Consider the following 144,179-nt stretch of genomic DNA (forward strand, 5'->3'; position numbering starts at 1 on the left):
TAACTCGTCAGGGAGCTCCGCGCAGCAGGTTAAAATTGTCATCTCTTTGCTGCGTGGCGATCCCCAGGATTGGGCGTTTTCTTTGAAACCAGATGATCCTATTCTGACTAATGTGAACGCATTTTTTCAAGCCTTGGGGTTGTTGTATGATGAACCTAATGCTATTGATCAGGCTGAAAAGACCCTGTTGGCATTGAACCAGGGTCGAGATTCTGCAGAGTTGTACTGTCAAAAGTTCCGAAAGTGGGCGGTCCTTACTACCTGGAATGATAATGCCTTGGCTGCTCTCTTTCGGAAGGGTTTGTCAGAAGCCGTAAAAGATACTATGGTGGGATTTCCTGTTCCCTCTGGTCTGGACGATTCTATGTCATTAGCCATTCAGGTTGATCGGCGTTTACGTGAACTCAGGATTGCACGAGAGGTGTTGCCACCGGTAGAACAGACGTCTGAACCTATGCAATGTGATAGAGTTTTGTCTAAGGCGCAACGTCAGGAGTTCAGAAGGCGTAATAAGCTGTGTTTTTTCTGTGGAGATGCCTCGCATATTATTTCTGTTTGTCCTAAACGAGAGAAACGCTTTGCACACACGTTTTCTGTTGGTGGTGTTCAACCTAAGTTTCTTCTGGCTATTACTCTGATCTGCTCCCTGTCCACATTTTCCGCCAAGGCTTTTGTGGATTCGGGAGCAGCCCTAAACCTAATGGACTTGGATTTTGCTAAACGTTGTGGATTTCCAATGACACCTCTGCAGACGCCTATCCCTTTGAGGGGGATTGATGCTACTCCTTTGGCGAAAAATAAACCTCAGTTTTGGATCCAGGTGGTCATGCGGGTCGCCCCAGACCTTCAAGAAGATTGCAGATTTTTGGTGTTGCATGGTCTGCATGATGCTGTTGTTCTGGGGTTTCCCTGGTTGCAAATCCATAATCCAGTTTTGGATTGGAAATCTGTGTCTGTGGTGAGTTGGGGTTGTCGGTGTGCCTTTAGTGAGACTCCGGTGTTTTCCACCTCTCCTCAGTCGCATGATGTTCCTGATTATTTGGCGGACTTTTATGATGTATTTAGTGAGAATGAGTCTGTGTCTCTGCCTCCTCATAGGAGTTAAGACTGTGCAATTGAACTGAGTCCGGGGTGTAAATTTCCCAAGGGTCGGCTCTTCAATTTATCTGTACCCGAGCACGAGGCTATGCGGTCCTATATTAAGGAGGCGTTGGAGAAGGGTCATATTAGACCATCCTCTTCACCCTTAGGTGCCGTTTTTTTTTTTGTGGCTAAAAAGGATGGATCATTAAGGCCTTGTATTGACTATCGTGCCCTCAACGAAATTACTATTAAATATCAGTATCCGTTACCCCTGATTTCTGATCTATTCTCTAGAGTTAGAGGTGCTTGCTGGTTTACCAAGCTTGACCTCAGGGGGGCGTATAATCTTATCCGCATTAAGCATGGGGATGAATGGAAGACGGCGTTTAATACTCCGGAGGGACATTTTGAGTACCTGGTGATGCCTTTTGGGCTCACTAATGCCCCTTCTGTCTTCCAGTGCTTCATGAACGATATTTTCCGAGACTTTGTCGATAAATTTTTGATTATCTATCTGGATGATATTTTGATCTTCTCCAAGGATTGGGATTCTCATGTGGAACATATTCGGACTGTGTTCCAGATCTTGAGGGAGAATTCCCTGTATGTCAAAGGATCGAAATGCCTTTTTGGAGTACAGAGGATTTCATTTTTGGGATTTATTTTATCTCCATTAACTATTGAAATGGACCCGGCCAAGGTACAGGCCATTTATGATTGGGTTCAGCCCACTTCTTTGAAGGCCCTCCAGAAGTTTTTGGGTTTTGCTAATTTTTATCGGAAATTTATAGCAAAATTTTCTAGTATTGCCAAGCCATTGACTGATTTGACTAAGAAGGGTGCTGATGTGTTGAATTGGTCTCCGGAGGCTGTTTCTTCCTTTCAGGAGCTGAAGCGAAGATTCACCTCTTCCCCGGTTTTGCGGCAACCTGATGTCTCACTCCCGTTCCAGGTAGAGGTGGATGCTTCTGAGATTGGTGCAGGAGCTGTTTTGTCCCAAAAGGATCCTGCAACATCTAAAATGAATCCCTGTGCTTTCTTTTCCCGAAAGTTCTCTCCATCTGAACGTAACTATGATGTGGGGAATCGGGAACTGTTGGCCATGAAATGGGCATTTGAGGAGTGGAGACATTGGTTGGAGGGAGCTAAGCATCAAGTCGTGGTCCTCACTGACCACAATAATTTGATTTACCTAGAGTCGGCTAAACGCTTGAACCCTAGACAGGCTAGGTGGGCCTTGTTTTTTTACACGTTTTGATTTTGTGGTCTCTTTTCTTCCTGGAACTAAGAATGTCAAGGCAGACGCCCTCTCTAGGAGTTTCTTTGCTGATTCTCCTGTGGAGACCAAGCCTGCTACCATCTTAGGCGAAGGGGTAGTTCTTTCTGCCATCTCGCCCGATTTGAGACTTGCTCTGCAAGAGTTCCAGGAGGACAACTGTTATTCACTGTCCTATTAAGGGAATAGAAGAATCCAGGATATCTATAAACAGAAAGATAGTGAGGAAACACTTAGCTAGCCTAAATGAATTCAAGTCTCCAGGTCCAGATGAATTACACCCCAGAGTACTGAAGGAGTTAGCAGAAGAAATTTTTGAACCCCTCTCTATAATCTTTGAAAATTCTTGGAGAACAGGAGAAGTGCCAGAAGACTGGAGAAGAGCAAATGTTGTTCCTATCTTCAAAAAGGGGAAGAAGGTGGACCCAGGTAACTATAGACCGGTGAGTCTGACTTCTATACCAGGAAAGATCTTTGAACAAATTATTAAACAACATGTATGTCAATACCTGGATAAGAATGAAGTGATTAAACAGAGTCAGCATGGGTTTGTAACTAATAAGTCATGTCAGACTAACTTAATTTCCTTCTATGACGGTATCACTGATTGGGTGGATCAAGGAAATGCTGTAGATATAGTATATCTTGACTTCAGCAAAGCATTTGACAAAGTCTCTCATACAATCCTTATTGAAAAAATGATTAAGTATGGAATGGACAAGGCAACTGTTAGGTGGATTCATAACTGGCTTAGTGATCGGACCCAAAGAGTGGTCGTAAATGGCTGCACATCCAGTTGGAAGAATGTCTCAAGTGGGGTACCACAGGGCTCTGTCCTGGGCCCTGTATTGTTCAACATCTTTATCAACGATTTAGATGAAGGAATTGAGGGTAAACTGATTAAATTTGCTGATGACACAAAGCTAGGAGGGATAGCTAATACTAGAGAAGAGAGAGAGAGGATTCAAAAAGATATAAATAAACTGGAGAAGTGGGCAGCAACTAACAGAATGGTTTTTAACAGGGAGAAATGCAAAGTACTACATCTGGGCAATAAAAATGGAAAAAGCATATACAGAATGGGAGGAATAGGGCTAAGTGACAGCACATGTGAAAAAGACTTGGGTATACTAATAGATCACAGACTGAATATGAGTCAACAGTGTGATGCAGCAGCAAAAAAGGCAAATGCAATTCTAGGATGTATTAACAGAAGCATACAGTCTAGATCACGTGAAGTCATTATTTCCCTCTACTCCTCTTTGGTCAGACCTCATCTGGAATATTGTGTCCAGTTTTGGGCACCACATTTTAAAAAAGACATCAACAAACTGGAGCAAGTTCAGAAAAGAGCGACCAGAATGGTGACCGGTCTGCAAACCCTGTCTTATGAGGAAAGGTTGCAGGATTTGGGAATGTTTAGTTTGCAAAAGAGAAGACTGAGAGGAGACTTAATAGCTGTCTACAAATATCTAAAGGGCTGTCACATTGTAGAAGGATCAACTTTATTCTCATTTGCACAAGGAAAGACTAGAAGCAATGGGATGAAACTGAATGGGAGGAGACACAGATTAGATATTAAAAACTTTTTGACAGTTAGAGTGATCAATGAGTGGAACAGGCTGCCACGAGAAGTGGTGAGTTCTCCTTCAATGGAAGTCTTCAAACAGAGGCTGGACAGACATCTGACTGGGATGATTTAGCGAATCCTGCTTTGAGCAGGGGGTTGGACCAGATGGCCCAGGAGGTCCCTTCCAACTCTACGATTCTATGATTCTATGACAAACCTGAGCGTTGTCCCAGTGGAAAGTTGTATGTTCCTGACCAGTGGAAGAAGAGTGATGTCTGAAGTTCATTGCTCTGCATTGGCTGGTCATCCAGGTATTTTTGGTACTAGAGATCTGGTGAGTCGGTCATTTTGGTGGCCCGTCTTGTCTCATGATGTCAGGAATTTTGTGCAGTCCTGTGGGACTTGCTCCCGGTCTAAATCTTGTTCTCGCTCTAGTGGGTTGTTGATGCCTTTGCCGGTCCCCAGGAGGCCATGGACCCATATTTCAATGGATTTCATCTCTGATATGCCTGTCTCTCAAAGAATGACTGTTATTTGGGTGATTTGTGATAGATTCTCTAAGATGGTCCATCTTGTACCACTCCCTAAGTTGCCATCTTCCTCTGAGTTGGTGCCCCTGTTTTTGCAACAGGTGGTTCGCTTACACGGGATTCCTGAGAACATTGTATCTGACAGAGGAGTTCAGTTTGTGTCTAGATTTTGGAGGACTTTCTGTTCCAAGCTGGGAATTCAGTTGTCCTTCTCCTCTGATTTTCACCCTCAGACCAATGGGCAGACAGAGAGAACAAACCAGACCTTGGAGTCGTATTTGAGATGTTTTATTTCCGCTGATCAGGATGATTGGGTTTCATTTTTGCCCTTGGCCGAATTTGCTTTAAATAATAGAGCCAGTTCTGCCACTTTGATGTCACCTTTTTTTTTATAACTTTGGGTTTCATCCTCGATTTTCTTCAGGACAGGTGGAGCCTTCTGCCTGCCCAGGGGTTGACACTGTGGTGGAGAGAATGCACCAGATCTGGGACCAAGTGGTGGATAAGTTATCTCTCTCCCAGGAAAAGGCCCAGCGGTTTTCCAATCGACATAAGACCATTGGTCCCCAGTTTAAGATTGGTGATATGGTGTGGTTATCATCAAAAAATATTGCTATGAAGGTGGCCTCTCCTAAGTTTAAGCCTAGATTTATTGGACCTTACAAGATTTTGGAGATTATTAATCCGGTCTCTTTTCGGTTGGCTCTTCCTGTCACATTTAAAATCCATAATGTGTTCCATAAGTCCTTGTTGAAGAGGTTTGTTGAACCAGTTGTTCCTGGGGTGGCATCTCCAGACCCTGTATTGGTTGAAGGTAACATGGAATATGAGGTAGAGAAAGTGCTGGATTTCTGTCTGGCTAGACGGAGACTCCAGTATTTGGTTAACTGGAAGGGTTATGGTCAGGAGGATAATTCCTGGGTCTCTGCCTCTGATATTCATGCCAAAAGATTGGTGCGTGCCTTTCATCGGGCTCACCCTGATCGCCCTGGTGGCGTGGTTGAGGGTTCGGTGACCCCTCCTCAAGGGGGAGGTACTGTTGTGAGTTCATTTTCCCCTTCGTCACTGAGGTCTGGTGAACTCCCTATTCTGGTAAAGGAAGGTAATGAGCCTGATTATCAGGCACCTGAGACTAATGATGGTGACTGGCTGAGTGGAGTCACGGACTGGATATAAGGCTGCCGACGCCCTTTTGCCCTGCGGGTGATTTCTCTGTGGACTTCTAGGAAACCAGTCTGATTCCTGCTCCTCTAAAGCTAAGTTTTCTGCTTTGCCTTTTAGCATTTGTGTTTTGTTTTTGTTTGCCTTGCTTTTCTGGATTCTGCCATTCCCTGCTGGGGTGAACTGATTCTCCTTTTGCCGGTTGCTCTATCTTCAGAATATTCCTGAGTACTGACATAGTCTTTTTGAAGCCTAGCGTCTTCAGGGCCTTTTTCACTGTCAGTCTGTTGGCTCTTATTTTCACAGGGTTTTTCACGGATTGCAGACAGCAGCCTTCCTGTCCTTTCCTATCTAGTTAGCTTGGGCCCCGTCTTTGCTCAGTCTATCTTTCTGTCTGTGTTGTGTTCTTTCTTCTTGCTTCACCGTCATTATATGTGGGGGGCTGCCTTTTGCTTTGGGGTCTGCTCTGGGGCAGTTTAGATTTCCCTTTCTGTCTTTAGGCTATTTAATTCTCCGGCTGTGATCGAGGGGTCTAGGGCATCGTAGGAACCCCCCACGGCTACTGCTAGTTGTGTTGATAGGTTCAGGGGTCTGCAATCCGATAGCTGCCAACCTCTCTGGTTTTCTGGACTTAGCTAGCATTTCTGTTTTTGCCTCCAACGGTGACTCAATCATAACATGCATGCATACGTTAGCGCACGAGGCGCAGTGCTAAAAACCGCTAGTGTGAAATCCAGCCTTACAATATACAATTTTATTTATGTAAAAAGAATTTTTTGTGAGTTAAATACACAGAAAATGATTTCAATATTTTGGTATATAGGGGTACGCAAGGCTTCTGATCCAAAAAGGTGCAAGGAAAGCTACGGCCAGGGTCATACAGCAAGTAGAAAAAATACCAGGATACACACAGGGGCAGAATTGTTGGCACCCCTCCTGTGATGACAGAAAACCCCACAATGGTGTCAGAAATAACGTGAATCTGACAAAAGAAAGAAGAAATAAAAAATCCATGAAAATGAACAGATGAAGGTCAGACATTGCTATCCAGCCATATAAAGAATAACACTCATGAAATCGGCCTGGACAGAAATGGTGGCCCCCCTGACAATAATGTGACAATGGGACATGTTAGATGGCGGGGTGTCCACTAATCATCATCACAGGGGTCTACAGTCCTGGAGTCAGTGAGCGGCCGGTATAGAGGGGGCTACAGATACTCACTGTGCTGTGTATCACACTCAGCATGGACCAGAGGGAGCGAAGGAAAGAGTTGTCTCAGGAGATTAGAAAGAAGATTATAGACAAACATGTTACAGGTGAAAGTTATAAGACCATCTCCAAGCAGCTCGATGTTCCTGTGACAACAGCTGCACATATTACTCAGAAATGTAAGCTCCATGGGACTGTAGCCGACCTCCCTGGACGTGGCCGCAGGAGGGAAACTGATGACAAATCAAAGAGACGGATCATACGAATGGTAACAAAAGAACCCAGAAAGACTTCTAAACAGATTAAAAGTGAACTTCAAGCTCAAGGAACATCAGTGTCAGATAATAATAATAATCTTTATTTTTATATAGCGCTAACATATTCCGCAGCGCTTTACAGTTTTGCACACATTTTCATCACTGTCCCCGATGGGGCTCACAATCTAAATTCCCTATCAGTATGTCTTTGGAGTGTGGGAGGAAACCGGAGTGCCCGGAGGAAACCCACGCAAACACGGGGAGAACATACAAACTCCTTGCAGATGTTGTCCTAGGTGGGATTCGAACCCAGGACTCCAGCGCTGCAAGGCTGCAGCGCTAACCACTGAGCCACCGTGCTGCCAATAAGATCGCACCATCCGTCGTTGTATGAGCCAAAGTGGACTTCATGGGAGACGACCAAGGAGGACAACATTGCTGAAAAAAAAATCATAAAAAAGCCAGACTGGAATTTGCCAGACTACATGTTGACAAGCCACAAAGCTTCTGGGAGAATGTCCTATGGACAGATGAGACAAAAATGGAACTTTTTGGCAAGGCACATCAGCTCTATGTTCACAGATGGAAAAGTGAAGCATATCAAGAAAAGAACACTGTCCCTACTGTGAAACATGGAGGAGGCTCTGTTATGTTCTGGGGCTGCTTTGCTACATCTGGCACAGGGTGTCTAGACTCTGTGCAGGGTAGAATGAACTCTCAAGACTATCAAGGAATTCTAGAGAGAAATGTGCTGCCCAGTGTCAGAAAGCTTGGTCTCAGTCGCAGGTCATGGGTCTTGCAACAGGATAATGACCCAAACCACACAGCTAAAAACACCCAAGAATGGCTAAGAGGAAAACATTGGACTGTTCTGAAGTGGCCTTCTATGAGGCCTGACCTAAATCCTATTCAGCATCTTTGGAAAGAGCTGAAACATGCCATCTGGAAAAGGCGACCCTCACACATGAGACAACTGGAGCATTTTCCTCTTGAGAAGTGGCCAAAATACCTGTCGAGAGGAGCAGAAGTCTCACTGACAGGTACAGGAATCGTCTGATTGCAGTGATTGCCTCAAAAGGTTGTGCAACAAAATATTAAGTCACGGGAACCATCATTTCTGTCCAGGCCGATCTCATGAGTGTTATTCTTTATATGGCTGGATAGCAATGTCCGACTTTCATCCGTTCATTTTCATGGATTTTTGATATATTATTACTTTTGTCAGATTCACGTTATTTCTGACACCACTGTGGATTTTTCTATCATTAAACGAGGGGCGCCAACAATTTTGACCACGTGTGTATTCCAGTATCAACATGATTTACACAATAGCCACATGACAGAGTAGTGATTCCAGTTAAACAATCTATGATCCTTATTTCACACAATACTCAATGAATTATCTAAGTCAATCGTGCTGCTATAAGGCCTGAGCTGTCCGGTCATAATATCATTCTGGCATTATGTTTTCTGTCTGCAGTGACAATATTGCTAAAAAATTTAAAGGTTAATTACCCGTTTTGTAGTGATCCCTGCCAAGACTGTGGCCACGTACCCCGACGCGCGTTTCGCATTGATCTTACTTCTTCACAGGGCGTGGCCTCAGTGTGTTAGTTGTCCGGTATAAATAGAAAGCCATATCGGTCACATGACTGGACTACGGCCGATAGAATGTTTTGTTCCAGTGCATGCGCGCTGTGTATCCCCGGTCCTGAAATCTCCCAGTCCTCCCTTCTGCATCCGCCATAGTCATGCGAGGCGGTTGGCGCCTGACTGCACATCACATGACCAAGGCAGAGTACTGGGAAGAATGCAAGAGGACCTGAGATATAACAAAAGCGCATGTGGGATCAAGGTTACCAGTATGGCAACCGTTACCAATCAACAGCGACTAACTCACGAGTGATAAAGTGCGACCAGTGCATTGTTATCCGACATTTACACTCATGATGGTCAATGCTGCAAACAAATGAATGCAGAAGTAATACACTAACATGATGATGACATTGTGATAAAAGATACATAAAGATGCATCATCTGAGGTCACAAAATACAACAATACCCAAGGTGAGCACATACCGGATGTGTAATGTCAGGATGCTGTGAGGCACAGTCCGAGGGTGAGGGTGAAGTGGAGAATATTCATTTGTGAGTGATCCAGTAAGGGAAGTCGAGCCGATTCCTCGGTAGGGAAGCCCTCGCTGCTCCAGATATACGGCGACCGCCTATAGCCAAGAAGACAACTAGAATGAACAAAGCAATATGTAAAAAAGGGACAAACATGTAGAGAGTAAGAACACAAGGCCTGAGACAGGAGACGGTTCATGTCCCCTCCCGACGCCGCGCTCCACGTGTTACCCGACAGGCATTTATGGAAGGTTCTGAGATGACGGGTCATGCTGTGAGCTGTGTGATGTCTGTCTCTGCCGCCATGATGTCGCGCACATGTTCGCGTGGACGGGTGCCCAACGTCTTGATGTTAAGTCAATATACACTTTAGGGCAAGTGCATGTGGCGCAGTAAATAACCTGCGCCGTGTGACATGGAATATATTGCCGGATGGAGAACGGTTGAGCTACGACAGATGTTCCTGCACGCAGTACAGTTTCCGCATGAAAAGCACCCGGACAGGTCCCCTAGATCCAAAAAAGTGGCGACTCATTAGGATATCCCCCAGGGTCCTGCTGCGTCTTGAAGTCATCAGTTGATAATCAGAGAGATTCTTCTTGTATAGATACAATTGTATTTTGTAATAGCATTCCCTATATACACCCATCATAAATCGAAAATAAAAAATATATATGGACGGGGCGACATACAGCAAAGTGACCAATAGATGGCACCGCAGCACAGCCGGGACAAAGCAGCACAGGTACAATGTATCAGAAAAACTACAATACTCCACAAACTTAATATTCCAACGTGTAGAATACAAAGTCATTTTATTAATCAAAAAAGCGGAACAGAATATGGATAGGAAAAGGCAAAATACAGAAAAAAAGTCTCAGGAGTGAAGGACGTATATACATCCCAGCTGTGTACAGAGTTTGGGTGATGCCAGACCCAGGACGGTCTTATACACAGTGGGCCCCAAATGCTCACATATTGCACCATCACACAGAGACATTTCTGTTGTATTTCACCCCCTTTTTCCCATTCTTTTCCCCTATTTTCTTTTTATGCTCCTTTTTTCCTTTCTTACCTTGCTTTGTGACCCGGGACCCCGAGTAGATTACTCCACTCCTGTATTCTATGACTCTTGGCGTAACCCTATCGTCTCCTCTTTTCCTGGTTCTTGCTCCTCTTGGACACACTCTTGTGGTTCTCCACATGCTGGTTCTTGCTCCTCTTGGACACACTCTTGTGTTTCCCCACATGCTGGTTCTTGCTCCTCATGGACACTCTCTTGTGGTTCCCCACATGCTGGTTCTCGCTCCTCATGGACACACTTGTGGTTCCCCCCTTGTGGGTTCTTGCTCCTCTTGGACACACTCCTGTGGTTCCCCACATGCTGGTTCTCGCTCCTCTTGGACACACTCCTGTGGTTCCCCACATGTTGGAGCTTGCTCCTCTTGGACACTCTTGTGGTTCCCCACATGCTGGTTCTCGCTCCTTTTGGACACACTCCTGTGGTTCCCCACATGTTGGAGCTTGCTCCTCTTGGACACTCTTGTGGTTCCCCACATGCTGGTTCTCGCTCCTCATGGACACACTCTTGTGGTTCTCCCCCTTGCGGGTTCTTGCTCCTCTTGGACACACTCTTGTGGTTCCCCACATGCTGGTTCTTGCTCCTCTTGGACACACTCTTGTGGTTCCCCACATGCTGGTTCTTGCTCCTCTTGGACACACTCTTGTGGTTTCCCACATGCTGGTTCTTGGTCCTCTTGGACACGCTCTTGTGGTTTCCCATATGCCGATTCTTGCTCCTCTTGGACACACTCTTGTGGTTCCCCCTTGTGGGTTCTTGCTCCTCTTGGACACATTCTTGTGGTTCCCCCCTTGTGGGTTCTTGCTCCTCTTGGACACTTGTGGTTCCCCACATGCTGGCTCTTGCTCCTCTTGGACACTCTCTTGTGGTTCCCCACATGCTGGTTCTTGCTCTTCTTGGACACACTTGTGGTTCCCCCTTGCGGGTTCTTGCTCCTCTTGGACACACTCTTGTGGTTCCCCCCTTGTGGGTTCTTGCTCCTCTTGGACACGCTCTTGTGGTTCCCCCTTGTGGGTTCTTGCTTCTCTTGGACACGCTCTTGTGGTTCCTCCCTTGCGGGTTCTTGCTCCTCTTGGACACTTGTGGTTCCCCACATGCTGGTTCTTGCTCCTCTTGGACACACTTGTGGTTCCCCCCTTGTGGGTTCTTGCTCCTCTTGGACACTTGTGGTTCCCCACATGCTGGTTCTTGCTCCTCTTGGACACACTCTTGTGGTTCCCCACATGCTGGTTCTTGCTCCTCTTGGACACACTCTTGTGGTTCCCCACATGCTGGTTCTTGCTCCTCTTGGACACTCTTGTGGTTCCCCACATGCTGGTTCTCGCTCCTCATGGACACACTTGTGGTTCCCCCCCTTGTGGGTTCTTGCTCCTCTTGGACACACTCCTGTGGTTCCCCACATGCTGGTTCTTGCTCCTCTTGGACACACTCCTGTGGTTTCCCACATGCTGGTTCTTGGTCCTCTTGGACACGCTCTTGTGGTTTCCCACATGCCGATTCTTGCTCCTCTTGGACACACTCTTGTGGTTCCCCCTTGGGGGTTCTTGCTCCTCTTGGATACATTCTTGTGGTTCCCCCCTTGTGGGTTCTTGCTCCTCTTGGACACTTGTGGTTCCCCACATGCTGGTTCTTGCTCCTCTTGGACACTTGTGGTTCCCCACATGCTGGCTCTTGCTCCTCTTGGACACACTCTTGTGGTTCCTCACATGCTGGGTCTTGCTCCTCTTGGACACTCTCTTGTGGTTCCCCACATGCTGGGTCTTGCTCTTCTTGGACACACTTGTGGTTCCCCCTTGCGGGTTCTTGCTCCTCTCAGACACACTCTTGTGGTTCCCCCCTTGTGGGTTCTTGCTCCTCTTGGACATGCTCTTGTGGTTCCCCCCTTGTGGGTTCTTGCTTCTCTTGAACACGCTCTTGTGGTTCCTCCCTTGCGGGTTCTTGCTCCTCTTGGACACTTGTGGTTCCCCACATGCTGGTTCTTGCTCCTCTTGGACACACTTGTGGTTCCCCCCCTTGTGGGTTCTTGCTCCTCTTGGACACTTGTGGTTCCCCACATGCTGGTTCTTGCTCTTCTTGGACACACTCTTGTGGTTCCACACATGCTGGTTCTTGCTCCTCTTGGACACACTCTTGTGGTTCTCCCCCTTGTGGGTTCTTGCTCCTCTTGGACACTTGTGGTTCCCCACATGTTGGTTCTTGCTCCTCTTGGACACACTCTTGTGGTTCCCCACATGCTGGTTCTTGCTCCTCTTGGACACTTGTGGTTCCCCACATGCTGGTTCTTGCTCCTCTTGGACACTTGTGGTTCCCCACATGCTGGTTCTTGCTCCTCTTGGACACACTCTTGTGGTTCCCCACATGCTGGTTCTTGTTCCTCTTGGGCACACTCTTGTGGTTCCCCACATGCTGGTTCTTGCTACTCTTGGACACACTTGTGGCTCGCCCCTTGCGGGTTCTTGTTCCTCTTGGACACACTTGTGGTTCCCCACATGCTGGTTCTTGCTCCTCTTGGACACACTCTTGTGGTTCCCCACATGCTGGTTCTTGCTCCTCTTGGACACACTCTTGTGATTCCTCACATACTGGGTCTTGCTCCTCTTGGACACACTCTTGTGGTTGCCCCCTTGTGGGTTCTTGCTCCTCTTGGACACACTCTTGTGGTTCCTCCCTTGCGGGTTCTTGCTCCTCTTGGACACACTCTTGTGGTTCCTCCCTTGCGGGTTCTTGCTCCTCTTGGACACACTCTTGTGGTTCCTCCCTTGCGGGTTCTTGCTCCTCTTGGACACTTGTGGTTCCCCACATGCTGGTTCTTGCTCCTCTTGGACACACTTGTGGTTCCCCCCTTGTGGGTTTTTGCTCCTCTTGGACACGCTCTTGTGGTTCCTCCCTTGTGGGTTCTTGCTCCTCTTGGACACTTGTGGTTCCCCACATGCTGGTTCTTGCTCCTCTTGGACACACTTGTTGTCCCCCCTTGCGGGTTCTTGCTCCTCTTGGACACACTCTTGTGGTTCCCCACATGCTGGTTCTTGCTCCTCTTGGACACACTTGTGGTTCCCCCTTGCGGGTTCTTGCTCCTCTTGGACACTCTTGTGGTTCCTCACATGCTGGGTCTTGCTCCTCTTGGATACACTCTTGTGGTTCCCCCCCTCGTGGGTTCTTGCTCCTCTTGGACACTCTTGTGGTTCCCCACATGCTGGTTCTTGCTCCTCTTGGACACTTGTGGTTCCCCACATGCTGGTTCTTGCTCCTCTTGGACACACTCTTGTGGTTCCTCACATGCTGGTTCTTGCTCCTCTTGGACACACTCTTGTGGTTCCTCACATGCTGGTTCTTGCTCCTCTTGGACACACTCTTGTGGTTCCCCACATGCTGGTTCTTGCTCCTCTTGGACACACTCTTGTGGTTACTCACATGCTGGTTCTTGCTCCTCTTGGACACACTTGTGGTTCCCCACATGTTGGTTCTTGCTCCTCTTGGACACTCTTGTGATTCCTCACATGCTGGGTCTTGCTCCTCTTGGACACACTCTTGTGGTTCCCCACATGCTGGTTCTTGCTCCTCTTGGATACACTTGTGGTTCCCCCTTGCGGGTTCTTGCTCCTCTTGGACACACTCTTGTGGTTCCCCACATGCTGGTTCTTGCTCCTCTTGGACACACTCTTGTGGTTCCTCCCTTGCGGGTTCTTGCTCCTCTTGGACACACTCTTGTGGTTCCTCCCTTGCGGGTTCTTGCTCCTCTTGGACACACTCTTGTGGTTCCTCCCTTGCGGGTTCTTGCTCCTCTTGGACACTTGTGGTTCCCCACATGCTGGTTCTTGCTCCTCTTGGACACACTTGTGGTTCCCCCCTTGTGGGTTTTTGCTCCTCTTGGACACGCTCTTGTGGTTCCTCCCTTGTGGGTTCTTGCTCCTCTTGGACACTTGTGGTTCCCCACATGCTGGTTCTTGCTCCTCTTGGACACACTTGTTGTCCCCCCTTGCGGGTTCTTGCTCCTCTTGGACACACTCTTGTGGTTCCCCACATGCTGGTTCTTGCTCCTCTTGGACACACTTGTGGTTCCCCCTTGCGGGTTCTTGCTCCTCTTGGACACTCTTGTGGTTCCTCACATGCTGGGTCTTGCTCCTCTTGGATACACTCTTGTGGTTCCCCCCCTCGTGGGTTCTTGCTCCTCTTGGACACTCTTGTGGTTCCCCACATGCTGGTTCTTGCTCCTCTTGGACACTTGTGGTTCCCCACATGCTGGTTCTTGCTCCTCTTGGACACACTCTTGTGGTTCCTCACATGCTGGTTCTTGCTCCTCTTGGACACACTCTTGTGGTTCCTCACATGCTGGTTCTTGCTCCTCTTGGACACACTCTTGTGGTTCCTCACATGCTGGTTCTTGCTCCTCTTGGACACACTCTTGTGGTTCCCCACATGCTGGTTCTTGCTCCTCTTGGACACACTCTTGTGGTTACTCACATGCTGGTTCTTGCTCCTCTTGGACACACTTGTGGTTCCCCACATGCTGGTTCTTGCTCCTCTTGGACACACTTGTGGTTCCCCCTTGCGGGTTCTTGCTCCTCTTGGACACTCTTGTGGTTCCTCACATGCTGGGTCTTGCTCCTCTTGGATACACTCTTGTGGTTCCCCCCCTCGTGGGTTCTTGCTCCTCTTGGACACTCTTGTGGTTCCCCACATGCTGGTTCTTGCTCCTCTTGGACACTTGTGGTTCCCCACATGCTGGTTCTTGCTCCTCTTGGACACACTCTTGTGGTTCCTCACATGCTGGTTCTTGCTCCTCTTGGACACACTCTTGTGGTTCCTCACATGCTGGTTCTTGCTCCTCTTGGACACACTCTTGTGGTTCCTCACATGCTGGTTCTTGCTCCTCTTGGACACACTCTTGTGGTTCCCCACATGCTGGTTCTTGCTCCTCTTGGACACACTCTTGTGGTTACTCACATGCTGGTTCTTGCTCCTCTTGGACACACTTGTGGTTCCCCACATGTTGGTTCTTGCTCCTCTTGGACACTCTTGTGATTCCTCACATGCTGGGTCTTGCTCCTCTTGGACACACTCTTGTGGTTCCCCACATGCTGGTTCTTGCTCCTCTTGGATACACTTGTGGTTCCCCCTTGCGGGTTCTTGCTCCTCTTGGACACACTCTTGTGGTTCCTCCCTTGTGGGTTCTTGCTCCTCTTGGACACACTTGTGGTTCCCCCTTGCAGGTTCTTGCTCCTCTTGGACACTCTCGTGGTTCCCCACATGCTGGTTCTTGCTCCTCTTGGACACTTGTGGTTCCCCCACATGCTGGTTCTTGCTCCTCTTGGACACTTGTGGTTCCCCCACATGCTGGTTCTTGCTCCTCATGGACACTTGTGGTTCCCCCACATGCTGGTTCTTGCTCCTCTTGGACACTCTCTTGTGGTTCCCCACATGCTGGTTCTTGCTCCTCTTGGACACTTGAGGTTCCCCCACATGCTGGTTCTTGCTCCTCTTGGACACTTGTGGTTCCCCCACATGCTGGTTCTTGCTCCTCTTGGACACACTCTTGTGGTTCCTCACATGCTGGGTCTTGCTTCACTTGGACACACTCTTGTGGTTCCCCACATGCTGGTTCTTGCTCCTCTTGGACACACTCTTGTGGTTCCCCCTTTGCGGGTTCTCGCTCCTCTTGGACACACTCTTGTGGTTCCGCACATGCTGGTCCTTGCTTTTCTTAGACACACTTGTGGTTCCCCACATGCTGGTTCTTGCTCCTCTTGGACACACGGGTGTGATCTGCAGGTGGATTCGACGGGTGTGATCTGCAGGTGGAGTTCTATTGCTCTCTGCTATCAGGCCTCACTCATTTTTTAATATCACAGTTTGATACTTGATCACTTCATGATTGATCCGTTGCACGTGTGATTGCTGCAGCATCAATGTAGGGGGCATCTGACAAGGATCGGTCATTTCCTGTCAGTTATGAGGGTCTGGTTCTCCCACTGGGTTGGTGAATGGTGAATAATCCAATCCCTCAGATGAATTTGCCGCAGGAGAAGACTTATGTGCAGCAGATGATTACAACATAAGGGAAATGAGCTGCGGCTGCAACATGGAGGCGTCTTATTGATGGCAGAGCCAGGAATATATCATCTCCACCCTGTGCCTCCTGGAATAAGTGACAGATCCGCACCCCCATGTGCAGCAGGATGAGATCAGACGATACTGACCGTCTAACATGTATGGGGCCCTGCAAGTAGACAACTATCCGACATGTCTGACTAGATACCAGCTGCCACCACAGATGCCTAGCAGAGACGACTGTACCATCGCTCGGTGGACTGCCATCCGCAGTGTATAGGGAGCTTCACCATTGCTCGGTGGACCGCCATCCTCCGTGTATAGGGGGCTTCACAGTCGCTTGGTGGACCGCCACCCGCAGTATATTGGGGCTTCACTTTGCTCTCTCCTTGAGGATGACTCGTCTCTCGGCTTCTCCGCGACTTTCCAGAAACAGCAGATGGCGGATGGGAATTTGGCAGAGTAATCACTACAGTGACATGAAGCTCCGCTATTAGTTGGGCTGCCATAAATCTCAACTCCCGGGACCAGCCTGCCACCAGGAACTGTCCACCAGGAGTCATTACTAATGCTGATAATTATGTAACCAGACAGAAGATAGAAGACAGTGGCACATCTGGAAGAAGCAGAAGATAAAGGCAACTTCTCCAGCAGCCGCACCACCAACCGCTCCAGCAGCTGCTCCAGCAACCACTCCAGCAGCCGCTCCAGCATCCCCTTCAGCAGCAACTACAGTAGTCACTCCAGAAACCACTCCAGCAGCAGATCCAACAGCCGTTGAAGTAACTGCTCCAGCAAACCTCTCCAGCAACTGCTCTAGTAACCTCTCTAGCAAATGCTCCAACAACCACTCCAGCAACTCCTCAGGCAACCGCTCCAGCAACCACTTCAGCAACCACTTCAGCAGCCCCTCCCAGCAGCCACTCCAACAGCCTCTCTAGCAGCTGCTCCAGCAAATGCTCCAGCAAATTTTCTAGCAACTGCTTTAGCAAACTCTTCAACAGCCACTCCAGGAGCCCCTCCAGCACCCACTCCAGAAACCGGTTCAGTAGTCACTCCAGAAACCACTCCAGCAGCGGCTCAAGCAACCTTTCCACCAGCCGATCCAGCAACTGATACAGCAGCAACACAAAGCGCTCCAGCAGCCGCACCAACAGCCGCTCCAGCAACCACTCCAGCAGCTGCTCCAGGATCCCCTCCAGCAGCCTCACCAGTAGCTACTCCAGAAATTGTTTGAGTAGTCACTCCAGAACCACTCCAGCAGCAGCTCCCGCGACCTTTCCAGCAACTGATCCACCAGCCAAACCAGCAGCTGCTCCAGTAACTGCTCCATCAGCAGCTCCAGCAACCAACCCAGCAGTCGTTCCAGCAACCACTCTACCAACCTCTCCAGCAGCGAGTCCTGAAGTTGGTCCAGCAACTGATCAAGTAGCCGCTCCAGTAACAGCTCCATCAGTCGCTACAGCAGCCGCTCCAGTAACTGCTCCAGCAACTGCTCCATCAGCCACTACAGCAACTGTTCCAGTTACTGCTGCAACCGATCCATCAGCCACTCCAAACTCTCCAGCAACTGCTCCATCAGCCATTTCAGCAACAGCTCCAGCAGCAGCTCCAACAGCCTCTCAAGCAACTGCTCCAGAAACCACTCCAGCAGCCAATCCAGCAGCCTCTCCAGTAACAGCTATAGAAACCATTCCATCAGCATCTCAAGCAATTGCTCCAGCAACCACTCCAGCAGGTGATCCAGCAACCAATCCAGCAGCCGCTCCATTAACTGCTCCATCAGCCGCTCCAGCAACCAATCCAGAAGCTGTTCCAGTAACTGCTTTAACAACAGCTCCAGCAGGCACTCTACCAACCTCTCCAGCAACTGTTCCAGTATCCATTCCAGCAACCGCTCCATCAGCCATTCTGGTAACTGCTCCAGCAGCCACTCCAACAAGTCCTCCAGCAGCCCCTCCAGCAACCACTCTAGCAGTCTCTCAAGCAACTGCTCCAGCAACCTCTCCATCAACGGCTCCAGCAGCTGCTCCAGCAACCTCTTGCAGACTTTTCTAGCAACCGCTCCAGCAGCCACTCCAGTAAGCCCTCCAAAAATCGCTTCAACAACCTCTCCAGCATCCGCTCCATCACCTGCTCCACCATTCTCTCCAGCAACCTTTCCAGCAACCACTCTAGCAATCGCTCCAGCAGCTACTCCAGCATCCATTCCAGGGGCCGCTCCAGCAGCCACTCCAGTAGGTACTCCAGAAACCACTCCAGCAGTGGCTCCAGCAACTCCACCAGCAACAGCCCCAGCAGCACCTTCAGCAATCTTTCCAGCAACCACTCCAACAACCCCCCCAGCAGCCACACCACAAACCGCTCCAGCAGCTGTACAAGCAGCTGCACCAGCAACCTCTCCATCAGCCTCTACAGCAGTCACTCCAGCAACTGCTGCATCAGCTGATCCAGCATCCACTCCAGCATCGTCTCCAGCTGCCCTTCCAGCAGGCACTCCAGAAACCAGTCCAGCAGCAGCTCCAGCAACCTCTCCAGTAACTGCTCCATCAGCCGCTCCAGTAACTGCTCCAGCAACTGCTCCATCAGCCGCTGGACACTTGTGTGGTCGCTGCCGGATACTATAAGCACAGAGCGGTCTGGATACATTGTGTTGCTTGTTTTATGCCGCCACTTAGTATTAATAGTTTTTCCGCCTTGTTTGCTCTGGGCACTGGCGGTCGATTCGCTGTCATCGTGGATTACAGACAATTGATAAATATGATTCTCATTATTTCTTCATTTGTTTCGTGTCCGCTGAGTTCTGGCGATCGTCGTGACTCAGAATCGGTAGGAATTGATGGATAGCAATCGGGGGGAGGGGCAGTTGTTTTATCGAGTCTTCGTTTGCTGCCATTAGCAGGATCAATACTTACTGGAGCAGTCATCGGAGGAAATGACCTACGGTAAATCACCGCCATCATCCGTACTCCGCAGGTTTGGATGCTTTGTACTTAAATAATTATTGATTAGGTGTAGAACAATCGATGATCCATCAATAGCAGAGGTGGGGGAGCTGCTCTGTTACCAAAAGTGTCAGTCTCCACTGCAGTCCTGGCATTGGGTTCATGAAACAGGAACCTCAGGATGAGCATGGTACGAGGCTCCCTAAGATGTTTGGCCGCAGCTATTTCTGGACATAATAAATGTATAATCTCCAGTGCCTGTAATCAGATCTGACAACCAGAGACGTCTGACCCATCGCAGTAATTCAATTTGTGCCATTCTCACGGTCGCGTCTTTTGCGCTGACGTGAGATAATAAGACATGATGGTCGGCGAACTGGGACGGTCAGCTCCGGACCCCCGACCGCCAATAATGGCGATGTGAGCAGCGATAATGAGAGGGGGAGGGGAAATGCTCATTAATGGAAGTAAGATCATAGCAGAGGTACTGAGGACGGAGACCACCTCAGACTCCTGGGACCCCCAACCGATGCATAACATTGGCGATTGGGAAGGAACCCACCCAAGCAAAGAGGTGGTAGAGACACAGTCAGTAGAATAAAATGTATTACTCCCTGTTATCAGCCAATACTGGGGGAGGTGACTGAAGGACAGGTGACTAAAGTCAGTCACACCTTGCTAGGAGCAGCATCTGCCTCATGAGCTCCAGGACTTCCAGGAGGAGGACCAGAGTCGGCCTCTCTTCTCCCCAGGGAGAGGCAGGCTTCCTGGGAGGCCGGCATGGCTTCCCAGGCTTCTGTTCCCCGGTCTATGATGACGAGGTACAGAGAGCAGCAGCAACCGGCTTAGAAGGGAGTGAGGAGATCAGAACGGGTGAAGGAGAGAGTACCCACCTACTCCAAACCGGAGACGGCTCATCGTCCGCCCAGAGATGGAGACAGGGGCATCCCAGGAAGAAGAGCCCAGAAACATCCTGGGGGGAGATGGACCTTCAGCGAGTCCACGAGCTCCTTCTCCTCTCGAGTGGTCTCCATGTTGCGAGAGTACGAGGACGCCGGCAAAGCACTGACCGGGCTGAAGGAGCAGCTGCGGGAGGCACGGGTCCTGAACACCCGTGGCTCCAACAAGGAAGGACCCGCAACCTCCCAGAGGTTTAAAGCCCTCAGAGATGAGGTGGTCCGGTTAGTGCTCCTCCAGGAAGAGATTGAGAAAAGCGCAGGTCCCTTTCTGGAGAAGTTTAAGAACTAGCAGCGGTTCTTAGGACGCCGGCTGGCAGTTCTCCTGAGGTATTTAACCCCTTCATTTCTAAGTGAGGAGGAGGAGGAGGAGGATAAAGTCATGGCTGGAGTCCCATGGAACAAGCAGGGGCAGAGCAGAAAACAAGAAAGTGACCTCTCGACACGGCAGAGGACTCCGACAGCACAGGCTGGAGTGTCAGCGGAGGAGTGCGGTCTGCTGAGGGAGATCCGAGAGCTGGAGTCTCCTGTGGACCTGACCAGGTTTTCCTTTGGTGAGGACGAGCCAGCGGAGGAAACAAAGAAAAAGAGGAAGAAGAGGAAGGAGACTGCACGGGAGGTGGTGAATTACAAATATGTACCAATGTCTGATGTTACACCTACCACCTCCTGTGTAAACGCCACCAAACCTAAAGGCACGGGCTCTGCAGTGGGTCCGGTGGATAGGAAAGGTGGGGAGAGGAGGAGGACGTCTGGCAATGCTGCACTCTATGCAGGGAACAGTGCAGAATAGTGGTAATGGGGTGACGGAAGGTGGTGGTAACAGTAAGGATAAAAGGATGTGTGCAGAAAATTATGTGAGTAGTAGTGGAGTTAATGATGGGAGTTGTGATGCCGCAAATGATGGGAGTATTGGTGGAGTGAATGGTGGGAGTAGTGGTGGAGGGAATGAGGAGAGCAGCACTGGTGTTGGTGGAGGGGAAGTAGGTAGTGGTCCCACTGCCCCCCCGCAGCGGTGGCCGGGGCTTCGGCCCCTTGCTATTCAGGAGTTGTCACTGCTGGGGGTAGTAGTGCGCCCTTGTCTGGTGGCCATGGGGACGGTGACTTGCAGCAGTGCTTTCTGGACGCCCTGAGGAAAGGGGAGAGTTCCATCAATGTAGAGGGGAGGGAGGTTGATCTGTCTTTCTGGATAGAGAGACACGGTCTTTCCGCCTTCCGAGATAGAGGGGCAGAGACTGTCTAGTCTCTGCCGACACCGGGGCAGAGGAGTAACTGTAGGAACGTGGCCCGTCTCCAGTGGGTAAGCAAGGATGCCTGTCCTGATCGGTCAAAGGTTGGTGAGCTCCTGCTGGGGATGGGCTTCGAGGCATACGACATCTTTGCCTTGATCCATCCCTATGGGACCTCCTACTTCAATGTCAGCTTGGTGAGACCAGAGGGCCTTGAGCTTTTTTGGTCGCGCCATGAGCTGGCTCACGGTTGCCCCGAATGGCAAGGTTTCTTTCCTGTCGCAATATCCCGCCAGAACTCGGTCAGGAAGGTGACCGTTTTGACCAGTAAGGAGTCATTTTTCTGCATGGACATCTCCACCTGGATTGGTAGATATGGCGACATCGTTGGCATTCCTGAGAAGACCCGCGACGACCATGGTATCTGGTCAGGGGCCTGACCTTCATGGTGAAATTGAAGGTTTCAGGAAGCACGGTTACCCATATACCGTCCTCAACATTTTTGGAGAGGGACAGGATCTTGATTTTCTACCAGGGGCAGCCTAAGGTCGGTTACAGGTGCGGCAGCCCCACACACTTCAGTGCGCAGTGTACCACCCAGAAATGCGCACTGTGTGGGGACCTCGGCCATCTCGCTGCTACCTGTGGTAGGATTAGGTGTAACTTGTGTGGTGAGCTCGGTCATCCGTTCAGTCGCTGTCCGCGTTCCTTTGCCAATTATTATTATTATTTATATAGCGCCATTCCATGGTGCTGTACATGAGAAGGGGGGTTACATACAAGGTTATAGATATTGTTAACAGTAAACAAATTTACAATGACAGACTGGTACAGAGGGGAGGGGACCCGGTCCTTGCGGACTTACATTCTATGGGATAGTGGGGAAGAGACAGAAGGTCGGGGGTGCAGCAGCTCTGGTGGTGGTGAGGCGGCAGAATGGTCATTGCAGGCTGTAAGCTTTCCTGAAAAGATGGGTTTTCAGATTCCGTCTGAAGGATCGAAGGGTGGTGGATAATCGGACGTGTTGAGTCACAGAATTCCAGAGGATGGGGGATATTCGGGAGAAATCTTGGAGGCGGTTGTGTGAGGCCCGAATAAGTGTGGAGGAGAGTAGAAGGTCTTGGGAGGATCGAAGATTACATGAGGGAAGATATTGGGAGATTAGTTCAGAGATATAGGGAGGGGACAGGCTGTGGATGGCTTTGTAAGTCAGTGTTAGTAGTTTGAATTGGATTCGTTGGGGAATTGGGAGCCAATGGAGGGATTTGCAGAGGGGAGAGACAGGGGAGTAGCGAGGAGAGAGGTGGATTAGTCGGGCAGCAGAATTGAGGACAGACTGGAGTGGTGAAAGAGTATGCAGGGATGCCACAGAGGAGAGTGTTGCAGTAGTCAAGGCAGGAGATGATGAGGGCATGTACAAGAGTTTTAGTAGATTGAGGACTGAGGAAGGGACGGATTCTGGAAATATTTTTGAGTTGGAGGCGACAGGAGGTGGCAAGAGTTTGGACGTGTGGTTTGAAGGACAGGGCAGAAACGAGAGTTACTCCGAGGCAGCGGATTTCAGGTGCGGGAGAGAGCGCGCGATGCCGTTTACCATAATAGATAGATCGGGTAGGGAAGATACGCGAGATGGAGGGAAGATAATGAGTTCAGTTTTGTCTATGTTGTTTTAGGAAGCGAGAGGTGAAAAAGGAGGATATGGCTGATAGACACTCTGGGATTTTGGACAGCAGAGAGGTGAAGTCTGGGCCAGAGAGGTAGATGTGTGTCATCTGCATACAGATGGTACTGGAAGCCATGGGACTTTATGAGTTATCCTAGGCTAAGAGTATAGATGGAAAAAAAGTAGGGGCCCCAGGACAGAGCCTTGGGGGACTCCAACAGAGAGGGGGCGGGATGAGGAGGTAGTGTGGGAGTGGGAAACGCTAAATGTGCGGTCAGAAAGCTATGAGGAAATCCAGAACAGGGCAAGGTCTTTTATGCCAAGGGAAGAAAGAATCTGTAGCAGTAGGCAGTGGTCGACTGTGTCAAAGGCAGAGGACAGGTCAAGAAAGAGGAGGATGGAGAACTGTCTGTTAGCTTTGGCTGTAAGTCATTAGTAATTTTGGTCAGGGCAGATTCAGTTGAGTGGTGGGGGCGGAAGCCAGATTGGAGGATGTCAAGGAGGGAGTTAGATGAGAGGTGGGAGGAAAGTTGAGCATGGGGCATGCTGTTCGAGGAGTTTGGAAGCAAACGGGAGCAGTTATATGGGGCGATAGCTGGGCATAGCAGTTGGGTCAAGGTTTGATTTTTTGTGGATGGGTGTTATGGTGGCATGTTTGAAGGCAGAGGGGAAGGTACCAGAAGTTAGGGATAGGTTGAAGAGATGGGTTAGGGCTGTAATGATCATGTTAGTGAGGTTGGGGAGCAGGTGGGAAGGGATGGGGTCAAGTGCACAGGTGGTGAGGCATGATTTGGAAAGGAGATGAGTAAGCTCTCCTTCAGTGATGTTGGAGAGGGATGTTATTAGGGAAGGGCAGAGGTCTGGTATGTGGAGTGATTGGGGTGGTGGAATGGTTTGCCTTGTTTGGTCGATCTTGTTTTTGAAGTAGGTGGCAAAATCCTCAGCAGAGATATGGGAGTTGGAGGTGGCAATGGTGGGCAGAGGAGAGAGTTAAATGTGCTGAACAGTTGTTTAGGGTTGTGGGATAGTGAAGATACAAGGTTTGTGAAATAGGTCTGTTTAGCAGAGGTGAGGGCTGATTGAAAGGCAAGTGTAGCTTCTTTGAAAGCAGTGAAGTCGTCTGGCAGGCGTGTTTTCTTCCAACGCCGCTCCGCTACCCTAGATGCTTGTTGAAGTTTTTTGGTAAAGTTGTTGTGCCAGGGTTGCCTATTGGTTTGTCGCACTTTGCCGTGCATGAGAAGAGCGACTGAGTCTATGGCTGATGTGAGGGTGGCATTGTAGAAAGCGGTGGCACTGTCCGTGTTGTGGAGTGAAGCTATGGAGGACAGAGGTAGAAGAGAGTCTGAGAGTCTGTGGAGGTCTAGCTGTGCGAGGTTTCTGCGAGGATGTGCTAGTGGCTGGACATGGGAGGCAGGTGAGGAGAGCAACGATGAGAAGGTGAGTAGATGGTGGTCAGATAGGGGGAAGGGAGAGGTTGTGAGATTAGATAGGGAACAGAGGTGAGTGAAGATGAGGTCTATGCGGTCCTGAAAGCGGCGAGTGCGGGACAGGTGAAAGCCGGGATTAATCTTGCCGGTGAAGGGACCAGTAGGGGCGGAGGAGGCAGGGAACCGGTGAGGAGCAAGCTGCCGCCATCCAACATCAGATGGCAGGACCCTAAACCCTGACCCAGGTACTATACTTGCAGCTGAGGATCCTAAAGATAGAGAATTGAGCGAGGAAGTCAGGAGACTTGAAAGGGAGGAGCAGACGGACGCCATGTCTTCCCAGGACCCTTCATACGGTGACAGTCTGGATGAGGGAGAGGGGGAATGGTCACATCAAAGTAAAAAGGGTAACAGGAAAACAACCAAGGGTAAGAGTGGGTCCGGGTTTCGAGCCTCCGCCCTGGAGTGCGACCCCTCTGATTCTCTAGCCCTAATCCAGGTGCCATAGGAAGGTCCAGTCGCCCCCCCCCTCTGGTGGTTCTCTCCAACTGGTGACTGTCCCTCCAGGACTCCCCTCCAGAGGGGCAGGATGGGGACCCGAAGCCGGAGGTTGCAGTCAAGGTTGTTGGTGCTCAGGAGGTTGCTGGGTCTTCTTTTCAGGGACCAAATTAAAGGCCCTCTTAGGGAGGGGGGACTACCTCAGGACCACTGGACAAGGGCCAGAGTGTATGTAAGGAGAGAATGGATGAGTCTGTGTGTCTTAAGCGTACTAAAAGCTCGTCATTGTCGGATGAAGAGTGTAAAACTGTTGGGCGTCGGAAGAAAAAGGCTCTTATTCAATCAATCATGATGTCGGCACCCACCCCGTTGACACTGGCAACCATTAATATTGCCAACAAAGTCAGAAGCGGCAAGGTACACGACCATTCATTTTCTCTGCCAACTTGACGCCGGCATTTTGTTTTTGCAGGCGACCAGGTTGACTGACCTATCAACCATGCATAAAGCAAGGCGGGAGTGGAGGCATGGGCCCTCCTACTGGTCTCTTGCGGCCGAGCCGTATAGCGGGGTGGCGGTCCTATTTAAGACCGCAGCGGTTGAATGCAGACGATTAATCGAATTACAAATGGGGAGATGCTTGATCCTAGATGTCTCCATGGGGGGACAGGAGCTTCGGCTCATTAACATCTATGGTCCCCAATCCAAGTGGGACTGCAGATGTCTCTTCATGAAGATCAAACCTTTCTTATTTTCGAGTCAGCAGGTGGTCTTTGGAGAAGATTTCAACAACGTCACGAGACCTTGTGATAGAGGAGGTTCCGGGGACCGGCTGGCTTACGATTGCATCGCGCTAAACAGGATAGTAAGTGAGGCACACCAGGTGGATGTCCACATCCGCGCAGCACGGGATTCACGTTTTTTTTAGAGGTAGTCAGTGCAGGTCTAGGATAGATAGGTTTTATTTGAAGGAGGAGGCCGTCTCCTTGCCGTTGTCAGTTGTGGAGGTGGAGTTCTCCGATCACTGATTAAGTTTTCTATGAACGTTATAGAGACTCCTAGGATGGGAAGAGATTATTGGAAGCTGAATTCATCACTCCTTGAGGAAGAAGCTGTAAGTCGGTCGTTTGAGGAATTTCTTCAGAGCCAGGTACCGCTGCTGGGCCTAAGTAACACGAAGTCAGAGTGGTGGGAGATGTTCAAACATCGGGTGGCGAGATTCTTCCGGCAACTCTCGAACCTCAGAATCCTGAACAGGTACCGCCTGTATTAGAGCCTGAAGAGGAGACTCGAGCATCTTGTCTCGACTGGAGGTAGCCGTGAGGAGATCTCTGAAGAGGTGTCAGTACGATAGGCATGCATCTTTGGTTTTTGAGAAGAATTACGGGAAGTACTACTCGCCCGACCCTTACAGAAGCTGCAAGATGCCAGTGAATAGTAAGATAGTGACGGGGCTGATAGACAGTACGGGATCCCTGAGGAGGTCCAGATCAGTTATCTTGGAGGTCGTCAGTTCATACTCCTCGCACCTCTTGGGAAGGAGGGAGCTGGATCGTGACAGGTTGTCGGGGGGGGGGGGGGGGGCTGACCTCTTGCTGCACACAGTTTGGCAGAAGCAATCAAAGAAGAGAAAGAGAGACTGGTGATCGATGGGCTCAGGCCCCACCCCCCAAAAAAAAAAAAAAAATCACCAGGTCCGGATGGCTTAACATCCGAGTTATTTAGGACCTTTAGAGACCTTGGTGAAACCCTCTTGACTCTGCCGAGATCACTGAGGAGGTCAGCTTTGATCGTTTCTCAAACGGTAAGGATGAGTCACGCATTAAGAATGGGCATCTCAATGCAATTCTCAATGTGGACAGGAAGGATTTGGCCAAGATACCTTTCAACAGGCTGGTGAAGTTTGCACCGCGGCTCCTTTTGGAGGCTCAGCACTGTTGCATTCCTGGCAGTAGAACTTTTAGTGCTGTTCTAGGTGTCTGGGAGGCCATGGAGCAAGGCAGGGCGGGCCTTTGGAAGGGGTTCTTGCTGACAAAAGCCTCTGAATGGGTTGACCACGAGTACCTCTGGTCCACTCTTTTGAGGTGCGGTCTGCCTGGACGGCTTGTGGACTGGCTTAAGACCTTGTATGCAGGGGCTGACACTTTCCCTCTGGTAAATGGGTGGATTGGAAAACCTTTCGGGGGTAGAACCTGGTGTCCGCCAGGGCTGCCCCCTTAGCCTTTTGCATTATGCATTTTGGAAGGGTCGACTGTGTACCGTTGTCGGGGATGATGATGGGGGGGTGGCACCAGAGGCTATCCTCAGGGTAGTGGCCTATGCGGATGATGTCACCTTCTTTGTTTCTTCACAAGAGGAGGCGATGGTGGTGATGTCAGAAGTGGAGAGCTACTCAGAAGCTTCTGGGTCCATGTCAACCAGGAGAAGTATGAGTTTCTGGCTGGGAGGTGGAGATCCCGGGTTTGATCTTCCGGACACCCTCCCCGAACCCCAAGAACATGCCAAAGTCCTAGGCATCGAATTTGACCAGGGTGATTACCGCACAAAAAACTGGGAAGGCAGAATCAAAAGCGTCACCCAAAGAGTGGACCAATGGAACGGTTGGTCTTTGACCCTGAGGGAAAGGGTTGGCCTATGCAAAGCTTTCCTGCTCCCCTTGCCAATCTACCTGGGCAGCGTCTGTGTCTTGCCAGAGCCTCTCTGGACTCGGGTCTACAGTCTGTTCTTCCAGACGTTATGGGGGAATAGACTGAACCTAGTCAAGCGGGAGGTCACTTACCGCACGAGACTAGGGGGGTTGAATATGGTGAACCCCGTGGTGTTCCTAGTGAACATCTTTTTGAAGGTCACTGTGGCAAACCTCTGGAAAAAGAGGGCTCCTCTGTGGGTATTCTCCTGCAAGAGATGGTTTCCCGGCTTATGTTACTCCGGTTCTGAAAATGATGCGCCGGTGGGGTCTGGGAATGTGAGAGGTGAGATCCCTCCCGAGGAAACTCCTCGACATGCGGGTCTTGCTTTCGCATTTTCAGAGTGCATTGGTCCTCAAGGACTGCCCAAGTCGGGATCTAGAGGTTGGGTTGAGTTTGTTAAATTCTAACAGGATCCCCACGAAGTACTGGGACTTGACTTGGCGCTGCTTCCAAGGTAAGTTGTATGTGAGGGACAGTCTGAAGTACAGGAGCTCCGAGGACAGGAATTGCCCCCGTGAGGCTTGTGCCAACATGCTGGAAAGCATGGAGCACTTCCTGCTTCATTGTCCCTTTAATACAGAGGTGTGCAACAGGGTGGGAGCTTCCACTGATTGGCCGCGGCTGGCTACTCTGTCCTATGCCGAGTGGGCCTATGGAGCGTTCAGAGACCTCGGGAGAAGGGACAGAGTCACTTTATTTATAGTCAGCGCAGTGGTCAGGTACTTCACGTGGAACGCACGAGTTTTAGTTTTGACGCAGAGTAAAATCCTCCGTATAGACGAAGTTTATAGCAGCATCCTAGGTGCCCTGGTGAAGGTCCGTTCTCTGGAGTGTGAAGGACTGGGTGCCCGGAGGGCGGCCCATCTCTGGAGGGGTTTCTCCTTCGGGGTGCCTTAGTCCGTTAGTACTCCTATATCCTGGTGGTGGGCTGATGCCTTTGCAGCCTAGATTTTTGTTTTGTATTTCTGTCTCCTGACATAGAAGGTTTGCAAGCATCGAACTTGAGATAATTGCTGAACTTTGTGGCCACAGCTGGATCAGGGGTGGCGGGATAGTTAGTGTAGATGTGTGTTTATATAGGAGGGGGGGGGGATTTTTCTTTTGTTCATTTTGTATTTTATGTTGGTAAATAGGTTTGTTGTAGTGGGAATGTGGTGGTGTAAGGGGGAGGCTGTGGGTATTTGTTGTGTTTTGGTGTCATGTGTAATATTCGGACTGGTGCCATATGGTTATATTGTATATAGTGTATATAGTATACAGGACGGTGTGAATGTAGTTGGGGTTGTATATAATAGTATGAATGAAGCTGGGCCGGGGGGTTTACATGATTTTATATTTATTATTTTACGGGGTATTCATGTAGTTATGGTTATTTTCTTTCTTTTTTTTTTTGCCCTGATTAGTAGGTGGAGAACTTTCCTTCATTTTGTTTCCATTTCTGGTTTATTTCTTTGTGATTTGTGTCTGATTTTGTCATCTTGTCTGATTGAAGTTCTGATTTATCCTGTATCGTAGTTGTGTCATGTGATGTATCTATATATAATAAAAAAGACCTCCAATCTATTACTCTCTGGTATCAGCCATTACTGGGGTGGGGCGACTTCGGAGCTGCAGCCCATGAAGCGTTAATCACCACTGTCCTGGCACAGTGGGCAGAGGCTGCAGCTGCTGCGGCGGCTCATCCCTCCTCACCGCCTCAATGCTCATATCCATCTAATCCGAACAGTAATGAACACAACCTGCAAACTAATCCGTCTGCGGACCTCAGCTCCTGTGACCGCCACAATCATCCCGGGATGTGATCTCCGGCTTCACCTGCAGGAGGGACACTGTGCTGAGCTCCCTGCAGTCACCGGACTGATGGTGGGACATCAAATCCATCAATGGAAAACATCTGCCCAAATCGACACCGCCGGGTCTCCAGTGATGGCTCTAAGAACGTAATCAGTGCTCATCCATCAGAGGGACGTCCGCCACACACGGGGGAGCTCCCTGTATACAGTGTGAGAGAGCGCTCACTGAATGTGTTGGCGGATACTCAGCAGCGGGATTACAGCACAGATTTTCCACTTCAATTGTCCATGCGGTTTATTTACACACAACACAGACCCGCGTGAAGTACAGTCCATGTCACTACATCAGCAAAACATGTTATGTCCACCAGTCTGTTCCAATAGCAGATACACCCGTCTGTCTTTCCTACAGCCCCATTGTCCGAGGTTACCTTCCAGGAGCTCCGCTCCACACGCTGACCTCTTGTCAGTCCTGACTTCCAGGGATCACTAACCCGTACTATGACTTGTTCCACAAGCTCAATCCTGTCAGTTCCAGGCCCTCAGAAGGACGGTGACTTCCCCCAACATAGATAGCTGTCACAGACTCTGCAGGCACATGTCCTCCTCCATGTGGCTTCCAGGAAAAAGCTGTCCTCTTCCAGGACCTTCCAACACAGAGACCATGTGACCAAACAACAGTCTCATTATATCCCATGAGACACAGCCATTGATGCGAGGTAGATGGTTAGCCAGACCGGCTCAGCTCTCAAACTAAATAAGGCTCGTGGTCCCAGAGAAACCTTCCAGGCTTACAGCGCAGAGGACCTCCGCCTCTGCGACACATAACGGCCATTCACAATAACGCTGGCCACTGTGTCACAACAGATATACATGAAAATATCCTGTCTGCAGCCACCACTAGGGGGAGCGCCCTGTATAGAGATACATGATAAGATCCTGTCTGCAGCAGCCACTAGGGGGAGTTCCCTGTATACAGAGATACATGATAAGATCCTGTCTGCAGCCACCACTAGGGGGAGCTCCCTGTATACAGAGATACATGATAAGACCTTGTCTGCAGCCACCACTAGGGGGAGCTCCCTGTATACAGAGATACATGATAAGATCCTGTCTGCAGTCACCAGTAGGGGGAGCTCCCTGTATACAGAGATACATGATAAGATCCTGTCTGCAGCCTCCACTAGGGGGAGCTCCCTGTATACAGAGATACATGATAAGATCCTGTCTGCAGCCACCACTAGGGGGAGCTCCCTGTATACAGAGATACATAAGATCCTGTCTGCAGCCACCACTAGGAGGAGCTCTCTGTATACAGAGATACATGATAAGATTCTGTCTGCAGCCACCACTCCCTGTATAGTTACATGATAAGATCCTGTCTGCAGCCACCACTAGGGGGAGCACCCTGTATACAGAGATACATGATAAGATCCTGTCTGCAGCCTCCACTAGGGGGAGCTCCCTGTATACAGAGATACATGATAAGATCCTGTCTGCAGCCACCACTAGGGGGAGCTCCCTGTATACAGAGATACATAAGATCCTGTCTGCAGCCACCACTAGGAGGAGCTCTCTGTATACAGAGATACATGATAAGATTCTGTCTGCAGCCACCACTCCCTGTATACAGTTACATGATAAGATCCTGTCTGCAGCCACCACTAGGGGGAGCACCCTGTATACAGAGATACATGATAAAATCATAGAATCATAGAATCATAGAATCGTAGAGTTGGAAGGGACCTCCTGGGCCATCTGGTCCAACCCCCTGCTCAAAGCAGGATTCGCTAAATCATCCCAGTTAGATGTCTGTCCAGCCTCTGTTTGAAGACTTCCATTGAAGGAGAACTCACCACTTCTCGTGGCAGCCTGTTCCACTCATTGATCACTCTAACTGTCAAAAAGTTTTTTCTAATATCTAATCTGTGTCTCCTCCCATTCAGCTTCATCCCATTGCTTCTAGTCTTTCCTTGTGCAAATGAGAATAAAGTTGATCCTTCTACAATGTGACAGCCCTTTAGATATTTGTAGACAGCTATTAAGTCTCCTCTCAGTCTTCTCTTTTGCAAACTAAACATTCCCAAATCCTGCAACCTTTCCTCATAAGACAGGGTTTGCAGACCGGTCACCATTCTGGTCGCTCTTTTCTGAACTTGCTCCAGTTTGTTGATGTCTTTTTTAAAATGTGGTGCCCAAAATTGGACACAATATTCCAGATGAGGTCTGACCAAAGAGGAGTAGAGGGAAATAAGATCCTGTCTGCAGCCTCCACTAGGGGGAGCTCCCTGTATACAGAGATACATGGTAAGATCCTGTCTGCAGCCACCACTAGGGGGAGCTCCCTGTATAATATTCTTTGCAGCTGTTTCGGTGAGGATGCTGGCAGTGGTAGTTGCAGGTGTAGTTTTTTTAGCCGATGTGAGGCCGTACTCTGTGCACACTGCCGGCAGGGACTCGGAGGTCTTCACGGTGAGCACATTACGTATCAGGCCTTTGCTCTTCTTCAGGATCCTTCCATCTTGTGCTCAGCACGGAGCGCGGTGCAGACATGGGGCCACGCTGGCGGAGTGCCGCTCTCCTGGAGTGAGGGGTGAAGCTGATGCTTTTTGCCAGCGGTGGGGGAGGGGAGGCGATTCCTAGAAATAGAAGCAGGTAACTTGTGTCCCCTGAGAAATCTGCAGATTATTCTGATCTTCTAATTATCCTCCGAGGACGCGGAGACGTTAGCAGAGGTACGGAAGGAGGAGGCGCAGGGGTGCACTTACTTTATGTGCATCGCCCCATATCTGCACATTCCCTAATCCTCTATGACTTCGCATCTAATGAATCCGAAACGTGAGATTTCGTTGTGCCCCATATATGTCATATGACCCCAAACACCGCGGCCTCACATGTCAGCAACATGGGAAAATCCCAGATATGGCGGAGTGAGAGGCAGGAAAAAGGAGAGGGGCAGGAGGAAGGGAACGAGGGGCAGGAGGAAGAGGAGAGGGGGCAGGAGGAGGAGGAGGAGAGGGGGAAGGAGGAGGAGGAGGAGAGGGGGCAGGAGGAGGAGAGGGGGCAGGAGGAGGAGAGGGGGCAGGAGGAGGAGGAGAGGGGGCAGGAGGAGAGGGGGCAGGAGGAGGAGGAGGAGGAGGAGGAGGAGGAGGAGAAGGAGGAGAGGGGGCAGGAGGAGGAGGAGGAGGAGGAGAGGGGGCAGGAGGAGGAGGAGAAGGAGGAGAGGGGGCAGGAGGAGGAAGGGAACGAGGGGCAGGAGGAGGAAGGGAACGAGGGGCAGGAGGAGGAAGGGAACGAGGGGCAGGAGGAGGAAGGGAACGAGGGGCAGGAGGAGGAAGGGAACGAGGGGCAGGAGGAGGAAGGGAACGAGGGGCAGGAGGAGGAAGGGAACGAGGGGCAGGAGGAGGAAGGGAACGAGGGGCAGGAGGAGGAAGGGAACGAGGGGCAGGAGGAGGAAGGGAACGAGGGGCAGGAGGAGGAAGGGAACGAGGGGCAGGAGGAGGAAGGGAACGAGGGGCAGGAGGAGGAAGGGAACGAGGGGCAGGAGGAGGAAGGGAACGAGGGGCAGGAGGAGGAAGGGAACGAGGGGCAGGAGGAGGAAGGGAACGAGGGGCAGGAGGAGGAAGGGAACGAGGGGTGTAGGAGGAGAAGAGGGGCAGGAGGAAGAGAGAGGGCAGGAGGTGGAGAAGAGGGCGACGAGCAGGAGAGGGGCAGAGCAAGGGAGACTGCCATGAGGATGGATAAAGGATAGTGGAAGAGGAAGGAGAGAGGGTCAGGATGGAGCAGTGAGAGAGGGTCAGGATGGAGGAGTGAGAGAGGGTCAGGATGGAGGAGTGAGAGAGGGTCAGGATGGAGGAGTGAGAGAGGGTCAGGATGGAGGAGTGAGAGAGGGTCAGGATGGAGGAGTGAGAGAGGGTCAGGATGGAGGAGTGAGAGAGGGTCAGGATGGAGGAGTGAGAGAGGGTCAGGATGGAGGGGTGAGAGAGGGTCAGGATGGAGGAGTGAGAGAGGGTCAGGATGGAGGAGTGAGAGAGGGTCAGGATGGAGGAGTGAGAGAGGGTCAGGATGGAGGAGTGAGAGAGGGTCAGGATGGAGGAGTGAGAGAGGGTCAGGATGGAGGAGTGAGAGAGGGTCAGGATGGAGGAGTGAGAGAGGGTCAGGATGAGGAGTGAGAGGGTCAGGGGGAAAGAGCCAGGGGCGGGAGGAAAGAGCCAGGGGCGGGAGGAAAGAGCAAGGGGCGGGAGGAAAGAGACAGGGGCGGGAGGAAAGAGACAGGGGCGGGAGGAAAGAGACAGGGGCGGGAGGAAAGAGACAGGGGCGGGAGGAAAGAGACAGGGGCGGGAGGAAAGAGACAGGGGCGGGAGGAAAGAGACAGGGGCGGGAGGAAAGAGACAGGGGCGGGAGGAAAGAGACAGGGGCGGGAGGAAAGAGACAGGGGCGGGAGGAAAGAGACAGGGGCGGGAGGAAAGAGACAGGGGCGGGAGGAAAGAGACAGGGGCGGGAGGAAAGAGACAGGGGCGGGAGGAAAGAGACAGGGGCGGGAGGAAAGAGACAGGGGCGGGAGGAAAGAGACAGGGGCGGGAGGAAAGAGACAGGGGCGGGAGGAAAGAGACAGGGGCGGGAGGAAAGAGACAGGGGCAGGAGGAAAGAGACAGGGGCAGGAGGAAAGAGACAGGGGCAGGAGGAAAGAGACAGGGGCAGGAGGAAAGAGACAGGGGCAGGAGGAAGGAAAAGAGGGTCAGTAGGAGTTAGAGATGGGAACGAAGAAGTGAGAGAGGGGCAGGAGGAGGAAATGTTGGAGGAGGCGACAGTGAGAGGAGGAGGAGACGACAGACGAGCGCTCCACAAATTCCCTGTATTCTCCAGCCACCGCCAGAGAGGAGATGGATGGAGACGAGCGGAGGAGACAAGTGCACTTACCAGGTGAGAGAATCTACCATCACCCCCATCTACTACTATTACTACCCAGAGAATCACCCAGTACTAGGCTTGTAATATATAGCGAAATATATGATGAAAGTGTTGCTGTATCACACAGGAGAGGATTAGATACACGGCTCAGCAGTCAGTATCACACAGGATAGGATTAGATACACGGCTCAGCAGTCAGTATCACACAGGAGAGGATTAGATACACGGCTCAGCAGTCAGTATCACACAGGAGAGGATTAGATACACGGCTGTGCAGTCAGTATCACACAGGAAAGGATTAGATACAGGGCTCAGCAGTCAGTATCACACAGGAGAGGATTAGATACACGGCTCAGAAGTCAGTATCACACAGGATAGGATTAGATACACGGCTCAGCAGTCAGTATCACACAGGAGAGGATTAGATACACGGCTCAGCAGTCAGTATCACACAGGAGAGGATTAGATACACGGCTCAGCAGTCAGTATCACACAGGACAGGATTAGATACACGGCTCAGCAGTCAGTATCACACAGGAGAGGATTAGATACACAGCTCAGCAGTCAGTATCACACAGGAGAGGATTAGATACAGGGCTCAGCAGTCAGTATCACACAGGAGAGGATTAGATACAGGGCTCAGCAGTCAGTATCACACAGGAGAGGATTAGATACACGGCTCAGCAGTATCACACAGGACAGGATTAGATACACGGTTCAGCAGTCAGTATCACACAGGACAGGATTAGATACACGGCTCAGCAGTCAGTATCACACAGGACAGGATTAGATACAGGGCTCAGCAGTCAGTATCACACAGGAGAGGATTAGCTACACGGCTCAGCAGTCAGTATCACACAGGAGAGGATTAGATACACGGCTCAGCAGTCATTATCACACAGGACAGGATTAGATACACGGCTCAGCAGACAGTATCACACAAGATAGGATTAGATACACGGCTCAGCAGACAGTATCACACAGGAGAGGATTAGATACACAGCTCAGCAGTCAGTATCACACAGCATAGGATTAGATACACGGCTCAGCAGTCAGTATCACACGAGAGGATTAGATACACGGATCAGCAGTCAGTATCACACAGGACAGGATTAGATACAGGGCTCAGCAGTCAGTATCACACAGGAGAGGATTAGCTACACGGCTCAGCAGTCAGTATCACACAGGAGAGGATTAGATACACGGCTCAGCAGTCAGTATCACACAGGAGAGGATTAGATACACGGCTCAGCAGTCAGTATCACAGGAGAGGATTAGATACACGGCTCAGCAGTCAGTATCACACAGGAGAGGATTAGATACACGGCTCAGCAGTCAGTATCACAGGAGAGGATTAGATACACGGCTCAGCAGTCAGTATCACACGAGAGGATTAGATACACGGATCAGCAGTCAGTATCACACAGGACAGGATTAGATACACGGCTCAGCAGTCAGTATCACACAGGAGAGGATTAGCTACACGGCTCAGCAGTCAGTATCACACAGGAGAGGATTAGATACACGGCTCAGCAGTCAGTATCACACAGGAGAGGATTAGATACACGGCTCAGCAGTCAGTATCACAGGAGAGGATTAGATACACGGCTCAGCAGTCAGTATCACACAGGATAGGATTAGATACACGGCTCAGCAGTCAGTATCACACAGGACAGGATTAGATACACGGCTCAGCAGTCAGTATCACACAGGACAGGATTAGATACACGGCTCAGCAGTCAGTATCTCACAGGAGAGGATTAGATACAGGGCTCAGCAGTCAGTATCACACAGGAGAGGATTAGCTACACGGCTCAGCAGTCAGTATCACACAGGAGAGGATTAGATACACGGCTCAGCAGTCAGTATCACACAGGACAGGATTAGATATACGGCTCAGCAGACAGTATCACACAGGAGAGGATTAGATACACAGCTCAGCAGTCAGTATCACACAGCATAGGATTAGATACACGGCTCAGCAGTCAGTATCACACAGCATAGGATTAGATACAGGGCTCAGCAGACAGTATCACACAGGAGAGGATTAGATACACGGCTCAGCAGTCAGTATCACACAGGAGAGGATTAGCTACACGGCTCAGCAGACAGTATCACACAGGAGAGAATTAGATACACGGCTCAGCAGACAGTATCACACAGGAGACGATTAGATACACGGCTCAGCAGACAGTATCACACAGGATAGGATTAGATACACGGCTCAGCAGACAGTATCACACAGGAGAGGATTAGATACACAGCTCAGCAGTCAGTATCACACAGCATAGGATTAGATACACGGCTCAGCAGTCAGTATCACACGAGAGGATTCGATACACGGATCAGCAGTCAGTATCACACAGGAGAGGATTAGATACAGGGCTCAGCAGACAGTATCACACAGGACAGGATTAGATACACGGCTCAGCAGTCAGAATCACACAGGAGAGGATTAGCTACACGGCTCAGCAGTCAGTATCACACAGGAGAGGATTAGATACACGGCTCAGCAGTCAGTATCACACAGGAGAGGATTAGATACACGGCTCAGCAGTCAGTATCACACAGGAGAGGATTAGATACACGGCTCAGCAGTCAGTATCACACAGGAGAGGATTAGATACACGGCTCAGCAGACAGTATCACAGGACAGGATTAGATACACGGCTCAGCAGTCAGTATCACACAGGAGAGGATTAGCTACACGGCTCAGCAGTCAGTATCACACAGGAGAGAATTAGATACACGGCTCAGCAGTCAGTATCACACAGGAGAGGATTAGATACACGGCTCAGCAGTCAGTATCACACAGGAGAGGATTAGATACACGGCTCAGCAGACAGCATCACACAGGAGAGGATTAGATACACGGCTCAGCAGACAGTATCACACAGGAGAGGATTAGATACACGGCTCAGCAAGACAGTATCACACAGGAGAGGATTAGATACACAGCTCAGCAGACAGTATCACACAGGAGAGGATTAGATACACGGCTCAGCAGTCAGTATCACACAGGACAGGATTAGATACAGCAGCTCAGCAGTCAGTATCACACAGGATAGGATTAGATACACGGCTCAGCAGACAGTATCACACAGGACAGGGTTAGATAAACGCCTCAGCAGTCAGTATCACACAGGAAAGGATTAGATACACGGCTCAGCAGTCAGTATCACACAGGACAGGATTAGATACACGGCTCAGCAGTCAGTATCACACGAGAGGATTAGATACACGGATCAGCAGTCAGTATCACACAGGACAGGATTAGATACAGGGCTCAGCAGTCAGTATCACACAGGAGAGGATTAGCTACACGGCTCAGCAGTCAGTATCACACAGGAGAGAATTAGATACACGGCTCAGCAGTCAGTATCACACAGGAGAGAATTAGATACACGGCTCAGCAGTCAGTATCACACAGTAGGGGATTAGATACACGGCTCAGCAGTCAGTATCACACAGGACAGGATTAGATACACGGCTCAGAAGACAGTATCACACAGGAGAGGATTAGATACACAGCTCTGGAGACAGTATCACACAGAAGAGGACTAGATACACGGCTCAGCAATCAGTATCACACAGCATAGGATTAGATACACGGCTCAGCAGTCAGTATCACACAGGAGAGGATTAGCTGCACGGCTCAGCAGTCAGTATCACACAGGAGAGGATTAGCTGCACGGCTCAGCAGTCAGTATCACACAGGAGAGGATTAGATACACGGCTCAGCAGAGAGTATCACACAGGAGAGGATTAGATACACGGCTCAGCAGTCAGTATCACACAGCATAGGATTAGATACACGGCTCAGCAGTCAGTATCACACAGGAGAGGATTAGATACACGGCTCAGCAGTCAGTATCACACAGGAGAGGATTAGATACACAGCTCAGCAGACAGTATCACGCACGAAAGGATTAGATACACAGCTCAGCAGTCAGTATCACACAGGAGAGGATTAGATACACAGCTCAGCAGACAGTATCACACAGGAGAGGATTAGATACACAGCTCAGCAGTCAGTATCACACAGCATAGGATTAGATACACGGCTCAGCAGTCAGTATCACACAGGAGAGGATTAGATACACGGCTGTGCAGTCAGTATCACACAGGAAAGGATTAGATACACGGCTCAGCAGTCAGTATCACACAGGAGAGGATTAGAGACACGGCTCAGCAGTCAGTATCACACAGCATAGGATTAGATACACGGCTCAGCAGACAGTATCACACAGGAGAGGATTAGATACACGGCTCAGCAGTCAGTATCACACAGGAGAGGAATAGATACACGGATCAGCAGACAGTATCACACAGCAGAGGATTAGATACACAGCTCAGGAGACAGTATCACACAGGAGAGGATTAGATACACGGCTCAGCAGTCAGTATCACACAGGAGAGGAATAGATACACGGATCAGCAGACAGTATCACACAGCAGAGGATTAGATACACAGCTCAGGAGACAGTATCACACAGGAGAGGATTAGATACACGGCTCAGCAGTCAGTATCACACAGCACAGGATTAGATACACTGCTCAGCAGTCAGTATCACACAGGATAGGATTAGATACACGGCTCAGCATTCAGTATCACACGAGAGGATTAGATACACGGCTCAGCAGTCAGTATCACACAGGAGAGAATTAGATATACGGCTCAGCAGACAGTATCACACAGCAGAGGATTAGATACACAGCTCAGCAGTCAGTATCACAGGAGAGGATTAGATACACGAGTCAGCAGTCAGTATCACATAGGATAGGATTAGATACACGGCTCAGCAGACAGTATCACACAGGAGAGGATTAGATACACGGCTCAGCAGTCAGTATCACACAGGAGAGGATTAAATACACAGCTCAGCAGTCAGTATCACACAGGACAGGATTAGATACACGGCTCAGCCAACAGTATCACACAGGAGAGGATTAGATACACGGCTCAGCAGTCAGTATCACACAGGAGAGGATTAGATACACGGCTCAGCAGACAGTATCACAGGACAGGATTAGATACACGGCTCAGCAGTCAGTATCACACAGGAGAGGATTAGCTACACGGCTCAGCAGTCAGTATCACACAGGAGAGAATTAGATACACGGCTCAGCAGTCAGTATCACACAGGAGAGGATTAGATACACGGCTCAGCAGTCAGTATCACACAGGAGAGGATTAGATACACGGCTCAGCAGACAGCATCACACAGGAGAGGATTAGATACACGGCTCAGCAGACAGTATCACACAGGAGAGGATTAGATACACGGCTCAGCAAGACAGTATCACACAGGAGAGGATTAGATACACAGCTCAGCAGACAGTATCACACAGGAGAGGATTAGATACACGGCTCAGCAGTCAGTATCACACAGGACAGGATTAGATACAGCAGCTCAGCAGTCAGTATCACACAGGATAGGATTAGATACACGGCTCAGCAGACAGTATCACACAGGACAGGGTTAGATAAACGCCTCAGCAGTCAGTATCACACAGGAAAGGATTAGATACACGGCTCAGCAGTCAGTATCACACAGGACAGGATTAGATACACGGCTCAGCAGTCAGTATCACACGAGAGGATTAGATACACGGATCAGCAGTCAGTATCACACAGGACAGGATTAGATACAGGGCTCAGCAGTCAGTATCACACAGGAGAGGATTAGCTACACGGCTCAGCAGTCAGTATCACACAGGAGAGAATTAGATACACGGCTCAGCAGTCAGTATCACACAGGAGAGAATTAGATACACGGCTCAGCAGTCAGTATCACACAGTAGGGGATTAGATACACGGCTCAGCAGTCAGTATCACACAGGACAGGATTAGATACACGGCTCAGAAGACAGTATCACACAGGAGAGGATTAGATACACAGCTCTGGAGACAGTATCACACAGAAGAGGACTAGATACACGGCTCAGCAATCAGTATCACACAGCATAGGATTAGATACACGGCTCAGCAGTCAGTATCACACAGGAGAGGATTAGCTGCACGGCTCAGCAGTCAGTATCACACAGGAGAGGATTAGCTGCACGGCTCAGCAGTCAGTATCACACAGGAGAGGATTAGATACACGGCTCAGCAGAGAGTATCACACAGGAGAGGATTAGATACACGGCTCAGCAGTCAGTATCACACAGCATAGGATTAGATACACGGCTCAGCAGTCAGTATCACACAGGAGAGGATTAGATACACGGCTCAGCAGTCAGTATCACACAGGAGAGGATTAGATACACAGCTCAGCAGACAGTATCACGCACGAAAGGATTAGATACACAGCTCAGCAGTCAGTATCACACAGGAGAGGATTAGATACACAGCTCAGCAGACAGTATCACACAGGAGAGGATTAGATACACAGCTCAGCAGTCAGTATCACACAGCATAGGATTAGATACACGGCTCAGCAGTCAGTATCACACAGGAGAGGATTAGATACACGGCTGTGCAGTCAGTATCACACAGGAAAGGATTAGATACACGGCTCAGCAGTCAGTATCACACAGGAGAGGATTAGAGACACGGCTCAGCAGTCAGTATCACACAGCATAGGATTAGATACACGGCTCAGCAGACAGTATCACACAGGAGAGGATTAGATACACGGCTCAGCAGTCAGTATCACACAGGAGAGGAATAGATACACGGATCAGCAGACAGTATCACACAGCAGAGGATTAGATACACAGCTCAGGAGACAGTATCACACAGGAGAGGATTAGATACACGGCTCAGCAGTCAGTATCACACAGGAGAGGAATAGATACACGGATCAGCAGACAGTATCACACAGCAGAGGATTAGATACACAGCTCAGGAGACAGTATCACACAGGAGAGGATTAGATACACGGCTCAGCAGTCAGTATCACACAGCACAGGATTAGATACACTGCTCAGCAGTCAGTATCACACAGGATAGGATTAGATACACGGCTCAGCATTCAGTATCACACGAGAGGATTAGATACACGGCTCAGCAGTCAGTATCACACAGGAGAGAATTAGATATACGGCTCAGCAGACAGTATCACACAGCAGAGGATTAGATACACAGCTCAGCAGTCAGTATCACAGGAGAGGATTAGATACACGAGTCAGCAGTCAGTATCACATAGGATAGGATTAGATACACGGCTCAGCAGACAGTATCACACAGGAGAGGATTAGATACACGGCTCAGCAGTCAGTATCACACAGGAGAGGATTAAATACACAGCTCAGCAGTCAGTATCACACAGGACAGGATTAGATACACGGCTCAGCCAACAGTATCACACAGGAGAGGATTAGATACACAGCTCAGCAGTCAGTATCACACAGCATAGGATTAGATACACGGCTCAGCAGACAGTATCACACAGGATAGGATTAGATACACAGCTCAGCAGACAGTATCACACAGGAGAGGATTAGATACACGGCTCAGCAGTCAGTATCAAACAGCATAGGATTGGATACACAGCTCAGCAGTATCACACAGGAGAGGATTGGATACACGGCTCAGCAGTCAGTATCACACAGGAGAGGATTAGATACACGGCTCAGCAGTCGGTTTCACACAGGAGAGGATTAGATACACGGCTCAGCAGTCAGTATCACACAGGAAACGATTAGATACACAGCTCAGCAGTCGGTATCACACAGGAGAGGATTAGATACACGGCTCAGCAGTCAGTATCACACAGGAGAGGAATAGATACACGGATCAGCAGACAGTATCACACAGCAGAGGATTAGATACACAGCTCAGGAGACAGTATCACACAGGAGAGGATTAGATACACGGCTCAGCAGTCAGTATCACACAGGAGAGGAATAGATACACGGATCAGCAGACAGTATCACACAGCAGAGGATTAGATACACAGCTCAGGAGACAGTATCACACAGGAGAGGATTAGATACACGGCTCAGCAGTCAGTATCACACAGCACAGGATTAGATACACTGCTCAGCAATCAGTATCACACAGGATAGGATTAGATACACGGCTCAGCATTCAGTATCACACGAGAGGATTAGATACATGGCTCAGCAGTCAGTATCACACAGGAGAGAATTAGATACACGGCTCAGCAGACAGTATCACACACCAGAGGATTAGATACACAGCTCAGCAGTCAGTATCACAGGAGAGGATTAGATACACGAGTCAGCAGTCAGTATCACATAGGATAGAATTAGATACACGGCTCAGCAGACAGTATCACATAGGATAGGATTAGATACACGGCTCAGCAGACAGTATCACACAGGAGAGGATTAAATACACAGCTCAGCAGTCAGTATCACACAGGACAGGATTAGATACACGGCTCAGCCAACAGTATCACACAGGAGAGGATTAGATACACAGCTCAGCAGTCAGTATCACACAGCATAGGATTAGATACACGGCTCAGCAGACAGTATCACACAGGATAGGATTAGATACACAGCTCAGCAGACAGTATCACACAGGAGAGGATTAGATACACGGCTCAGCAGTCAGTATCAAACAGCATAGGATTGGATACACAGCTCAGCAGTATCACACAGGAGAGGATTGGATACACGGCTCAGCAGTCAGTATCACACAGGAGAGGATTAGATACACGGCTCAGCAGTCGGTTTCACACAGGAGAGGATTAGATACACGGCTCAGCAGTCAGTATCACACAGGAAACGATTAGATACACAGCTCAGCAGTCGGTATCACACAGGAGAGGATTAGATACACGGCTCAGCAGTCGGTATCACACAGGAGAGGATTAGATACACAGGTCAGCAGACAGTATCACACAGCAGAGGATTAGATACACGGCTCAGCAGTCAGTATCACACAGGAGAGGATTAGATACACGGCTCAGCAGTCAGTATCACACAGGAGAGGATTAGATACACGGCTCAGCAGTCAGTATCACACAGGAGAGGATTAGATGCACGGCTCAGCAGTCAGTATCACACAGGAGAGGATTAGATACACGGCTCAGCAGTCGGTATCACACAGGAGAGGATTAGATACACGGCTCAGCAGTCGGTATCACACAGGAGAGGATTAGATACACAGGTCAGCAGACAGTATCACACAGCAGAGGATTAGATACACGGCACAGCAGGCAGTATCACACAGGAGAGGATTAGATACACGGCTCAGCAGTCAGTATCACACAGCAGAGGATTAGATACACGGCTCAGCAGTCAGTATCACACAGGAGAGGATTAGATACACGGCTCAGCAGTCAGTATCACACAGGAGAGGATTAGATACACGGCTCAGCAGTCAGTATCACACAGGAGAGGATTAGATGCACGGCTCAGCAGTCAGTATCACACAGGAGAGGATTAGATACACAGCTCAGCAGACAGTATCACACAGCATAGGATTAGATACACAGCTCAGCAGTCAGTATCACAAAAGAGAGGATTATATACACGGCCCAGCAATCAGTATCACAGAGGAGAGGATTAGATACAAAGCTCAGCAGTCAGTATCACAGGAGAGGATTAGATACACGTCAGAATCACACAGGAGAAGATTAGATACACGGCTCAGCAGTCAGTATCACACAGGAGAGGACTAGATACACGGCTCAGCAGTCAGTATCACAGGATAGGATTAGATACACGGCTCAGCAGTCAGTATCACAGGATAGGATTAGATACACGGCTCAGCAGTCAGTATCACACAGGACAAGATTAGATACACGGCCACACAGGATAGGATTAGATACACAGCTCAGCAGTCAGTATCACAGGAGATTAGATACACGACTCAGCAGTCAGTATCACACAGGATAGGATTAGATACACCAGCAGTCCCCCTCCGCCTCAGCGCAGTCCCCCTCCGCCTCAGCGCAGTCCCCCCTCCGCCTCAGCGCAGTCCCCCCTCCGCCTCAGCGCAGTCCCCCCTCCGCCTCAGCGCAGTCCCCCCTCCGCCTCAGCGCAGTCCCCCCTCCGCCTCAGCGCAGTCCCGCCTCAGCGCTCTCCCCCCTCCGCCTCAGCGCAGTCCCGCCTCAGCGCTCTCCCCCTCCGCCTCAGCGCTGTCCCGCCTCAGCGCTCTCCCCCTCCGCCTCAGCACTCTCCCCCTCCGCCTCAGCACTCTCCCCCTCCGCCTCAGCACTCTCCCCCTCCGCCTCAGCACTGTCCTCCTCTCTTCCAGCTCTCCAGGTGAAGCGTCAGCTCTTGGGCCGAGATGCCGATCATCTCCGGGGGTAACGAGCATGACTACAGCAATCTCAGCTCCACATCCAGCATTACGCTCAGCCACTTCTTCCCGGGGGTCTCAGACTCGCAGACATTGAAGGGGGTGCAGTACCAGCGGGCGCAGAGGATCCATGACCTCGACGATCTGTACACCCGCGACTTTAAGCAGGAGATCGTGATTAATGTGGGCGGCATCCGCTACCTGCTGCCCTGGAGCACGCTGGATGACTTCCCCATGACCCGACTCGGGAAACTGAGGTTCTGCAGCAGCTACGACGAGATCATCCAGGTCTGCGATGACTTTGATGAAGACACCAATGAGTTCTTCTTTGACAGGAGCCCGTGTGCGTTCAGTATGATCGTCAGCTTCATGGCGGCCGGGAAGCTGCGTCTTCTGCGGGAAATGTGCGCCCTGTCCTTCCAGGAGGAGCTGCTGTACTGGGGCATCGAGGAGTCCAGCCTGGAGCGCTGCTGCCTCAGGAAGCTCCTCCAGAAGCTGGAGGACCTGGCCGAGATCACCAAGGAGGAGGAGGCGCAGCGGACGCGGGAGACCATCTGTGTGCTGGAGGACCACTCCACCGTGGGCCAGTGCATGAGTGGGCTGCGGGACATGGTGGAGAACCCGCAGTCCGGACTCCCCGGGAAGGTGTTCGCCTGTCTGTCCATCCTCTTCGTGGCCACCACCGCCATCAACCTGTGTGTCAGCACCATGCCAGACCTCCGTGCCGAGGAGGACAGGGTGAGTGATTCGCATGAGATTGCACCGTTGTCCAGGCAGAGGGAGCGCCCCATTGTATCCTCTGGAGATTGCACCTGTCTTTCTCCAGGCGGAGAGAGCGCCCCATTGTATCCTCTGGAGATTGCACCTGTCTTTCTCCAGGTCGGAGAGAGCGCCCCATTGTATCCTCTGGAGATTGCACCTGTCTTTCTCCAGGCGGAGGGAGCGCCCCATTGTATCCTCTGGAGATTGCACCTGTCTTTCTCCAGGCGGAGGGAGCGCCCCATTGTATCCTCTGGAGATTGCACCCGTCTTTCTCCAGGCGGAGGGAGCGCCCCATTGTATCCTCTGGAGATTGCACCCGTCTTTCTCCAGGCGGAGGGAGCGCCCCATTGTATCCTCTGGAGATTGCACCCGTCTTTCTCCAGGCGGAGAGAGCGCCCCATTGTATCCTCTGGAGATTGCACCTGTCTTTCTCCAGGCGGAGAGAGCGCCCCATTGTATCCTCTGGAGATTGCACCTGTCTTTCTCCAGGTGGAGGGAGCGCCCCATTGTATCCTCTGGAGATTGCACCTGTCTTTCTCCAGGCGGAGAGAGCGCCCCATTGTATCCTCTGGAGATTGCACCTGTCTTTCTCCAGGTGGAGGGAGCGCTCCATTGTATCCTCTGGAGATTGCACCCGTCTTTCTCCAGGTGGAGGGAGCGCCCCATTGTATCCTCTGGAGATTGCACCCGTCTTTCTCCAGGTGGAGGGAGCGCCCCTTTGTATCCTCTGGAGATTGCACCCGTCTTTCTCCAGGTGGAGGGAGCGCCCCATTGTATCCTCTGGAGATTGCACCCGTCTTTCTCCAGGCGGAGGGAGCGCCCCATTGTATCCTCTGGAGATTGCACCCGTCTTTCTCCAGGCGGAGGGAGCGCCCCATTGTATCCTCTGGAGATTGCACCTGTCTTTCTCCAGGCGGAGAGAGTGCCCCATTGTATCCTCTGGAGATTGCACCTGTCTTTCTCCAGGCGGAGGGAGCGCCCCATTGTATCCTCTGGAGATTGCACCTGTCTTTCTCCAGGCGGAGGGAGCGCCCCATTGTATCCTCTGGAGATTGCACCTGTCTTTCTCCAGGTGGAGGGAGCGCCCCATTGTATCCTCTGGAGATTGCACCCGTCTTTCTCCAGGTGGAGGGAGCGCTCCATTGTATCCTCTGGAGATTGCACCCGTCTTTCTCCAGGTGGAGGGAGCGCCCCATTGTATCCTCTGGAGATTGCACCCGTCTTTCTCCAGGTGGAGGGAGCGCCCCTTTGTATCCTCTGGAGATTGCACCCGTCTTTCTCCAGGTGGAGGGAGCGCCCCATTGTATCCTCTGGAGATTGCACCCGTCTTTCTCCAGGTGGAGGGAGCGCCCCTTTGTATCCTCTGGAGATTGCACCCGTCTTTCTCCACGCGGAGGGAGCGCCCCCCCGTCTTTTGAGGAGTTTTTATATGACACAGCTAGGGATCGTGCTTTTTGTTTGGCCATTTCTGCACTTGAACAAGTTCATTATGTCGCTGATCCATGTAATTCTTTTCATCTTTGCTCTGGATCCTCAGGGCGCTCATCAGTGTTTTCATTTTTCTTTATACCTTTTCTAGCTGGGCCTCATTTCTATGAATTGCAGACTCCAGTTGAGGTCGTACCATGTCCCTCCCACAAGTTCACACCTCAAAATACAGGACAATAATAGAAGCCACTGATTGACATAGTGCTGCATTTATTCTTTGTTCTACAAGTACTTCTAGTACTTCAGCTGAGCCGTGTATCTAATCCTCTCCTGTGTGATACTGACTGCTGAGCTGTGTATCTAATCCTATCCTGTGTGATACTGACTGCTGAGCCGTGTATCTAATCCTATCCTGTGTTTACTGTCTACTGAGCCGTGTATCTAATCCTCTCCTGTGTGATACTGACTGCTGAGCTGTGTGTCTCAATGTATCTTACAGGACCAGTTAACCCTCCGGACTCCCCCTGTTCATGCAATGGTTTCCTTCTTATTGGAATGTGCACATTGTAGATTCAGACTGAGAGCAGCAAAACCGATGGAAACAAGTTGAAAAGAAACAAGTGCAGACCATGCCCCCTGAGACCCCTCCTGTGCGCCCTGAGACCCCTCCTGCGCGCCCTCTGCAGCTTCATCAGTTGTCACCTGGAATTGATCTGGCAGGAAACATCCAGAGACAAATATAAAACATTATTTATCAGCAACTACTAAATATCAAAATGGAAAGATACAAGTGAGACTGCGGCATCAGCTGCGGCTCCGGCTCCACTCCCTTATATACAGTCATGGCCAAAAGTTTAGAGAATGACACAAATATTAATTTTTACAAAGTCTACTGCTTCATTTTTTCTAATGGCAATTTGCATATACTCCAGAATGTTATAAAGAGTGATCAGCTTAACAGCAATTACTTGCAAAGTCAATATTTGCCTAGAAAATGAACTTTATCCCCCAAAACACATTTCAACATCATTGCAGCCCTGCCTTAAAAGGACCAGCTAACATCGTTTCAGTGATTGCTCCATTAACACAGGTGTGGGTGTTGATGAGGACAGGGCTGGAGATCAATCTGTCATGATTAAGAATGACACCACTGGACACTTTAAAAGGAGGCTGGTGCTTGGCATCATTGTTTCTCTTCTGTTAACCATGGTTATCTCTAAAGAAACACGTGCAGTCATCATTGCACTGCACAAAAATGGCCTAACAGGGAAGAGTATCGCAGCTAGAAAGATTGCACCTCAGTCAACAATCTATCGCATCATCAAGAACTTCAAGGAGAGAGGTTCCCTTGTTGCCAAAAAGGCTCCAGGGCGCCCAAGAAAGACCAGCAAGCGCCAGGACCGTCTCTTAAAAGTGTTTCAGCTGCGGGATCGGGCTACCAGCAGTGCAGAGCTTGCTCAGGAATGGCAGCAGGCAGGTGTGAGTGCATCTGCACGCACTGTGAGGCGGAGACTCTTGGAGCAAGGCCTGGTCTCAAGGAGGGCAGCAAAGAAGCCACTTCTCTCCAGAAAAAACATCATGGACAGACTGATATTCTGCAAGAGGTACAGGGAGTGGACTGCTCAGGACTGGGGTAAAGTCATTTTCTCTGATGAATCCCCTTTTCGATTGTTTGGGACATCTGGAAAACGGCTTATTCGGAGAAGACCAGGTGAGCGCTACCACCAGTCTTGTTTCATGCCAACTGTCAAGCATCCTGAAACCATTCATGTGTGGGGTGGCTTCTCAGCCAAGGGAATGGGCTCTCTCTCAGTCTTGCCTAAAAACACAGCCATGAATAAAGAATGGTACCAGAATGTCCTCCGAGAGCAACTTCTCCCAACCGTCCAAGAGCAGTTTGGCGATCAACAATGCCTTTTTCAACATGATGGAGCACCTTGCCATAAAGCAAAGGTGATAACTAAATGGCTCAGGGAACAAAACAGAGATTTTGGGACCATGGCCTGGAAACTCCCCAGATCTTAATCCCATTGAGAACTTGTGGTCAATCATCAAGAGACGGGTGGACAAACAAAAACCCTCAAATTCAGACAAAATAAAAGCATTGATTTTGCAAGAATGGACTGCTATCAGTCAGGATTTGATCCAGAAGTTGATTGAGAGCATGCCAGGGAGAATTGCTGAGGTCCTGAAGAAGAAGGGTCAACACTGCAAATATTGACTTGCTGCATTAACTCATTCTAACTGTCAATATAACCTTTTGTTACTCATAATATGATTGCAATTATATTTCTGTATGTGATAAAAACATCTGACAAACACATAAAAACCAGAGGCCAGCAGATCATGTGAAAATATAATATTTGTGTCATTCTCAAAACTTTTGGCCATGACTGTACCTTTGTGTCGGTATGAGGTGAGCCAGAACTGCGGGGTCCCGTACTCCACCATCAGGACCGCGGGGTCCCGTACTCCACCATCAGGACCGCGGGGTCCCGTACTCCACCATCAGGACCGCGGGGTCCCGTACTCCACCATCAGGACCGCGGGGTCCCGTACTCCACCATCAGGAGGAGGACGAGAAGAAATCTATCGCCCCGCGACCCATCCTCTAATGGCAGCGTCACCGAGCTACAACTAATGACAAAAGGCGTAAAATCTGTGACCTCGGATATAAATGTCCCAGGACGTGACGCCCCACAACCGAGACGCCCCCGCACACCAGAGACGCCCCCGCACACCAGAGACGCCCCCGCACACCAGAGACGCCCCCGCACACCAGAGACGCCCCGCAGGAGCCACATTGGGAAGTGACGATGGCAGCCGTCTCCCATTCCCTACACAACATTAGAGGATTCTCACGTTGATACATTAAATTATTTGGGAATAATCTGTAACATCTGGAGCGTAACGTGCAGACGACCTAGGAGCACGCGCACACCGCGGGGGGTGATCCTGCACGCATAGTGCCGGAGGGCTGGGAGTATCCTCCATCTAATATGCAGCAGCACAGAGGATTTCAGGAGAAGAGTGTGCCTGTCCTGTGGGGGGTCAGACACAGACTGAGCAGGATCCCCAGCTCAGAGGATTCAGTGTGCAGCTCTGACGGGGGTCTCAGTGTTTCAGGGGCATGGGAATAGAAGACTTCCCCGGCAGCAGTCTAGTCTACAGCAGCACAGAGGATTTCTGCCAGCGGGGGCTGGGCTGTAACTCTAGATTATTCCAGCTTCCCGCTGACAGATCCGGTTGCGGTGTCCATTTCTGGCCGCCATCAGCGCGGTGTCGCAGGCGGCTCTACATTTCCATTACTCCTTCATTAATTCGTCCAGCGATCACTCGGGGCTTTCACTTCCAGATCAGTAAATGGATTTCTCTAATTTCACCCGTCCTGAATATTTCATGTCTGGTCCCCACCGCAGTCTCCATACACCTCTGAAATCCTCTGTGCTGCTGCGCACTCTGCTTCTTCCGGACAGTCATTGATGATGCCGGTATGATGGCGGCTCCGGATCTCGCTGCGGATTGGAGCCCTGAGAACGACTCTCAGCGGACGGTGGATGCTGCGTCTCTCCACCAGAAGCGTGAGCGCCGTCATCCGCAGATATCACCGCGGAGTCGTGTGTCCGGGGGAACCGATACTGATCGCAGGGATCGGGTTCCAGGGACCTCATCTCAGAGATACATCCCTGCATATCCTCCAGAGCTGCAATCACTATTCTGCTGTTACATCGTGTCTCATCCTCCAGTCACCTCCAGAGCTGCAGTCACTATACTGCTGTTACATCGTGTCTTATCCTCCAACTCTTTTATTTTACAAAATTATCAAAATTACACTCAGAAACAAACCACAATACATAAACTAAAGAAAACCAACATAGACAGACATAAAATGTGCAAAACATGCGCAAACAACTGAAAGTCCAAATCCTTTCCTTGTCCCCCACTGAGCTCGGCAGCTCAGGGTCCCCCAGCAGGAATCCACTGAAAAGAGAATACAAAGAAACATAAACCCCTCTCCCCACTCTCACTCCATTCACCCCCATTCACCCCCATTCACACCTCACCGATTTTACTAGTTTACTATTTACAATTTTACTATTTACAAAAACCAAACGAAAATAACCCTTTCCTGGCCCTCCGCCTTGAAAAAAACAAGAACTCTGCCACTTTGGCCGACAAACCTCACCTCCTATTACACAGCAAAGATTTTTTTTTTTTTCCTCTCCCACACATGGCAACAAGTTCGCAGCCTTTTTTTTCCCACCACCTTGCACCGCAGGTCCTACAAGTTTGTAGCCTTGTCACTGCAAAATCTGGTCCACGAAAGTTTATGGCCTTTTGATTCCACACGAAAACTATTTCCAGGGTCCGCAGAGTCTACTTCTCCTGCCCTGCTCCTTTGCTCCTTCATGTTGCTCTTGGCATCCGGACATCCATCCACCACCCCCCATGCACCCCCCTCCCAACCTGACTACACCCCATCCACACATTCTAACTAAAAAGACAAAAAAAAACGTGTGTTATATGTTTTTCCTTTTACCAAAGCACAACCAAAAGACATTTTCCAAAACTCTCAATACCATCCCATCTACTTACGCATTAATATACAAACTAAACACAGCATTTACATACCCAAGGCCCAAGTTTGGCACCTGTAAGCCCAATATCCATTATATGTCCTGTTTTTAAAACAAAAAGCTAAGGTGGCATGCACCAGCCCACCACCAGGAAAAGGGGTTCTAGAGGCTCCATCCCTCACTAACACATTCATCCTATCCCTCAAGAACTAAGACTGTCCCTACTTCTGTCCCTAAAAAAGAAACCTGTCCCTATCTGTCCCTACCTGCCCCTACTCCACCTAACTTATCATAACTAACTCTCTATCTGTCCCTCAGTGCCTGTCCCTCCCTGTCCCTATCTGCCCCTACTTCTGTCCCTAACACACCCAGTGAAACTTATGCTATCCCTACCCTCATTCACACGGAGCTAGCTCTCCCTTGAGTGCGTTTTTAAAAGGAGAGGCCTCTCCAAAGCCAAGAGGCCTTCCTCACACCCAACCTTTCGAACTCCAAAGAACGGACCTTCACCAGGTCACCCAAGATGTTTCCTACCACCTCATCCCTTGGGAGGGTTTTTTTCCGTGTCGTAACTAGGCACCGTGCATTCCAAGTGTGGAACCTAACCGCTGCACTGACTAGGAATAAAGTGCACGGGTCCCGGCCACCCAGGGATCTGAACGCTCCATAGGCCCATTCAGCGTAGGAGAGGGACGCCAGCCGCGGCCAACGTATGGAGGCACCCACCCTGTTGTAAACCTCTGCATTAAAGGGACAATGAAGCAGGAAGTGCTCCATGCTTTCCAGCACGTCGCCACACTCCTCACGAGGGCAACCCCGGTCATCGGAGTTCCTGCACTTCAAGTTGTCCCTTACATACAGCCTCCCGTGGAAGCAACGCCAGGTCAAGTCCCAAAACTTCATGGGGATCCGCTTAGAATTTAAAAGCCCCAGCCCGACCTCCAGATCCCGGCCTGGGCAATCCTTAAGGGCCAGGGGCTTCTGGAAATGGGTCAACAGGACCCTCCTGTCAAGGCACTGCCTCGACATGGTCCTGATTTCCCACATTCCCAGACCCCACCGGCGGATCACCTTCAGAACCGGGGTAGCGTAAGCCGGGAGATGCCCATGAGGTGTACGTAGGTCCTTCACCCGCCCTCCTGTCTCCCATTCCTGGAAGAAAGGCCAAAGCCAACCCTTGCAGGAGACTACCCACGGAGGAGCCCTCTCTAGCCAGAGGTTGGAGATGTTAGTCTTAAGAAAGGTGTTTACTAGAAACACCACCGGGTTGACCATACCCAACCCGCCTAGTCTCCTCGTACGGTATGTAACCTCCCTCTTGATTAGGTTAAGCCTATTCCCCCATAACAATTGGAAGAACAGGCTATAGACCCGCGTCCAGAGAGGTTCCGGCAAGATGCACACACTGCCCAGGTATATCAATAAAGGTAGCAGATAGCCTTTAGCCAGGGAAACCCTTTCCCTCAGGGTTAAAGACCAACCCTTCCATTGGTCCACCTTTTGGGCAGCGATCTTAAGTCTGCCCTCCCAATTTTGCTGGGGGTAGTCCCCGGGGCCAAATTCGATGCCTAGAATTTTGGCGGTGGCCTGGGGCCCTGGAAGGGTGTCCGGGAGATCAAAACTAGGATCTCCCCCTCCCAGCCAGAGACTTTCACACTTATCCCGGTTGATCATGGACCCGGATGCCTCCGAGTAGCGCACTACCTCCGACATGACCCAGTCCGCCTCCCCTCTCGAGGATACGAACAGGGAAACATCATCGGCGTACGCCACCACCCTCAGAGAGGAGCCAGAGCCCGGCCGGTCCATCCCGACTCCCGCCAGCGGTCCACGATCTACCCTCCTTAAGAAGGGATCGATCGCGAACACGTATAAAAGCGGGCTCAGCGGACAGCCCTGACGGACCCCAGAACCCACCTCAAAAGGACGACCTGACCAACCATTCACCAGCGGAAAAGTCTCAGCCCCTTGGTACAAGATCTCTAACCATTTTACAAACCTCCCAGGCAGACCATACCTCAAAAGGACGGACCAGAGGTACTCGTGGTTGACCCGGTCAAAGGCTTTCGCTTGATCTAATGACAGCAAGTACCCCTTCCAGTGACCTGCCCTACCCTGCTCCACTGCCTCTCGGACACCGAGCACAGCACTAAAAGTACTGCGGCCTGGAACAGAGCAATGCTGGGCCCCTGAAAGGAGCCGGGGTGCAAACTTCACCAGCCAATTAAACAGCACCTTGGCCAGAACCTTCCGGTCCGTATCGAGAAGCGCTATGGGACGCCAGTTCTCGATTCGGGACGGATCCTTACCCTTTGACAGAATAATGAGGGCTGACTTCCTCATTGAGCCGGGAAGAGTGCCCGAGGAGAGACACTCATTAAAGACCCCTGTCAAGAGGGGGACCAAGGAGTCCCTAAAAGTCTTATAGAACTCAGATGTTAAGCCATCCGGACCTGGCGATTTCTTGAGCCGAAGCCCATCAATGGCCAGTCTCACTTCCTCTTCCCTGATTTCTTCTGCCAAAACACCAAGAGAGGGGTCACCCCCTGGCTCTGGGATGGCTTCAGCCAGGAAAGCCGACATCCTGTCCCGATCCAGATCCTTCTTTTCCAAGAGGTGTGAGTAGAAGGATCTGACTACCTCCAGGATCCCTGATTTGGATCTGTTCAGGGACCCCGTACTGTCGATCAGTCCTGTCACCATCTTACAATTCACTGACATCTTACAGTTTCTGTAAGGGTCGGGCGAGCGGTACTTCCCGAAGTCCCTCTCAAAAACCAAGGATGTGTGCCTATCATACTGACACCTCTTGAGCAAAGATTTCACTCTGGAGATTTCCTCTCGGTCACCTCCAGTCGAGACAAGCTGCTCGAGTTTCCTCCCCAGAGCCCGGTACAAGCGGTGCCTGTTCAGACTCCTGAGGCTCGAGAGCTGACGGAAGAACCCCGCCACCCGCTTTTTGAAGATCTCCCACCACTCTGACTTACTACTACAGAGATCCAACAGCGGTACCTGGCTCTGAAGAAAATCCTAGGAGGATTGTCTCACCTCCGCTTCTTCCAGCAGGGACGAATTGAGCTTCCACAGCCCTCTTCCCATCCGAGGAGTCTCTGCAACATTCAGAGAAAAGAAAATTAGACAGTGATCGGAGAACTCCACCTCAACGGCGGACACAGCAGAAAAGATGGCGTCCTCCTTCAAAAAAAACCTGTCTATTCTAGACCTACAGCTACCCCTATGGTAGGTGAAACCTCCGTGACCTGGGGTGTGCCGGATGTGAGCATCCACCAGGCGAGCTTCACTGGCTATGCTATTCAACGCGACGCTATCATAAGCCAGGCGATCTCCGGGACCCCCCCGGTCACGGGACCTCGTAATGGTGTTGAAGTCCCCACCGAAGACCACCTGTCGGCTCGTAAAAAGAAAGGGCTTGATCCTCAGGAAGAGACATTTGCGGTCCCACTTGGACTGCGGGCCGTAGATGTTGATGAGCCGGAGCTCTTGTCCCCTCATGAAGACATCTAGGATCAGGCACCTCCCCATTTCCAACTCAGTAACCCGTCGGCATTCAACTGCTGCAGTCTTAAAAAGGACTGCCACCCCGCTATACGGCTCGGCCGCAAGAGACCAGTATGAGGGCCCGCACCTCCACTCCCTCCGTGCTTTATAGATGGCCCCCATGTCTGTTAGTCTGGTCTCTTGCAAGAATAAAATTTCTGCCTCAATCCGGGAGAAAAAATCAAAGGCCGTGAAGCGAGCCGCATCTGACTTAATGCTGGCGACATTAATAGACGCCAGCGTCAACGGGGCGAGTTCAGCCATCATGGGTGATCGAGTTGGATGGCCAATTTCTTCCCTACCCCGCTATTACCTCCTCCTGGGGAGGGGTCAGACACCTTCCTTTTCAGGGAAGCTCCCGACGTGTCCATCCCACCCCCCCCCGGTGTCCTCGCCCCCGGGTTCCAGGTCTGTCCCCCCCTCAGGAGGAGCAATGCCCCCTGAGGGACGGACTCCGCCATCCCCTGAAGGACCCTCCGGTGTTGCCCCCGGCCCAGTACCCTCGTCTTGCGGTTCATCATCTGAACCCCCGAGGGCGCTGAACCGGTTGGAGAGTCTGATCAGAGGGGGGTCAGCAGGCCCTTCCGTATGCACCCTTGTGGTCGGGGGCGGGGGGGACTTTGAAGGCTTGTCAGCCTTCCTCCCCACCGCTTTGCGCTTGGCACGCCTGGTTTTGCCACCTGGTGCTGTAGGCTGCTCTTGGACATCCTCATCAACACTTTCATACTGTGAGGACCCGTCCGAGTCAGCCGCTTTCTCCTCTCTCTCCATCCTCCTGATCTCCTCACTCACCGCACTCTCCCCCAGGGCCTCAGAGGCTTTGGCCACGGGCCTGGAAGGAGGAGCAGGCATCACCCCGGTTGCCCGAGGCTCCACCTGTCCCTTACCTCCCTGGCGCTTTTCCTGCCTCCGCTGGTACGCGGGGCCCCTTGCAGCATTGCCCTTCCTCACTGGCCCCTCAGCCCTTCCCCCTTCACCACCTGCCACAGCAGAAGCAGCGCCACCGGGGGTTGCCCCCCCGCGGTCTCTCCCCACCGGGCCTGTGGCGGCATTAGAGAAAGAGCGAGGGCAGCGGTTGAGAGGGTGACCCAGGTCACCACACAGGTGGCACCGAATGTCTTTGCACAAGGCAGCCAGGTGACCTACCCCACCACACAACGCGCACTTCTGCACCTTGCAGTTGTTGCTGAAGTGAGTGGGGTCGCCGCACTTGTGGCAGACCTTCGGTTGCCCCTGGTAGAAGACCAGGATCCTGTCCCTTCCCAGGAACGCCGAGGAAGGGATGTGGGTGACCGTGCCGCCGGAAACCTTCAATTTGACCATGAAGGTCCAGCCCCCCGACCAGATGCCAAACTCGTCCCTGTTCTTTTTTGGGACCTCGGTGACCTCCCCGTAACGGGAAAGCCACGTCATGATGTCCACGCCTGCGAGTGACTCGTTACATGTAACCACGGTCACTCGCTTGACGGAATTTTGGCGAGACACCGCTTGAGCCACGAAGTCTCGCCATCCGGGCTCTTCTCGCACCAGCTCGTAGTTTGACCAGAAGAGCTCAAGCCCCTCTGGCCGCACGAAGCTGACGTCGAAGAAGCGGGACGCCGAAGGGTGTATCGGCAAAGATGTCATTCGCCCCGAAGCCCATCTTAAGGAGGAGCTCCACCACCTTGCTCCTAGGTGGACAAGCTTCACTGCCCCCCCACCTAAGACGGACCACATTCCTTCTTGGCGGCCCCTGCCCGGCTGTGGGGAGAGACCAAACAGTCCCTCCCTCCCTTTGATTTTGGAAGGCTGCTAGGCCATGTCTCTCTATCCAGAAAGACAGGTCCACTGTCCTCCCCTCTACCATGATCGATCTTTCTCCCCTTTGGAGGGCCTCCAGGAAACGGCGGTGCAAACCGCCGTCCCCGGAGCCCGGAGGCGAGGAGACCCCCCCGGAACCACCCCGACCCCCAGCCGCGACCCCCGCATAATTACGTTGGGGCCTCGCGGCTGGGGGGGCAGACGGGCCAGCCCTCCCACCACTACCACCACTTGTGCCAGCACCCTCATTCACTCTCCCGTTCACTCTTTTATTATTTCCACTCGCTCCGGCACTCACTCCAGCATTTACTGCCACATTCACACTCGCACTCACTCCCTCATCCATATCGCTCACATCACCATTTATGTCCTCAAACAGCTCTTCAAAAATATCTCCTATCTCACTCCCACTCTCACTTCCAGATAGACCACTATTTACATTAGCAGACTTGGTGTTGCAGTACCCCTGCCTGCCTGCTGGGGGCCCTGACTGGCCAGCGCTCTGCTCCTTGGAGCTGCTGGCACTGCTCCAACTCTTGTCCAAGAGTGCCGCTGCCCCTTTAAATACCTCCGAGCAGAGCGCACTCAGTACGCCCTGCCCGAGCCTGGGAGCAGCAGCAGCTCCTGGGTTCTCTGGCTCCACTTTTTTTTCTTTTTGCGGTGTCTTTGCACTGAGGACAGGGACGGCCACTGCCACCGCACCCTGCCCTCTGCTGTTCGCCCCCGCCGGCTTCCCAAGGAGTGCCAGAGCCCCCGCACCACCAGATGGAGGTAAGCGGACTGGGGACCCCGACAACTCCCTACCGACTTTTGGGGGCACTATGCTGCTTGAGGGGGTAGGCGGGACAGGAGGCAGTGGGCCCGCCAAGGCCACGCCCCCCGCCGGCCGCAGCCACCCCGGGCAGAGCAGTGACCCCTTGCGAGGCCACGCCCTCCCCAGGTGACGCGGGCACAGCGGGCGGGACAGCGGCCGAGGAGGACACGCCCCCCCGCATGCCGCAGCCTTTGCAGGCTGGGCAACACTCGGGGAGGCCACGCCCCCCCTCACGGACCGTCACTGCGCCCCTGAACTCACCACTTGATGTTGGCAGGGCTGGCCACTCCCCCTCGTCGCCCAGCGGCGGCGGTGCCCCCAGCACGGACCCCTTTTTGGGTCTACGCGCCGGGGACCCCGCTCTTGCCACGGGCGCCGTCAGAGGAGCTACCAGCCCCTTGCATTTTTTTAGCTGCTGCTTCACAGCAGCCTCCACGCCCTTTCTAGGTCTCTGGACCCCCATAAGTGGACCAGACTTAACGGACCCGTGCGTGGGGGATCCAGAGACCCCAGCACTCACCGCCGGAGGTGCGGTCCTGGCTGTACCCGTGCTGAGCGCCAGGCCAGCCCCCCCTGCCACCGGGGACTGAGCCCGGACACCACTACTGCCAATACCGCCAGCGGCTGTTACACCACTGGCACCAGCACCAACCTCCATGTCGCTGCCTGAACCCTCACCGCCACCACCAGATGTGACGGTAAGGTCCAGGCACACATCACTCTCCCCGCGCCCCCGCTGCGGACCCACCACAGGGCCCGAGCCGGGGTGGGCAGCGGGTTCCATACAGCGGGACAGAGGGGCCCCGGAAAGAGGGACAAACATAAGTTTGTCAGCCACGGTGTTTTTTGGCTTGCGCTTGTTTTTTTTCTTTTTCCTCTTTCCGGTTGCCTCGTCCTCAGGGCAGACCTCATCCCCAAAGAGCAGTGTGCCAAACCGCTCTGGGGACTCGATCTGCCTCACCTGTTGTAGGACGAGGCAGCCCCCCTCACCACTACTGTCCCCACTCCCACCAGCCTCCCCCTCACTTTCCTCCGAGTAACTGGAGTCCGGTGGGAGAGCCACTTGCTCAGGGGCAACCCCGCTGCATGTTACCTGGGTGTTGTTGCTCACCTGGCCTTCAGGTGGGGCAGGCGTAGATGTTCCGCCATCCTCCTCCTCCTCTTGGCCCTCCACCTGGCAGGGGCCTCCCGACCCCCCAGGAGACCCTCCGGTCATGGCTCTAAACCGGTCATCGTTTTTCAGTTTCTCTGCGAAGGGGCCGCTCCCACTCAGGATAGCCGCCCGTATCTCCTCCAAGGCCCTGATAGCCCCCTTCAGCCTCTCCACCGTGGCGGAGACCTCAGCTCGTCTCGAGGCGGGGAGCCGGTTCTTAGCCACCGCTCGTGCTCCCCTTAACTCCTCCCGGAGTTTTCTCAGCTGTTTGGCGGCCTCCTCATATTCGCAGAGGTGCGCATGGATGCGGGAGGCGTAGATGGTAGATGGCTCTCCCTCAGCTCTGGAGCCCCAGATGTTGGGGGGCTCTGCCACTGCACCTCTGCTCTGGGCCGCCACTCCTCCGGGAGGAGGAGCCGCCATGGTACCAGCTTCGGGGGGCCCGGTGTCCCAGGGCTCCTGGGTCCTGCGACCCCCTCTCTCCTGGGTCCGTCTCTTCCCCATCTCCCTGGGACTGGCTGGCTGCACCCTGGCCTCCGGATGGTGCTGAGGCCCCCCACCCCCAGCTGGCTTGCCGGAGGGTGGGAGCCAGGGGCACAGCCCCGGCGCTCAGTCCCAGGGAGAGTCCTCTTTCCTGGGAAGGGGGCAGATGGAAAGTCCTTGCAGGAAAAAACCTCCCTTCCCAGGAGCTTAGCAAGGCCCTAGCCTGCAGATGCTCAGCACAGATGCTCCTCCTCTTCCTGGGCGTGCTCTATCCTCCAGTCACCTCCAGAGCTGCGGTCACTATTCTGTTACATCGTGTCTTATCCTCCAGAGCTGCGGTCACTATTCTGTTACATTGTGTCTTATCCTCCAGCGCTGCAGTCACTATTCTGCTGTTACATCATCTCTTATCCTCCAGTCACCTCCAGATCTGCAGTCCCTGTTCTGCTATTCTGCTGTTACATCATGTCTTATCCTCCAGTCACCTCCAGAGCTGCAGTCCCTGTTCTGCTTCTCCTTTTTGATGCAGCTTGGGGAGGGTTTGGGGGATGTGGTGCCTGATTTCAGGGCCTGATACCAGCAGATGGGACACTGTGCTCATTACAAGATGACCCGCAGTTACCGCCATCGTCAGTATCTGGTGACCGCCCGTCGCCTCCATCGTCAGTATCTGGTGACCGCCCGTCGCCTCCATCGTCAGTATCTGGTGACCGCCCGTCGCCTCCATCGTCAGTATCTGGTGAACGTCCATCTATGGCAATATGGTGATGATGCTTTTCTCCCATGATGGAGACCAGGTCACAAAGCAAACGCGAGAACTAAGCGGCCCAGTGAATAAAACACTGATATTTTGTGTCCACAACCAGGAAACTCCCAAACCTCAGTCTCATTGAGATCCTGCCTCAGTCCTCAAAAAGCCACAAACCCCAGAACTTGTGATAACTCCGAGGTCTGATGATACAAGGCGGCCAACAGTTAGGATCTGCCCAGAAGCCGAAATCCAGCTACCGGGGGAAGGGCAGGAGCGTGGAGAATAAGGGGCAGGAGAGCGTGGAGAATAAGGGGCAGGAGAGCGTGGAGAATAAGGGGCAGGAGAGCGTGGAGAATAAGGGGCAGGAGAGCGTGGAGAATAAGGGGCAGGAGAGCGTGGAGAATAAGGGGCAGGAGAGCGTGGAGAATAAGGGGCAGGAGAGCGTGGAGAATAAGGGGCAGGAGAGCGTGGAGAATAAGGGGCAGGAGAGCGTGGAGAATAAGGGGCAGGAGAGCGTGGAGAATAAGGGGCAGGAGAGCGTGGAGAATAAGGGGCAGGAGAGCGTGGAGAATAAGGGGCAGGAGAGCGTGGAGAATAAGGGGCAGGAGAGCGTGGAGAATAAGGGGCAGGAGAGCGTGGAGAATAAGGGGCAGGAGAGCGTGGAGAATAAGGGGCAGGAGAGCGTGGAGAATAAGGGGCAGGAGAGCGTGGAGAATAAGGGGCAGGAGCGTGGAGAATAAGGGGCAGGAGCGTGGAGAATAAGGGGCAGGAGCGTGGGGAATAACGGGGCAGGAGCGTGGGGAATAAGGGGCAGGAGCGTGGGGAATAAGGGGCAGGAGCGTGGGGAATAAGGGGCAGGAGCGTGGGGAATAAGGGGCAGGAGCGTGGGGAATAAGGGGCAGGAGCGTGGGGAATAAGGGGCAGGAGCGTGGGGAATAAGGGACAACGCTGGGGATATTGAGCCATCAAATAAACTTCATGTGTTTGTCAATAAAATGTAACATTGTGCAGAATGTTTATAATTGTCCGTCAGTAACCATAGAAACAGCGACTAAAGAACAAAAACAAAGAGCAAAAATGTGAAAGCTTTTAGCCAAAACTGTAGAAGCGAACATAAGAAATGAAATATATTGTAAGCTTCTTTCGCCACCTATAATCCACTTTTCATCTCCTAAACTCATCATTCACTCTGAAAAACTGCTAAAATCCACCCTGCTGAAAACTAAATGGACAGGACTCACTGAGGGATCAGTTTACTAAGTGAAGGAATGGAGGTGAGCTAGAGAAGCACAGTAATATAGAGACCAGGGTGCTGCTTCTGGTTTTTATCTGACTATGTTACTATGTTTTATCTCACTTCAGAGCTGGATTCACAGCTACGTCGCTTAGTACTTCTGCATAATTCCCTGCGTACTTGCTGCTGCTTCTGGACATGTACTACATGGAGACAGGAGAGCAACAATTCCTCATGTCCATGTACGCTGTTTATGGAGACATCATAGCATCTCGTCTTCCCCCTAGGATTGGGGGAGGGGGGAATTGGTGAAAGTGCAGGATACGAGTATATAATGGCCAGAAAGTTACATTCCTCCACATTGCAGGTTTTGCCCTTTGTACTGAGCACTTTCTTCTCTTTCTGCCCCAGGGTGAGTGTTCTCAGAAATGCTACAACATCTTCATCATCGAGACGGTCTGCGTGGCTTGGTTCTCTCTAGAGTTCCTACTGAGGTTCGTTCAGGCCAAGAGTAAGTGCAAGTTCTTCCAGGGTCCGCTGAACATCATCGATGTGCTGGCCATCTTACCGTACTACGTGTCTCTCATTGTGGAGGACGAGCAGAAAATTCTGGAAAAGCCAGGCAGCAATTCCTACTTGGAGAAGATTGGGCTTCTGCTGCGGGTCCTACGTGCCTTGAGGATTCTGTATGTGATGCGTCTCGCCCGTCACTCGCTGGGCCTGCAGACTCTGGGCCTCACCGTGCGCCGCTGCACCCGGGAGTTCGGCCTCCTCTTGCTCTTCCTGTGCGTAGCCGTCACACTCTTTGCTCCTCTCGTCCACTTGGCGGAGAATGAAATGGGCCGATGCCAGGAATTCACCAGTGTGCCCGCGTCCTACTGGTGGGCCATCATCTCCATGACCACAGTTGGCTATGGAGACATGGTGCCCAGAAGTATCCCAGGTCAGGTGGTGGCACTCAGCAGCATCCTGAGCGGCATCTTGATCATGGCGTTCCCCGCTACCTCCATCTTCCACACCTTCTCCCGCTCCTACTCCGAGCTGAAGCGCGATCAGGAAAGACTCCAGAGCCGCCTGATGAGGCTGAAAGACGCCGACCAGTCTGGAGAGAGCGACACCTTCAACGACACGGACAGCCTCATGTCTGACGACACCTACAAGTACTTCTATAGCGGGAAGTAGACAGCACATGACGCTATATGGAGCCAAGCCATGAGCCCAATACTGAGGCACACGCCGTCCAGCAGCTAAAGCGTCAACAGCTGTGTAATATAGCATCAATAAAAGCCATACGTTATCTACGGTCCGTACGTATCTACCGTGTGTCTCATTATCAGACCCCCATCAGGGTGAACCCCAAATCCCAGAGGTCTCAGTCCGTGCGCGGCAGCATCAGGTGGTTTAATAGTTTGTAATCGTCGGAGACGTCACGGCGGCGAGGACACGGTCACGGCGGAGCGGAGACATTGACGGTGGCGAGGACATGGTCATGGCGGCGAGGACACGGTCACGGCGGAGCGGAGACATTCACGGCGGCGAGGACACGGTCACGGCGGAGCGGAGACATTCACGGCGGCGAGGACACGGTCACGGCGGAGCGGAGACATTCACGGCGGCGAGGACACGGTCACGGCGGAGCGGAGACATTCACGGCGGCGAGGACACGGTCACGGCGGAGCGGAGACATTCACGGCGGCGAGGACACGGTCACGGCGGAGCGGAGACATTCACGGCGGCGAGGACACGGTCACGGCGGAGCGGAGACATTCACGGCGGCGAGGACACGGTCACGGCGGAGCGGAGACATTCACGGCGGCGAGGACACGGTCACGGCGGAGGGGAGACATTCACGGTGGTGAGAACACGGTCACGGCGGAGGGGAGACATACACGGTGGTGAGAACACGGTCACGGCGGAGCGGAGACATTCACGGTGGTGAGGACACAGTCACGGCGGAGCGGAGACATTCACGGCGGCGAGGACACGGTCACGGCGGAGGGGAGACATTGACGGCGGCAAGGACATAGTCATGGCGGCGAGGACACGTCACGGCGGAGGAGAGACATTCACGGCGGCGAGGACACTGTCACGGCGGAGCGGAGACATTCACGGCGGCGAGGACACTGTCACGGCGGAGCGGAGACATTCACGGTGGTGAGGACACTGTCACGGCGGAGCGTAGACCTTCACGGCGGCGAGGACACTGTCACGGCAGTGATGAGTCCCTTGAAATGTTTCCAATTCTTCCTTCTTTTCGGGATTGTTACCGATTGTGAGGTGAGAATGGCGTCACATGATGTAGATAACTTTTCAGGTTCCAGTAGGAATCATTTATAGCTGCAGGAAATGATCGGCTATTTCCCTGTGCAGGTGGAGCAGGATTAGTGTAGCCGGGGGGACACTCACCGGTTGGGCAGCTGCTGATCACACATTCTACATCTACCATAAAGCCCCCCGTACCGGGAGCCGCCGATCACACATTCTACATATACCATAAAGCCCCCCGTACCGGGAGCCGCCGATCACACATTCTACATATACCATAAAGCCCCCCGTACCGGGAGCCGCCGATCACACATTCTACATATACCATAAAGCCCCCCGTACCGGGAGCCGCCGATCACACATTCTACATATACCATAAAGCCCCCCGTACCGGGAGCCGCCGATCACACATTCTACATATACCATAAAGCCCCCCGTACCGGGAGCCGCCGATCACACATTCTACATATACCATAAAGCCCCCCGTACCGGGAGCCGCCGATCACACATTCTACATCTACCATAAAGCCCCCCGTACCAGGAGCCGCCGATCACACATTCTACATCTACCATAAAGCCCCCCTTACCGGGAGCCGCCGATCACACATTCTACATCTACCATAAAGCCCCCCGTACCGGGAGCCGCCGATCACACATTCTACATCTACCATAAAGCCCCCCGTACCAGGAGCCGCCGATCACACATTCTACATCTACCATAAAGCCCCCCGTACCGGGAGCCGCTGATCACACATTCTACATCTACCATAAAGCCCCCTTGTACCGGGAACCGCCGATCACACATTCTACATCTACCATGAAGCCCCCCGTACTCCAAACTGCTCATCACCACGAAGCCCCCCGTACTCGGAGCCGCTCATCACCACGAAGCCCCCCGTACTCGGAACCGCTCATCACGAACTCCCCCGTACTCGGAGCCGCTCATCACCATGAAGCCCCCCGTACTCGGAGCCGCTCATCACCACGAAGCCCCCCGTACTCGGAGCCGCTCATCACGAAGCCCCCCGTACTCGGAGCCACTCATCACGAAGCCCCCCGTACTCGGAGCCGCTCATCACCATGAAGCCTCCCATAGTCGGAGCCGCTCATCACCATGAAGCCCCCCGTACTCGGAGCCGCTCATCACTATGAAGCCCCCCCGTACTCGGAGCCGCTGGTATCAGTGATTCATTCCCTCATTATCATTTATTTTTATAGATACAAAATTTGGCAGAACAGGAGAAAATCTGGAACCAAGAAAGAACAAACAGATCCAGAGATGATCGGCCAAAAGGAAGCAGCAAGGAGGCGGCAGCGGGTGGGGGCACGGAGATCTGCGGGGGCTCGGGGAAGCGCACTATTGCTTTCTGGTATCAGCCATGGCTCAGGGTAGGCAACAGCCGCAGTCACAAGCCCCGGACTAGGAGACCATGCACACATGTGGGGTCCGACTCACCGCTGGCTCCGGCCGCCCATCGTACATCGCCGTCCAGGAGGAGAAGTGTGCGTGATCCCAGAGGAAGCGTCCGTGGCCCACCTGACACCATCATTATAAGAGGGCGAAGACCCCAGAGCTGACTCCCTAATATATCACACAGTGTATCACTACTCCCATCATCCCTGACCCCGGAGCTCACAATCTAATCTCCTATCACACAGAGTATCACTACTCCCATCATCCCTGACCCCAGAGCTCACAATCTAATCTCCTATCACACAGTGTATCACTACTCCCATCATCCCTGACCCCAGAGCTCACAATCTAATCTCCTATCACACAGTGTATCACTACTCCCATCATCCCTGACCCCAGAGCTCACAATCTAATCTCCTATCACACAGTGTATCACTACTCCCATCATCCCTGACCCCGGAGCTCACAATCTAATCTCCTATCACACAGTGTATCACTACTCCCATCATCCCCGACCCCAGAGCTCACAATCTAATCTCCTATCACACAGTGTATCACTACTCCCATCATCCCCGACCCCGGAGCTCACAATCTAATCTCCTATCACACAGTGTATCACTACTCCCATCATCCCTGACCCCAGAGCTCACAATCTAATCTCCTATCACACAGTGTATCACTACTCCCATCATCCCTGACCCCAGAGCTCACAATCTAATCTCCTATCACACAGTGTATCACTACTCCCATCATCCCTGACCCCAGAGCTCACAATCTAATCTCCTATCACACAGTGTATCACTACTCCCATCATCCCTGACCCCGGAGCTCACAATCTAATCTCCTATCACACAGTGTATCACTACTCCCATCATCCCTGACCCCGGAGCTCACAATCTAATCTCCTATCACACAGTGTATCACTACTCCCATCATCCCTGACCCCGGAGCTCACAATCTAATCTCCTATCACACAGTGTATCACTACTCCCATCATCCCTGACCCCAGAGCTCACAATCTAATCTCCCATCACACAGTGTATCACTACTCCCATCATCCCTGACCCCGGAGCTCACAATCTAATCTCCTATCACACAGTGTATCACTACTCCCATCATCCCTGACCCCAGAGCTCACAATCTAATCTCCCATCACACAGTGTATCACTACTCCCATCATCCCTGACCCCGGAGCTCACAATCTAATCTATCACACAGTGTATCACTACTCCCATCATCCCTGACCCCGGAGCTCACAATCTAATCTCCTATCACACAGTGTATCACTGCTCCCATCATCCCCGACCCCAGAGCTCACAATCTAATCTCCTATCACACAGTGTATCACTACTCCCATCATCCCTGACCCCAGAGCTCACAATCTAATCTCCTATCACACAGTGTATCACTACTCCCATCATCCCTGACCCCGGAGCTCACAATCTAATCTCCTATCACACAGTGTATCACTGCTCCCATCATCCCCGACCCCAGAGCTCACAATCTAATCTCCTATCACACAGTGTATCACTACTCCCATCATCCCTGACCCCAGAGCTCACAATCTAATCTCCTATCACACAGTGTATCACTACTCCCATCATCCCCGACCCCAGAGCTCACAATCTAATCTCCTATCACACAGTGTATCACTACTCCCATCATCCCCGACCCCAGAGCTCACAATCTAATCTCCTCTCACACAGTGTATCACTACTCCCATCATCCCTGACCCCAGAGCTCACAATCTAATCTCCTATCACACAGTGTATCACTACTCCCATCATCCCTGACCCCGGAGCTCACAATCTAATCTCCTATCACACAGTGTATCACTACTCCCATCATCCCTGACCCCAGAGCTCACAATCTAATCTCCTATCACACAGTGTATCACTACTCCCATCATCCCTGACCCCAGAGCTCACAATCTAATCTCCTATCACACAGTGTATTACTACTCCCATCATCCCCGACCCCAGAGCTCACAATCTAATCTCCTATCACACAGTGTATCACTACTCCCATCATCCCCGACCCCAGAGCTCACAATCTAATCTCCTATCACACAGTGTATCACTACTCCCATCATCCCTGACCCCAGAGCTCACAATCTAATCTCCTATCACACAGTGTATCACTACTCCCATCATCCCTGACCCCAGAGCTCACAATCTAATCTCCTATCACACAGTGTATCACTACTCCCATCATCCCTGACCCCGGAGCTCACAATCTAATCTCCTATCACACAGTGTATTACTACTCTCATCATCCCTGACCCCAGAGCTCACAATCTAATCTCCTATCACACAGTGTATCACTACTCCCATCATCCCCGACCCCAGAGCTCACAATCTAATCTCCTATCACACGGTGTATCACTACTCCCATCATCCCTGACCCCAGAGCTCACAATCTAATCTCCTATCACACAGTGTATCACTACTCCCATCATCCCTGACCCCGGAGCTCACAATCTAATCTCCTATCACACAGTGTATCACTACTCCCATCATCCCCGACCCCGGAGCTCACAATCTAATATATAATACAATGCATGTGCAGCTGATGTGGTTGTGCCGGGGCTCCGGGGGTCAGATTGCCCTCATGTGCAGCAGGCAGGGAGCGATACCTACAAGAGAAGATATAAAGCTACGCGCTCTGGATTGTGTAGGACGGTAAATCTCGATCATGTGAGCTGCATTACTGCCATGGTGAGTGCTATATTATGTACATGTGGAATGGTGGAAAATTGGAAATGCAATATTACTATAGGAAGAGACAGAGTAAAATGAGGACACTAATCACATATATCGGCCAATGTGTATGAGCCCAACCACAGCATCATGGCCGCCTACCTGACAGTGGGGTCCTGCCCTGGACTGGAAAGCTGCAATCCCTGGGGCAGCAGGAAGGAGCCAGAGAGTCACAGCCACCTGCGGCTGATGGACTGGGCGTGGACCTCACGTCACCTCCTGCTAGTGTGAACAGGTGCCAGCTAACAATCCATCAGCCGCAGGTGGTTGTGAATCGCTGCCTCCCTCCTGCCCCTGTGTGATATGACGGTATGATGCCAGAATATTTATTGGACGGCGTATGGACTCGAGGAGTGTAACAGATCCATTCACACACATAAAAATCACAGACCTGAGAATGAGACCAGTGAGGGCCAGAGAATGTTCTGTCCTGGTCCAATTATGAGAATAATATAACTACTATAATACTGCCCCCTATGTACGAAAATATAACTACTATAATACTGCCCCCTATGTACAATAATATAACTACTATAATACTGCTCCTATGTACAAGAATATAACTACTATAATACTCCCCCTATGTACAAGAATATAACTACTATAATACTGCTCCTATGTACAAGAATATAACTACTATAATACTGCTCCTATGTACAAAAATATAACTACTATAATACTGCTCCTATGTACAAGAATATAACTACTATAATACTTCTATGTACAAGAATATAACTACTATAATACTGCTCCTATGTACAAGAATATAACTACTATAATACTGCCCCCTATGTACAAGAATATAACTACTATAATACTGCCCCCTATATACAAGAATATAACTACTATAATACTGCCCCCTATATACAAGAATATAACTACTATAATACTGCCCCCTATGTACAAGAATATAACTACTATAATACTGCCCTTATGTACAAGAATATAACTACTATAATACTGCTCCCTATGTACAAGAATATAACTACTATAATACTGCCCCCTATGTACAAGAATATAACTACTATAATACTGCTCCTAAGTACAAGAATATAACTACTATAATACTGCCCCCTATGTACAAGAATATAACTACTATAATACTGCCCCCTATGTACAAGAATATAACTACTATAATACTGCCCCTATGTACAAGAATATAACTACTATAATACTGCCCCCTATGTACAAGAATATAACTACTATAATACTGCCCCCTATGTACAAGAATATAACTACTATAATACTGCTCCTATGTACAAGAATATAACTACTATAATACTGCTCCCTATGTACAAGAATATAACTACTATAATACTGCTCCTATGTACAAGAATATAACTACTATAATACTGCCCCCTATGTACAAGAATATAACTACTATAATACTGCTCATAAGTACAAGAATATAACCACTATAATACTGCTCCTATGTACAAGAATATAACTACTATAATACTGCTCCTAAGTACAAGAATATAACCACTATAATACTGCTCCCTATGTACAAGAATATAACTACTATAATACTGCCCCCTATGTACAAGAATATAACTACTATAATACTGCTCCTATATACAAGAATATAACTACTATAATACTGCTCCTATATACAAGAATATAACTACTATAATACTGCTCCTATGTACAAGAATATAACTACTATAACACTGCCCCCTATGTACAAGAATATATCTACTATAATACTGCCCCCTATGTACAAGAATATAACTACTATAATACTGCTCCTATATACAAGAATATAACTACTATAATACTGTTCCTATATACAGGAATATAACTACCATAATACTGCCCCTATGTACAAGAATATAACTACTATAATACTGCCCCTATGTACAAGAATATAACTACTATAATACTGCTCCTATATACAAGAATATAACTACTATAATACTGTTCCTATATACAGGAATATAACTACCATAATACTGCCCCTATGTACAAGAATATAACTACTATAATACTGCCCCTATGTACAAGAATATAACCGCTATAATACTGCTCCTAAGTACAAGAATATAACTACTATAATACTGCTCCTATATACAAGAATATAACTACTATAATACTGCTCCTAAGTACAAGAATATAACTACTATAATACTGCTCCTATATACAAGAATATAACTACTATAATACTGCCCCTATATACAAGAATATAACTACTATAATACTGCTCCTATGTACAAGAATATAACTACTATAATACTGCCCCCATGTACAAGAATATATCTACTATAATACTGCCCCCTATGTACAAGAATATAACTACTATAATACTGCTCCTATATACAAGAATATAACTACTATAATACTGCTCCTATATACAAGAATATAACTACTATAATACTGCTCCTATATACAAGAATATAACTACTATAATAGTGCTCCTATATACAAGAATATAACTACCATAATACTGCTCCTATATACAAGAATATAACTACTATAATACTGCCCCCTATGTACGAAAATATAACTACTATAATACTGCCCCCTATGTACAAGAATATAACTACTATAATACTGCCCCTATGTACAAGAATATAACTACTATAATACTGCCCCCTATGTACAAGAATATAACTACTATAATACTGCTCCCTATGTACAAGAATATAACTACTATAATACTGCTCCTTTATACAAGAATATAACTACTATAATACTGTCCCTATGTACAAGAATATAACTACTATAATACTGCCCCCTATGTACAAGAATGTAACTACTATAATACTGCCCCCTATGTACAAGAATATAACTACTATAATACTGCCCCTATGTACAAGAATATAACTACTATAATACTGCCCCTATGTACAAGAATATAACTACTATAATACTGCCCCTATGTACAAGAATATAACTACTGTAATACTGCCCCTATGTACAAGAATATAACTACTATAATACTGCCCCCTATGTACAAGAATGTAACTACTATAATACTGCCCCCTATGTACAAGAATATAACTACTATAATACTGCCCCTATGTACAAGAATATAACTACTATAATACTGCTCCTATGAACAAGAATATAACTACTATAATACTGCCCCCTATGTACAAGAATATAACTACTATAATACTGCCCCCTATGTATAAGAATATAACTACTATAATACTGCTCCTATGTACAAGAATATAACTACTATAATACTGCCCCTCTGTACAAGAATATATCTACTATAATACTGCCCCCTATGTACAAGAATATAACTACTATAATACTGCCTCCTAGCTGTGAGGTTGTGTGTTAGTGTTTCTCCTGATGTCTGGAGCAAGCCCAGGGAGGGGCCACCCTGGGCGGGGAAGCTCCCCAAGTAAGGCCCTGGCTTCCAGGCCTACACTGGGAGGAAACTCCCAACCTTCTCATGTGGATGGAAATCCCAGAGTTGCCTCTGCTGGAAATAAACCTCAGAATGGAAGTCCCAGCAGCATGGAGAAAGATTCTGTGTTGAAGTTCAGCACAGGAAAGAAACAAGAGAAAGCTTTGTCTGTGTGCAAGGACGTTACAGTTAAACAGTCGGCCAGTCAAGGCAAACAGTGTCCAGAGCCTGGATCGAAATCCCAGAAGGCATCTTCTGCTGAGAACCTGAGTGCTGGAGGGCAGGTGGCTGCACAGAAGGTGAGGCAGAGTCCATCACCAGCTTCAGGTGTGCAGCTCACTCCAGGCAGACAGAGACGGACATCTCTGGAGAAGCAAACACTCCAGGAGAACCTTCAGCTGGGACATGTGGTGACCAGCATGGCGAGCTCTGGACGCACGAGGTTGCAGGTTGGTGGCAGCGGTAAAAGTGTTGTGGAGGCTGGAGCCACAAAACCAGCGACATTAAAAACCAACGTGTCAACCCCTAAAACAAGACCCCAGAAGGAGCCGCCGCGAGCCCCAGAGCTACAGCTGGCAGAGGAGATACCAGGACTGGTCAGGAGGATGGGTGAGTTGCAGCAGCAGAGGAATCTTCTGCAAATGGAAATAGACTGCATTTACAAGGTGAAGGCTGCTAATCCTGGGGATCACTCTGTATATGACCAGAGACTGAATGCACTGGGGGTAGAGCTGGCGATTGTGGTGCGGGACATAGACTGTGTGCTGGCGAGGATGGGGCCCCTGGCAGAGACATATAGGAACCAGGAGCGGTTTAGGTCCTGCACGCAGGACTCTGCAGGTTGCCGCACAGACATTGTCCCAGGTGGGACCCGGCAGCAGGTACGGCCAGTGCTGCAGCCCGCTAGCTCCTGTTTTAAGGAGGGTCAGATACTGCACCAGCAGCCGCAACTACCTGCGGCAGACCCCAAGCAGGAGCAAGAGGCTCAGATCCCAGCGGTACCACAAGTCCCAGCATGCCCAGCACAACAGCAAGACAGTGGACATGAGACTGCATCTACTGTTGGTGTCCAGGAGAGCACTAATTCTGGTGATATTGATACTGTTCATGTGGGGTTGGGGGCTGAAGGGGGTACAGAGACTGTGGTGGACATTGCGCATCCTGATGACGCTATTGAGATTGATGATGATGATATTAATGTGCAAAATGTCTGTGATTTCCCCCCTTTGGTTTCCAGCACACAAGGTGTAACAGGCCCCTCCGCTGCAGACCCTCGCCCTGTCAGTCAGCCCAGTGTGGCCCCACAGGTCGCTCCCAGTAATGTTTGGAGCCGCGGCACTCCATCCTTTACCTCCAGCGCCAATTACACCGGGCAGGCTTTCAAAAGGAGGAATGTGGTGCGGTTCAGGCACAGAGGTGCCAAGGAGGACCTGCCGGACAGGAGGCTGGTGGTCAGGGAGCTTCTGTGCCGCCAGATGGGGTTTGCGCCGGTTAATATCTTGGCGGTCATCAATCTGCCAGACAGACAGGGCTATGACATCAGCTTTAAGCTTATGTCTGATCTGGACAGATTCTGGGCCAATTTCCCCAAGTTCAGGGACGCTGATGGGTGGAATAAGTTCAGCTTCATTCCAATATCTAAGCCAGATACTGCCACGGTTAATATCATCTTTTGGAATGAGGCTGTTCCCCCGCAGGACATTGTGGTGTGGCTCCGGAGGCATTGTGACCTTGTCTCCGACCTCACCAAAACAGGGATGAGGACGGTATATGGACCGGTGGATGGAAGGTGCTGGTGAAACTGCGCCAGCACAACAATATCACGGCTCACCTACCCAACTCCTTCTTTATCGGGAGGGAGAAGGGGGTTTGCTTCTACCCTGGGCAGCCACGAAAGTGTTTTAAGTGTGGTAAAGTGGGTCACCTGGCAAACACCTGTACCGTGGTAAAGTGCAGCCTGTGCGGGGAAGTCGGCCACTTAGCGGCAGATTGCCAGAACATCAAGTGCAACCTCTGTGGGGAGGTCGGCCACCCTCACAGGGACTGTCCTGATGCCTGGCACAATATATGCAAGCTCCTTCCTGATGAGGAGTTAGTGACAGAGGCTCAGGAGGAGGAGGCTTTAATGTCAGGGACAGTACTGACCAGGTCAGAGGTCCACCAGGGGTCCGCTCAGGTAACATCAGAGCAGCTTTGCACAGAGGGTACAGAGGGGAGCATGGAGGTCGTCCCTCAGGTCCAGCAGCCACATGTAGCCACCACTTCAGTATCACCATCTCTAGCTGAAGAAAGTGGCTGTAATCAGGTAAAAAGGAAAAAAAAGGACAAGGCCTCCCGTAAACCTGAGGAGGAGTATGTCACTAGCCAGGGTGGCAGGAAAAAAGTCCAGAGTTCGGCAGGTGTGATGGTCGTGTCCAATAAGTTTGATGTTTTGTCTGAGTCTGATGGGGACTTGGAGGAAGAGATAAAAAGAATAGAGACTGAGTATGACAGGAACGTAGCGGACCTTCCCCCTACAAAACGGAAGCCCGTACCTGCTGACACTGAGATACAGTCTGACATGGAGACCGGTGGTAGTCAGAACATCTGTGACCCAGACTTATGATGGCGGCTTTTACATCTCTGCTCCTCTGTTGTGGTATTGTGATGGCAGACTTCTCATTAAAAGTAACATCCAGTAATGTGAACAGCATTAAGGTGAGGAGGACGAGGCACGCTGTCTATGACCATCTCCGATACCTGGACGCAGATGTCATCTTTCTGCAGGAGACGTGGCTGACGACTCAGGGGCTCATGAGGGAGGCTGAGAGGGAATGGCGGTCTGGTCCCTCTTTTTGGTCACTGGCTGTGGAGCCGTACGCCGGGGTCGCCATTCTGTTTAACACCAGGGATGTGACAGTACATAGGATGACGGAGGTGGTAATGGGAAGGTGTCTGGTCCTGGAAGTCACTGTCCATGGGAGGCGACTCCGGCTTATTAACATCTATGGGCCACAGACGGTGACTGACAGGATACAGTTATTTAATGATGTCAAGCCTTATCTGTTCACCTCTCTTCCAGTGATAATGGTGGGGGACTTTAATGCCATACTGACATCAGGTGACAGCTCCTCAGGTAGAACCGTGACGAGGGATGGTAGGATCTTGAATAACATAGTCCTGCAGGCCGGAATAGGGGACGTCTTTAAACGGGGAGGTCAAAAGCCAAAATTAACCTATTCCTGCTCCAATAGAAGCAGTAGAATAGATCTGGCTTTTGTAAGTCCCATGGAAGTCATTGGTGCCATGAGTGAGAGAGTCGTCCCATACTCAGACCATCTTGCCCTATATTTCTGCCTTTGGGCCACTAAGCGAGCTGATGTTGGTAGGGGGTTATGGAGACTCAATTCCAGCCTCCTCCATGATGTCTCTGTCCAGAGTTGTGTCCACTCCCTTTTGCAGGGTCATCTACAGAGAGCGGACTTCTATGACAACATGGCCGACTGGTGGGAAGACGTCAAGGAGGATATCAGATGCCTCTTGAAGAGACTGTCAGTTAAGAAGGGCAGGAGTAAGTATAGCCAGTACCTAAGGCTGCGCAAAGAATTGGAGTCACTCTATTCGGAGGGCGGGGGTAACAAAGAGAAGATCGACCGGTTGAAATCTGAGATAAGGCAGTATCAGTACAGCAGGTATACCTCCCTGGTTCTTGAACGGGATTATGGGGTCTTAGGGGCACCTGATCCCTTTGAGAATTGCCGGGAGCGGGTGGCCAATAAATTGGTCACAGGTCTCATTGACTCCCAGGGTGTATTGCAGGAATCTCGGGAGGGTATCCTGGAGGTGGTGAGATCTTATTATACTGACTTGTTTCAGAGGAAGGCTTTGGATAAACATAAAATGACTCAATTCTTGGAGGCAACTCCAACGCCTGATACTAATGATCTGGACTTTTCTCCTTTGACAGCAGAATTAACGGTGGAGGAGGTTAAGGAGGCCATTGATAAGTTACATCTGAAGAAGGCACCAGGTCCGGATGGTATAACAGCAGAATTTTATAAGAAATTCAGAGACCTCCTGGCTCCAATTCTTGTGGATGTTTACAAAAATTGTCTAGAAAATCACCTGATGCCTCCATCCATGAGAGTGTCCTCGTTAATTCTGCTGTCTAAAGGTAAGGAGCCGAGTGACATCAAGAACTGGAGGCCAATTGCCCTCTTGAATGTTGACAGGAAGATTCTGGCGAAGATCCTGTTTTCTAGGTTAGTCTGTTTGTCCCCGGCACTGTTGGTAGGCTCTCAGTTTGGCACGGTAAAAGGGCGGAACATCTCTGGAGCAGTCATCTCGATACGGGAGATGTTTGAGAGATGTAATGCTCTGCGGTGTGGGAGATATGTTGTCAGTCTGGACCAGGCTAAAGCCTTTGACAGGGTTGATCATGATTATCTGTGGGCCACTTTGTCAAAGTTCGGTATTCCAGGACAATTTGTGGATTGGCTGAAGACTTTGTACAGAGAGGCGGTGAGCTTTCCTCTGATTAATGGTTGGCAGGGTGGCACTTTTGGAGTTGAGGCGGGGGTGAGACAGGGCTGCCCGCTGAGTCCACTCCTGTATGTTTTTGCCATAGACCCGTTTTTGAGGTCACTGCAGGAGTGTAACTTTTGGGGGGTGCCGGTCCCCCACTGCTTGCCTCTGAAGGTGGTTGCCTATGCGGATGATGTGACGCTGGTGATATCTAATCCTCATGAGGTGCAGATGTTGTCTGCGGCCATCAGAAGTTACTCAGAGGCCTCCGGGTCTCTGGTCAACCTTGAGAAGAGTCAAGCTCTGTGGACATTGCAATCTGACCCAGACTTTGATCTGCCGCAGTTTGTTAAGGCCTCCACCCATATTAAGATCTTAGGGGTGAAATTTGGGAGGGAAGATAATGCCAGCCTAAATTGGGAGGAAAAATTGGAGACCGGAAATGCAAAGGTTCAGCGATGGAAGAACTGGAGGCTGACTTACAGAGAAAGGGTTGCTATGTTGAAGACTTACCTGGTCCCCGTCTTCTTGTATGTCTCTGTCGTTTTTCCTTTGCCAGAATCCTTCTCGGCGAGGCTCCTCAGCCTGTTCTTCCAGCTCTTGTGGGGGAACAGGATGAACCTGATAAAGAGGGGAATAACATACCTACAGCGGAGTGAGGGCGGGCTGGATATGTTGAATCCAAGGGTTTTCTTTGACTCCTTGTTTCTGAAAGTAAATTTTGGGAGCATGGATTCAAACAGTAGCTCCCTGTGGGCGAATAGTATCAGGTATTGGATATTGCCTTTTGCGGAATCTTGGGTGCGAGGCGGCAGTCTCAAGAGGAGATGGACAGGTGACCACCTCCCCCAGTATCTGGAATATGGTCTGAAGTGTGTTAGGAGGTGGGGACTGGAGAAGTCCTACATTGAGAGTAATACGAGGAAAGATCTGTGTGCTCATATATGTAGGACTTTCTTCCACTCTCCACTGGCCCTAAGAGATTGTGCCACCAGGACCTTTCAGGACAGTCTCCGGTTCCTCAATGGGAGGCGACTTCCAGCAAAGTTTTTTGACATTGCTTGGCTGTCGCTACATGGGAAGCTCTTTGTGAGGGGGAACTTAAAATATTTAAGTGTTTTGGATCGGAACTGTCCCCTTGGTTGTCAGCAGGAGGAAACCATGGAGCATTTTATTTGTGATTGCTGGGGAGGTAGGGAAATATGGACGGAAGTATCGACCAAGCTAAAAATCCCCAGACTGCTGTCCCTGAAATACCCTGACATTGTCTATGGAGTCCCATCCACTGACGGTAACATCGACAGGGGGACAATGTACCTGATCATTACCACCATTAAGTATTACCACTGGCACATGAGAACCCGAGTGTCCCTCCACAGCGAGCCCTTCCATCCCGTCACCGCAGCCACAAAGATACTGTCCGAGCTCAGATGGATAAGAGCGATAGAGATAAAGAAAAGTCAGAGTAATGGGAAACTATGGAGGAATGTGTCTGTGGGATAATAACATGATCATGTTACTAAAAGTGTTCATTTCATATTCTTCCTTCCACAGGAGTGAACTCTAAGTTACCTTTATTCCTAATGTATTAATTTAGTTCTGTAATTATTGTCTGATGCATTCATGAGAATTTATGTTTTGTGTTAAGGAAGAATTCTGTTTATTTTAATTGTATTTGTGGGTTTTATACAATAAAAATTGCCCCCTATGTACAAGAATATAACTACTATAATACTGCCCCCTATATACAAGAATATAACTACTATAATACTGCCCCCTATGTACAAGAATATAACTACTATAATACTGCTCCTATGTACAAGAATATAACTACTATAATACTGCCCCCTATGTACAAGAATATAACTACTATAATACTGCTCCTATGTACAAGAATATAACTACTATAATACTGCCCCTATGTACAAGAATATAACTACTATAATACTGCTCCTATGTACAAGAATATAACTACTATAATACTGCTCCTATGTACAAGAATATAACTACTATAATACTGCTCCCTATGTACAAGAATATAGCTACTATAATACTGCTCCTATGTACAAGAATATAACTACTATAATACTGCCCCCTATATACAAGAATCTAACTACTATAATACTGCTCCTATGTACAAGAATATAACTACTATAATACTGCTCCTATGTACAAGAATATAACTACTATAATACTGCTCCCTATGTACAAGAATATAGCTACTATAATACTGCTCCTATGTACAAGAATATAACTACTATAATACAGCCCCTATGTACAAGAATATAACTACAATAATACTGCCCCCTATGTACAAGAATATAACTACTATAATACTGCCCCCTATGTACAAGAATATAACTACTATAATACTGCTCCCTATGTACAAGAATATAACTACTATAATACTGCTCCTATGTACAAGAATATAACTACTATAATACTGCCCCCTATGTACAAGAATATAACTACTATAATACTGCTCCTATGTACAAGAATATAACTACTATAATACTGCCCCCTATGTATAAGAATATAACTACTATAATACTGCCCCTATGTACAAGAATATAACTACTATAATACTGCCCCCTATGTACAAGAATATAACTACTATAATACTGCTCCTATGTACAAGAATATAACTACTATAATACTGCTCCCTATGTACAAGAATATAACTACTATAATACTGCTCCTATGTACAAGAATATAACTACTATAATACTGCCCCTATGTATAATAATATAACTACTATAATACTGCCCCTATGTACAAGAATATAACTACTATAATACTGCCCCCTATGTACAAGAATATAACTACTATAATACTGCCCCTATGTACAAGAATATAACTACTATAATACTGCCCCCTATGTATAAGAATATAACTACTATAATACTGCCCCTATGTACAAGAATATAACTACTATAATACTGCCCCCTATATACAAGAATATAACTACTATAATACTGCTCCCTATGTACAAGAATATAACTACTATAATACTGCTCCTATGTACAAGAATATAACTACTATAATACTGCCCCTATGTATAAGAATATAACTACTATAATACTGCCCCTATGTACAAGAATATAACTACTATAATACTGCCCCCTATGTACAAGAATATAACTACTATAATACTGCCCCCTATATACAAGAATATAACTACTATAATACTGCCCCTATGTACAAGAATATAACTACTATAATACTGCCCCTATGTACAAGAATATAACTACTATAATACTGCCCCCTATATACAAGAATATAACTACTATAATACTGCCCCTATGTACAAGAATATAACTACTATAATACTGCCCATATGTACAAGAATATAACTACTATAATACTGCCCCCTATATACAAGAATATAACTACTATAATACTGCCCCTATGTATAAGAATATAACTACTATAATACTGCCCCTATGTACAAGAATATAACTACTATATTACTGCCCCCTATGTACAAGAATATAACTACTATAATACTGCCCCCTATATACAAGAATATAACTACTATAATACTGCCCCTATGTACAAGAATATAACTACTATAATACTGCCCCTATATGGATGAATATAACTACTATAATACTGCCCCCTATGTACAAGAATATAACTACTATAATACTGCTCCTATGTACAAGAATATAACTACTATAATACTGCTCCTATATACAAGAATATAACTACTATAATACTGCCCCTATGTACAAGAATATAACTACTATAATACTGCCCCCCTATGTACAGGAATATAACTACTATAATACTGCCCCCTATGTACAAGAATATAACTACTATAATACTGCCCCCTATGTACAAGAATATAACTACTATAATACTGCCCCCCTATGTACAAGAATATAACAACTATAATACTGCCCCCTATGTACAGGAATATAACTACTATAATACTGCCTCCTATGTACAGGAATATAACTATTATAATACTGCGCCTATGTACAAGAATATAACTACTATAATACTGCTCCTATGTACATGAATATAACTACTATAATACTGCCCCTATGTACAAGAATATAACTACTATAATACTGCCCCATGTACAAGAATATAACTACTATAATACTGCCCCTATGTACAAGAATATAACTACTATAATACTGCCCCCTATATACAAGAATATAACTACTATAATACTGCTCCTATGTACAAGAATATAACTACTATAATACTGCTCCTATATACAAGAATATAACTACTATAATGCTGCTCCTATGTACAAGAATATAACTACTATAATACTGCTCCTATATACAAGAATATAACTACTATAATACTGCCCCCTATGTACAAGAATATAACTACTATAATACTGCTCCTATGTACAAGAATATAACTACTATAATACTGCCCCCTTTGTACAAGAATATAACTACTATAATAATGCCCCCTATGTACAAGAATATAACTACTATAATACTGCCCCTATATACAAGAATATAACTACTATAATAATGCCCCCTATGTACAAGAATATAACTACTATAATACTGCCCCTATATACAAGAATATAACTACTATAATACTGCTCCTATATACAAGAATATAACTACTATAATACTGCCCCCTATGTACAAGAATATAACTACTATAATACTGCTCCTATGTACAAGAATATAACTACTATAATACTGCCCCTATGTACAAGAATATAACTACTATAATACTGCCCCTATGTACAAGAATATAACTACTATAATACTGCCCCCTTTGTACAAGAATATAACTACTATAATAATGCCCCCTATGTACAAGAATATAACTACTATAATACTGCCCCTATATACAAGAATATAACTACTATAATACTGCCCCCTTTGTACAAGAATATAACTACTATAATACTGCCTCCTAGCTGTGAGGTTGTGTGTCAGTGGTTCTCCTGATGTCTGGAGCAAGCCCAGGGAGTGGCCACCCTGGGCGGGGAAGCTCCCCTGGCAAGGCCCAGGCTTCCAGGCCTACACTGGGACTAGCCTCTCAGGCTTCTACTAATGGGAATGTTAATCCCAAAGCCACTGTGAGTCCAGTGAATGCAGCGAGTCAAAGCTGCAGCAGTTCTATGAAGAAAGAAACAGTTGTGAGTAAAGTTTTGGGAGGAAAACTTTCTCCAGTTCCAGCAAAGAAGCCAGAAGGAAAAGTGTTGGTGAGTGATGGAAACCAGCTGAATGTGAAGTCTTGTAGCTCCCCAGTCAGTAAGCAGCTCCTGCCAGGTGCACAGGTGAGATCGGCCCCAGCTGTGCAGATCACCTCTCCTGCTTCCAGACAGAGACGGACGTCTTTGGAAAGGCAGACAATGCAGGAGAACCTACAGCAGCATGGCAGTATGGCGCGGTCAGGACGCACACGGTCACAGTCAGGTGGCAGCGATAAACCTGCTGCGGAGCCTGCATCCAGCCAAGGGGCCACAAAACCATCTATGGTGGACCCGCACAAGACAGGATTCAAAACCCCTGTACCCGTGGTCAAGACTAAGCCTGTGGAGCCGGCGCGTGCACCCGAGCTGCAGCTAGCGGATGAGATACCAGGACTTGTCCGAAAACTGGGTGAGTTACAGCAGCAAAAAAAAGCGCTGCAAATGGAGGTAGACTTCATCTATAGTCTAAAGACCACTAATCCTGCCAGTAATGACGCCTATGACCTGAGACTGAACACACTGGGTGTACAGCTGGCGAGTGTTGTGCAGGACACTGAGTCTGTGCTGGAGAGCATGGGGCCCCTGGCAGAGACCTACAGGAACCGCGAGCGGTTCGCCTCCTATAAGCAGGCCTGTGCTGTAGAGGCCAGGACCCCTGATGTTCAGGACGGGACCCCCCAGCAGCGGACACGGCCAGTGTTACAGGCTGCCCGCTTCTGCTTCCAGGAGGGTAAACAACTGCAGCAGCAGGCAGCTCAGTGTGAACAGGAGCATGCACTTCAGACTGCAGCAGAGGCACCACAGGTCCCAGAGTGCCCCACACAGGAGCAGGACAGTATATGTGAGACTGTTTGTGCTGATGAGACAGCCGAGTGTGAACAGGAGCACACACTGCAGACTCCAGCAGAGGCACCGCAGGTCCCAGAATGCCCCACACAGGAGCAGGACAGTATTTGTGAGACTGTTTGTGTTGATGAGGCTGAGGCAGCCGAGTGTGAACAGGAGCACACACTGCAGACTCCAGCAGAGGCACCACAGGTCCCAGAATGCCCCACACAGGAGCAGGACAGTATATGTGAGACTGTTTGTGGTGATGAGGCAGCTCAGTGTGAACAGGAGCACACACTGCAGACTCCAGCAGAGGCACCACAGGTCCCAGAATGCCCCACACAGGAGCAGGACAGTATATGTGAGACTGTTTGTGGTGATGAGGCAGCTCAGTGTGAACAGGAGCACACACTGCAGACTCCAGCAGAGGCACCACAGGTCCCAGAATGCCCCACACAGGAGCAGGACAGTATTTGTGAGACTGTTTGTGTTGATGAGGCTGAGGCAGCCGAGTGTGAACAGGAGCACACACTGCAGACTCCAGCAGAGGCACCACAGGTCCCAGAATGCCCCACACAGGAGCAGGACAGTATATGTGAGACTGTTTGTGGTGATGAGGCAGCTCAGTGTGAACAGGAGCACACACTGCAGACTCCAGTAGAGGCACCACAGGTCCCAGAATGCCCCACACAGGAGCAGGACAGTGTTTGTGAGACTGTTTGTGCTGATGAGGCCGAGGCTGAGGCTGAAGCACAGACTGTGGCTGGTGATGCTGTACCCATGGGGTCGGGGGTTGGAGGGGTTTCATATTCTGTATTGGACGTCGCACTGTCTGATGATAATGATGCTGCTCATGATAATGTGCATGATATGTGTGATTATCCCCCTTTGCCATCTAGTCCACAGGGTGTGACAGCCCCCCCTGCTGCAGGCCCTCTCCCTGTCAGTCAGCCCAGTGTGACCCGGCAGGTGCCCCCCAGGAATGCCTGGAGCCGCGGCGCCCCATCCTTCACTTCCAGCGCCAGGTACACCGGCCAGACATTCAAACACATTAATGTGGTGCGGTTTAAATACATAGGTGCCAAGGAGGATCTGCCACAACGCAGGTATGTGGTGAGAGAGCTGCTCTGCGGCCAGATGGGGTTTGTGGCAAATGAGATACTGGCAGTGTCTAATCTTCAGGACAGGCAGGGCTACGAGGTCAGCTTCAAGCTCATGTCTGACCTGGATAGATTCTGGGCCAATTACCCCAAGTTCAGAGATGCTGAGGGCTGGAATAAGTTTGTGTTGGTTCCTATCTCCAGGCCGGACACTGTCACAGTGAATATCACCTTCTGGAATGAGGCCGTTCCTCCACAGGACATCGAGGTGTGGCTCCGGAGACACTGTGACCTCGTCTCTGGACTCACCAAGGTCAGAGATGAGGATGGTATCTGGACAATGGGGTGGCGGGTCTTGGTAAAATTGCGGCAATGTAATAACATCACTGCCCACTTACCCAACTCCTTCTTCATTGGGAGGGAGAAGGGAAGGTGTTATTATCCCGGGCAACCCAGAAAGTGCTTCAAATGTGGTGGGAAAGGTCATCTGGCTAACGCCTGTACTGTGGTGAAGTGCAGTCTGTGTGGGGCAATCGGCCATGTCGCTGCAGACTGCCGGGACGTCAGGTGCAACCTCTGTGGTAAGATGGGCCACCCTCACAGGGACTGTCCAGACGCCTGGCACAACATCTGCAGAGTCTTCCCTGATGAGTTAGTGATGGCAGGGGCAGAGGCTCAGGAGGATGAGGATGTGGTGGCAGGGACACATGAGGAGGAGGATTTAATGTCAGGAGAGATGTTGACCAGCTCAGATGCCCACCAGGAGTCCACTCAGGCAGCACCAGAGAAGCAGGGTGCAGAGGGGAACATGGAGGTCGTCTATCAGGTCCAGCAGCCTCAGATAGCCCCCCCTTCAGCATCGCTGTCTGTATCTGATGACTGGAACATTAATAATAATAAAAGGAAGAAAAAGAACACATCCTCCCGTAAACCTGAGGCAGAATATGACACTGGTCAGAGTGCTAGTAAGAAGGTTCAGAATTCTGCAGGAGTGATGGTCGTGTCCAACAAGTATGGAGTTTTATCTGACTCCAATGGTGACGATTATGAGGAAGAGTTGAGGAAAGTTGATGCTGAGTGTGACAGGGACATAGAGGACCATCCCCCACCAAAGCGGAAGCCCTTATCTGTAGACCCTCAGGTAGAGTCTGACATGGACACCAGTGGTGGACAGAACATCTCTGACTCATGATGATGGCTATTACTCTGCTCTTTCTATATTGTGTTGTGATGGCGGGGTTCTCATTGACAGTGACCTTGAGCAATGTGAATAGCATTAAGCTGAGGAGAACTAGACACACGGCGTATGAACATCTCAAATATCTGGACACAGATGTCATCTTCCTGCAGGAGACACGACTGACATCTCTGGGGCTTATGAGAGAGGCTGAGAGGGAATGGCGGTCCGGTCCTTCTTTCTGGTCACTGGCTGTGGAGCCTTACGCCGGGGTCGCTGTCCTGTTTAACACCAATGATGTGACTGTGCATAGGATGACGGAGGTGGTCATGGGAAGATGTCTGGTCCTGGAAGTCACTGTCCATGGGAGGCGACTCCGGCTTATTAACATCTATGGGCCACAGACAGTGACGGACAGGATCCAGCTGTTTAATGACGTCAAGCCTTACCTCTTCACTTCTCTTCCAGTGGTGATGGCGGGGGACTTTAATGCCATAATGACATCAGGTGACAGCTCCTCGGGCAGGGCAGTGACCAGGGACGGTAAGGTCCTACATAACGTTATAATGCAGGCAGGACTGACCGACGTTTTCACACAGGGTGGGCGACAGCCAAAATTCACGTATTCATGTTCCAACAGGAGCAGTAGGATAGATTTTGCTTTTGTCAGTCCTACTGAGGCTGTCGGCGCCCTGAGTGAGAAGGTCGTCCCTTACTCTGATCACCTCGCCTTGTGCTTCTCTTTGGGTTCCTCTAACCGTCCGGACATTGGTAGAGGGTTGTGGAAGCTCAATTCCAGTCTCCTGGATGATGCCTATGTTCAGAGCCGTGTTCACTCCCTTATCCAGCTTCATCTAGACAGGGTTGACTTCTATGACAACATGACCGACTGGTGGGAGGACGTCAAGGAGGATATCAGATCCCTCTTAAAGAGACTGTCAGTTAATAAAGGGAGGAATAAGTACAGCCAGTACCTAAAGCTGCGCAAAGAATTGGAGTCACTGTATTCGGCGGGCGGGGATGACAAAGTGAAGATCGACCGGCTGAAATCTGAGATAAAGCAGTATCAGTATAGCAGGTATACCTCCCTGGTTCTTGAACGGGATTATGGGTCCTTAGGGGCTCCTGATCCCTTTGAGAATTGCAGGGAGAGGGTGGCCAAAAAAATGGTCACGGGTCTCATTGACTCCCAGGGTGTATTGCAGGATTCACGGGAGGGTATCCTGGAGGTGGTGAGATCTTACTATGCTGACTTGTTTCAGAGGAAAGTTTTGGATAAAGATAAGATGGCTCAATTCTTGGAGGCAACTCCAGCGCCTGATACTAATGATCTGGACTTTTCTCCTTTGACAGCAGAATTAGCGGTGGAAGAAGTTAAGGAGGCTATTGATAAGTTACATCTGAAGAAGGCACCAGGTCCAGATGGTATAACAGCAGAATTTTATAAGAAATTCAGAGACCTCCTGGCTCCAATTCTCGTGGATGTGTATAGAAATTGTCTAGAAAATCACCTGATGCCTCCATCCATGAGAGTGTCCTCGTTAATTCTGCTGTCTAAAGGTAAAGAGCCGAGTGACATCAAGAACTGGAGGCCGATTGCCCTCTTGAATGTGGACAGGAAGATTCTAGCAAAGATCCTGTTTTCTAGATTAGTCTGTTTGTCCCCGGCACTGTTGGCAGGCTCTCAGTTTGGCACAGTAAAAGGGCGGAACATCTCTGGAGCGGTCATCTCGATACGAGAGATGTTTGAGAGATGTAAAGCTCTGTGGTGTGGGAGATATGTTGTTAGTCTGGACCAGGCTAAAGCCTTTGACAGGGTTGATCATGACTATCTGTGGGCCACTTTGTCAAAGTACGGTATTCCGGGACAATTTGTGGATTGGTTGAAGACGTTGTACAGAGAGGCGGTGAGCTTTCCTCTGATTAATGGTTGGCAGGGTGACACTTTTGGAGTTGGGGCGGGGGTGAGACAGGGTTGCCCAATGAGTCCGCTCCTGTATGTTTTTGCCCTAGACCCGTTTCTGAGGTCACTGCAGGAGTGCGATTTTCAGGGGGTGCCGGTCCCCCACTGCCCGCCTCTGAATGTTGTTGCCTATGCGGACGATGTGACGCTGGTGATCTCCAATCCTCGTGAGGTGCAGATGTTATCTGCGTCCATCAGAAGCTACTCAGAGGCCTCCGGGTCTCTGGTCAACCTTGAAAAGAGTCAAGCTCTGTGGACATTAGATACTGAGCCCAGCTTTGATCTGCCGCAGTTTTCCAAAGCCTCCACCCATATTAAGATCCTAGGGGTTAAATTTGGGAGGGATGATAATGCCACGCTAAATTGGGAGGAGAAATTGGAAACCGGAAATGCAAAGGTTCAGCGATGGAAGAACTGGAGGCTGACCTACAGAGAAAGGGTCACAATGTTGAAGACTTACCTGGTCCCCGTTTTCTTGTATGTCTCTGTCATTTTCCCTTTACCAGAATCTTTCTCAGCGAGGCTCTTCAGCCTGTTCTTCCAGCTCTTGTGGGGGAATAGGATGAACCTGATAAAGAGGGGAATAACATACCTACGGCGGAGAGAGGGTGGGCTGGATATGTTGAATCCAAGGGTTTTCTTTGACTCCTTGTTTCTAAAGGTGAATTTTGGGAACATGGACTCAAACAGTAGCTCCCTGTGGGTAAATAGTATCAGGTACTGGATATTGCCTTTTGCAGAATCTTGGGTGCGAGGCGGCAGTCTCAAGAGGAGGAGATGGACAGGTGACCACCTCCCCCAGTATCTGGACTATGGTCTGAAGTGTGTTAGGAGGTGGGGACTGGAGAGGTCTTACATTGAGAGCAGTACGAGAAGAGACCTGTATGCTCGTGTATGTAGGACTTTCTTCTACTCTCCACTGGCCCTGAGAGATTGTGTCACCACCACCCTGCAGGAAAGCCTTAGGTTCCTAAACGGGAAACGGCTTCCTCCTAAACTGTTTGATGTCACTTGGCTTTCACTGCATAGTCGGCTCTTTGTCAGAGGGAACCTTAAACATCTGTGTGTCTCTGATCGGAAGTGTCCCCTTGGTTGTCAGCAGGAGGAGACTATGGAGCACTTTATATGTGATTGCTGGGGAGGGAGGAAGATCTGGGAGGAAGTGTCAGATAATCTAAAAATCCCCAGACTGCGGTCCCTAAAGTATCCTGACATAATCTATGGTGTCCCCTCCACTGTTAGTAACATCAACAGAGAGACAATGTACATTATAATCAGTGTCATCAAATACTATCACTGGCACATGAGAACCCGGGTGTCACTGCACAATGAGCCGTTCGATCACACCGCTGCCGCCAATCAGGTTATGTCAGAACTCCGGTGGATAAAATCACTAGAAGTTGGAAGGAGTCCAAGAAACATAACGTTATGGAGAAACGTAAAATTCAGTTAGAAAATATGATAATGTTTTTTGTTTTTTTTTGTGTGTTTTTTTTTTTTTTTTGTTTTTGTTTTTTTTTCCCTCTAACTTTCTTTTTCCATCCCCAGGTGTGGACACTTTAATTTATTGATGAATATGATCTGATTATTAGTGCTGTGTATATATTACCTAAGTGGTTTGTGTTTTGTAATACTGGATGATTTTTGTTTTATTATAATTGTATTTATGTTTGGGTTTTATAATAAAAATTGCCCCCTATGTACAAGAATATAACTACTATAATACTGCCCCTATATACAAGAATATAACTACTATAATAATGCCCCCTATGTACAAGAATATAACTACTATAATACTGCCCCTATATACAAGAATATAACTACTATAATACTGCTCCTATATACAAGAATATAACTACTATAATACTGCCCCCTATGTACAAGAATATAACTACTATAATACTGCTCCTATGTACAAGAATATAACTACTATAATACTGCCCCTATGTACAAGAATATAACTACTATAATACTGCCCCTATGTACAAGAATATAACTACTATAATACTGCCCCTATGTACAAGAATATAACTACTATAATACTGCTCCTATATACAGGAATATAACTACTATAATACTGCTCCTATGTACAAGAATATAACTACTATAATAATGCCCCGTATGTACAAGAATATAACTACTATAATACTGCCCCTATATACAAGAATATAACTACTATAATAATGCCCCCTATGTACAAGAATATAACTACTATAATACTGCCCCTATATACAAGAATATAACTACTATAATACTGCTCCTATATACAAGAATATAACTACTATAATACTGCCCCCTATGTACAAGAATATAACTACTATAATACTGCCCCCTATGTACAAGAATATAACTACTATAATACTGCCCCTATATACAAGAATATAACTACTATAATAATGCCCCCTATGTACAAGAATATAACTACTATAATACTGCCCCTATATACAAGAATATAACTACTATAATAATGCCCCCTATGTACAAGAATATAACTACTATAATACTGCCCCTATATACAAGAATATAACTACTATAATACTGCCCCCTATGTACAAGAATATAACTACTATAATACTGCTCCTATGTACAAGAATATAACTACTATAATACTGCCCCCTATATACAAGAATATAACTACTATAATACTGCCCCTATATACAAGAATATAACTACTATAATACTGCCCCCTATGTACAAGAATATAACTACTATAATACTGCCCCTATATACAAGAATATAACTACTATAATAATGCCCCCTATGTACAAGAATATAACTACTATAATACTGCCCCTATATACAAGAATATAACTACTATAATACTGCTCCTATATACAAGAATATAACTACTATAATACTGCCCCCTATGTACAAGAATATAACTACTATAATACTGCTCCTATGTACAAGAATATAACTACTATAATACTGCCCCTATATACAAGAATATAACTACTATAATAATGCCCCCTATGTACAAGAATATAACTACTATAATACTGCCCCTATATACAAGAATATAACTACTATAATACTGCTCCTATATACAAGAATATAACTACTATAATACTGCCCCCTATGTACAAGAATATAACTACTATAATACTGCCCTATGTACAAGAATATAACTACTATAATACTGCCCTATGTACAAGAATATAACTACTATAATACTGCTCCTATATACAGGAATATAACTACTATAATACTGCTCCTGGGAGTTGGGGGGGTAGAATATGAAGTACTGTACTGCCCCCCAGTGGTGGTCATCAGCACACCCATCATCCCTTGTCATGGGGCTGTAGTTACACTGTGGTGCGAGGTCACATTCAGGCCCCAAGTGTATTCCATTCTATAAATCGCTCACTGAACGTGCACACGGCGGCTCAGGATCAGCAACATTTGCATCAGATATTAGGAGCGCGGCGTCTGCAGTCACCTCCAATTAAGTTTCCATCTATAAAACTCTGGAAACAATCTGCAGAGGCGTCACGGGCACAATGCAAATCTGCGGTCATACATATGGATGGAGGCTCATCTACATGTACCAGCGGTCACCGGCGGCGCAGGCTCATGTCTGCTCCACACCACCACTATTGTACGCTGTCCAGGCCACCAGTCCATGAGAGGCAGCTCAGCCAACGAGCCGCCATGATGAATAGGATGTAACAGCAGAATAGTGAGTGCAGCTCTGGAGGTGACTGGAGGATAAGACATGATTTAACAGCAGAAAAGTGAGTGCAGCTCTGGAGGTGACTGGAGGATGAGACACGATGTAACAGCAGAATAGTGACTGCAGCTCTGGAGGTGACTGGAGGATGAGACACGATGTAACAGGAGAATAGTGACTGCAGCTCTGGAGGTGACTGGAGGATAAGACACGATGTAACAGCAGAATAGTGACTGCAGCTCTGGAGGTGACTGGAGGATAAGACATGATGTAACAGCAGAAAAGTGAGTGCAGCTCTGGAGGTGACTGGAGGATAAGACACGATGTAACAGCAGAAAAGTGAGTGCAGCTCTGGAGGTGACTGGAGGATGAGACACGATGTAACAGCAGAATAGTGAGTGCAGCTCTGGAGGTGACTGGAGGATAAGACACGATGTAACAGCAGAATAGTGAGTGCAGCTCTGGAGGTGACTGGAGGATAAGACACGATGTAACAGCAGAATAGTGAGTGCAGCTCTGCAGGTGAGTGTTTCCATATTTGCTGGTGAGTCGCTCTGTCTCGGTCGTCCTCTGTATAATTTGTACATGTGATGATGCCAGTGCTGGCACCGCTCCCGCTCCCGCCATATGTGGTATTACAGTAATGCCCGCTGACCTCTGGCTCGTTACACACCGCACGGTGATGGAAGTCTGAGCACTGACCATGGATCAGGGGCATGCTGGGACTAATGGTTCCTGTAGATCTTACCAGAGATCTCAGACCCCTCTGTGTGACGCAGGTCCCCCGATTACGGCCCCATAGACTGACCCTGCAGTGTCCGGGCCGTGGGGCTGATCCTCGTCAGCTGCTCGCAGTGATGACTCACGAGGACGAGCATTACTCTGCAGCTGCACATCTAACGCTCCGGAGATTTTTTCCTCATTTTCAGATTCATGAGAAGCATCTGTGAGCGAAGAGGATTCCCGGGGATAGGGGACTGGCCGGACGCAGTGACTCGCTACTCCGCACACGTGGCGGCTCCTGGGGAGACGGTCGCTCGTCTTATTGGCCAGACCCCATAACCTCACTCTCCAACATCACTGAAGGGGAGCTTAATCGCCTCTTCTCCAAATCGCACCTCACAACCTGTGCACTCGGGCCCATCCCACCTCCTCCCTGACCTCGCCACCACACTTATCCCATCCCTAACCCACCTCTTCAACCTATCACTAACGTCCGGTACCTTCCCTTCTGCTTTCAAGCATGCCACAATCACGCCTATCCTCAAAAAGCCAACCCTCGACCCAACCGCTATGTCCAGCTATCGCCCAATATCGTTGCTCCCATTCGCTTCCAAACTCCTGGAGCTGCACGTCCACGCTGAACTTTCCTCCCACCTCTCATCTAACTCGCTCTTTGACAATCTACAATCTGGTTTCCGCCCCCATCACTCCACTGAGACGGCCCTGACCAAAATTACTAACGACCTACATACAGCCAAATCAAACGGACAATACTCTATACTCCTGCTTCTACACCTGTCCGCTGCCTTTGACACAGTTGACCACTGCCTCCTACTACAGATCCTCTCCTCCTCTGGCATCAAAGACCTCGCCCTATCCTGGATCTCCTCATACCTTTCCAACCGCATATTCAGCGTCTCCCACTCCCACACCAACTCCTCATCCCACCCTCTCTCTGTTGGAGTCCCCCAAGGCTCTGTTCTAGGACCCCTACTCTTCTCAATCTACACACTTGGTCTGGGGCAACTCATAAAGTCCCACGGATTCCAGTACCACCTTTATGCTGATGACACTCAGATCTACCTCTCTGGCCCAGACGTCACCTCTCTGCTGTCCAGAATCCCAGAGTGTCTATCAGCCATATCCTCCTTCTTCTCCTCCCGCTTCCTCAAACTCAATGTGGACAAATCTGAGCTCTTCATCTTTCCTCCATCTCTCAGATCTTCCTTACCCAACCTAGCTATAACAAGTGACGACATCACGCTTTCCCCCGTACCAGAGGTCCGCTGCCTCGGAGTAACCCTTGACTCTGCCCTGTCCTTCAAACCGCACATCCAAGCTCTTTCCACCTCCTGTCGCCTCCAGCTCAAAATTATTTCCAAAATCCGTCCTTTCCTCAACCCTCAATCTACTAAAATGCTTGTGCATGCCCTCATCATCTCCCGCCTCGACTACTGCAACATCCTTTTCTGTGGCCTCCTTGCTAACACTCTCGCACCTCTCCAGTCCATCCTTAACTCTGCTGCCCGACTAATTCATCTCTCTCCTCGCTACTCCTCCACTTCTCCCCTCTGCAAATCTCTTCACTGGCTCCCATTCCCTCAGCGTATCCAGTTCAAATTACTAATACTGACCTACAAGGCCATCTATAACCTGTCTCCCCCATATGTCTCTGAACTAATATCCCGAAATCTTCCCTCACGTAATCTATGGTCATCCCAAGACCTCCTTCTCTCCTCCACACTTATTCGCTCCTCACCCAACCGCCTCCAAGACTTCTCCCGAATATCCCCCATCCTCTGGAATTCTTTGCCCCAACAAGTCCGACTATCAACCACATTTGTATTCTTCAGACTGAACCTGAAAACCCACCTCTTCAGGGAAGCCTACAGCTTGCAATGACCCCGCTGCCTCCTCACCACTACCAGTGATATCACCTCAACCATCACCGGAACTTCTGCAACCCCCCAACCTAATGTCTCCTTCTCCACCATCCTGTAGCATGTAAGCCCCCCCGGGGCAGGGTCCTCTCTCCCCTCTGTATCAGTCTGTGATTGTTAGTTTACTGTAAGTGATATCTGTAATTTGTATGTAACCCCGTCTCATGTACAGCACCACGGAACCAATGGCGCTATAGAAATAATAATAATAATTACAGGTTTACATATAATAATGACAGACCGCACGCAGCGCTCGGGGCAGTGACCGTCAGCAGCACACAACCTTTATTACCTGACAGGACGAGCACACCCCGCTGCCCTGACTCCTAGCAGTCACAGGGATAGATGACGTGTGATCAGCTGCAGGGGTACAGTGATTGGCTGCAGTAGTCACATGAATAGAGGACACAAGATCAGCTGCAGTAGACACATGGATAGAGGACATGTGATCAGCTGCAGGGGTACAGAGTCCAGAGGAGAACAGGTCAGTTGTGATTTTGCCAGACCCCTCCTATGGGGCGAGGAGATCACCAGGCCCTGTCTGTGGTGGATGGTGTGGCAGGAGCACAACGGGGCCCAGGTCCTGCGGAGTCTCCTCATCTCTCCCCTCTGGGTGTCAGGATGATGGCTGCACATATAGCACTTGTATATAACATCTCTTTGGTCTCCAGCTTCAATCCTTGTGGCCCCCGAGCCTTGTTCCCTGCCCTCCAGTGATTTGCAGCTCCTCAGCCAAACTTGATGTGAGGCTGCTGGTTGTAGTACCACACCTGGAGGAGGATGAGGGTGTCCAGGCAGATCTGCAGGGCTCCGCACAGCCAGAACTGGGCCGGGGTAGCCCTAATGATGAAGTATGAGGTCTTAAAGCAGTCGCCGGCGGTCCACAGCACGACCATCTTCACACTAATGGGGAAACACGGAGAGGAGAGTGAGGCCTGGGGTCTCACTGGGAGAAGGGTGAGGTCCAGGAACGGCACCGGAAAGAGGGTGAGGTCTGGGGCCGACGCTGCGAGGAGGGCTAGGTCCGGGGCCGATGCCGGGAAGAGGGCAAGGTCTGAGACCGGCACGGGAAACAGGGTGAGGTTTAGCACCGGAAAGAGGGTGAGGTCCGGGGCCGACACTGGGAGGAGGGCGAGGTCCGGGACAGACTCCGGGAGGAGGGTGAGGTCAGAGGACCGCACCGGAAAGAGGGCCAGGGCCGACACAGGGAAGAGGGCTAGGTCCGGGGCTGACGCCGCGAGGAGGGCGAGGTCTGGGACCGACACCGGGAGGAGGGCTAGGTCCGGGGCCGACGCCACGAGGAGGGCTAGGTCCGGGACCGACGCCGGGAGGAGGGCGAGGTCTGGGACCGGCACCGGAAAGAGGGCTAGGTCCGGGGCCGACACTGGGAGGAGGGTGAGGTCCGGGGCCGACACTGGGAGGAGGGCTAGGTCCGGGGCCGACACTGGGAGGAGGGCGAGGTCCGGGGCCGACACTGGGAGGAGGGTGAGGTCAGAGGACCGGCACCGGGAGGAGGGCTAGGTGCGGGGCCGCCGCCGCGAGGAGGGCTAAGTCCAGAACTGACGCCGGGAGGAGGGCGAGGTATGGGACCGGCACCGGAAAAAGGGCTAGGTATGGGGCCGACGCCGGGAGGAGGGCTAGGTCCGGGACCGACGCCGGAAGGAGGGCTAGGTCCGGGACCGACGCCGGAAGGAGGGCGAGGTCCGGGACCGACGCCGGAAGGAGGGCGAGGTCCGGGACCGACGCCGGAAGGAGGGCGAGGTCCGGGACCGACGCCGGAAGGAGGGCGAGGTCCGGGACCGACGACGGGAGGAGGGTGAAGACTGGGACCCAAATTGATCCGTAAGAAGAGGGCCACGGCACATTTCTCCCTCCATTATTTCTGTGGCAATGTCCCTGACGATCATCTACAGGCTGTCAGGGCCGAGAACGGCCATGTGTGGCTGCCTGCCCATAATATAGCAATTACTCTATGGAGGCTGGAGCACTGGCATTTGAGGGAAGCCCCTGATCTGGGACCCTGGAGATCAGCAGCACTGAGGACATCAGCAAGGATTCATCTCACACTTTATATCCTCCCATGGCTGCTGTTCATCCTGGGCCTCCTATTTCGTGATACCGTCACCCCTGTATACGGTGCAGTAATAGAGTCATGCGCCATTACAACGATGGGGAGTCTTCAGGGGCACAATCGTCGTAAGAAAGGGCCACCGTCCATGGAGCAGGGGGCGAGGCTGACAGCCTCTCACACTGTGTGCAGCCAGGCTACATGAGGGTCTGGTGCTGTGGTATACGGGGCGTGGATCTGGTGCTGTGGCATAGGGGCGTGGATCTGGTGCTGTGGCATACGGGGCGTGGATCTGGTGCTGTGGCATACGGGGCGTGGATCTGGTGCTGTGGCATACGGGGCGCGGATCTGGTGCTGTGGCATACGGGCGTGGATCTGGTGCTGTGGTATAGGGGCGCGGATCTGGTGCTGTGGTATAGGGGCGAGGATCTGGTGCTGTGGCATACGGGGCGCGGATCTGGTGCTGTGGCATACGGGCGTGGATCTGGTGCTGTGGCATACGGGGCGCGGATCTGGTGCTGTGGCATACGGGGCGCGGATCTGGTGCTGTGGTATAGGGGCGCGGATCTGGTGCTGTGGCATACGGGCGTGGATCTGGTGCTGTGGTATAGGGGCGCGGATCTGGTGGTGTGGCATACGGGGCGTGGATCTGGTGCTGTGGCATACGGGGCGCGGATCTGGTGCTGTGGCATACGGAGCGTGGATCTGGTGCTGTGGCATACGGGCGTGGATCTGGTGCTGTGGTATACGGGGCGCGGATCTGGTGCTGTGGCATACGGGCGTGGATCTGGTGCTGTGGCATACGGGGAGCGGATCTGGTGCTGTGGCATACGGGGAGCGGATCTGGTGCTGTGGCATACGGGGCGTGGATCTGGTGCTGTGGCATTCGGGGCACGGATCTGGTGCTGTGGCATACGGGCGTGGATCTGGTGCTGTGGTATAGGGGTGCGGATCTGGTGCTGTGGTATAGGGGCGAGGATCTGGTGCTGTGGTATAGGGGCGAGGATCTGGTGCTGTGGTATAGGGGCGTGGATCTGGTGCTGTGGTATACAGGGCATGGATCTGGTGCTGTGGTATAGGGGCGCGGATCTGGTGCTGTGGCATACGGGCGTGGATCTGGTGCTGTGGCATACGGGGCGTGGATCTGGTGCTGTGGCATACGGGGCGTGGATCTGGTGCTGTGGCATACGGGGCGTGGATCTGGTGCTGTGGCATACGGGGCGCGGATCTGTTGCTCGGTGGATCTGGGGATGCTTTGTTCCTCTGGATTCTTCTGACACTTGGTGGCATTGTGACAGGTCCTCCCTGGGGTAGCGGGGTCCATCAGTCACAGACACCAGTGTCACTGCGCCCCCAGTGATTACTTCTCCAGATACATGCACATTGCTTTTACCTCATTCCCTGGGTGGACTTGTTCCTGAGGTTCTGAAGCAGCTGAGGAAGTCCCAATGTGGCCTCAGTCAGAAGAGCGACTAATCCCAGACCCTCCACAAAGATGGGGACATCCAGGAGGACATAAGTGAGGAGCGCCACCAAGATGGCCAGCGACAGGCAGAATTGCACGTAATCCTCAATGCGGCTCCATTGCCAGAAGTAGCCAAGATCAAAATCTGCAAAGACAAGTGTAAGGGTCAGATCCTCCTGGCCGGGGTCCTGACCTCCCCCCTGACACTGAGGCTTCAGACACAAGCAGCAAACACAAGAATATTTCTGATCTGGAGGTCATTGCCCATAAAGGCTCTCAGGAACGCTGCCAGAGGATGGTGTCCAGCTATGCATCACATGTGCAGCAAGTTATAACAGCCAGAAAAACAGGAGGTCATGACAGCCAAAAGGGGCAGCAGGTTATGCAAGTCAGAGAGTCAGCAAATCTAAATAGTCAGTGAGACAGCAGGTCACGACAGCCAGAGAGACAGCAGGTCACAACAGCCAGAGAGACAGCAGGTCACAACAGCCAGAGAGACAGCAGGTCACGACAGCCAGAGAGACAGCAGATTATGACAGCCAAGGGGTCTGTACTAAGTATTAATGACACTTGTCATGAAGGGGTAAATAATCCAGTAACCACAGCATTCTGTGCAGAAGAAGCCACCTGTTAGGGTGTGTGCACACGCTGCGGATTCTGCTGCGGATTGATCCGCGCGGATTTTGCAAAATCCGCAGGTAAACCAACATGTCAAAAGTCCTGCGGTTTACCTGCGGTTTATCATCTCTACAATGGAGGAGAAAGGAAACCACTGCGGAATCCGCACAAAGAAGTGACATGTCAATTCTTTATGCGGATTACAAACCGCAGCAAAACTGCACGGAAAAATCTGCACCGTCTGCACAGCGGTTTCCATTTCCCATAGGGAATAATGGTACTGTACACCGCAGCAGAATCCGCAGCGTGTGCACACAGCCTTACATTTCTTGTGTCCAGCTATTTATAATTGTTCTTGTTTCATTTGTTTATTGTAAATGTCACTAAAAACCTGAATACACCTGAGAGGGGGCGCCGCTACCTCTCTACACACACGGATATGTTATAGTCACCAACGTCTCTGGCAATTCAGCAGTGTCCCCCAGAGAATAGATAAAGCACCGCACACCGACCGCCACAGAGCAGAGACCGCCACAGAGAAGAGACCGCCACAGGGCAGAGGAAGAATCAACACAGAAAATATCAAGATCCTCCACATTACAGAAACATCACCCCACAGGAGAGACCGAAAATACAGTGTAATGTGCAGTATTATAGTAGTTATATTCTTGTACATAGGGGCAGTATTATAGTAGTTATATTCTTGTACATAGGGGCAGTATTATAGTAGTTATATTCTTGTACATAGAGGCAGTATTATAGTAGTTATATTCTTGTACATAGGAGCAGTATTATAGTAGATATATTCTTGTACATAGGGGGCAGTATTATAGTAGTTATATTCTTGTACATAGGGAGCAGTATTATAGTAGTTATATTCTTGTACATAGGGGGCAGTATTATAGTAGTTATATTCTTGTATATAGGGGGCAGTATTATAGTAGTTATATTCTTGTACATAGGAGCAGTATTATAGTAGTTATATTCTTGTACATAGGAGCAGTATTATAGTAGTTATATTCTTGTATATAGGAGCAGTATTATAGTAGTTATATTCTTGTACATAGGAGCAGTATTATAGTAGTTATATTCTTGTACATAGGGAGCAGTATTATAGTAGTTATATTCTTGTATATAGGAGCAGTATTATAGTAGTTATATTCTTGTACATAGGAGCAGTATTATAGTAGTTATATTCTTGTACATAGAGAGCAGTATTATAGTAGTTATATTCTTGTATATATGGGCAGTATTATAGTAGTTATATTCTTGTATATATGGGCAGTATTATAGTAGTTATATTCTTGTATATATGGGCAGTATTATAGTAGTTATATTCTTGTACATAGGAGCAGTATTATAGTAGTTATATTCTTGTACATAGAGAGCAGTATTATAGTAGTTATATTCTTGTATATATGGGCAGTATTATAGTAGTTATATTCTTGTACATAGGGAGCAGTATTATAGTAGTTATATTCTTGTACATAGGGGGCAGTATTATAGTAGTTATATTCTTGTACATAGGGAGCAGTATTATAGTAGATATATTCTTGTACATAGGGAGCAGTATTATAGTAGTTATATTCTTGTATATATGGGCAGTATTATAGTAGTTATATTCTTGTACATAGGGAGCAGTATTATAGTAGTTATATTCTTGTACATAGGGAGCAGTATTATAGTAGATATATTCTTGTACATAGGGAGCAGTATTATAGTAGATATATTCTTGTACATAGGGAGCAGTATTATAGTAGTTATATTCTTGTACATAGGGGGCAGTATTATAGTAGTTATATTCTTGTATATATGGGCAGTATTATAGTAGTTATATTCTTGTACATAGGGAGCAGTATTATAGTAGTTATATTCTTGTACATAGGGAGCAGTATTATAGTAGATATATTCTTGTACATAGGGAGCAGTATTATAGTAGTTATATTCTTGTACATAGGGAGCAGTATTATAGTAGTTATATTCCTGTACATAGGGGGCAGTATTATAGTAGTTATATTCTTGTACATAGGGGGCAGTATTATAGTAGTTATATTCTTGTACATAGGGGGCAGTATTATAGTAGTTATATTCCTGTACATCGGGGGCAGTATTATAGTAGTTATATTCTTGTATATATGGGCAGTATTATAGTAGTTATATTCCTGTACATAGGGGCAGTATTATAGTAGTTATATTCTTGTATATATGGGCAGTATTATAGTAGTTATATTCTTGTACATATTGGGCAGTATTATAGTAGTTATATTCTTGTACATAGGGAGCAGTATTATAGTACATATATTCTTGTACATAGGGAGCAGTATTATAGTAGTTATATTCTTGTATATATGGGCAGTATTATAGTAGTTATATTCTTGTACATAGGGAGCAGTATTATAGTAGATATATTCTTGTACATAGGGAGCAGTATTATAGTAGTTATATTCTTGTACATAGGGGGCAGTATTATAGTAGTTATATTCTTGTACATAGGGAGCAGTATTATAGTAGATATATTCTTGTACATAGGGGCAGTATTATAGTAGTTATATTATTGTATATATGGGCAGTATTATAGTAGTTATATTCTTGTACATAGGGAGCAGTATTATAGTAGATATATTCTTGTACATAGGGAGCAGTATTATAGTAGTTATATTCTTGTACATAGGGGGCAGTATTATAGTAGTTATATTCCTGTACATAGGGGGCAGTATTATAGTAGTTATATTCTTGTACATAGGGGGCAGTATTATAGTAGTTATATTCTTGTACATAGGGGGCAGTATTATAGTAGTTATATTCCTGTACATAGGGGGCAGTATTATAGTAGTTATATTCTTGTATATATGGGCAGTATTATAGTAGTTATATTCCTGTACATAGGGGCAGTATTATAGTAGTTATATTCTTGTATATATGGGCAGTATTATAGTAGCTATATTCTTGTACATAGGGGGCAGTATTATAGTAGTTATATTCTTGTACATAGGAGCAGTATTATAGTAGTTATATTCTTGTATATATGGGCAGTATTATAGTAGTTATATTCTTGTACATAGGGGCAGTATTATAGTAGTTATATTCTTGTACATAGGGGCAGTATTATAGTAGTTATATTCTTGTATATAGGGGCAGTATTATAGTAGTTATATTCTATATAGGAGCAGTATTATAGTAGTTATATTCTTGTACATAGAAGTATTATAGTAGTTATATTCTTGTACATAGGAGCAGTATTATAGTAGTTATATTCTTGTACATAGGGGCAGTATTATAGTAGTTATATTCTTGTACATAGGGGCAGTATTATAGTAGTTATATTCTTGTACATAGGAGCAGTATTATAGTAGTTATATTCTTGTACATAGAAGTATTATAGTAGTTATATTCTTGTACATAGGGAGCAGTATTATAGTAGTTATATTCTTGTACATAGGGGCAGTATTATAGTAGTTATATTCTTGTATATAGGGGCAGTATTATAGTAGTTATATTCTATATAGGAGCAGTATTATAGTAGTTATATTCTTGTACATAGAAGTATTATAGTAGTTATATTCTTGTACATAGGAGCAGTATTATAGTAGTTATATTCTTGTACATAGGAGCAGTATTATAGTAGTTATATTCTTGTACATAGGGGACAGTATTATAGTAGTTATATTCTTGTACATAGGGGACAGTATTATAGTAGTTATATTCTTGTACATAGGAGCAGTATTATAGTAGATATATTCTTGTACATAGGAGCAGTATTATAGTAGTTATATTCTTGTACATAGGAGCAGTATTATAGTAGTTATATTCTTGTACATAGGGGCAGTATTATAGTAGTTATATTCTTGTACATAGGGGACAGTATTATAGTAGTTATATTCTTGTACATAGGAGCAGTATTATAGTAGTTATATTCTTGTACATAGGGAGCAGTATTATAGTAGTTATATTCTTGTACATAGGGGCAGTATTATAGTAGTTATATTCTTGTACACAGGGGACAGTATTATAGTAGTTATATTCTTGTACATAGGGGCAGTATTATAGTAGTTATATTCTTATACATAGGGGCAGTATTAAAGTAGTTATATTCTTGTACATAGGGGCAGTATTATAGTAGTTATATTCTTGTACATAGGGGGCAGTATTATAGTAGATATATTCTTGTACATAGGGGCAGTATTATAGTAGTTATATTCTTGTACATAGGAGGCAGTATTATAGTAGTTATATTCTTGTACATAGGAGCAGTATTATAGTAGTTATATTCTTGTACATAAGGGGCAGTATTATAGTAGTTATATTCTTGTACATAGGGGCAGTATTATAGTAGTTATATTCTTGTACATAGGGGCAGTATTATAGTAGTTATATTCTTGTACATAAGAGCAGTATTATAGTAGTTATATTCTTGTACATAGGGGCAGTATTATAGTAGTTATATTCTTGTACATAAGAGCAGTATTATAGTAGTTATATTCTTGTACATAGGAGGCAGTATTAAAGTAGTTATATTCTTGTACATAGGGGCAGTATTATAGTAGTTATATTCTTGTACATAAGAGCAGTATTATAGTAGTTATATCCCGCAGTCTGGGGATTTTTAGATTATCTGACACTTCCTCCCAGATCTTCCTCCCTCCCCAGCAATCACATATAAAGTGCTCAACAGTCTCCTCCTGCTGACAACCAAGGGGACAATTCCGATCAGAGACACACAGATGTTTCAGGTTCCCTCTGACAAAGAGCCGACTATGCAGTGAAAGCCAAGTGACATCAAACAGTTTAGGAGGAAGCCGTTTCCCGTTTAGGAACCTAAGGCTTTCCTGCAGGGTGGTGGTGACACAATCTCTCAGGGCCAGTGGAGAGTAGAAGAAAGTCCTACATACACGAGCATACAGGTCTCTTCTCGTACTGCTCTCAATGTAAGACCTCTCCAGTCCCCACCTCCTAACACACTTCAGTCCATAGTCCAGATACTGGGGGAGGTGGTCACCTGTCCATCTCCTCCTCTTGAGACTGCCGCCTCGCACCCAAGATTCTGCAAAAGGCAATATCCAGTACCTGATACTATTTACCCACAGGGAGCTACTGTTTGAGTCCATGTTCCCAAAATTCACCTTTAGAAACAAGGAGTCAAAGAAAACCCTTGGATTCAACATATACAGCCCACCCTCTCTCCGCCGTAGGTACGTTATTCCCCTCTTTATTAGGTTCATCCTATTCCACCACAAGAGCTGGAAGAACAGGCTGAAGAGCCTCGCTGAGAAAGATTCTGGCAATGGGAAAATTACAGAGACATACAAGAAAACGGGGACCAGGTAAGTCTTCAACATTGTGACCCTTTCTCTGTAGGTCAGCCTCCAGTTCTTCCCATCGCTGAACCTTTGCATTTCCGGTTTCCAATTTCTCCTCCCAATTTAGCGTGGCATTATCATCCCTCCCAAATTTAACCCCAAGGATCTTAATATGGGTGGAGGCTTTGGAAAACTGCGGCAGATCAAAGCTGGGCTCAGTATCTAATGTCCACAGAGCTTGACTCTTTTCAAGGTTGACAAGAGACCCGGAGGCCTCTGAGTAGCTTCTGATGGACGCAGATAACCTCTGCACCTCACGAGGATTGAGGATCACCAGCGTCACATCGTCCGCATAGGCAACAACATTCAGAGGCGGGCAGTGGGGGACCGGCACCCCCTGAAAATCGCACTCCTGCAGTGACCTCAGAAACGGGTCTAGGGCAAAAACATACAGGAGCGGACTCATTGGGCAGCCCTGTCTCACCCCCGCCCCAACTCCAAAAGTGTCACCCTGCCAACCATTAATCAGAGGAAAGCTCACCGCCTCTCTGTACAACGTCTTCAGCCAATCCACAAATTGTCCCGGAATACCGTACTTTGACAAAGTGGCCCACAGATAGTCGTGATCAACCCTGTCAAAGGCTTTAGCCTGGTCCAGACGGACAACATATCTCCCACACCGCAGAGCTTTACATCTCTCAAACATCTCCCGTATCGAGATGACCGCTCCAGAGATGTTCCGCCCTTTTACTGTGCCAAACTGAGAGCCTGCCAACAGTGCCGGGGACAAACAGACTAATCTAGAAAATAGGATCTTTGCTAGAATCTTCCTGTCCGCATTCAAGAGGGCAATCGGCCTCCAGTTTTTGATGTCGCTCGGCTCTTTACCTTTAGACAGCAGAATTAACGAGGACACTCTCATGGATGGAGGCATCAGGTGATTTTCTAGACAATTTCTATACACATCCATGAGAATTGGAGCCAGGAGGTCTCTGAATTTCTTATAAAATTCTGCCGTTATACCATCTGGACCTGGTGCCTTCTTCAGATGCAACTTATCAATGGCCTCCTTAACTTCTTCCACCGTTATTTCTGCTGTCAAAGGAGAGAAGTCCAGATCATTAGTATCAGGCACTGGAGTTGCCTCCAAGAATTGAGTCATCTTATCTTTATCCAAAACTTTCCTCTGAAACAAGTCAGCATAGTAAGATCTCGACACCTCCAGGATACCCTCCCGTGAATCCTGCAATACACCCTGGGAGTCGGTGAGACCCGTGACCATTTTTTTGGCCACCCTCTCCCTGAAATTCTCAAAGGGATCAGGGGCCCCTAAGGACCCATAATCCCGTTCAAGAACCAGGGAGGTATACCTGCTATACTGATACTGCTTTATCTCAGATTTCAGCCGGTCGATCTTCACTTTGTCATCCCCGCCCGCCGAATACAGTGACTCCAATTCTTTGCGCAGCTTCAGGTACTGGCTATACTTATTCCTCCCTTTATTAACTGACAGTCTCTTTAAGAGGGATCTGATATCCTCCTTGACGTCCTCCCACCAGTCGGTCATGTTGTCATAGAAGTCAACCCTCTCTAGATGAAGCTGGATAAGGGAGTGAACACGGCTCTGAACATAGGCTTCATCCAGGAGACTGGAATTGAGCTTCCACAACCCTCTACCAATGTCCGGACGGTTAGAGGAACCCAAAGAGAAGCACAAGGCGAGGTGATCAGAGTAAGGGACGACCTTCTCACTCAGGGCGCCGACAGCCTCAGTAGGACTGACAAAAGCAAAATCTATCCTACTGCTCCTGTTGGAACATGAATATGTGAATTTTAGCTGTCGCCCACCCAGTGTGAAAACGTCAGTCAGTCCTGCCTGCATTATGTTATGTAGGACCTTACCGTCCCTGGTCACTGCCCTGCCTGAAGAGCTGTCACCTGATGTCATTATGGCATTAAAGTCCCCCGCCATCACCACTGGAAGAGAAGTGAAGAGGTAAGGCTTGACGTCATTAAACAGCTGGATCCTGTCAGTCACTGTCTGTGGCCCATAGATGTTAATAAGCCGGAGTCGCCTCCCATGGACAGTGACTTCCAGGACCAGACATCTTCCCATGACCACCTCCGTTATACTATGCACAGTCACATCATTGGTGTTAAACAGGACAGCGACCCCGGCGTAAGGCTCCACAGCCAGTGACCAGAAAGAAGGACCGGACCGCCATTCCCTCTCAGCCTCTCTCATAAGCCCCAGAGATGTCAGTCGTGTCTCCTGCAGGAAGATGACATCTGTGTCCAGATATTTGAGATGTTCATACACCGTGTGTCTAGTTCTCCTCAGCTTAATGCTATTCACATTGCTCGAGGTCACTGTCAATGAGAACCCCGCCATCACAGCACAATATAGAAGGAGCAGAGTAACAGCCATCATCATGAGTCAGAGATGTTCTGTCCACCACTGGTGTCCATGTCAGACTCTGAGGGTCCACAGATAAGGGCTTCCGCTTTGGCGGGGGATGGTCCTCTATGTCCCTGTCACACTCAGCATCAACTTTCCTCAACTCTTCCTCATAATCGTCACCATTGGAGTCAAATAAAACTCCATACTTGTTGGACACGACCATCACTCCTGCAGAATTCTGAACCTTCTTGCTAGCAGTCTGACCAGTGTCATATTCTGCCTCAGGTTTACGGGAGGATGTGTTCTTTTTCTTCCTTTTATTATTATTAAGGTTCCAGTCATCAGATACAGACAGCGATGCTGAAGGGGGGGCTATCTGAGGCTGCTGGACCTGATGGACGACCTCCATGTTCCCCTGTGCACCCTGCTTCTCTGGTGCTGCCTGAGTGAACTCCTGGTGGACATCTGAGCTGGTCAGCATCTCTCCTGACATTAAATCCTCCTCCTCATGTGTCCCTGCCACCACATCCTCATCCTCCTGAGCCTCTGCCCCTGCCATCACTATCTCATCAGGGAAGACTCTGCAGATGTTGTGCCAGGCGTCTGGACAGTCCCTGTGAGGGTGGCCCATCCTACCACAGAGGTTGCACCTGACGTCCCGGCAGTCCGCAGCGACATGGCCGATTGCCCCACACAGACTGCACTTCACCACAGTACAGGCGTTTGCCAGATGACCTTTCCCACCACATTTGAAGCACTTTCTGGGTTGCCCAGGATAATAACACCTTCCCTTCTCCCTCCCAATGAAGAAGGAGTTGGGTAAGTGGGCAGTGATGTTATTACATTGCCGCAATTTTACCAAGACCCGCCACCCCATTGTCCAGATACCATCCTCATCTCTGACCTTGGTGAGTCCAGAGACGAGGTCACAGTGTCTCCGGAGCCACACCTCGATGTCCTGTGGAGGAACGGCCTCATTCCAGAAGGTGATATTCACTGTGACAGTGTCCGGCCTGGAGATAGGAACCAACACAAACTTATTCCAGCCCTCAGCATCTCTGAACTTGGGGTAATTGGCCCAGAATCTATCCAGGTCAGACATGAGCTTGAAGCTGACCTCGTAGCCCTGCCTGTCCTGAAGATTAGACACTGCCAGTATCTCATTTGCCACAAACCCCATCTGGCCGCAGAGCAGCTCTCTCACCACATACCTGCGTTGTGGCAGATCCTCCTTGGCACCTATGTATTTAAACCGCACCACATTAATGTGTTTGAATGTCTGGCCGGTGTACCTGGCGCTGGAAGTGAAGGATGGGGCGCCGCGGCTCCAGGCATTCCTGGGGGGCACCTGCCGGGTCACACTGGGCTGACTGACAGGGAGAGGGCCTGCAGCAGGGGGGGCTGTCACACCTTGTGGACTAGATGGCAAAGGGGGATAATCACACATATCATGCACATTATCATGAGCAGCATCATTATCATCAGACGTCCATTACAGAATGTGAAACCCCTCCAACCCCCGACCCCATGGGCACAGCATCCCCAGCCACAGTCTGTGCTTCAGCCTCAGCCTCGGCCTCATCAGCACAAACAGTCTCACATATACTGTCCTGCTCCTGTGTGGGGCATTCTGGGACCTGTGGTGCCTCTGCTGGAGTCTGCAGTGTATGCTCCTGTTCACACTGAGCTGCCTCAGCCTCATCAACACAAACAGTCTCACAAATACTGCCCTGCTCCTGTGTGGGGCATTCTGGGACCTGTGGTGCCTCTGCTGGAGTCTGCAGTGTGTGCTCCTGTTCACACTCGGCTGCCTCAGCCTCATCAACACAAACAGTCTCACAAATACTGTCCTGCTCCTGTGTGGGGCATTCTGGGACCTGTGGTGCCTCTGCTGCAGTCTGCAGTGTGTGCTCCTGTTCACACTGAGCTGCCTCAGCCTCATCAGCACAAACAGTCTCACATACACTGTCCTGCTCCTGTGTGGGGCATTCTGGGACCTGTGGTGCCTCTGCTGGAGTCTGCAGTGTGTGCTCCTGTTCACACTCGGCTGCCTCAGCCTCATCAACACAAACAGTCTCACAAATACTGTCCTGCTCCTGTGTGGGGCATTCTGGGACCTGTGGTGCCTCTGCTGCAGTCTGCAGTGTATGCTCCTGTTCACACTGAGCTGCCTCAGCCTCATCAGCACAGTCTCACATACACTGTCCTGCTCCTGTGTGGGGCATTCTGGGACCTGTGGTGCCTCTGCTGCAGTCTGCAGTGTGTGCTCCTGTTCACACTCGGCTGCCTCAGCCTCATCAACACAAACAGTCTCACATATACCGTCCTGCTCCTGTGTGGGGCACTCTGGGACCTGTGGTGCCTCTGCTGGAGTCTGCAGTGTGTGCTCCTGTTCACACTCGGCTGCCTCAGCCTCATCAGCACAAACAGTCTCACATACACTGTCCTGCTCCTGTGTGGGGCACTCTGGGACCTGTGGTGCCTCTGCTGGAGTCTGCAGTGTGTGCTCCTGTTCACACTCGGCTGCCTCAGCCTCATCAGCACAAACAGTCTCACATACACTGTCCTGCTCCTGTGTGGGGCATTCTGGGACCTGTGGTGCCTCTGCTGGAGTCTGCAGTGTGTGCTCCTGTTCACACTCGGCTGCCTCAGCCTCATCAGCACAAACAGTCTCACATACACTGTCCTGCTCCTGTGTGGGGCATTCTGGGACCTGCGGTGCCTCTGCTGGAGTCTGCAGTGTGTGCTCCTGTTCACACTGAGCTGCCTCAGCCTCATCAGCACAAACAGTCTCACATAAACTGTCCTGCTCCTGTGTGGGGCATTCTGGGACTTGTGGTGCCTCTGCTACAGTCTGAAGTGTATGCTCCTGTTCACACTGAGCTTCCTGCTGCTGCAGCTGTTTCCCCTCCTGGAAGCAGAAGCGGGCAGCCTGTAACACTGGCCGTGTCCGCTGCAGGGGGGTCCCGTCCTGAACATCAGGGGTCCTGGCCTCTACAGCACAGCCCTGCTTATAGGAGGCGAACCGCTCCCGGTTCCTGTAGGTCTCTGCCAGGGGCCCCATGCTCTCCAGCACAGACTCAGTGTCCTGCACAACACTCGCCAGCTGTACACCCAGTGTGTTCAGTCTCAGGTCATAGGCGTCATTACTGGCAGGATTAGTGGTCTTTAGACTATAGATGAAGTCTACCTCCATTTGCAGCGCTTTTTTTTGCTGCTGTAACTCACCCAGTTTTCGGACAAGTCCCGGTATCTCATCCGCTAGCTGCAGCTCGGGTGCACGCGCCGGCCCACAGGTTTAGTCTTGACCACGGGTACAGGGGTTTTGAAGACCGTCTTGTGCGGGTCCACCACGGATGGTTTTGTGGCCCCTTGGCTGGATGCAGGCTCCGCAGCAGGTTTATCGCTGCCACCTGACTGTGACCGTGTGCGTCCTGACCGCGCCATACTGCCATGCTGCTGTAGGTTCTCCTGCATTGTCTGCCTTTCCAAAGACGTCCGTCTCTGTCTGGAAGCAGGAGAGGTGATCTGCACAGCTGGGGCCGATCTCACCTGTGCACCTGGCAGGAGCTGCTTACTGACTGGGGAGCTACAAGACTTCACATTCTGCTGGTTTCCATCACTCACAGAGACTTTTCCTTCTTGCTTCTTTCCTGGAACTGGAGAAGGTTTTCCTCCCACAACTTCACAGAACTGCTGCAGCTTTGACTCGCTGCATTCACAGGACTCACAGTGGCTTTGGGATTAACATTCCCATTGGTAGAAACCTGGGAGGCTTGTCCCAGTGTAGGCCGGGAAGCCTGGGCCTTGCCTGGGGAGCTTCCCCGCCCAGGGTGGCCCCTCCCTGGGCTTGCTCCAAACATGAGGAGAACCACTGACACACAACCTCACAGCTAGGAGGCAGTATTATAGTAGTTTTATTCTTGTATATAGGGGGCAGTATTATAGTAGTTATATTCTTGTACATAGGAGCAGTATTATAGTAGTTATATTCTTGTATATAGGGGGCAGTATTATAGTAGTTATATTCTTGTACATAGCAGTATTATAGTAGTTATATTCTTGTACATAGGAGCAGTATTATAGTAGTTATATTCTTGTACACAGGAGCAGTATTATAGTAGTTATATTCTTGTACATACGGGGCAGTATTATAGTAGTTATATTCTTGTACATACGGGGCAGTATTATAGTAGTTATATTCTTGTACATAGCGGGCAGTATTATAGTAGTTATATTCTTGTACATAGCAGTATTATAGTAGTTATATTCTTGTACATACGGGGCAGTATTATAGTAGTTATATTCTTGTACATACGGGGCAGTATTATAGTAGTTATATTCTTGTACATAGGAGCAGTATTATAGTAGTTATATTCTTGTACATAGGGGCAGTATTATAGTAGTTATATTCTTGTACATAGGAGCAGTATTATAGTAGATATATTCTTGTACATAGGGCAGTATTATAGTAGTTATATTCTTGCACATAGGAGCAGTATTATAGTAGTTATATTCTTGTACATAGGGGGCAGTATTATAGTAGTTATATTCTTGTACATAGGAGCAGTATTATAGCAGTTATATTTTGTACATAGGAGCAGTATTATAGTAGTTATATTCTTGTACATAGGGGCAGTATTATAGTAGTTATATTCTTGTACATAGGAGCAGTATTATAGTAGTTATATTCTTGTACATAGGGCAGTATTATAGTAGTTATATTCTTGTACATACGGAGCAGTATTATAGTAGTTATATTCTTGTACATAGGAGCAGTATTATAGTAGTTATATTCTTGTACATAGGGCAGTATTATAGTAGTTATATTCTTGTACATACGGAGCAGTATTATAGTAGTTATATTCTTGTACATAGGGGCAGTATTATAGTAGTTATATTCTTGTACATAGGGGACAGTATTATAGTAGTTATATTCTTGTACATAGGAGCAGTATTATAGTAGTTATATTCTTGTACATAGGGAGCAGTATTATAGTAGTTATATTCTTGTACATAGGGGCAGTATTATAGTAGTTATATTCTTGTACACAGGGGACAGTATTATAGTAGTTATATTCTTGTACATAGGGGCAGTATTATAGTAGTTATATTCTTATACATAGGGGCAGTATTAAAGTAGTTATATTCTTGTACATAGGGGCAGTATTATAGTAGTTATATTCTTGTACATAGGGGGCAGTATTATAGTAGATATATTCTTGTACATAGGGGCAGTATTATAGTAGTTATATTCTTGTACATAGGAGGCAGTATTATAGTAGTTATATTCTTGTACATAGGAGCAGTATTATAGTAGTTATATTCTTGTACATAAGGGGCAGTATTATAGTAGTTATATTCTTGTACATAGGGGCAGTATTATAGTAGTTATATTCTTGTACATAGGGGCAGTATTATAGTAGTTATATTCTTGTACATAAGGGCAGTATTAAAGTAGTTATATTCTTGTACATAGGGGCAGTATTATAGTAGTTATATTCTTGTACATAAGAGCAGTATTATAGTAGTTATATCCCGCAGTCTGGGGATTTTTAGATTATCTGACACTTCCTCCCAGATCTTCCTCCCTCCCCAGCAATCACATATAAAGTGCTCAACAGTCTCCTCCTGCTGACAACCAAGGGGACAATTCCGATCAGAGACACACAGATGTTTCAGGTTCCCTCTGACAAAGAGCCGACTATGCAGTGAAAGCCAAGTGACATCAAACAGTTTAGGAGGAAGCCGTTTCCCGTTTAGGAACCTAAGGCTTTCCTGCAGGGTGGTGGTGACACAATCTCTCAGGGCCAGTGGAGAGTAGAAGAAAGTCCTACATACACGAGCATACAGGTCTCTTCTCGTACTGCTCTCAATGTAAGACCTCTCCAGTCCCCACCTCCTAACACACTTCAGTCCATAGTCCAGATACTGGGGGAGGTGGTCACCTGTCCATCTCCTCCTCTTGAGACTGCCGCCTCGCACCCAAGATTCTGCAAAAGGCAATATCCAGTACCTGATACTATTTACCCACAGGGAGCTACAGTTTGAGTCCATGTTCCCAAAATTCACCTTTAGAAACAAGGAGTCAAAGAAAACCCTTGGATTCAACATATACAGCCCACCCTCTCTCCGCCGTAGGTACGTTATTCCCCTCTTTATTAGGTTCATCCTATTCCACCACAAGAGCTGGAAGAACAGGCTGAAGAGCCTCGCTGAGAAAGATTCTGGCAATGGGAAAATTACAGAGACATACAAGAAAACGGGGACCAGGTAAGTCTTCAACATTGTGACCCTTTCTCTGTAGGTCAGCCTCCAGTTCTTCCCATCGCTGAACCTTTGCATTTCCGGTTTCCAATTTCTCCTCCCAATTTAGCGTGGCATTATCATCCCTCCCAAATTTAACCCCAAGGATCTTAATATGGGTGGAGGCTTTGGAAAACTGCGGCAGATCAAAGCTGGGCTCAGTATCTAATGTCCACAGAGCTTGACTCTTTTCAAGGTTGACAAGAGACCCGGAGGCCTCTGAGTAGCTTCTGATGGACGCAGATAACCTCTGCACCTCACGAGGATTGAGGATCACCAGCGTCACATCGTCCGCATAGGCAACAACATTCAGAGGCGGGCAGTGGGGGACCGGCACCCCCTGAAAATCGCACTCCTGCAGTGACCTCAGAAACGGGTCTAGGGCAAAAACATACAGGAGCGGACTCATTGGGCAGCCCTGTCTCACCCCCGCCCCAACTCCAAAAGTGTCACCCTGCCAACCATTAATCAGAGGAAAGCTCACCGCCTCTCTGTACAACGTCTTCAGCCAATCCACAAATTGTCCCGGAATACCGTACTTTGACAAAGTGGCCCACAGATAGTCGTGATCAACCCTGTCAAAGGCTTTAGCCTGGTCCAGACGGACAACATATCTCCCACACCGCAGAGCTTTACATCTCTCAAACATCTCCCGTATCGAGATGACCGCTCCAGAGATGTTCCGCCCTTTTACTGTGCCAAACTGAGAGCCTGCCAACAGTGCCGGGGACAAACAGACTAATCTAGAAAATAGGATCTTTGCTAGAATCTTCCTGTCCGCATTCAAGAGGGCAATCGGCCTCCAGTTTTTGATGTCGCTCGGCTCTTTACCTTTAGACAGCAGAATTAACGAGGACACTCTCATGGATGGAGGCATCAGGTGATTTTCTAGACAATTTCTATACACATCCATGAGAATTGGAGCCAGGAGGTCTCTGAATTTCTTATAAAATTCTGCCGTTATACCATCTGGACCTGGTGCCTTCTTCAGATGCAACTTATCAATGGCCTCCTTAACTTCTTCCACCGTTATTTCTGCTGTCAAAGGAGAGAAGTCCAGATCATTAGTATCAGGCACTGGAGTTGCCTCCAAGAATTGAGTCATCTTATCTTTATCCAAAACTTTCCTCTGAAACAAGTCAGCATAGTAAGATCTCGACACCTCCAGGATACCCTCCCGTGAATCCTGCAATACACCCTGGGAGTCGGTGAGACCCGTGACCATTTTTTTGGCCACCCTCTCCCTGAAATTCTCAAAGGGATCAGGGGCCCCTAAGGACCCATAATCCCGATCAAGAACCAGGGAGGTATACCTGCTATACTGATACTGCTTTATCTCAGATTTCAGCCGGTCGATCTTCACTTTGTCATCCCCGCCCGCCGAATACAGTGACTCCAATTCTTTGCGCAGCTTCAGGTACTGGCTATACTTATTCCTCCCTTTATTAACTGACAGTCTCTTTAAGAGGGATCTGATATCCTCCTTGACGTCCTCCCACCAGTCGGTCATGTTGTCATAGAAGTCAACCCTCTCTAGATGAAGCTGGATAAGGGAGTGAACACGGCTCTGAACATAGGCATCATCCAGGAGACTGGAATTGAGCTTCCACAACCCTCTACCAATGTCCGGACGGTTAGAGGAACCCAAAGAGAAGCACAAGGCGAGGTGATCAGAGTAAGGGACGACCTTCTCACTCAGGGCGCCGACAGCCTCAGTAGGACTGACAAAAGCAAAATCTATCCTACTGCTCCTGTTGGAACATGAATATGTGAATTTTAGCTGTCGCCCACCCAGTGTGAAAACGTCAGTCAGTCCTGCCTGCATTATGTTATGTAGGACCTTACCGTCCCTGGTCACTGCCCTGCCTGAAGAGCTGTCACCTGATGTCATTATGGCATTAAAGTCCCCCGCCATCACCACTGGAAGAGAAGTGAAGAGGTAAGGCTTGACGTCATTAAACAGCTGGATCCTGTCAGTCACTGTCTGTGGCCCATAGATGTTAATAAGCCGGAGTCGCCTCCCATGGACAGTGACTTCCAGGACCAGACATCTTCCCATGACCACCTCCGTTATACTATGCACAGTCACATCATTGGTGTTAAACAGGACAGCGACCCCGGCGTAAGGCTCCACAGCCAGTGACCAGAAAGAAGGACCGGACCGCCATTCCCTCTCAGCCTCTCTCATAAGCCCCAGAGATGTCAGTCGTGTCTCCTGCAGGAAGATGACATCTGTGTCCAGATATTTGAGATGTTCATACACCGTGTGTCTAGATCTCCTCAGCTTAATGCTATTCACATTGCTCGAGGTCACTGTCAATGAGAACCCCGCCATCACAGCACAATATAGAAGGAGCAGAGTAACAGCCATCATCATGAGTCAGAGATGTTCTGTCCACCACTGGTGTCCATGTCAGACTCTACCTGAGGGTCCACAGATAAGGGTTTCCGCTTTGGCGGGGGATGGTCCTCTATGTCCCTGTCACACTCAGCATCAACTTTCCTCAACTCTTCCTCATAATCGTCACCATTGGAGTCAGATAAAACTCCATACTTGTTGGACACGACCATCACTCCTGCAGAATTCTGAACCTTCTTGCTAGCAGTCTGACCAGTGTCATATTCTGCCTCAGGTTTACGGGAGGATGTGTTCTTTTTCTTCCTTTTATTATTATTAAGGTTCCAGTCATCAGATACAGACAGCGATGCTGAAGGGGGGGCTATCTGAGGCTGCTGGACCTGATGGACGACCTCCATGTTCCCCTGTGCACCCTGCTTCTCTGGTGCTGCCTGAGTGGACTCCTGGTGGACATCTGAGCTGGTCAACATCTCTCCTGACATTAAATCCTCCTCCTCATGTGTCCCTGCCACCACATCCTCATCCTCCTGAGCCTCTGCCCCTGCCATCACTAACTCATCAGGGAAGACTCTGCAGATGTTGTGCCAGGCGTCTGGACAGTCCCTGTGAGGGTGGCCCATCCTACCACAGAGGTTGCACCTGACGTCCCGGCAGTCCGCAGCGACATGGCCGATTGCCCCACACAGACTGCACTTCACCACAGTACAGGCGTTTGCCAGATGACCTTTCCCACCACATTTGAAGCACTTTCTGGGTTGCCCAGGATAATAACACCTTCCCTTCTCCCTCCCAATGAAGAAGGAGTTGGGTAAGTGGGCAGTGATGTTATTACATTGCCGCAATTTTACCAAGACCCGCCACCCCATTGTCCAGATACCATCCTCATCTCTGACCTTGGTGAGTCCAGAGACGAGGTCACAGTGTCTCCGGAGCCACACCTCGATGTCCTGTGGAGGAACGGCCTCATTCCAGAAGGTGATATTCACTGTGACAGTGTCCGGCCTGGAGATAGGAACCAACACAAACTTATTCCAGCCCTCAGCATCTCTGAACTTGGGGTAATTGGCCCAGAATCTATCCAGGTCAGACATGAGCTTGAAGCTGACCTCGTAGCCCTGCCTGTCCTGAAGATTAGACACTGCCAGTATCTCATTTGCCACAAACCCCATCTGGCCGCAGAGCAGCTCTCTCACCACATACCTGCGTTGTGGCAGATCCTCCTTGGCACCTATGTATTTAAACCGCACCACATTAATGTGTTTGAATGTCTGGTCGGTGTACCTGGCGCTGGAAGTGAAGGATGGGGCGCCGCGGCTCCAGGCATTCCTGGGGGGCACCTGCCGGGTCACACTGGGCTGACTGACAGGGAGAGGGCCTGCAGCAGGGGGGGCTGTCACACCTTGTGGACTGGATGGCAAAGGGGGATAATCACACATATCATGCACATTATCATGAGCAGCATCATTATCATCAGACGTCCATTACAGAATGTGAAACCCCTCCAACCCCCGACCCCATGGGCACAGCATCCCCAGCCACAGTCTGTGCTTCAGCCTCAGCCTCGGCCTCATCAGCACAAACAGTCTCACATATACTGTCCTGCTCCTGTGTGGGGCATTCTGGGACCTGTGGTGCCTCTGCTGGAGTCTGCAGTGTATGCTCCTGTTCACACTGAGCTGCCTCAGCCTCATCAACACAAACAGTCTCACAAATACTGCCCTGCTCCTGTGTGGGGCATTCTGGGACCTGTGGTGCCTCTGCTGGAGTCTGCAGTGTGTGCTCCTGTTCACACTCGGCTGCCTCAGCCTCATCAACACAAACAGTCTCACAAATACTGTCCTGCTCCTGTGTGGGGCATTCTGGGACCTGTGGTGCCTCTGCTGCAGTCTGCAGTGTGTGCTCCTGTTCACACTGAGCTGCCTCAGCCTCATCAGCACAAACAGTCTCACATACACTGTCCTGCTCCTGTGTGGGGCATTCTGGGACCTGTGGTGCCTCTGCTGGAGTCTGCAGTGTGTGCTCCTGTTCACACTCGGCTGCCTCAGCCTCATCAACACAAACAGTCTCACAAATACTGTCCTGCTCCTGTGTGGGGCATTCTGGGACCTGTGGTGCCTCTGCTGCAGTCTGCAGTGTATGCTCCTGTTCACACTGAGCTGCCTCAGCCTCATCAGCACAAACAGTCTCACATATACCGTCCTGCTCCTGTGTGGGGCATTCTGGGACCTGTGGTGCCTCTGCTGCAGTCTGCAGTGTGTGCTCCTGTTCACACTCGGCTGCCTCAGCCTCATCAACACAAACAGTCTCACATACACTGTCCTGCTCCTGTGTGGGGCACTCTGGGACCTGTGGTGCCTCTGCTGGAGTCTGCAGTGTGTGCTCCTGTTCACACTCGGCTGCCTCAGCCTCATCAGCACAAACAGTCTCACATACACTGTCCTGCTCCTGTGTGGGGCACTCTGGGACCTGTGGTGCCTCTGCTGGAGTCTGCAGTGTGTGCTCCTGTTCACACTCGGCTGCCTCAGCCTCATCAGCACAAACAGTCTCACATACACTGTCCTGCTCCTGTGTGGGGCATTCTGGGACCTGTGGTGCCTCTGCTGGAGTCTGCAGTGTGTGCTCCTGTTCACACTCGGCTGCCTCAGCCTCATCAGCACAAACAGTCTCACATACACTGTCCTGCTCCTGTGTGGGGCATTCTGGGACCTGCGGTGCCTCTGCTGGAGTCTGCAGTGTATGCTCCTGTTCACACTGAGCTGCCTCAGCCTCATCAGCACAAACAGTCTCACATAAACTGTCCTGCTCCTGTGTGGGGCATTCTGGGACCTGTGGTGCCTCTGCTGCAGTCTGAAGTGTATGCTCCTGTTCACACTGAGCTGCCTGCTGCTGCAGCTGTTTTCCCTCCTGGAAGCAGAAGCGGGCAGCCTGTAACACTGGCCGTGTCCGCTGCAGGGGGGTCCCGTCCTGAACATCAGGGGTCCTGGCCTCTACAGCACAGCCCTGCTTATAGGAGGCGAACCGCTCCCGGTTCCTGTAGGTCTCTGCCAGGGGCCCCATGCTCTCCAGCACAGACTCAGTGTCCTGCACAACACTCGCCAGCTGTACACCCAGTGTGTTCAGTCTCAGGTCATAGGCGTCATTACTGGCAGGATTAGTGGTCTTTAGACTATAGATGAAGTCTACCTCCATTTGCAGCGCTTTTTTTTGCTGCTGTAACTCACCCAGTTTTCGGACAAGTCCCGGTATCTCATCCGCTAGCTGCAGCTCGGGTGCACGCGCCGGCCCACAGGTTTAGTCTTGACCACGGGTACAGGGGTTTTGAAGACCGTCTTGTGCGGGTCCACCACGGATGGTTTTGTGGCCCCTTGGCTGGATGCAGGCTCCGCAGCAGGTTTATCGCTGCCACCTGACTGTGACCGTGTGCGTCCTGACCGCGCCATACTGCCATGCTGCTGTAGGTTCTCCTGCATTGTCTGCCTTTCCAAAGACGTCCGTCTCTGTCTGGAAGCAGGAGAGGTGATCTGCACAGCTGGGGCCGATCTCACCTGTGCACCTGGCAGGAGCTGCTTACTGACTGGGGAGCTACAAGACTTCACATTCTGCTGGTTTCCATCACTCACAGAGACTTTTCCTTCTTGCTTCTTTCCTGGAACTGGAGAAGGTTTTCCTCCCACAACTTCACAGAACTGCTGCAGCTTTGACTCGCTGCATTCACAGGACTCACAGTGGCTTTGGGATTAACATTCCCATTGGTAGAAACCTGGGAGGCTTGTCCCAGTGTAGGCCGGGAAGCCTGGGCCTTGCCTGGGGAGCTTCCCCGCCCAGGGTGGCCCCTCCCTGGGCTTGCTCCAAACATGAGGAGAACCACTGACACACAACCTCACAGCTAGGAGGCAGTATTATAGTAGTTTTATTCTTGTATATAGGGGGCAGTATTATAGTAGTTATATTCTTGTACATAGGAGCAGTATTATAGTAGTTATATTCTTGTATATAGGGGGCAGTATTATAGTAGTTATATTCTTGTACATAGCAGTATTATAGTAGTTATATTCTTGTACATAGGAGCAGTATTATAGTAGTTATATTCTTGTATATAGGGGGCAGTATTATAGTAGTTATATTCTTGTACATAGGAGCAGTATTATAGTAGTTATATTCTTGTATATAGGGGGCAGTATTATAGTAGTTATATTCTTGTACATAGGAGCAGTATTATAGTAGTTATATTCTTGTACACAGGAGCAGTATTATAGTAGTTATATTCTTGTACATACGGGGCAGTATTATAGTAGTTATATTCTTGTACATACGGGGCAGTATTATAGTAGTTATATTCTTGTACATAGGGGGCAGTATTATAGTAGTTATATTCTTGTACATAGCAGTATTATAGTAGTTATATTCTTGTACATACGGGGCAGTATTATAGTAGTTATATTCTTGTACATACGGGGCAGTATTATAGTAGTTATATTCTTGTACATAGGAGCAGTATTATAGTAGTTATATTCTTGTACATAGGGGGCAGTATTATAGTAGTTATATTCTTGTACATAGGAGCAGTATTATAGCAGTTATATTCTTGTACATAGGAGCAGTATTATAGTAGTTATATTCTTGTATATAGGGGCAGTATTATAGTAGTTATATTCTTGTACATAGGGGCAGTATTATAGTAGTTATATTCTTGTACATAGGGGGCAGTATTATAGTAGTTATATTCTTGTACATAGGGGCAGTATTATAGTAGTTATATTCATCCATATAGGGGCAGTATTATAGTAGTTATATTCTTGTACATAGGGGGCAGTATTATAGTAGTTATATTCTTGTATATAGGGGGCAGTATTATAGTAGTTATATTCTTGTACATACGGAGCAGTATTATAGTAGTTATATTCTTGTACATAGGAGCAGTATTATAGTAGTTATATTCTTGTACATAGGAGCAGTATTATAGTAGTTATATTCTTGTACATAGGGGCAGTATTATAGTAGTTATATTCTTGTATATAGGGGGCAGTATTATAGTAGTTATATTCTTGTACATAGGAGCAGTATTATAGTAGTTATATTCTTGTACATAGGGGGCAGTATTATAGTAGTTATATTCTTGTATATAGGGGGCAGTATTATAGTAGTTATATTCTTGTACATACGGAGCAGTATTATAGTAGTTATATTCTTGTACATAGGGGCAGTATTATAGTAGTTATATTCTTGTACATAGGGGGCAGTATTATAGTAGTTATATTCTTGTACATACGGAGCAGTATTATAGTAGTTATATTCTTGTACATAGGGGCAGTATTATAGTAGTTATATTCTTGTACATAGGGGCAGTATTATAGTAGTTATATTCTTGTACATAGGGGGCAATTTTTATTGTATAAAACCCACAAATACAATTAAAATAAACAGAATTCTTCCTTAACACAAAACATAAATTCTCATGAATGCATCAGACAATAATTACAGAACTAAATTAATACATTAGGAATAAAGGTAACTTAGAGTTCACTCCTGTGGAAGGAAGAATATGAAATAAACACTTTTAGTAACACGATCATGTTATTATCCCACAGACACATTCCTCCATAGTCTCTCATTATTCTGACTTTTCTTTATCTCTATCGCTCTTATCCATCTGAGCTCGGACAGTATCTTTGTGGCTGCGGTGACGGGATGGAAGGGCTCGCTGTGGAGGGACACTCTGGTTCTCATGTGCCAGTGGTAATACTTAATGGTGGTAATGATCAGGTACATTGTGCCCCTGTCGATGTTACCGTCAGTGGATGGGACTCCATAGACAATGTCAGGGTATTTCAGGGACAGCAGTCTGGGGATTTTCAGCTTGGTCGATACTTCCGTCCATATTTCCCTACCTCCCCAGCAATCACAAATAAAATGCTCCATGGTTTCCTCCTGCTGACAACCAAGGGGACAGTTCCGATCCAAAACACTTAAATATTTTAAGTTCCCCCTCACAAAGAGCTTCCCATGTAGCGACAGCCTAGCAATGTCAAAAAACTTTGCTGGAAGTCGCCTCCCGTTGAGGAATCGGAGACTGTCCTGAAGGGTCCTGGTGGCACAATCTCTTAGGGCCAGTGGAGAGTGGAAGAAAGTCCTACATATATGAGCACACAGATCTTTCCTCGTATTACTCTCAATGTAAGACCTCTCCAGTCCCCACCTCCTAACACACTTCAGACCATATTCCAGATACTGGGGGAGGTGGTCACCTGTCCATCTCCTCCTCTTGAGACTGCCGCCTCGCACCCAAGATTCCGCAAAAGGCAATATCCAATACCTGATACTATTCGCCCACAGGGAGCTACTGTTTGAATCCATGCTCCCAAAATTTACTTTCAGAAACAAGGAGTCAAAGAAAACCCTTGGATTTAACATATCCAGCCCGCCCTCACTCCGCTGTAGGTACGTTATTCCCCTCTTTATCAGGTTCATCCTGTTCCCCCACAAGAGCTGGAAGAACAGGCTGAGGAGCCTCGCCGAGAAGGATTCTGGCAAAGGGAAAGCGACAGAGACATACAAGAAGACGGGGACCAGGTACGTCTTCAACATAGCAACCCTTTCTCTGTAAGTCAGCCTCCAGTTCTTCCATCGCTGAACCTTTGCATTTCCGGTCTCCAATTTTTCCTCCCAATTTAGGCTGGCATTATCTTCCCTCCCAAATTTAACCCCTAAGATCTTAATATGGGTGGAGGCCTTAACAAACTGCGGCAGATCAAAGTCTGGGTCAGATTGCAATGTCCACAGAGCTTGACTCTTCTCAAGGTTGACCAGAGACCCGGAGGCCTCTGAGTAACTTCTGATGGCCGCAGACAACATCTGCACCTCATGAGGATTAGATATCACCAGCGTCACGTCATCCGCGTAGGCAACCACCTTCATTGGCGGGCAGTGGGGGACCGGCACCCCCCAAAAGTTACACTCCTGCAGTGACCTCAGAAACGGGTCTATGGCAAAAACATACAGGAGTGGACTCAGCGGGCAGCCCTGTCTCACCCCCGCCCCAACTCCAAAAGTGCCACCCTGCCAACCATTAATCAGAGGAAAGCTCACCGCCTCTCTGTACAAAGTCTTCAGCCAATCCACAAATTGTCCCGGAATACCGAACTTTGACAAAGTGGCCCACAGATAATCATGATCAACCCTGTCAAAGGCTTTAGCCTGGTCCAGACTGACAACATATCTCCCACACCGCAGAGCTTTACATCTCTCAAACATCTCCCGTATTGAGATGACTGCTCCAGAGATGTTCCGCCCTTTTACCGTGCCAAACTGAGAGCCTACCAACAGTGCCGGGGACAAACAGACTAACCTAGAAAACAGGATCTTCGCCAGAATCTTCCTGTCGACATTCAAGAGGGCAATTGGCCTCCAGTTCTTGATGTCACTCGGCTCTTTACATTTAGACAGCAGAATTAATGAGGACACTCTCATGGATGGGGGCATCAGGTGATTTTCTAGACAATTTTTGTAAACATCCACAAGAATTGGAGCCAGGAGGTCTCTGAATTTCTTATAAAATTCTGCTGTTATACCATCCGGACCTGGTGCCTTCTTCAGATGTAACTTATCAATGGCCTCCTTAACCTCCTCCACCGTTAATTCTGCTGTCAAAGGAGAAAAGTCCAGATCATTAGTATCAGGCGTTGGAGTTGCCTCCAAGAATTGAGTCATTTTATGTTTATCCAAAGCCTTCCTCTGAAACAAGTCAGTATAATAAGATTTCACAACCTCCAGGATACCCTCCCGAGATTCCTGCAATACACCCTGGGAGTCAATGAGACCTGTGACCAATTTATTGGCCACCCGCTCCCGTCAATCCTCAAAGGGATCAGGTGCCCCTAAGACCCCATAATCCCGTTCAAGAACCAGGGAGGTATACCTGCTGTACTGATACTGCCTTATCTCAGATTTCAGCCGGTCGATCTTCTCTTTGTTACCCCCGCCCTCCGAATACAGTGACTCCAATTCTTTGCGCAGCCTTAGGTACTGGCTGTACTTACTCCTGCCCTTCTTAACTGACAGTCTCTTCAAGAGGCATCTGATATCCTCCTTGACGTCTTCCCACCAGTCGGCCATGCTGTCATAGAAGTCCACTCTCTGTAGATGACCCTGCAAAAGGGAGTGGACACAACTCTGGACAGAGACATCATGGAGGAGGCTGGAATTGAGTCCCCATAACCCCCTACCAACATCAGCTCGCTTAGTGGCCCCCAGGCAGAAATATAGGGCAAGATGGTCTGAGTATGGGACGACTCTCTCACTCATGGCACCAATGACTTCCATGGGACTTACAAAAGCCAGATCTATTCTACTGCTTCTATTGGAGCAGGAATAGGTTAATTTTGGCTTTCGACCTCCCCGTTTAAAGACATCACCTAATCCGGCCTGCAGGACTATGTTATTCAAGATCCTACCATCCCTCGTCACGGTTCTACCTGAGGAGCTGTCACCTGATGTCAGTATGGCATTAAAGTCCCCCGCCATTATCACTGGAAGAGAGGTGAACAGATAAGGCTTGACATCATTAAATAACTGTATCCTGTCAGTCACCGTCTGTGGCCCATAGATGTTAATAAGCCGGAGACGCCTCCCATGGGCAGTGACTTCCAGGACCAGACACCTTCCCATTACCACCTCCGTCATCCTATGTACTGTCACATGCCCGGTGTTAAACAGAATGGCGACCCCGGCGTACGGCTCCACAGCCAGTGACCAAAAAGAGGGACCAGACCGCCATTCCCTCTCAGCCTCCCTCATGAGCCCCTGAGTCGTCAGCCGCGTCTCCTGCAGAAAGATGACATCTGCGTCCAGGTATCGGAGATGGTCATAGACAGCGTGCCTCGTCCTCCTCACCTTAATGCTGTTCACATTACTGGATGTCATTTTTAATGAGAAGTCTGCCATCACAATACCACAACAGAGGAGCAGAGATGTAAAAGCCGCCATCATAAGTCTGGGTCACAGATGTTCTGACTACCACCGGTCTCCATGTCAGACTGTATCTCAGTGTCAGCAGGTACGGGCTTCCGTTTTGTAGGGGGATGGTCCGCTACGTCCCTGTCATACTCAGTCTCTATTCTTTTTATCTCTTCCTCCAAGTCCCCATCAGACTCAGACAAAACATCAAACTTATTGGACACAACCATCACACCTGCCAAACTCTGGACTTTTTTCCTGCCACCCTGGCTAGTGACATACTCCTCCTCAGGTTTACGGGAGGCCTTGTCCTTTTTTTTCCTTTTTACCTGATTACAGCCACTTTCTTCAGCTAGAGATGGTGATACTGAAGTGGTGGCTACATGTGGCTGCTGGACCTGAGGGACGACCTCCATGCTCCCCTCTGTACCCTCTGTGCAAAGCTGCTCTGATGTTACCTGAGCGGACCCCTGGTGGACCTCTGACCTGGTCAGTACTGTCCCTGACATTAAAGCCTCCTCCTCCTGAGCCTCTGTCCCTGTCACTAACTCCTCATCAGGAAGGAGCTTGCATATATTGTGCCAGGCATCTGGACAGTCCCTGTGAGGGTGGCCGATCTCCCCACAGAGATTGCACTTGATGTTCTGGCAATCTGCCGCTAAGTGGCCGACTTCCCCGCACAGGCTGCACTTTACCACGGTACAGGTGTTTGCCAGGTGACCCACTTTACCACACTTAAAACACTTTCGTGGCTGCCCAGGGTAGAAGCAAACCCCCTTCTCCCTCCCGATAAAGAAGGAGTTGGGTAAGTGAGCCGTGATATTGTTGTGCTGGCGCAGTTTCACCAGCACCTTCCATCCACCGGTCCATATACCGTCCTCATCCCTGTTTTTGGTGAGGTCGGAGACAAGGTCACAATGCCTCCGGAGCCACACCACAATGTCCTGCGGGGGAACAGCCTCATTCCAAAAGATGATGTTAACCGTGGCAGTATCTGGCTTAGATATTGGAATGAAGCTGAACTTATTCCACCCATCAGCGTCCCTGAACTTGGGGAAATTGGCCCAGAATCTGTCCAGATCAGACATGAGCTTAAAGCTGATATCATAGCCCTGTCTGTCTGGCAGATTGATGACCGCCAAGATATTAACCGGCGCATACCCCATCTGGCGGCACAGAAGCTCCCTGACCACCAGCCTCCTGTCCGGCAGGTCCTCCGTGAATGCCTGCCCAGTGTAATTGGCGCCGGAGGTAAAGGACGGAGCGCCGCGGCTCCAAACATTACTGGGAGGGACCTGTGGGGCCACACTGGGCTGACTGACAGGGCGAGGGTCTGCAGCGGAGGGGCCTGTTGCACCTTGTGTGCTGGAAACCAAAGGGGGGAAATCACAAACATTTTGCACATTATTATCATCATCATTATCAATCTCAATAGCATCATCAGGATGCGCAATGTCCACCACAGTCTCTGTACCCCCTTCAGCCCCCAACCCCACATGAACTGTATCAATATCCCCAGAATTAGTGCTCTCCTGGGCTCCAACAGTAGATGCAGTCTCATGTCCACTGTCTTGCTGTTGTGCTGGGACTTGTGGTACCGCTGGGATCTGAGCCTCTTGCTCCTGCTTGGGGTCTGCCGCAGGTAGTTGCGGCTGCTGGTGCAGTATCTGACCCTCCTTAAAACAGAAGCTAGCGGGCTGCAGCACCGGCCGTACCTGCTGCCGGGTCCCCCCTGGGACAATGTCTGTGCGGGAACCAGCAGAGTCCTGAGCGCAGGACCTAAACCGCTCCTGGTTCCTATATGTCTCTGCCAGGGGCCCCATCCTCGCCAGCACACAGTCCATGTCCAGCACCACAGTCGCCAGCTCTACCCCCAGTGCATTCAGTCTCTGGTCATATACAGAGTGATCCCCAGGATTAGCAGCCTTCACCTTGTAAATACAGTCAATTTCCATTTGCAGAAGATTCCTCTGCTGCTGCAACTCACCCATCCTCCTGACCAGTCCTGGTATCTCCTCTGCCAGCTGTAGCTCCGGGGCACGCGGTGGCTCCTTCTGGGGTCTTGATTTAGGGGGTGACACCTTGGTTTTTAATGTCGCTGGTTTTGTGGCTCCAGCCTCCGCAACACTTTTACCACTGCCACCAGCCTGCAATCTCGTGCGTCCAGAGCTCGCCATGCTGGTCACCACATGTCCCAGCTGAAGGTTCTCCTGGAGTGTTTGCTTCTCCAGAGATGTCCGTCTCTGTCTGCCTGGAGTGAGCTGCACACCTGAAGCTGGTGATGGACTCTGCCTCACCTTCTGTGCAGCCACCTGCCCTCCAGCACTCAGGTTCTCAGCAGAAGATGCCTTCTGGGATTTCCTTCCAGGCTCTGGACACTGTTGCCTTGACTGGCCGACTGTTTAACAGAAACATCCTTGCACACAGACAAAACTTTCTCTTGTTTCTTTCCCGTACTGAGCTTCAACACAGGATCTTTCTCCATGCTGCTGGGACTTCCATTCTGAGGTTTATTTTCCCCAGAGGCAACTCTGGGATTTCCATCCACATGAGAAGGTTGGGAGTTTCCTCCCAATGTAGGCCTGGAAGCCTGGGCCTTGCTTGGGGAGCTTCCCCGCCCAGGGTGGCCCCTCCCTGGGCTTGCTCCAGACATGAGGAGAACCACAGACACACAACCTCACAGCTAGGAGGCAGTATTATAGTAGTTATATTCTTGTACGTAGGAGCAGTAGTTATATTCTTGTACATAGGGAGCAGTATTATAGTAGTTATATTCTTGTACATAGGGGCAGTATTATAGTAGTTATATTCTTGTACATAGAGGCAGTATTATAGTAGTTATATTCTTGTACATAGGGAGCAGTATTATAGTAGTTATATTCTTGTACATAGGGGGCAGTATTATAGTCGTTATATTCTTGTACATGGGGGCAGTATTATAGTAGTTATATTCTTGTACATAGGGGGCAGTATTATAGTAGTTATATTCTTGTACATAGGGGCAGTATTATAGTAGTTATATTCTTGTACATAGAGGCAGTATTATAGTAGTTATATTCTTGTACATAGGGAGCAGTATTATAGTAGTTATATTCTTGTACATAGGGGGCAGTATTATAGTCGTTATATTCTTGTACATGGGGGCAGTATTATAGTAGTTATATTCTTGTACATAGGGGGCAGTATTATAGTAGTTATATTCTTGTACATAGGGGCAGTATTATAGTAGTTGTATACTTGTACATAGGGGCAGTATTATAGTAGTTATATTCTTGTACAAAGGAGCAGTATTATAGTAGTTATATTCTTGTACATAGGGGCAGTATTATAGTAGTTATATTCTTGTATATAGGGGCAGTATTATAGTAGTTATATTCTTGTATATAGGGGCAGTATTATAGTAGTTATATTCTTGTACATAGGGGCAGTATTATAGTAGTTATATTCTTGTACATAGGGGGCAGTATTATAGTAGTTATATTCTTTACATAGGAGGCAGTATTATAGTAGTTATATTCTTTACATAGGAGGCAGTATTATAGTAGTTATATTCTTGTACAAAGGAGCAGTATTATAGTAGTTACATTCTTGTACATAGGGGGCAGTATTATAGTAGTTATATTCTTGTACATAGGGGGCAGTATTATAGTAGTTATATTCTTGTACATAGGGGCAGTATTATAGTAGTTATATTCTTGTACATAGGGGGCAGTATTATAGTAGTTATATTCTTGTACATAGGAGCAGTATTATAGTAGTTATATTCTTGTACAAAGGAGCAGTATTATAGTAGTTACATTCTTGTACATAGGGGGCAGTATTATAGTAGTTATATTCTTGTACATAGGGGGCAGTATTATAGTAGTTATATTCTTGTACATAGGGGCAGTATTATAGTAGTTATATTCTTGTACATAGGGGGCAGTATTATAGTAGTTATATTCTTGTACATAGGAGCAGTATTATAGTAGTTGTATACTTGTACATAGGGGGCAGTATTATAGTAGTTATATTCTTGTACATAGGAGCAGTATTATAGTAGTTGTATGCTTGTACATAGGAGCAGTATTATAGCAGTTATATTCCTGTATATAGGGTACACATAGCACTGACCAGTGAAGGTATGGCACTTGGTGGACACGCGGTTCACGCTCTGCACAGCGCAGCACAGATGCAGCATAGAGAACATGGTGCCGATCATCAGGAGGCTCTGCAGGAGGAGGGGGAGCGCAAAAAACTTCCCAAACCTGTAGGAGAAGAGAACAGGTGATCAGTATGTATTGCTGCAGCTGAGCGGGGCGGCTGCATCGGGCGTTACACCCGCTCCTCATATACATATGGTGGATGGGCGGATGACCACAGGACCCCCCACCTCCGCACCTGTGACAGGTAGGGGCGACAGCCTGATAATATTACATCTATGAGATTGCAGACCACACAAGAGTGTGTTATATGGGTGGTCCCAGCCCTCCTAACCACAAGCCCATTGCAAGAGTCAGGGACCGGTGGGCAACTTATGGCCAGTTTTAAGTTTAGGCACAGCTCAACTTACTGACGGCTTCCACCAGAACTGCGGTTACCCCCAGAAGCCACATGATTGCGGGGGGCTACTGGTCAAACACAGGGGAGTATGGTGAAATAAGAGACAGACATGAATGAAGAGAGCAGTCAGTGAGCGCTGGCTCCCGGAGACATCACCTACAGGTAGCCCCCGGGAGCGATCTCTGCTCCGCCACCGTCAGACCCCAATATATCAGGAGGGTTGTTAGCACCAGTTTATTACCGCACGCGGCCCCTTTAACACACGGCTGCCGATGACTGGTGTTTTAATCGCGGCTATGGGCAGATTTAGATGAGGAAGATAATTGATAGTGAAATCACTTTCATCCTGAGAAAACCGTGATCGGAGCCGGCGGCGGGCAGCCGACATAACGGCACATTGTAACGCGCCGCCATCTCCCTCTGATCACCGTGACATTGCCGGAAACAATCCGCTATCTGCACGAGCAGCGAGATCAGACGAGCTCATTAATAGTCGCACATCTCATCTGCTGGAGGGACCCGACAGGCAGGGATGGGGTTAATGCAGCCACGGCTGAGAATGGCAGCACAGACCAGTCTGATGGGGGCGCCACTAAGGAACACACCCTCAAAGCTCTGCCCACCAGACTCCAAACTAGGCTCCGCCCTGCAAAAAAAGGGTCATGTGAGCCGATCAACCAAAGCTGCCGTGATGTCACTTACCAAAAAAATATCCGGAGAATATTGGCAATCAGCAGAACAAAGCAGACCCAGGTGGAGAAGCCTTCAGTGCTGCACGTCCTCCGAATCTCCATATACTGGGGGATGTAAGGGAGCGGCCCGCCAACCACCAAGAGACAGGACGATGCCCAGGACAGGACCGGCCACGGGTCCACCGACCGCTCCGAAAAATCCATCAGAGATCACTATACAGAGAGAAAGTCACCAATCACTGCAAGAACGAGCATGGCCACTGTACACCACACCCTGTATACACCCCAGAGCTGCACTCACTATTCTGCTGGTGCAGTCACTGTGTACATACATTACATTACTGATCCTGAGTTACACCCTGTATACACCCCAGAGCTGCACTCACTATTCTGCTGGTGCAGTCACTGTGTACATACATTACATTACTGATCCTGAGTTACACTCTGTATTATACCCCAGAGCTGCACTCACTATTCTGCTGGTGCAGTCACTGTGTACATACATTACATTACTGATCCTGAGTTACATCCTGTATTATACCCCAGAGCTGCACTCACTATTCTGCTGGTGCAGTCACTGTGTACATACATTATATTACTGATCCTGAGTTACACCCTGTATACACCCCAGAGCTGCACTCACTATTCTGCTGGTGCAGTCACTGTGTACATACATTACATTACTGATCCTGAGTTACACTCTGTATTATACCCCAGAGCTGCGCTCACTATTCTGCTGGTGCAGTCACTGTGTACATACATTACATTACTGATCCTGAGTTACATCCTGTATTATACTCCAGAGCTGCACTCACTATTCTGCTGGTGCAGTCACTGTGTACATACATTACTGATCCTGAGTTACATCCTGTATTATACCCGAGAGCTGCACTCACTATTCTGCTGGTGCAGTCACTGTGTACATACATTACATTACTGATCCTGAGTTACACTCTGTATTATACCCCAGAGCTGCACTCACTATTCTGCTGGTGCAGTCACTGTGTACATACATTACATTACTGATCCTGAGTTACATCCTGTATTATACCCCAGAGCTGCACTCACTATTCTGCTGGTGCAGTCACTGTGTACATACATTACTGATCCTGAGTTACATCCTGTATTATACCCGAGAGCTGCACTCACTATTCTGCTGGTGCAGTCACTGTGTACATACATTACATTATTGATCCGGAGTTACCTCCTGTATTATACCCCAGAGCTGCACTCACTATTCTGCTGGTGCAGTCACTGTGTACATACATTACATTACTGATCCTGAGTTACCTCCTGTATTATACTCCAGAGCTGCACTCACTATTCTGCTGGTGCAGTCACTGTGTACATACAGTCATGGTCAAAAGTATTGACACCCCTGCAATTCTGTCAGATAATATTCAGTTTCTTCCAGAAATGATTGCAAACACAAATTCTTTGGTATTATCTTCATTTAATTTCTCTTAAATGAAAAAAACACAAAAGAGAATGAAGCAAAAAGCAAAACATTGATCATTTCACACAAAACTCCAAAATTGGGCCAGACAAAAGTATTGGCACCCTCAGCCTAATACTTGGTTGCACAACCTTTAGCCAAAATAACTGCGACCAACCGCTTCCGGTAACCATCAATGAGTTTCTTACAATGCTCTGCTGGAATTTTAGACCATTCTTCTTTGGCAAACTGCTCCAGGCCCCTGATATTTGAAGGGTGCCTTCTCCAAACTGCCATTTTTAGATCTCTCCACAGGTGTTCTATGGGATTCAGGTCTGGACTCATTGCTGGCCACCTTAGAAGTCTCCAGTGCTTTCTCTCAAACCATTTTCTAGTGCTTTTTGAAGTGTGTTTTGGGTCATTTTCCTGCTGGAAGACCCATGACCTCTGAGGGAGACCCAGCTTTCTCACACTGGGCCCTACATTATGCTGCAAAATTTGTTGGTGGTCTTCAGACTTCATAATGCCATGCACACGGTCAAGCAGTCCAGTGCCAGAGGCAGCAAAGCAACCCCAAAACATCAGGGAACCTCCGCCATGTTTGACTGTAGGGACCGTGTTCTTTTCTTTGAATGCCTCTTTTTTCTCCTGTAAACTCTATGTTGATGCCTTTGCCCAAAAAGCTCTACTTTTGTCTCATCTGACCAGAGAACATTCTTCCAAAATGTTTTAGGCTTTTCAGGTAAGTTTTGGCAAACTCCAGCCTGGCTTTTTTATGTCTCGGGGTAAGAAGTGGGGTCTTCCTGGGTCTCCTACCATACAGTCCCTTTTCTTTCAGACGCCGACGGATAGTACGGGTTGACACTGTTGTACCCTCGGACTGCAGGGCAGCTTGAACTTGTTTGGATGTTAGTCGAGGTTCTTTATCCAACATCCGCACAATCTTGCTTTGAAATCTCTTGTCAATTTTTCTTTTCCGTCCACATCTAGGGAGGTTAGCCACAGTGCCATGGGCTTTACACTTCTGGATGACACTGCGCACGGTAGACACAGGAACATTCAGGTCTTTGGAGATGGACTTGTAGCCTTGAGATTGCTCATGCTTCCTCACAATTTGGTTTCTCAAGTCCTCAGACAGTTCTTTGGTCTTCTTTCTTTTCTCCATGCTCAATGTGGTGCACACAAGGACACAGGACAGAGGTGGAGTCAACTTTAATCCATGTCACCTGGCTGCAAGTGTGATGTAGTTATTGCCAACACCTGTTAGGTGCCACAGGTAAGTTACAGGTGCTGCTAATTACACAAATTAGAGAAGCATCACATGATTTTTCACACAGTGCCAATACTTTTGTCCACCCTCTTTTTTATGTTTGGTGTGGAATTATATCCAATTTGGCTTTAGGACAATTCTTTTTGTGTTTTTTCATTTAAGACAAATTAAATGAAGATAATAATACCAAAGAATTTGTGTTTGCAATCATTTTCAGGAAGAAACTGAGTATTATCTGACAGAATTGCAGGGGTGTCAATACTTTTGGCCATGACTGTACATTACATTACTGATCCTGAGTTACACCCTGTATTATACTCCAGAGCTGCACTCACTATTCTGCTGGTGCAGTCACTGTGTACATACATTACATTACCGATCCTGAGTTACCTCCTGTATTATACTCCAGAGCTGCACTCACTATTCTGCTGGTGCAGTCACTGTGTACATACATTACATTACTGATCCTGAGTTACCTCCTGTATTATACTCCAGAGCTGCACTCACTATTCTGCTGGTGCAGTCACTGTGTACATACATTACATTACTGATCCTGAGTTACATCCTGTATTATACTCCAGAGCTGCACTCACTATTCTGCTGGTGCAGTCACTGTGTACATACATTACATTACTGATCCTGAGTTACCTCCTGTATTATACCCCAGAGCTGCACTCACTATTCTGCTGGTGCAGTCACTGTGTACATACATTACATTACTGATCCTGAGTTACATCCTGTATTATACCCCAGAGCTGCACTCACTATTCTGCTGGTGCAGTCACTGTGTACATACATTACATTACTGATCCTGAGTTACACCCTGTATTATACTCCAGAGCTGCACTCACTATTCTGCTGGTGCAGTCACTGTGTACATACATTACATTACTGATCCTGAGTTACCTCCTGTATTATACTCCAGAGCTACACTCACTATTCTGCTGGTGCAGTCACTGTGTACATACATTACATTACTGATCCTGAGTTACATCCTGTATTATACTCCAGAGCTGCACTCACTATTCTGCTGGTGCAGTCACTGTGTACATACATTACATATCCTACATTATGCTCCAGAGCTGTGCTCAGCAGGGTGTTGCTGTATGTAGATGTCTCCGGTGACTCGGTGGATCATCCCTCACACACTCCCGTCTTTCCGGCACCTCTCACGTGCAGTGTCCGATCTCATGTATCTGTGATCAGTCATATATGTGCAGATGAGATTGTGTGTGACGGCGGTCGCCCCAAGAGCCGGATTATCAGGCCGCAATCACCCACTGAGTAATGGATCCTGAGCTGGGCATGTACGTGGGGGGCGTCAGACATCTTGTCTTGTTCCCCCATTGTGAGTGCCGCTCTTATGCCAAGTGCTGCCCAGCACCCAGCTCCGGACATCGGGGACTCGCTGTACTGCCCCTCACTGACGAGATCTCCTGACCTGGTGGGGCACATGCTCCGGGACCACGTGTGCCAGGCACGGTACTAATTAAGGAACGTGCCTCTGACTGCGGAGCCCCCATATGGGAAGTGTTAGAAGAAAATACTGGTCACTGCCATTTCCCCCCTTCCACCACTCCCCAGGTGATGCGCTAATTGGGACGCCCAACTGACCAATGGTATTAAAAGGAAGGGGTGTCCGGCCACACCTCTTATTCCCGGCTGACCCCTGGAAGCTGTTGTAACCGCTCATTGGCCGGCTTGCTTGTCGGTTGTGGACAGGACCTTTGCGACCGTTATGAAATGTAATTGCTTTTCTCTGCTTTTGTAATTAATAAAGTGTGACCGACCTGTTTCACCCCGTCTAGGCCTGTCCGTGTGTTCATTACGGGACTGGTGGGAGGGGGGAAGGCACTGTTTGACACACACGGGTCTCTGCAGTCTACACAGACATGACATGTAACTCCCCATCAGACACGAAGTGTAACTCCACATCAGACACGACGTGTAACTGCCCATCAGACACGACGTGTAACCCCCATCAGACACGACGTGTAACCCCCATCAGACAGGACGTTTAACTCCCCATCAGACACGACGTGTAACCCCCATCAGACACGACGTGTAACTCCCCATCAGACACGACGTGTAACTCCACATCAGACACGACGTGTAACTCCACATCAGACACGACGTGTAACTGCCCATCAGACACGACGTGTAACCCCCATCAGACACGACGTGTAACCCCCATCAGACACGACGTTTAACTCCCCATCAGACACGACGTGTAACCCCCATCAGACACGACGTGTAACTCCCCATCAGACACGACGTGTAACTCCACATCAGACACGACGTGTAACTCCACATCAGACACGACGTGTAACTCCACATCAGACATGACATGTAACTCCACATCAGACATGACATGTAACTCCCCATCAGACACGAAGTGTAACTCCACATCAGACACGACGTGTAACCCCCATCAGACACGACGTGTAACTCCCCATCAGACACGACGTGTAACTCCACATCAGACATGACGTGTAACTCCACATCAGACACGACGTGTAACTCCACATCAGACACAACGTGTAACTCCCATCAGACACGACGTGTAACACCCCATCAGACACGACGTGTAACCCCCATCAGACATGACGTGTAACTCCACATCAGACACGACGTGTAACCCCCATCAGACATGACGTGTAACCCCCATCAGACACGACGTGTAACTCCACATCAGACACAACGTGTAACTCCATATCAGACACGACGTGTAACCCCCATCAGACACGACGTGTAACTCCCCATCAGACACAACGTGTAACTCCACATCAGACATGACGTGTAACCCCCCCATCAGACATGACGTGTAACCCCTCATCAGACTCGACGTGTAACCCCCCCATCAGACACGACGTATAACTCCATATCAAACACGATGTGTAACTCCCCATCAGACACAACGTGTAACTCCACATCAGACACAACGTGTAACTCCACATCAGACACAACGTGTAACTCCACATCAGACATGACGTGTAACCCCCCATCAGACACGACGTGTAACCCCTCATCAGACACGACGTGTAACCCCTCATCAGACACGACATGTAACCCCCCATCAGACACGACGTGTAACTCCACATCAGACACGACATGTAACCCCTCATCAATCACAACCGTAACTCCACATCAGACACGACGTGTAACCCCCCCATCAGACATGAAATGTAACCCCACATCAGACACAATGTGTAACCCCTCATCAATCACAACGGTACCTCCACATCAGACACAACGTGTAACCCCCATCAGACACAATGTGTAACCCTCATCAGGCACAACCGTAACTCCACATCAGACACAACGTGTAACCCCCCATCAGACACAACGTGTAACTCCCCCATCAGACACAATGTGTAACCCCCCATCAGACAAGACGTGTAACTCCCCATCAGACACAACGAGTAACCCTCATCAGACACAACCGTAACTCCACATCAGACACGACGTGTAACCCCCATCAGACACAACGTGTAACCCCCCATCAGACATGACGTGTAACTCCCCATCAGACACAACGTGTAACCCTCATCAGACACAACCGTAATTCCACATCAGACACAACGTGTAACCCCCCCATCAGACACGACATGTAACCCACATCAGACACGACGGGTAACCTCCATCAGACACAACGTGTAGCCCCCCATCAGACACAACGTGTAACCCCTCATCAGACACAACCGTACCTCCACATCAGACATGACGGGTAACCCCCATCAGACAACGTGTAACCCCTCATCAGACACAACCGTAACTCCACATCAGACATGACGGGTAACCCCCATCAGACACGACGTGTAACCACCCCATCAGACACAACGTGTAACTCCACATCAGACACGACATGTAACCCCCATCAGACACGATGTGTAACCCCCCCATCAGACACGACGTGTAACTCCACATCAGACACGACGTGTAACTCCCCATCAGACACGACATGTAACCCCCATCAGACACGATGTGTAACCCCCCCATCAGACACGACGTGTAACTCCACATCAGACACGACGTGTAACTCCACATCAGACACAACCGTAACTCCACATCAGACACAACGTGTAACTTCACATCAGACACGACGTGTAACCCCCCATCAGACACAACCGTAACTCCACATCAGACATGACGGGTAACCCCCAACAGACACAACCGTAACCCCCCATGAGACACAATGTGTAACTCCCCATCAAACACAACGTGTAACTCCACATTGGACACCACGTTTAACTGCCCATCAGACACAAAATGTAACCCCCAATTAGACACGACGTGAACCCCCCCATCAGACATCTGTTAACCTCCTGTCTGCGACCACTGATGATGTCACCCCCACTCCAGTGATGTCATCTTTCTAAGCACAGGTAACCATTTTTTTTCCCTAAGCTGTGCTTAAGGTGTTTTTGCCCCCGGTGGCCATTAGGATTATTGCACTGTGGTGTAGTTTGTTCTAAGTTTGCCCCCGGTGGTGGTGAGCATCATTGCACTCTAGTTTCTTTTGTTTAGTGCACATGATTATAATGCAGGTGTGATAGCTTTCTCTGCTATAAAAGAGTCACAGGTGTTGCAATCAGTGTTGGTGAGAGTGTTCATTTCAACCATCTTTGGTGGAGGAAGGATCTAGAGAGAGGTCCTGGCAGCTCAGTTAGAGCTCTGGTGTGAAAGGAGTCATAGGGGATTTCCTGGTAGCTCTGACAGAGCTTGGTGGCAGCGATTCAGGAGGAGAGCTGCATGCTGGTGGTGGACTCTGTTGCCAGGAGCAAGTGCAACAGAGTAAAGCTAAGTGGTGTTTCCCCGTTTGTGTTTTCTCCTTAGTGTGTATTAGTACAGCGGTGGGGCCAGTGCCTGTGCCACCCAGCTCCCTAGCAAGGGATAGGTGTAGGGTGTGCTAGGGCGACAGGTTCGTGATCGGCGCCCGGTGCGGAACCGGCATAGGGAACGTTATGAGCGGTAGGGACACTGACTCAGGGGAGTGCAGGAGGTCTCCACGTCCCCTTTCCCTATCGCAGGGCCTACCGTTGTAACTGTTTCCTTTCCCCCGTGTCTTGCTGTTTCAGTTACCGGCCCGCGAGCCATGTCACACAGGACGGGTCCACGTGACATCAAGCTGCTCCTCCAATGTAGGGCGGTGGCAGACTGCATCAGCAGAATAGTGAGTGCAGCTTTGGAGTATAATACAGGATGTAACTCAGGATCAGTAATGTATGTACACAGTGACTGCACCAGCAGAATAGTGAGTGCAGCTCCGGAGGATAATACAGGATGTAACTCAGGATCAGTAATGTAATGTATGTACACAGTGACTGCATCAGCAGAATAGTGAGTGCAGCTCTGGAGTATAATACATGATGTAACTCAGGATCAGTAATGTATGTACACAGTGACTGCACCAGCAGAATAGTGAGTGCAGCTTTGGAGTATAATACAGGATGTAACTCAGGGTCAGTAATGTAATGTATGTACACAGTGACTGCACCAGCAGAATAGTGAGTGCAGCTCTGGAGTATAATACAGGATGTAACTCAGGGTCAGTAATGTAATGTATGTACACAGTGACTGCACCAGCAGAATAGTGAGTGCAGCTCTGGGGTATAATACAGGATGTAACTCAGGGTCAGTAATGTAATGTATGTACACAGTGACTGCACCAGCAGAATAGTGAGTGCAGCTCTGGGGTATAATACAGGATGTAACTCAGGATCAGTAATGTAATATATGTACACAGTGACTGCACCAGCAGAATAGTGAGTGCAACTCTGGAGTATAATACAGGATGTAACTCAGGGTCAGTAATGTAATGTATGTACACAGTGACTGCACCAGCAGAATAGTGAGTGCAGCTCTGGGGTATAATACAGGATGTAACTCAGGATCAGTAATGTAATGTATGTACACAGTGACTGCACCAGCAGAATAGTGAGTGCAGCTCTGGGGTATAATACAGGACGTAACTCAGGATCAGTAATGTAATGTATGTACACAGTGACTGCACCAGCAGAATAGTGAGTGCAGCTCTGGGGTATAATACAGGACGTAACTCAGGATCAGTAATGTAATGTATATACACAGTGACTGCACCAGCAGAATAGTGAGTGCAGTTCTGGAGTATAATACAGGATGTAACTCAGGATCAGTAATGTAATGTATGTATACAGTGACTGCAACAGCAGAATAGTGAGTTCAACTCTGGAGTATAATACAGTATGTAACTCAGGATCAGTAATGTAATGTATGTACACAGTGACTGCACCAGCAGAATAGTGAGTGCAGCTCTGGAGTATAATACAGGACGTAACTCAGGATCAGTAATGTAATGTATGTATACAGTGACTGCACCAGCAGAATAGTGAGTGCAGTTCTGGAGTATAATACAGGATGTAACTCAGGATCAGTAATGTAATGTATGTATACAGTGACTGCAACAGCAGAATAGTGAGTTCAACTCTGGAGTATAATACAGTATGTAACTCAGGATCAGTAATGTAATGTATGTACACAGTGACTGCACCAGCAGAATAGTGAGTGCAGCTCTGGGGTATAATACAGGATGTAACTCAGGATCAGTAATGTAATGTATGTACACAGTGACTGCACCAGCAGAATAGTGAGTGCAGCTCTGGAGTATAATTCAGGATGTAACTCAGGATCAGTAATGTAATGTATGTACAAAGTGAATGCACCAGCAGAATAGTGAGTGCAGCTCTGGGGTATAATACAGGATGTAACTCAGGATCAGTAATGTATGTACACAGTGACTGCACCAGCAGAATAGTGAGTGCAGCTCTGGAGTATAATACAGGATGTAACTCAGGATCAGTAATGTAATGTATGTACACAGTGACTGCACCAGCAGAATAGTGAGTGCAGCTCTGGAGTATAATACAGGATGTAACTCAGGATCAGTAATGTATGTACACAGTGACTGCACCAGCAGAATAGTGAGTGCAGCTCTGGGGTATAATAACATCCCATGACTTACATGCCTAATACGTCTTGTGGTATGTTGCAGGTTTCCGATTGTTGCTGTGTCGGTGGCTCCTGCAGTGACGGGGGTCAGTGGATGCTCAGTTGGGGGTCAGTGGATGCTCAGTTGGGGGTCAGTGGATGCTCCTGAGAACGGCTCTTATGGAGGACAGAAGTTCAGACGCTCCTGATTCAAACACCAAAACATGTAGTGACAGCTCAGGAGGGAAGGGTTGTGGCTTCCTGTGATTACAGGACATGTACAGGCGGCCACATCTCCACTCACATTCAGGAGAGATACTGGTGCTGTGGGGGGGGGCAGACACTACACTCATTACTACACCCCGTATACAGATATAAGACCGGGGGTCACACTCTACACCTTGTATACAGATATAAGACCGGGGGTCACACTCTACACCCCGTATACAGATATAAGACCGGGGGTCACACTCTACACCCCGTATACAGATATAAGACCGGGGGTCACACTATACACCCCGTATACAGATATAAGACCGGGGGTCACACTATACACCTTGTATACAGATATAAGACCGGGGGTCACACTCTACACCCCGTATACAGATATAAGACCGGGGGTCACACTCTACACCCCGTATACAGATATAAGACCGGGGGTCACACTATACACCCCGTATACAGATAAAAGACCGGGGGTCACACTCTACACCCCGTATACAGATATAAGACCGGGGGTCACACTATACACCCCGTATACAGATAAAAGACCGGGGGTCCCACTCTACACCCCCGTATACAGATATAAGACCGGGGGTCACACTCTACACCCCGTATACAGATATAAGACCGGGGGTCACACTATACACCCCGTATACAGATAAAAGACCGGGGGTCACACTCTACACCCCGTATACAGATATAAGACCGGGGGTCACACTCTACACCCCGTATACAGATATAAGACCGGGGGTCACACTCTACACCCCCGTATACAGATATAAGACCGGGGGTCACACTCTACACCCCGTATACAGATATAAGACCGGGGGTCACACTCTACACCCCGTATACAGATATAAGACCGGGGGTCACACTCTACACCCCGTATACAGATATAAGACCGGGGGTCACACTCTACACCCCGTATACAGATATAAGACCGGGGGTCACACTCTACACCCCGTATACAGATATAAGACCGGGGGTCACACTCTACACCCCGTATACAGATATAAGACCGGGGGGGTCACACTCTACACCTTGTATACAGATATAAGACCGGGGGTCCCACTCTACACCCCCGTATACAGATATAAGACCAGGGGTCACACTCTACACCCCGTATACAGATATAAGACCGGGGGTCACACTCTACGCCCCGTATACAGATATAAGACCGGGGGTCACACTCTACGCCCCGTATACAGATATAAGACCGGGGGTCGCACTCTACACCCCGTATACAGATATAAGACCGGGGGTCCCACTCTACACCCCGTATACAGATATAAGACCGGGGGTCACACTCTACACCCCGTATACAGATATAAGACCGGGGGTCACACTCTACACCCCGTATACAGATATAAGACCGGGGGTCACACTCTACACCCCGTATACAGATATAAGACCGGGGGTCACACTCTACACCCCGTATACAGATATAAGACCGGGGGTCACACTCTACACCCCCGTATACAGATATAAGACGGGGGGTCACACTCTACACCCCGTATACAGATATAAGACCGGGGGTCCCACTCTACACCCCGTATACAGATATAAGACGGGGGGTCACACTCTACACCCCGTATACAGATATAAGACCGGGGGTCACACTCTACACCCCGTATACAGATATAAGACCGGGGGTCACACTCTACACCCCGTATACAGATATAAGACCGGGGGTCACACTCTACACCCCGTATACAGATATAAGACTGGGGGTCACACTCTACACCCCGTATACAGATATAAGACCAGGGGTCACACTCTACACCCCGTATACAGATATAAGACCGGGGGTCACACTCTACACCCCGTATACAGATATAAGACCGGGGGTCACACTCTACACCCCGTATACAGATATAAGACCGGGGGTCACACTCTACACCCCGTATACAGATATAAGACCGGGGGTCACACTCTACACCCCGTATACAGATATAAGACCGGGGGTCACACTCTACACCCCGTATACAGATATAAGACTGGGGGTCACACTCTACACCCTGTATACGTGAACACAGAGTGCTGCTCTTGAGAAGGTATTGTGTGCAAGACACCATAGTACTGGCAGGAACACAATGCCCCACATACACGACACACGCGGGGTGCAACGGCCCTGCATCAGGTATCAGTCATTTAAAAAGTAATTTCTAAAATTAAAAGTGATCAGATTATTCACATGGTAAAGGTTACCTCTGCTGATTGGTGGGGCTTCGACTGTTAGGTCCCTTACTGATCTGTGGAGAAGGGCTCTGATCGCTGGGGCCATTACTGATCTGTAGAGAGGGGCTCTGATCGCTGGGACCCTTACTGATCTGCAGAGTGGGGCTCTGATCGCTGGGGCCATTACTGATCTGTAGAGAGGGGCTCTGATCGCTGTGACCCTTACTGATCTGTAGAGTGGGGCTCTGATCGCTGGGGCCATTACTGATCTGCAAAATGGGGCTGTGATTGCTGGGGCCATTACTGATCTGTAGTGAGGGGCTCTAATCGCTGGGACCCTTACAGATCTGTAGAGTGGGGCTCTGTTCGCTGGGACCCTTACGGATCTGTAGAGAGGCTCTGATCGCTGGTACCATTACGGATCTGTAGAGAGAGGCTCTGATCGCTAGGACCATTACTGATCTGTAGAATGGGGCTCTGATCGCTGGGTCCCTTACTGATCTGTAGAATGGGGCTCTGATCGCTGGGACCCTTACTGTTATGTAGAATGGGGCTCTGATCGCTGGGACCCTTACTGATCTGTAGAGTGGGGCTCTTTTTGCTGGAGCCATTACTGATCTGTAGAATGGGGCTCTGATCGCTGGGACGCTTACTGATCTGTAGAGTTGGGATCTGATCCCTGGGGCTATTACTGATCTGTAGAATGGGGCTCTGTTCGCTGGGGCCATTAGTGATCTGTAATGTGGGGCTCTGTTCGCTGGGACCCTTACTGATCTGCAGAGAGGGGCTCTGATCGCTGGGACCCTTACTGATCTGCAGAGAGGGGCTCTGATCGCTGGGACCCTTACTGATCTGTGGAATGGGCTTCTGATCGCTGGGGCCATTACTGATCTGTAGAGTTGGGTTCTGACCGCTGGGGCCAATACTGATCTGTAGAGAGGGGCTCTGATCGCTGGGACCCTTAATGATCTGTAGAATGGGGCTCTGATCGCTGGGGCCATTACTGATCTGTAGAGTGGGGCTCTGATCACTAGGAACATTAGTGATCTGTAGAGTGGGGCTCTGATCTGTAGAATGGGGCTCTGATCGCTAGGAATCTTACTGATCTGTAGAGTTGGGCTCTGATCACTGGGGCCATTACTGATCTGTAGAATGGGGCTCTGATCGCTAGGAATCTTACTGATCTGTAGAGTTGGGCTCTGATCGCTGGGGCCATTACTGATCTGTAGAGAGGGGCTCTGATCGCTGGGACCCTTAATGATCTGTAGAATGGGGCTCTGATCGCTGGGGCCATTACTGATCTGTAGAGTGGGGCTCTGATCACTAGGAACATTAGTGATCTGTAGAGTGGGGCTCTGATCTGTAGAATGGGGCTCTGATCGCTAGGAATCTTACTGATCTGTAGAATGGGGCTTTGATCGCTGGGGCCATTACTGATCTGTAGAGTGGGGCTCTGATCGCTGGGACGCTTACTGGTCTGTAGAGTGGGGCTCTGATCGCTGGGACCCTTACTGATCTGTAGAGTGGGGCTCTGATCGCTGGAGCCATTACTGATCTGTAGAATGGGGCTCTGATCGCTGGGATGCTTACTGGTCTGTAGAGTGGGGCTCTGATCGCTGGGACTCTTAGTGATCTGTAGAGTTGGGATCTGATCAGATCCCAGAGTTGGGACCCTCAGAGTTGGGATCTGACGCTTACTGATCTGTAGAGTTGGGCTCTGATCGCTGGGGCTATTACTGATCTGTAGAGTGGGGCTCTAATCACTAGGAACATTAGTGATCTGTAGAGTGGGGCTCTGATCTGTAGAATGGGGCTCTGATCGCTAGGAATCTTACTGATCTGTAGAGTTGGGCTCTGATTGCTGGGGCCATTACTGATCTGTAGAATGGGGCTCTGATCGCTAGGAATCTTACTGATCTGTAGAGTTGGGCTCTGATCGCTGGGGCCATTACTGATCTGTAGAGAGGGGCTCTGATCGCTGGGACCCTTAATGATCTGTAGAATGGGGCTCTGATCACTAGGAACATTAGTGATCTGTAGAGTGGGGCTCTGATCTGTAGAATGGGGCTCTGATCGCTAGGAATCTTACTGATCTGTAGAATGGGGCTTTGATCGCTGGGGCCATTACGGATCTGTAGAGTGGGGCTCTGATCGCTGGGACGCTTACTGGTCTGTAGAGTGGGGCTCTGATCGCTGGAGCCATTACTGATCTGTAGAATGGGGCTCTGATCGCTGGGACGCTTACTGGTCTGTAGAGTGGGGCTCTGATCGCTGGGACCCTTAGTGATCTGTAGAGTTGGGATCTGATCAGATCCCAGAGTTGGGACCCTCAGAGTTGGGATCTGACGCTTACTGATCTGTAGAGTTGGGCTCTGATCGCTGGGGCTATTACTGATCTGTAGAATGGGGCTCTGTTCGCTGGGACCCTTACTGATCTGTAGAGTTGGGCTCTGATCGCTGGGGCTATTACTGATCTGTAGAATGGGGCTCTGTTCGCTGGGACCCTTACTGTTCTGTAGAAAGCGGCTCTGATCGCTGGGGCCATTAGTAATCTGTAGTGTGGGGCTCTGATCGCTGGGACCCTTACTGATCTGTGGAATGGGCTTCTGATCGTTGGGGCCATTACTGATCTGTAGAGTTGGGTTCTGACCGCTGGGGCCAATACTGATCTGTAGAGAGGGGCTCTGATCGCTGGGACCCTTAATGATCTGTAGAAAGGGGCTCTGATCGCTGGGGCCATTACTAGTCTGTAGAATGGAGCTCTGTTCACTAGGAACATTAGTGATCTGTAGAGTGGGGCTCTGATCGCTGGGACCCTTACTAATCTGTACAGTGGAGCTCTGTTCGCTGGGGCCATTACTGATCTGTAGAGTGGGGCTCTGATCAATTGGGACCCTTACTGATCTGTAGAGTGGGGATCTGATCGCTGGGAACCTTACTGATCTGTAGAATGGGGCTCTGATCGCAAGGAATCTTACCGATCTGTAGAGTGGGGCTCTGATCGCTGGGGCCATTACTTATCTGTAGAATGGGGCTCTGATCGCTGGGACCCTTACTGATCTGTAGAGTGGGGCTCTGATCGCTTGGGCCATTACTGATGTGGTGTGTGGGGCTCTGTTCGCTGGGACCCTTACTGATCTGCCGAGAGGGGCACTGATCGCAGGGACCCTTACTGATCTGTAGAATGGGGCTCTGATCGCTGCGTCCCTTACTGATCTGTAGAACGGGGCTCTGATCACTGGGACCCTTACTGATCTGTAGAGTGGGGCTTTGATCGCTGAGGCCATTACTGACCTGTAGAGAGGGGCTCTGATCGCTGGGACCCTTACTGATCTGTAGAGTGGGGCTTTGATCGCTGGGGCCATTACTGATCTGTACAGAAGGGCTCTGATTGCTGGGACCCTTACTGATCTGTAGAGAGGGGCTCTGATCGCTGGGACCTTTAGTGATCTGTAGAGTCAGGCTCTGATCGCTGGGGCTATTACTGATCTGTAGAATGGGGCTTTGATCACTGGGGCCATTACTGATCTGTAGAGAGGGGCTCTGATCGCTGGAACCCTTACTGATCTGTAGAGTGGGGCTTTGATCGCTGGGGCCATTACTAATCTGTAGAGAGGGGCTCTGATCGCTGGGACCCTTACTGATCTGTAGAGAAGGGCTCTGATCGCTGGGACCTTTAGTGATCTGTAGAGTCAGGCTCTGATCGCTGGGGCTATTACTGATCTGTAGAATGGGGCTTTGATCACTGGGACCATTACTGATCTGTAGAGAAGGGCTCTGATTGCTGGGACCCTCACTGATCTGTAGAGTGGGGCTCTGAGCGCTGGGACCTTTAATGATCTGTAGAATGGGGCTGTGATCGCTGGGGCCATTACTGATCTGTAGAGAAGGGCTCTGATCGCTGGGACTCTCACGGAACAAGAGAACGAGGATCTAAAATGTCCCGTTTGTATGGGGCGATGGCTGCCAGCAGCAATCTCATAGAGAATGAATGGAGCGATGGTGAATGCAGCAGATTTGTTGTGACTGTCTCGTTCATGTGATTGCAGCTTGCAGAAATCCATGCGTTGCTTCCAGAATTACCTATTCTGATGAAGGTACGGATTTTCTAAAATGCTGCTACAATTTCTGCAATCAATCTTCTACATGTGAACACAGCACTGGTGGGGGGTCAGCTGGTGACATCATGTACCACATGTGACATCACAGGCCTCTCGCCGGTGCAGGGCGCCCTGTAGCTGCTTGCTGTCAGTGGGGTATGGAGACTGACGGAGGGGTACTCACCGCAGAGCAGCCTCCTGTACAGGTCGGACAGCTGAGCTGGAAAAGAGGAGGAGGAGGCTGCAGGGAATATGTAAACAGCTGGAGAGAACTTCCTGCACAGGATGGAATTACCGACCCTGCGGCTCACTGACTACTGCTGGAGGCCACCACCGACCCTGCACCCCGCGGGCTGCAAGACGCTGACATGTCAGGACAAAGCGTCATCCCTTGCAGCTACTGGGGATGAACAGGAATGACACAATGTGGAGGGATGTGATGTAATACCACAAATGCATGATGTCACCGTATATCTCCCATGCAATCACAGGATGCCCCCTGCCCAGGAAACTGCACATGGGTCCTGATTAAGGGGACCCATGATAAAGCAGTACCCTGACCAGTACCCAGACCAGCACCATGACCTGTGCCCAGACCAGCACCTTGACCAGTGCCCAGACCAGCGCCCTGACCAGCACCCAGACCAGCACCTTGACCAGCACCCAGACCAGCACCTTGACCAGTGCCCAGGCCAGCACCCAGACCAGTAGGCCAGCACCCAGACCAGTAGACCAGTACCCAGACCGGTACCCTTACCTGTATCCTGACCAGTAGACCAGTACCCTGACCTGTATCCAGACCAGTAGATCAGTACCCAGACCAGTAGACCAGTACCCAGACCAGTACACTGACCTCTACCCAGACCAGTACCCTGACCTCGACCCAGACCAGTACCCAGTCCAGTACCCTGACCAGTAGACCAGTACACTAACCTGTACCTAGACCAGCACCCAGACCAGTACACCAGAACCCAGACCAGTAGACCAGGACCCAGACCAGTACCCGGACCAGTAGCCAGACCAGCACCCAGACTGGCACAGGAAACAGTGGCAACTTCTCAGCCACTGCGGTCAGCACAGGGTAGCTGTAAATAACACAGCTTATATTATAAAGGAAAACAGAATGTGCCTATGCCTAACAACCTGTACACTAACACCAAAGTCACATTGTGCAGCCCCCACTCGACCAC

General features: G+C 49.1%; 4 protein-coding genes across 7 annotated transcripts in view; 2 read left to right on the forward strand and 2 right to left on the reverse strand.

Annotated features, from left to right (window-relative positions):
* Nucleotides 1-9,173: 9,173 nt before the first annotated feature.
* Nucleotides 9,174-67,910, reverse strand: LOC141078014 (uncharacterized). Of its 2 annotated transcripts, none has more exons than XR_012227634.1 (2): nucleotides 67,780-67,910; nucleotides 9,174-9,314 (listed from the first exon to the last, which is right to left on the reverse strand). XR_012227634.1 is itself a non-coding variant. In XM_073564804.1 (2 exons), the coding sequence occupies exon 1, from the start codon at nucleotides 11,858-11,860 to the stop codon at nucleotides 10,340-10,342; it is 1,521 nt and encodes a 506-aa protein (XP_073420905.1). In that variant the 5' UTR covers nucleotides 11,861-12,486; the 3' UTR covers nucleotides 9,174-9,314; nucleotides 10,292-10,339. The 2 variants fall into 2 exon arrangements, 1 of the variants encoding a protein (XP_073420905.1); XM_073564804.1 differs by lacking the exon at nucleotides 67,780-67,910 and adding an exon at nucleotides 10,292-12,486.
* LOC141078011 (uncharacterized) lies at nucleotides 16,785-19,298 on the forward strand. Its single transcript, XM_073564801.1, has 2 exons — nucleotides 16,785-16,807; nucleotides 17,470-19,298. The coding sequence occupies exons 1-2, from the start codon at nucleotides 16,785-16,787 to the stop codon at nucleotides 18,401-18,403; spliced, it is 957 nt and encodes a 318-aa protein (XP_073420902.1). The 3' UTR covers nucleotides 18,404-19,298.
* LOC141078013 (voltage-gated potassium channel regulatory subunit KCNG4-like) lies at nucleotides 34,290-62,545 on the forward strand. The gene is made up of 3 exons (XM_073564803.1): nucleotides 34,290-34,469; nucleotides 44,635-45,417; nucleotides 61,651-62,545. Exons 2-3 carry the CDS (start codon nucleotides 44,668-44,670, stop codon nucleotides 62,419-62,421), a joined length of 1,521 nt encoding a protein of 506 aa, XP_073420904.1. The 5' UTR covers nucleotides 34,290-34,469; nucleotides 44,635-44,667; the 3' UTR covers nucleotides 62,422-62,545.
* Nucleotides 67,911-92,371: 24,461 nt separating the features above from the next.
* Nucleotides 92,372-144,179, reverse strand: part of LOC141078019 (solute carrier family 66 member 2-like) — a 73,865-nt gene continuing 22,057 nt past the window's right edge. Inside the window, exons 1-5 of one of the 3 annotated variants that reach the window (XM_073564815.1) lie at nucleotides 143,174-143,262; nucleotides 126,829-127,031; nucleotides 125,698-125,831; nucleotides 95,580-95,796; nucleotides 92,372-93,021 (exon numbers count right to left, since the gene is read on the reverse strand). In XM_073564815.1, the coding sequence (XP_073420916.1) occupies nucleotides 92,847-93,021; nucleotides 95,580-95,796; nucleotides 125,698-125,831; nucleotides 126,829-127,022 (720 nt within the window). In that variant the 5' untranslated portion in view covers nucleotides 127,023-127,031; nucleotides 143,174-143,262 and the 3' untranslated portion in view covers nucleotides 92,372-92,846. Of the gene's footprint in view, nucleotides 93,022-95,579; nucleotides 95,797-125,697; nucleotides 125,832-126,828; nucleotides 127,032-136,523; nucleotides 136,700-143,173; nucleotides 143,263-144,179 lie in introns of those variants that run through there. The other 2 variants (XM_073564813.1, XM_073564814.1) reach the window with 2 other exon arrangements.

Source organism: Dendrobates tinctorius, unplaced genomic scaffold, assembly GCF_039654945.1.
Source record: "Dendrobates tinctorius isolate UK_male_01 unplaced genomic scaffold, ASM3965494v1 ptg000490l, whole genome shotgun sequence".
NCBI lineage: Eukaryota > Metazoa > Chordata > Amphibia > Anura > Dendrobatidae > Dendrobates > Dendrobates tinctorius.

Bases quoted from the DNA above. Each gene is read 5' to 3' on its own strand.
- LOC141078014 (XM_073564804.1), bottom strand. From the start codon at position 11,860: ATGTATCCAAGAGGAGCAAGAACCCCCAAGGGGGAACCACAAGAGTGT.
- LOC141078011 (XM_073564801.1), top strand. From the start codon at position 16,785: ATGGCGGATGGGAATTTGGCAGA. The intron at 16,808-17,469 runs GTAATCACTACA...CTGATACAGCAG, and splicing joins GCGGATGGGAATTTGGCAGA to CAACACAAAGCGCTCCAGCA.
- LOC141078013 (XM_073564803.1), top strand. From the start codon at position 44,668: ATGCCGATCATCTCCGGGGGTAACGAGCATGACTACAGCAATCTCAGC. The intron at 45,418-61,650 runs GTGAGTGATTCG...TTTCTGCCCCAG, and splicing joins TCCGTGCCGAGGAGGACAGG to GGTGAGTGTTCTCAGAAATG.